Source organism: Pteropus medius, unplaced genomic scaffold (genome assembly GCF_902729225.1).
Source record: "Pteropus medius unplaced genomic scaffold, Ma_sr-lr_union100, whole genome shotgun sequence".
Classification (NCBI taxonomy): domain Eukaryota; kingdom Metazoa; phylum Chordata; class Mammalia; order Chiroptera; family Pteropodidae; genus Pteropus; species Pteropus medius.
The window spans coordinates 5,106,867-5,228,762 of record NW_024347791.1 but is presented as its reverse complement, the minus strand read 5'-3'; the positions used below and the strand labels follow the sequence as shown (position 1 = coordinate 5,228,762).

The 121,896-nt window shown below is 39.1% G+C and overlaps 1 protein-coding gene across 10 annotated transcripts; it reads left to right on the top strand.

Moving 5' to 3' along the window:
• Positions 1-2,481: 2,481 nt before the first annotated feature.
• RIC8B (RIC8 guanine nucleotide exchange factor B) lies at positions 2,482-92,596 on the top strand. Of its 10 annotated transcripts, none has more exons than XR_005656122.1 (14): positions 2,482-3,043; positions 10,944-10,991; positions 35,319-35,927; positions 45,144-45,238; positions 54,581-54,809; positions 55,555-55,650; positions 60,535-60,679; positions 69,411-69,555; positions 77,028-77,147; positions 79,650-79,744; positions 80,364-80,448; positions 84,648-84,786; positions 85,426-85,602; positions 91,475-92,596. XR_005656122.1 is itself a non-coding variant. In XM_039877871.1 (10 exons), exons 1-10 carry the CDS (start codon positions 2,960-2,962, stop codon positions 91,584-91,586), a joined length of 1,683 nt encoding a protein of 560 aa, XP_039733805.1. In that variant the 5' UTR covers positions 2,484-2,959; the 3' UTR covers positions 91,587-92,596. The 10 variants fall into 10 exon arrangements, 3 of the variants coding, with proteins under 3 accessions (XP_039733805.1, XP_039733806.1, XP_039733807.1); XR_005656121.1 differs by having other exon boundaries at positions 80,364-80,901; XR_005656123.1 differs by lacking the exon at positions 80,364-80,448.
• Positions 92,597-121,896: the final 29,300 nt, after the last annotated feature.

Below are 121,896 nucleotides of genomic sequence, written 5' to 3'. Positions count from 1 at the left end.
AGGTCCTACTGACCTTGCATTTTTCAGCTATTATAAAGATTAAATCAGATAATCTATGTGGAGATATTTTGAGAATAGTAAAGCACTATCCATATATATGCATAGAATTATTATATTACTATCTTTCAGAGCAATGAATTCTGAATACGTATTTGTTGCTTCGATTACCCAGTCTCTAAATCCTAATTCTTTAGTATCATGCCACCCAAGAACCAACAGGAACTGGAGTTAGTGCTGGACTAGAGACTCTAGTCACTGAAAGTATCACATAACTAAATATTAAGGGATGTAAAGTGATGCAGTGACCCAGGATTTAGCTAGTCTAGGCTCTAGTCCCAGAGTCTGCTTTTAACTATTGATTTTGGACAAGTCACTTAATTTTTCTGGGACCAGAGTCTCGTCAGTGGTCAAAGGATGACTTGAATTAGAGTCAAAGATCCTTTTGATTTATAAAATCAGAATATTAGTGCTTAATTAAAATTACTAAAGTGCAATTTCCTAAGCCATTAATTCATGTGGTTTTGCATTTTTTTAAAAATCTTTTTAGAAGTATAGGGTTGGAGCCTAAAAACATAAGCCTATTTCTGTTAAACAGACCTTTCAAACACTGTGTAAGATCCTCTTTGAAAGAAACATCTCTACTCAGATACTTTATGCTTGTTAGTATCCTGTCAGGGAGTCCTTGCTCCAAAAATAAATATATGGTTACTCAAAAAGCACATAATATAGTGCTGGACACAGAGTAAGCACCCAAAAGCTGTTATGTTACAGCTCTCAGTTTGAGTCCCAGTTTGTGTTGCTTAACCCAACTGAGCCTGTTTTCTTATATATAAGTGGGAACAATACCTTGCTCAAGGATCCATTGTGATAGCGTATATTAAAATGTTTTGTAAACTGTTAAAAACAATTGCAAGATATTACTATTACCTAAAGGATGTAGCTTACCATACCATGACCTTACTAAAAAAATGTGCTTTTTCAAGTTATAGATTAAAATCTTTCTGACTTAGTTTAATTATGGACACAGCACCTACTCCAATCCCTGGCTCAACAAATATGCTCAAGAAATGTTTGCTGCATGAAAAATATAACCCACAGAAAGACCAAAAGCTCCATGAGCTCGGATTCCATATTTGTTTTTATCTCCAAATCCCCAGAGCCTAGCGCAGTATCTGACACATAAACTCAATAATTATTAGATGAACAAATTTTTGTCCCCTCTAATTCCTCTTCAACATAGCTCAACAGGCAGAGGCAGGCAGGGGAGGCATCAAAAATGATTTCTCGTAAAGGTTGCTTGGAATGAAAAACTGGGAATTAATACATCCACACTCTAACAAGTAGCTTGAGAGAGCAAAAAGAACAGAGATTGAGTTCAAATTCAGTTTCTAAATTCTGCAATTTTGGTAAATTAATCTCTCCAAAACTCAGTTTCCTCATCTTAAAGTGTGAATAGTATCTCACTCAGAGGATCAAGCACTGGTACGAAGGTCGATCAGAGCAGGGACTTCATTTTGGGCCCACTGTCTACATCGAACAAGGCGCAATGTCTCATATATGGTCTCACTTGATTCTCAGAGCACTTATAGGGTAGATGGTATCATCCTTCCCATTTTATAGATGAGAAAACCGAGGTTATCAAATGTTTGTTGACTAAATTTGTGAGAAATTGACAGAAGTAATATAGCTAAAGTAACAGAATGCCTGCACATAGTAAACTCAGGAAATGTGAGCGTCTCATCATTATCATCATTATCATCATCATCATCACCACTACTATTAGCAGCATATCAGTATTATTACATTTCTGGTGGTTGAAGAGCAGCCGCCTTTGGGGAAAGACCAGGATTCAAATCTCAAGTTCTCCATTTACTGGCTATATGACTTAGAACAAATTCCTTAACCTATTCGAGTTCCTTTGGTTCTACAAAAATCTCGGTGTCGTGAGAATTAGAGGCTATACGGAAACCACGAACAGTCTGGAGCTCAGGCAGCGCGCGATATATGACAGCGATTGTTATTAAGGAAGAAAATCGCCGAGTCCTCTTTCATCTAGTTAACATGCCTGTAATACATAACTCAATACATAACATGACCGCAAACAAGGAAGGAAAGAATTTCGGAGATCGAAACCGCTAAACGAGAAACGAAGGCATTAAACTAGTGCTTGACAGTTCCCACCAAAGTGTGCCAGTTTCCGCGACTATCAACCAGTATAACCAGCCAAGGCTCCAACAGGACAGTCAGCTCCGTAAGGAACAAAAAGGAGGCAGAGCCGTCGCTTTAACCCTCCCCCTAACGGTCTCCTGGCCGCTGGCCTCAGGGGCGGCCCGACTCCCGTTTCCGGCCCTCGCAGGACCACAGCTCCCAGCATGCCTTTGAAGGGAAGTCTTTCCCGCTGGATGACTACTAATCCCGGCATGCCATTCGGCACTCCAGCAAATTAGATGGAATAATAGGGTGACTCCATTGCACGCGGGGAACTGTAGTCCATTTAGCGAACTGTCTCTTAGAGGGGCGGGGCAGAAGCGGGTCGTTTTCGTCAGCTGAGAAGAATGATTCACAGAGGAGAGTCAGGAGAGAACAGTTCTGTCTGTGAAAGCCCACTTAAAAGGCTGGACTCTAATCCGAGGGAAGGAGAGGCAGGAGAGCAAGCAGGACCTTGGGTCTGACCCCGCCTCAGGCCGCTCGGCAAGCCTCTATCAAGTCCTGGGCCTTGCCGGGGGCGGCCGCGAGGCACCGGTTGCTGGGGGACCGGTGACGTCGCGGGGTGAAAGTTGAGGGGCGGTGACGTCGGGCCTGCCCGGGCGGAGGCTGGCGGGTTAGAGGCAGGAGGGAGGGAGGGAAGGAGGGAAGGAAGGAAGCTGAGAAGGAGCGAGCGAGCGGGGGCGCGAGGCGTTTACCTGGAGGCAGCGGCTTGGGCGCGCAGAGCGGCCGCGGCTCCCCCGCACCTGCGGCCATGGATGAGGAGCGCGCCCTCTACATCGTCCGGGCCGGCGAGGCGGGGGCTATCGAACGGGTCCTGAGGGATTACAGCGATAAGGTAAAGAGCCCTGGCCCCGGGCTAGGGGTATAGCACCCCCGGGCCGCCCTCCGGACTTGCACAGCTCATCTCTCCCCACCCCCCTCATTCCGGGGATGCGCACTGCTCTCCCCCGAAAACGTTTCCGGCTTGGGCATGCGTGTTTGTGCCCCCAGCCTTTCCGATCCATGCATCCTGCATCCCCCTGCCCCCACTTTGGCGCCCACTCCTCTGATTCCGGCCCAGCAGCTTGTCCTACGGTCCTCCTCCCAAACGCGCAAGTCACACCCCCGGAATCCGTAGGTGTTCGTGTGTGCTCTGTGCCCCAGTCTTGGATGCATAAATGCACTCGAGGCTTCCTCACCTGTATAGCATAAAAATACTTGCTTCTGTACACAAACACGGCCTGTGACATGCGTAAAATATATCAGCCACGGTGGCAATTCTTTATATACCTATAGCACTGTACAGTTTTCAAGGCGCGATGTCTCATATATGGTGTCACTTGATTCTCAGAGCACTTATAGGGTAGATGGTATCATCCTCCCCATTTTATAGGTGAGAAAACGGAGGCACTAAGAACTGAAATCATGCCAAGGTCATGGAAATACTATGTTATAAGTGGGGGGAGAATCTAAGTCCTAAAAATACCTATTATTTGTATCGCCTTAACAGCTTTCCCATCCGTTATCTCATTTAATCTTGACAACAGTCTTATGAGGTTTTATCTGTGTTTTGCAATTGAGAGTCTCAATTGGTTAAGTAACTTGCCCAAGGTCATACTTGTGAACTGGGATTCCAGCCTAGCTTTTCAAATCATTTATTGCTTTTTCCAATGTACAATTCTGCATTAAAAAGGTATCTTGTTTTAAATCCCAGCCACTTTTCTGAATCTCTCTTCTAGGACCGTTAGCTCTCCACTACTTTTTCTTCCAGGAATTTTACATGCTCACTTCAAAAGGCAGCACACCACACCTTTATTCTTCCATTTAGAAGACTGCTTTATAGAAATGACTGACTACTCCCTCTGTGAAAACACACCCAACACCAAGTCTCACCCTAGATATAACATGTTTCTTTCATTTGCTTCCATTCACAATTTCCCCTTCTGCGTTTGCTATGTACCTACCCCTGCACATTCTACACTTCGTATTATTGAACTGCTAGTATGCCATTTTTGCTCTGGGTGGATGGAGAAGATCCCAAAATAAGACACTTTCATTTCCGTTTAATCTTCCCAACAACCCCATGAGGAAAGTGGTGGTATTCTCTATTTTACAAATGATAAAATTTAGGATAATGTTGCCCAAGTCTATACAGCCATTCAGCGATGTGGCTGAGATTTGAATCTAGGCTGACTGCTGTTTCTACAAGACTACACTGCTTTCTTTGGGAAGATGCATGGATTCGATTCTGTTCATATCTTAGCCTCTTCTCTTTCTGATGTGCTTTACTCTTGCTTATCTGCCTAATTTAGGAGAAGTTCATTTGATGCATAGGTATACATATTGTGGAGATTATATTCATTTTACTTGATTTGTAACTGTTTTCCAAAAAAGATTTGAGGCACCTGCAAACTGATTTTCAAAAGAAAGAAATACAACAGAAACCTTGGCATTATGTTGAATCAAGTAGTATTTATTTAGCACTTGCTATATGCCAGATATCCAGCAATAAAGAGGAATTGAAGGGAGGAGGAAAAACCTCCAACTGACCCTTATCACCTTCAATATTTCTCCTTCCCTTCATGGCTAAACTAATTAGAACTCCAGATTTGCTTCCTCCAATTTATCTCTTCCTCTCCTTGATTTCCCTCTAGGTTGGTTTCCACTTTCCACTGCTGGCCAACTGCTGTCAGCTTGAGTTCTAGATATCTCCAGCTCCGCTTTCACAACGGGAATGTTTTTAAAGTTGTAATACCCAGTGTGCATTGTTTAAGATAGTATTCCTGAAGTGTTTGGGAATCTTCTCTAACACTTGGATGTTTTGGGCCAAACCTGAGAATGCTCTGACTTAATCCAAACCAAGTCTGTCGTCTCTATCAGAAAAGAGCTCTCATGTTTAATGCTGATTATAGTAAGGCCAGAGTACAGAGAAAATAGCTCAGTTTCTTGTTGGCTTTGGGGCTTTGCCCCTCAAAGCGAGAGAAACAGATGAATAGGAACGGAAAGTATGATCGCAATTGTCTGGCAATAAGAATGGGAAGGTGGAATAAAATCATAGAGTCTGAAACCCTGAAAAAGTAACTGGATACGGTGTACTTCATTTTTCTTATCTGGAAAAATTGATTTCAGAAATGTTCAGAGTAAGAGGTGATTATGGGGCACTGAGGAATCTAACCAAGAAGAGAAATGAATGATGTAGAGAGAGAAAGATTGGTTCATTGTTTGGGAGAGGAATTTCTTTGTGCTACCTTATTTCTCTAATAACGCCAGTCGTCGAAAGGAATAGTGGAAAGAAGGTAGAATTTGAAGTCAGATAAACATTGGTTCACATCTGTCATTTATTACTAGCTTCATGACTATGGTAAGTTATTTGAAGCTTGAGTCTCAGTTTCCTTATCTGCAAAATAGGACTAATATCACCTAAGTTATTCTGAGGCTTAAATTAACTGAAATATAATGCCAAACACTGAGCACAATGCACCTGGAGGCATTGACTCAGTGAGTTATATTCTAATGATCAAAGTACTCAAGAGGTCCCGTGACCAGAGCACGGGTGCTGGAGTCCGACTGCCTGGACTGCCTCAGTTTGCCCTCCATGTGTCCTAGTATGAGTTACTTGACTTTGCTGTGTCTCAGTTTCCTCATCTGCGAAACGGGTAATAATGGTACCTACATCGTAGGTTTGTTGTCAGAATCAAAGGAGTTGTATGTGTAAAACACTTAGAATAGTGCCCAGCACTGAGGAAGAACCCATCTGTTTTTGAACAAAAAAAGTGGGAATTAAACATGTACCACTGAATTGACATAGCCTGATTTAAAAAAAAAAAAAATGGATTATACTCCATTCTTTCTCTTTTTCCTTGACGTCTGCACTTTCTGATGGGTAGCAAAATACCTCGTACCACATTTAGAGCAACAGTTAACCTGTCTGGCTCCAGGTAGCAACATTTAATTTCTGCTGAATGTTCCAGAGACTAATTTCCCAGCTTTCTTGCTGTATTCACTGATCCTTGTTATCTTGGGGAGAAGGAAGAACTATTTATCCCAGAAAAAAACAAAACTTGTCTGTTTCTCAAGGACATAATGCAGGTTGACTCAGCATAGGAAAATATTAAAAAGGAGAGGAAGAGTGGTTCTTTTTCACTCTTCCCAGTTCACCCGTTAACATAGATCGAGTGCCTGCTATGTACTCTGTATTATCCTAACGGCTTTCACATGTCATCACATATAATTCTCTTATATTAAAACTTATGAGAGAGATGGAAGTATTCTCCTTTTGGGGGATTAGGAAATTGAGATTCAGAAAGACAAATGACTATCTCCGGGCTCAAGAGCACATAGCTAGAAGTGGCAGACCTAGTCTTCAGATTCCATATCCAGGGCTCTTTGCAAGGCCACGTTGCCTTCACCCCATCACTTCTGTGTTTCTGAGCACAGAAGAGAAAGGTGTTTCAGCACCAATACACTACTTCCTTTGACTCCTGTTGGACCCTAATCACCTCCACTCTGGTTATAGAATGAGCTATTGATTATGGCAAGTATCATTCTAGTCTAGGCTGTCCAAGCTCCTTCTCCTTTAGGGCCTGTTCTGATAACAGATTTGGTAGAGAGATTGGTTGCCATCATTATGATTATCAACGACAAACTGATCAAGGGCCCCATGGTGCACAGTAGTATCACAGTTACCTGAATCGTGGATATTTAGACTAGAAAGAACCTCAGAGATAATTGGGTCCAACCCCCTCAGTTAATAGGTGAAGAAACTGAGGCCTAGAGTCATCAACTATGATGATAACCAGAGAGATGGCCACCTAAGCATATGCTACCCATAGCAAGCTCCAGCAGGATTCCATGTTGGAAGGATGGCAAGTTTATGGCCAAATGAAAGGTAAACGTTATTTAAGATACAAGTAGGTAGGTCTCCAAGAATAGTCCTCATGAGAGAGGAAAACCACACTGATAGCAATGAGGTCTTCATTTATGTGCTAGAAGAACCTGATTGATAGGAACCTGATATTGAGATAATTCTATAAATATAGCCTCCACATTTGAGTAGGATATATAAATACCCCATGCCATGTAAGAGGACTTTTTGCTTTCCACATTGAGTTCTGACTCTGAGGTTATTTCACAGATTTTTGCAGTGGAGCATTTTTAATGATCTGTTCCTTTGTTATACCATGTTCTTATTTCCAAATTAGGTTATATAATTTCAGTTCCTGACGTTTAGTTCTAGAAGTAATCTATTCGTGAAACATAGCCCAACACACACACACACACAGGTAATTACTTGGTATTAGTACCATTTGATTATCTTTGGAAATCTATGAAATAACTCCTAGTTCTCTAATAGTTCAGTATTTGGCCACATCATAGGCCATGTAATAATAATAATAGTGACCACTTATTGAACACCTGCTGTGCGCAAAGGTGCTGTACATAAAGATAAGGAAACACTGACGGGTAGTAAAGTCGAGTAACTTGACAAAGGTCACGCTTTTGTTAAGTAGCAGGACTGGACTCAAACCCAGTGATGTCTGAATCCTGACCCTGATCTATTTAGAGCCTATTCATAGGATATAAAACCTACAGAGGGGAGTCCTAATGAGTTATATGTCACTGAGCTGTTCCTACCTTACTTGGTCTCTAAATTTAATAGTGGTTTTACTCTTTAGTTTATATTTGACTTGTTGCTCCTGTTTGTCTGAGAATTAAGCATATGAAGAAGGTGAGGTAGTTGACTCTTGGTTAATAGTTCTAGAAAGGCATTTATAGCCAGAAATGCTAGTTCTCCTTCCCCTTTCAACCTTAGAAAGGGGGATGAATAAGGGTTAAAGGTTAAAGGGTGAAAGAAGTTAGCCATGGAGAAGCTAAGATCCTTGGAGCCAAGCAGTCTTAGCGGTCTGAGCTGGCTAGATTGACACATTCGAAATTCAACTTGTATTGCCTCACATACTGGTATATTTTCTAATTAATCCCTCATGCTAGTTAGACAAGGCTTCCGAAAGCTTTTCTTCCTTTCTTTCCTCTCTCTCTCTCTGTCTCTCTCTCTTTCTTCCATGTTTTAGTTTTATGGCAGGATCAGCCTTGCATTTAAAAAACAACAGAAAACTGGAAACTAATAATAAAATAAAATAAAATGCAAAAAAGAAAACCCAGAAAATAAATGTTGATGAGGATGTGAAAAGGAAAAGTAACAGAAAAATTAGTCCTTGGTGCTAGTCTAAATTATCACCTTAAAAGATTAATTTTAAGCAGAAACAGTTTAAAAGATATTTTTATAACTTAATGAGAGTCTTTCCAAGATTTCTGTTGCCTTACCATAAATGCCAAAAAATTTAGAAGAACCATTATATTGGCAACTAGGTACATTTATTCCAGATAATTTATGGAATTCACATAAAATGGTAAAAAATAAGCTTTGTTGGTTTCTAAGTGCAATTATTTATTCTCATTTGCATTAGACTTTTACTAAGCTTCAGTTTACAAGGTTAGCCTGATGTCTGATGCTTCTTTATCTTTTATCTAATACTGTTTTTACTAAACCTCAGATCTATAAATTCTCAAGTTATAGCCTTCAGATTTACAACTTGTTCTTTCTTTTCTTGTTCATTCATTCATTCACTTATTTTTTATTTTTTTAATTTCCTTTTTAATTATAAAAATAATTTTCCAGCAATGAGTTTTTTCAGAGAAATTACCAGAATTTCTACCTCCCCCATATAGTTGCTTTTTATTTGCATTTTAATGCTCAAGACTTTGAATGCATCCCTATATTTAGGTAGGTACTTTGATCATAGACATGGACATATAATTTGATGTTTTACTCTTTCCATTTGATGCCATCGTAATTTTCCATGTAAAGAGCTTTTTAACCATTTTTTATTTTTCATTGTAATGTAATATTCTGTCAGGTGGATGCCCAGCAATTTATTTCATCAGTCTCCTGTTGTTGGATATTCAGATGTCTCTTTTCTTCTTCTATATTAGAGAACAGTGCAGCAAATATGCTTACATATATAATTTGTCTCTCCTCTGGATGATTTCATTAGGATAAATTACTAGAAATAGAAGTTCTGGGTCAAAGCATGTGAATATTTTTATGGTTTCCCTTATATGTTGCTAAATTACTTTCCCTTTTAAAGTTTGTCTCAGTTTATACTGCTGCCAGCAATATCATCCTTGGATTATTGATGCTCATATCTCAGAGAGCTTTATGTCCTCAGCCTTACTCTCCATTAATCTAGTCTATAAGCTACTGCCCAAAATACTCTTCCAGAATGCTCTACTTAGTCACATTCCCCTCAGAGTCTTCCCCTGGTTTCCTGTCACCCATCTGCCAGCTCAGGTATAAATTTTAAAATCCAAGCCCTTATCACCTGACATCATCCATTTTCATTGTTGTCCAAGCCATATGTGAAGCAGTCTCTCTTAGGCTTCCTCAAACGGCCCTTCTCTCATACCTCTAAGTCTTCCTTCTGACCATTTCTTAGATTCAGAACTACTGCTTGGTCAATGTTTCTTCATCTCATTTAATTTCAAAAATTGCTTCTTTTACAAAGCCTTCAATGCAGAACTACCTGTAATGATGATATCTTTAGTACTTCATGTGCTCAACTCCTGATGGGTTGCCAATAAATGTTTGTTAGTGTGGCCAGTGAGAGAAATACAAAGGAAAGGTGGAGATTTTTTTTTTTTTAAAGAAAGCTTAGGATTCATAAGAGTACTTGGTTCTCCTGAATAAAACTTGGGAGGAGAATGTTGTGCTTTATTTTTTGTGTACCATCACTCTTTCTCTGACAGTGGACAAGTCAACTTACTCCATCACCTGTTACAGCTACAGAGTGGAAAATATAGTGTTGCCAGTCATTTTAGGAGAGTCATGATAGTCTCTTCCAGTTATTTTTTCTTCAATATCATTGGCACCACCATCATTATAACCCTAATATTTACTGATTGTTTATTATATTCCAGGCACTGAGATGGTACATTATATATCTTAGTTGTTTTAACCCTAACAGTAGTTCTGTGAACTAGGTGCTCCCTCTCTTCACATAAGAAATCTAGTTATGGAGAATTTGTTACTTGTTCAACTGACTAGTAAGTGATGGATCCATGATTTAAACCCTCGTTCTTACAGAATATTTTCCTGAAATACTAGTCTATCAAATCACTTCCCTATCTACAATTCTCTGATGATTTCTTATTGAATATATAAAACAGAAAGTACAAATGCCTCAGCAGCATTGGAAGGCCCTTCCAAGTCTCTTTCCAATCTACTTTTCCATCGTCTTTTTTCACTCTTCTCCTCCCATCCCTTAACATCCCCTAAGATAGAGCTGCTTATTTCATAAATACATCATACTGTTTCACACATCTGAGCCTTTCTGTTTCTATAACGCTTTCATTTGCCTCTTGGAAAACTATTCCTCTCTCAAAGTCCAGTTCAAATTCTCTGTACTGCATGCAAAGCATTCCAGATTTCTCTGGGCAGAGTTAGTGACTTGGTACTCTGTGCTCCTTGGTATGTATTTCTGCTGTAGACATTTCATACTAAAAATTATTTGTTCATATGCCTATCTCTTTAATACTAATAGTGAGATATGATATGAGAAGGCAACATTTTTTATGGAGACATTATATAAACATAGCCAAAATTAAAAATCTGTGTATTTAAAATGACATTATATAAACATAGCCAAAATTAAAAATCTGTGTATTTAAAATGACATTGTTTCCCTTTTTTCCCCCCTCAGCATAGGGCTACTTTCAAATTTGAACCAACAGATGAAGATAAAAGAAAGGTAAGACTTGGTGTTACTGTGTACGTGTGTGCGTATATGTGTTTCATTCATGGACTTTCCAAACAGTGGAGTTGTTTTTATCTGATGGTTATTTAGTTTTCGGTTTCCCTTCAGCTTGTTTTTTAGGAACTCTAAAGAATAAAGACATGTGCTAGGTTTAGTATGAATTACACACAACACCCTTCTGCTTCATCTCCACTGGACCATTACACTTGGATAAATCAAGGCAATGAGAACGGTTCAGAGGGGACTCTCTCCCTATATCTTCTCACTGTCAGAGATCATCTTCATTTGAAAGCAGGACTGCAGGCTGCCCACAGTGCTTTGCTAATATTGTGAAACTTGGCTTTGGAATAAGTTTTGGGAAAGCAGCTGTTAATGCTGCTGCCCCTTAGCCACATGTCCTTCCCTATGCTGACAGTTTTGTTGTCAACAATTGTCTAGGTCACTGACTTCATGGGCATAGAGGAAAATGGAGTCAAGAGACTCACCAATAGAGGAGTTTTAAAGAGGGTGCATCAGAGATATGATCTTTCAATGTTGTGTTTGCCTCTTGGGTTGCCTATGGTTGCTTTACTTAGTTGATTAGAGCATGCTGCTAACGGAGAAGCTCACCAGTTTTGTCTGTGTGTTGAGCCCCATTTATCTATCCCTGGCCTCAAATGCCAAGACCAGGTAAGAAAGCATGACTGAATTAGTGTAAACCTATCACTGCTGCTGGAAAAATAGCTTTAAAAACATCTAGTGCTTTCCTAGTAGTGGTTTGATAATACCTTGAAATCATCCTTCTGTTCACGTCCACACCAACATCTAATGTCTACATTCCGCTTACTTTACCTTGTGCTTTTTTTCATTCCACTCTCTCCTTAACCCCTGCCCTAATTCAGGCCTCCATCTGGATTACTTCACCAGTTTCCTAACTGTTCTTTCTTTTTCCAGTTATATGCCCTTCCAGTCCCTTGTCCATGAATCTAGAACAACAATCTAACCACGTCACTCCCAGCCTTTAAAACCCTTGGGTGACTTTTTTTGGCCTGTAAGATTCAAACTTCTTAACATGACATCCTAGATGCTTAGTGACCTGATCTCTGCTTATTTATGCAGCTCTTCTCTCCCTTATATTTTATCCTCTAGCGATATGAAATGTTTCCGGTTACATACACATATACATCTCTTCTGTTTCTTATTTTCTACCTTTGCTTATATTGTTTTCTATTTAGAATGCCTTTTTCTTCTTGTATACATCTTCCTCTTTTCAACGGGTTAATCCTACTCAGCTCCAGGATTATCTCCTTCAAGAAGCTTCCTTTAGTATTCCTGTTAGGGTAAATTAGCCCTTTTCAATATTCCCATAAAGTTCTATGTAAATCTCTAACTCTATGCTTATACATTGTCTCTTAATTATATATCTGTGGCTCTCGTCGTGAGACCCTGCAAACTCCCTAATGACAGATAATGTTATTGATGTCCTCCACATCTAGAGTGCCCAGCACATAAAGAACACTGAAAAAGTATCTATTGAATGAGTGACATAGAGTATCAACTTTGGAGGTTAAAGATTTAACTCTGATTTTCTTTTGGATTTTAGCAGCGTAAACAAGACTAGACTACTTTTTAGAGCAGGGGTTCCAACCAGAGATGTGCATTTGGGGGAGCTTTTTTAAGATAGGCCTGCTCAGGCCTAACCTCTAGTCTACTGAGTCAGAATTTAGGGGGTGGGATCCAAGAATGTGTATTTTTATAAATAGCCTTCAGGAAACAAGCACACATTTGGTGGGAGTGCAAAATAGCACAATTCCTGTGGAGCAGAAACTGGCAGTATCTACCAAAATTATAGATGCATTTTGTCCTTTGACCAAGCATTGTCACTTTTAGAAATCTTTTGTGGATAGATTGAACCCAAGTAAAGAAAGTTATTTGCTGAAGCATTGTACTTGATAGCAAAGATTGGAAACAACCAAGTGTCCAGCAAGTAGGGGGTATTTGAAGAAAATAGGGGACATCTGCATAATAGAATACTATGATGTGGTGAAGGGAGAGGGACAGACCATTATGTGCTAATGAGAGAGAGAAAAAAAAGCATGGTGTTAACAAGAGCATATTTTTGACATACCCTTGCTAGGTATTCAGGCTAGGAAGGCAGCTGCTATTTGTTTAGTTGGGAGAATCCATGGTACTTCTGTAGATTCATGGTGCCTTGAGAATCTAACACTAGAATTTTAGTAGTACTTTTACTGGTCAAATTAAATACATGAAGACAGATTCCCTCACTCCATATAAGTTTCAGTTGAGGGAGAAGATTTTCCCACACAGTTATTAATAAAGCATGTGTATTTCCTATATGTTAGTTGCAAAATCTAACGTTTTTAAAGTATTGTCTTTGCCTTTTAGATCGTCAGAGACAGTAACTACTGTACTGGTGTTATTTTCAGTTATAATGTGCAGATTTCTGTTTCCTGAGGGTTCTGCTACAAACAAATGTCATTAGGGACCTAGCTAGGTAATCTTCATTAATGGAAAAACAATGGCAAACAAAACCATTTCAGTCTCCAGGGGTTAAAACCATTAGTGACTCTTTCATGCCTAAGGCTTTAAAAAGGCTTTGAAATCAAAACTATTGGACTACTCTAAAGGATCTACATCCTGACAGTTTCTTTAAGTTCTCGATGTAGAGAAACATGGAATAGTAGACATATCTCTGCATTAAACTTAGTTTGAAAATAAGAGGAACTCAAATTACTGTCTTAATTTGTTCTGCTACCCTAGTTCTCTTTTTCTCTTTCCTAAACATGTCTCTGGAGCCTTCTTTCAGTAGCTCCTTGGTAACTACAGCACCCCTTTCTATAAACTAAAGGTAAAAACACACCTTTCTTATGTAAAATCTTTGTGACAACTTAGAAGTAAATGTAAGGAAACAAAGCCTTTCAAAAAATAAAAATTATACTGAGCTTTTTAGGAAATGGTTACAAATTAATGATCCTTAGACCTAATTCCTAATACTTATGTAGTGTTTTGCATTTTTTCAAAGATTTGCTTTGCAACAGTAATAACTAATACTGTAAGTATGGCGAGAATGCCACTATCCCTATTTTATTGATAAGAAAACTGAGGATCACATTAATGACAACTTGCTAATACTCATATAACTAGTAAGTGCTGGAGCCTCAGAGAACATTTTCAGACTATTATGTGCAGCTCCTTCACTGCTCCCACTCATTACCACTTGAGGTATATTTCAGAAGGTTTGAAATTATGACTCAGTACCTTGTTTTATCTCGTTTCATACCTCGAGACACCATTTAGGCAACTAGTCTTAAAATGGAAGATAGCGAAGGGAAGTACCAACAAGGAGTGCTTAAATCTTTCCAGATAAAGTCATGTCAGATACAACTGCTAATGTTTGTACATATATGCAAATAGTTTTAGGTACATGTGGATCATTGTAGATTCGGATTTAGGCACCTGTGCTTATTGAAGCATTCGATTTACATCCTCTATCTAAATTGGTAGGCTATGATTATCTACCAGCACATAAACAAATATATCATGCAAATATATAGGGTGGGAGGAGGTATGATGAATAATCTGAAAATTTACATCTTGAAATGAAAGCTCTTATATTGGTTTCTAAAACACAACTGATCTGAAGACCAAGTACTTCATAACTGCAATTAATTTTGAAAAATAAATGTCATAAAATGAGCAAAGGAATTGTAGCTCTTTCACCTGTAAGATAAGAATACAATTACATCAAATGTGGAGGACTTCAGTTACTGTCTGAGATAAATCTTTATGTATGGCCATTTTTCTCAAAAGAATGAAGTTAAAAATAGCCCAATTTCAAGCATGTATTTTATTACCTTCAAATTCACATAGATAATCCCATATTTCTATGAAGGCAGAGGATAATTGCTAAGTCGAGAATTCTTTGAGGATAACAACTCTCACTTCTCTTTGTATTTTCATCTCCCAGCACTGCATATGGCACAAAATAGGCAACTACAATAAACACCTGTTGAATGAAGGTAACTTAGTGAGTGGAGGCTAGAATTCCTGTGACTTGAACATATCGTTTGGTGTTGACTTTAAAATTCTCTTAACTATATAGCAGAATCAAGCACATCTCATGTTTACTGAAAAAGCAGGACGCAGAAGTATTCATACAGTATGATCACAATCATGTAAAGCTAATAAAAACTGTACTAAGACAAATAACTACAAAGAAATTCACTAAATGGTGAAATTCAGATTCAATAAATCTGAATTTATTGCTGTGAGTGGTAATTTTCTTTCTGTATTTTAAACTTTTATAGTAGACGATAATGATAAAGGATATAATAATTATATAATATATAACATACATGTTACATATTCTTATAATAGTGTGATTGGAGGTATTATAAGCAAAGACCAATACTTTTTTTAAAATTATTTTCTCTAAAATCGAAACTTCTCGATTATCTTACATATTCCTTTTGGAGGAACATAAAAGGATATTTTTAGATTTAGAAATAGTATTACCTGTGGAGCCAGTTTATGGAGTGAAATTATATGAACACAAAGTTCCATTCAACCATTTGAAATATTTCTTTTTTTAAACTTTTTCCCCAGACTTGGCATTTTAGTAGATCTCTATAGTCCACAAATGTTTTTCAGTAATTGCTGTATGCCAGGTCCTGTGTTAGGTTTTATTTCCTAATTGGCTATTTGCCTATGGTGTTTGGTTTGGCACTTTCTCAGCTACAGGTGCATATGGAGGATTGCCATCGTGGACTGTAGAAAATGAATGGGTAAATTTTCATATTAAATTTCCCCAAGGAAAATGTGACAGCATAGAAATGTCAATCTTACACTGTGGAGCCATGCTTAGGAATAACTTGAGGCATGGATGTTTGTTCTAAAGGCCCTTTCACTTATTTTAGTAATTTGAAAAATTGTTAAATGCCAATTTTCAATAAAACAAATGAGCTTCGTATGCCTTGCAAATTTGATTCAAATTTTATTTGATGTTTTTACATTAGGGAATACTTTGATACATGGCGCAACTATAGTTCTCATTTAGAAACCAGTAACTTTAAAGATAATCATTTTTAATATCTTGATCTCTTACACATACACACTCACTCACTCACTCACTCACTCACTCCCAAAAGCATTCTATACCTTTTACTTTTTAAAGTTCCCATCCAGCTGGGATCTGGCATAAATCCTGACTAGAAAGGCTGAACTGTATCAAAGGCCAGGATGAATGCCTCACAGTAGTTCAAAATAAAACAATTTAAACTTCATTTCAGACTCCATTTTAAGGTATTGAAGGACTAAATGTAGGGAGAAAGAACAGAATAGCTCTTCCGACTTAGTAAGCCATACATGTGATAGCCCATACATGATCTTTGGATCACTTTTTGGATTTCTGTGTGGAAATGACAAGAATAGTTTTCCTGCTTTGTACTTTAGAGTTTCAGATCCATTTACTCATACAAAAAAATTGGTCAAGAACTTCCACTTCCAGCCATGACAGTGTGAGGAGCTCTATGGATCTGCTCTCCAGTGAAACTGGTGAAAATTATTTAAAAAAAAAAACAAAAACATTTAAAGTCTCTGGAAGTGGTCTTAAGAGCATATAGTCAATGAAGAAAAACTTATTTAAGAAAATCTACTGAAACTCAGTAAGAAAAGTGAAAGTCTGTAGTATTTGAACTAAGAACTGCTTCCTCCCTCCCTCTCAGCTGGGAGAGATGGAAACCCTTGTCCAAACTAATACAGAAATTAATGCAGCAGATAACACAGAGCTCCCTTCTCCATCAGCTCAGAGTGGGAGGGCTTTCTTCCCTGAAGAGACTGGGGGTAGCCTTAGCATTCTTTATCCTGCCTCAGCTAATCTGCCTCTGTTGCTGAGACTAAATTCTGAGTGAGTGCAGCTGAGAGGAGCGGTCTCCTTCCCTTTATCCAGCTCCCCACTCATGGGACAGAGGCTCTACCTTGGGTGTGTTACCATTGAGAATAATGGGGCACCAGTTGCCCTTGTCCCTTGCTGGTGGGACACAGGTTCCACCCTGGGAGAAACAAGCTGAGGAGATCTGGGGCTGCTGCTCCCCCACCCGCTCCGATTGTTCTCTCAAAGGGGGTTACTCAATGAGAAGTATGCCATAGTCTCTGCCTCCAGCATCAGAACCAGGGTTCCAAAACTTTCCCCAGAGAAGCAGACAGACCTTATAATACAGCTCTGAATCTCTCCCCAAAGGAACCAACTTTATTGGCAACAGTGTGAAGTTCATCACTTGAGGGTGCAGGTCGTGGTAAAAGGCAGTTGGAAAGAGATTGACAGATTCATTGGAGATACAGGTAATCAAAAGGCTGGCTAGTTTGCTAGAGAGAAAGGGCGAAAGAGATAGCTTGGAGGAACCGTCTTGTGGTTAGAACAAATCTTAAATACTGATCTCAGGAACTATCCCCTCATAGGAACCCTAATAGACTTTCAGTTTGTGGAGCTATTTATGCCCCAGGATATTGTTGAAGACAGTAGATCAATCAGCTGGCAGTTAGTGGCTCTTAACAGCAGGTTGTGGTCAGAGAAAGAGTTAGTCAAAGAGGAGGGGCTTGCTAAAGTCACTGTCATCCCAGGATGACTGTAGGCCTACCCAAGGGTGAGCCCCTTGCAGAGAGGGCGGGGCAGAATATGCTTCACTAAAATAATTCAGCCAGTTACTGAGCAAATAAACACCAATAGCAAGTCTTGGAGGGTAGGGACATTACCCAGTGTTACTACAATATATTATCTAAAATGTCCAATTCCAAAAAAAAAAAAAAAAAAAATGAGACATGCAAAGAAACAGGAAAGAATGACCTATACACTGGGAGGTGAGGGGGAGCAGGCAAAGGAAACTGCCTGAGAGAATGACCAGATGTTGGATTTAATAGACAAAGACTTCAAAGAAGCCAATTTAAATATAGTCATAGAACTAAAGGAAAACAAAATTAAAGAAGTAATCCAGGGTTTGATGAAATATCACATCAAATGGAGAATATCAATACAAACATAGATATTAAAAAGAAAATGAAGAAGAACCAAATGGAAATTTTGGCATTAAAATGTACGGTGAAGTACAGTAACTGAAATAGAAATTCACTAACGGGGCTCAACACTAGGTTGGAACTAGCAGAAGAAAGAATAAGCAAACTTGAAGATCAATAGAGAGTATACAAGGTGAAGAACAGAGAAAAAAGAATAAAGAAAAAATGAAGAAAGTCTCAGAGAATTGTGAGGCAACATTGATGTACCAACATATGCATAATGGGAGAACCAGAGGAGAGGAGAGAGCAAAAGGAGAAGAAAAAAAATATTTGAAGAAATAACGTCTAAAAGCTTGCCAGATTTACTGGGAAACAACCTACACATCCAGGAAACTCAATATTCAAAGAGATGCAAAAGTGGATGCATCATAGTAAAAATGCTGAAAGCCAAAGACAAGGAGAAAACCTTGAAAGCAGGTGCACTTGGGGGGCCTGGTGCAGCTGGGGCCTGGCGCACTTGGGTTATGGTCCATGGCTCCACCTGGAGCACGAACCCAGGACCTTCTGTATGTAAAGCAGATGTGCTAACCACTACACTATGGAGCCACCCCCAAGATAATCTTAATAAATGGAAAAAGATTCCATGTTTATGGATTGGGAGATTTATTGTTGCTAAGATGCCTGTACTTCTCACATTGATCTGCTAATTCAGTGCAATACCTTTTAGAATCCTAAGTAGCTTCTTTGTAGAAATTGAAAAGCCAATTTTGGGATTCATATGGAATTGCAAGGGATGCAGAATAGCCAAAACAGTCTTGAAAATAACAAACTTGGGGGGACTCAGAATTCTCAGTTTCAAAACTTACTACAAAGGAACAATAATCAAGACTGTAGTACTGTCATAAAGATAGATAAATTGTATGAGTGTTTGTATTCAATAGAATAGTATTGAGAGTCCAGAAATAAACTTATGTGTCTATGGTCAACTAATTTTTGACAAGGATGACAAGACCATTCAGTGGGGAAAGAATAGTCTTTTAACAAGTGGTCTTTTATATCCACATGTAAAAGAATGCAGCTGCACCTTTACCTCACATCATATATAAAAATTAACTCACAATGAATCAAACCTAAATGTGAAGCTAAAACCATAAGACTCTTAGACGAAAACGTAAGGATAAGTCTTCATGGCTTGAGATTTGGCATTGGATTCTTAAATATGACACCAAAAGCACAAGCAACAAAAGAAAAAAATAGATAAATTGGACTGCATCAAAGTTGACTTTGTGGTTCAAAGGCACTCTCAAGAAAGTGTAAAGACAATCCACATGTAACAAAACCAGTTTTACTATAGGCTCATTGATATAAATAAGACAAGTTCCTATGGCATCTCAGCTTCTCATCAACATTATAATAAAATGATATTATTCAAGGAGGTGCTTTACTTCCTAAACTAGTATAGTGGAAAGCCATGATTCAAGCCTAGGCAGTCTGATCTGGTTCAGCATCCAGTGTATACCACACTACCATTCAGTAATTGAATTCATCTGTTGTATAGCATATGAATCAATTCTATTCATTTTCCGACTTTAGGCATCCAAAATTTGAGACTTGATATGGAGCATAAACACAGCTTTGACATTGAACTAATTATCAGCATTGATAGGAAACAGAAGAACGTGCTTTTGCAGTGTAAGTGACTGGCTAGGATAACTAGCGAGAATATGAGTGTCAGCTCTCCCCAAAAGCAGTATCATGCTTGATCTATAGGAGTTAGACATGTTGAAGTCTCTCTCTCTTTTTTTTTTTTTAGATTCCTCAGATATATTTTTGGCTGAAAGTATAGTTTATTTTTCTCACTAGTTAGCCCTTCCTTACAAAGTTTGATCATGTATTAAGGAACGTGAAAAACTTGTACATCTTTGACTAATTAAAAACACTTAGAGACCTGAAAGAGTTGTTGGCTGATTAGACATTCCCAGTGTTCCCAACTTCCCCATTTATAGATGAAAATCTGACAAGTTGACTTGCCGGAGGTCACAATTAATGAGTAGAATTGCTAGGATTCAAACCAAGTCTTCTGTCTCCTTTTCGGCCTTCAATGATCATCTTTGCAGGGCTTCTCCTTGGGAAATTCACAGTGTAGTAATGGACCAGAATATCTTCCAGCACAGTGGTTCTTTCTAAGATATGTCACACCAGGGGTCATCACACTGTGGCTGAATACTTTCAGTAATGGGAAGCTCACAGTAGCTACTCTGCTGTTGAATAGCTTTAATTGTTAGAAAGCTTTTATATGAACTCTAAATCTGCTTTGGTTGATCCTCCTACTTTGCCCATATCCTACTCTGCCTCTGCCTTTGTCCACCATTTTGCTTATCTGCCTACTTCCTTTCTGCCACTCCATCTCATTTTTTTCCCACTTACTGCCCAACACTTAAATTTATCAAGCTTTCTCTGGCTAAATTCCCTGTAGTTTATTCTTTCAGTCTTTTAATACACAGTTTAAGTTGCTGTACATTTATATTGCTCATTCATTTTAATATGTGTTCAACCTCCCTAATATTATAAATAACTTGAGTCATGTGCTTTTATAGCTTCTCAACCCAAAATAGACTTCTCATTATTTGGTTAGAATTTACTTCTCTTGAATAATTTGCATGTTCTTGAACTTTTAAATTGGGAGCATTTTGAGTCGTGTGCTTACATCGGGGCTATGTACCCGGGGGTCAGTAATGGACACTATAGTTCTAAATGGACACTATAGAATCCATAAAATTAATATCAAATTGCAACATCAACACTTTCCCTTTTTAAGTGGTTTTGCTATTAAAAGGTAAATACAGATAAAAACTTCCTAGCCATATTATGCCTGTGTAGAGTATGCCTGTAAATATTTCTTGATCTGTTTGTCCGTCTGGCCATCTTTATGATGTAATGTACATTAGTCTCTATTCTACGCCAAGCACTATGCTAGAGATTTTTTTAACATATCATCTCATTTAATATTTATAAGCCCTAGATGCTACCTCTATTTTTAGAGATGAGGAAATGAGGCACAACTGTTTTCAAGAAATTGCCCAAAATCATATAGCCACAAGGGGCAGAGCTGGTGTTTGAACACAAGTGCTTTCTTTACTTTAATTATACTATTTCCCAGTGAGTAATACATAAGATGCCTTACACCTTACAATATGTTCTCTCAGATGCTATCTATATTAAATAATTACAGTAACCCCGTGAAATAGATATATTTCTTACACATGAGAAAATTTAGCTTCAAATAGATTAAGTAAATCAGTCCAGATCCAAGTTCAGAAAACAGTAGAATTAGGTACTGGAAAGAACCCAAATAATCAATTTCTCTGCCTTTTCTGCTATACCATTAGTATGTTACCGTGCCTTTGAAGACCTCTAAAATCTCACAACTGTTTCATTGAGACAGCTTAACCTTTCTTTTGTTTCTATTCCTGGCTATCTTAGTCTGCTTAGACTACCATAACAAAATACTGGGTGGCTTAAACAACATACATTTATTTATCATAGTTTTGGAGGCTGGGAAGTCCAAAGTCAGGGTGTTGGCAAGGTTCATTCTGAGGCTTCTTCTCGGTTTGTAGGTAGCCATCATCTCGCCATGTGCTTACATGACCTCTTCTTTGTGCAGAGAGGGTGGGGGAAAGCATGAACAAGCTAGCTCTCCAGTGTCTCTTCTTATAAGGGCACTAATCCCATTGGACCAGGGTTACACTGTCATGATCTCATCTAACCCTAATTACTTCTCAAAGCTCCCATCTCCAAATACCATCACATTGGGGGTTAGGCCCTCAACATACTAGTTTAGGAAGGACACAGACATTTAGTCCTTTACAATCAGAGGCCCAGACTATCTTCTATACCTGCCCCTGGGCTGCTAGAGCTCAAAACAAGGGATTCTGAACTAGAATAACTAGTTCAGAGTAAATAGTTAAGTGTTGTGGAGTAGGTGGCATTGAAGACAAAGTAAGAAAATTCCAAAAAGACTATATAGGAAAGACTTTGATATACTGAAAAAGCAAAAAGGCAAAGGGACTGTAGAAATCAATGGGACCAGGGTCTATATCAGCCATCAAGATACAAGGTATCTGTTGTGACAGAGCACCTATTTTTCAGCCTTGTTAATATACTATATAATCAAACTATAGCTTGTGCTAAGAACTCACTAAAGATTAAATGAGATAATCTTTTCTTTGGTAAATTCTGATATGAAACAAATTATGTATACCTATATATTTGCCATTATATTATCTTAAAATGCTAAAATATATTTTACATAGGTAGTGCAGAAAAGGGCTTTCTGAAAAATAAAGACTCCTACTTCAGTGATAAGAAGCGTAGTTAGCTGGTATTGTATTTGAAGAAAAATAAAAAGTTTTGACATACCCATTTCTGCCCTCAGTCAAGAAAAGAAAGGCAGGTGATTGGTTTTGTAAGCTTTTGTTTATACTCAAGTTGTCTTTCCCATCTGTTAATGAATTCTTAATGATGCAACAAGTCTTTCTCAGGATTGCTAATTAGCAAGGAAACTTTATTGAAACTTACATAATTGTTGTTACTCTGAACTGTCTTTTCAGTCTTTTTGGCAAGATCACTATGATAGAACATAGCCAGAAGGACTATATTACTAAAAGACGGATATGCGTAAGAAGGGAAGCTAGAGGTGAAATTTAGGAAGTGAGATCAAACCTCCTTGACAAAGAGTATCTATTTAATAAAAAGTGAGAATTACCGTTGTCTCCCTACTACAAGTAGAAAAACCCCAAAGCGTAAGATATACTATTAAACTAAATCTCTCTGGACCCAGCTACATGAGTATTCATTTAGAAAATCTCATCTTTAGCTTTTTATAAAGAAATTACAAATTTGACCCCCAAAATCCTCGCTCTCTTTTATTAAAAGCCCATTTTAGAATTCTGGCAGTAAGCCATTAACTTTAATATTTTTATAAAATACAGTTTTTTAATAGGTCTGTCTTGTGGGACTGACAACATTGTTCTAACTGTTAATTATAGTAAGCTTATTTTAGAATTTAATACCTCTGTGTCTTTGTCTTGTGTGTGTGTGCACACACATACATACTCAAATGTGCATGCACAGAGGGCAAAAGTTTAGAACTATCAGATTTAGGTGACTGACCTTCAGCTTCAGTTAAGAACTAAAATTAGATCCCTGTGGAATATTTATCCAGTGACATCCATCAGAGGACAGTGTAGGCATAACCTTGTGAGATCAGGGAGGCATCATCCAAAGGATCCTGCCTTAACTACCATTCTTCTGATATCTGATCTTTTTATCTTAAAAAATTTTGTGACTTTTTGTATTGTGATTTGTACTGACTTTGTTTATTTTCATGTAGAAGTTCTTCCCCAGTCCCACCCCCAGTGAATCTTTTGGTAAAATAGTGGTTAAAGAGGATGCACCAGGATTGTCCTGTGACTTTAAGTATCCCTGGCGCTGTGCCACATCTCCCAGTTGAATGTGCATAGTCTATTTTAAGATCAGGGTTCTATCCCATCACTATAGGAGTACTGGTTGATGGAGCAAGAGCATAAATCAAACATGTAGCTAACATTGTAGACATAATGGGCAAAAAAGGAGGGGGAAAGGCCATTCTTATTAAAGAGGAAGTGGCATACTGTAAAGATAGGTATTTCACTACCACTACAATAGAAGAACAGAAACATTAAAAAAAATAATAAGTAGAACCATGTTTAATGACTTCGTTTATTTAAGGAGAAAAATAATCGGTCCTCAATAATTCCTTTCACAGGCCCAGCTTAATGCTGAATTGCTTTTAATGTTGGAGTACCCATTTTTGCCTTATTTCTTATACATCACCAGTTACCAGCAGAATGAAAAGAGAGTAGGACTGAGTCAAATAAGAATCTGAGTCCCCTTTCCCATTGTAGCTTTTTGTGCTACCTTAAGCAAACCATTTAGCTTCTCTGGGAGTCAGTTTTCATATCCGTAAAATTTAAGAAATATCCCCTAGTCTTGAGTATGTTATGTATTATTATTTTTTTTAAGATTCTGTGGTCAAATAAAGGAAAGAGAAGTTTTTAAAAATGAAACAATTTTTTTAGTACATCTGAGACTCTTTACTATTTTAATAAGCCTTATAAGTTTCCCAGACCTATTCTCCCACAAAACCTGTTTTTTATAGAACCTTTTACACTGCTAGTGCTTATTCTCACACACACACACACACACACACACACACACACACACACAGTCACTATAGCCCCTTCTAACTCTTTAACATTCTTATTCTGGAAGTTATACTCATTTTGTTTGGCTCTTAAGCTCTTTCTGGCCTTTAGTTATCCTAGGGTTACTGCCAAGTTGAATTCAGTGCCTGTGCTGTGTGTATAACCTGCCTCTCTTTCCAGCTTGAACTGGAAAGTTATTGCATTTTCCTGTTTCTTATAAATAAAACAGACATTAGTCCTTGTCTTTTGCAATGTTCACTTTCTCTGTTCACTGTTGTTTCATTTTGATTTGGTTATTCAGTCGTTGGTCTAGTTTTATTCTAAATTAATCTGTGAATCTTTACCTGAATTTCACTGACTAGTAGTGAAAACTTTTGAAAACCTAAGCTCATTAAATTTTTTTTTTTTTGGTGCCTCAAATTCGAACTAAATCGTTTTGATAAGCAGTGATGTTGGAGAGAATGCTAGATGTCAAATCTACATGTAGGCTTATTATTTCAATCAGAAAAACAAGCCTCCTTCAAGATACTGCTGTTGGCTGAGATCTTTAATTATAGGTCTTATTCTTGGAAATGTATAATTTTAGCTCTAACTGTGTACCATCATCTTATTTAATAAAACAATACTGTAATACAGAGGATATTATCCTCATTTTACACATAATGAAACTGAAGCTCAGTAAACCAAATAACTTACCCAGATCTCACAGGTAATAAATAGCAAAGTGAAGTCTCTCTGACTCTGCAACTCATATACTCTTTTATACCACATAGCCTCTTACTAAAGTGTATGATAATATTATATGTAAGCACATACATTGTAATTATAATGTTCAATAACATTTTACTCTAGGGCAGTATATATACACTATCTCATTTAATTTTCCCAGCAAGCCTAGGAAGTAGGTACTACCTTACCCAGATAAAGAAATGAAAGTTGACCAATTTATTCAAAGTCATACAACTAAATAAGCAGCACCCGGGAATTAAATCCAGCGTTGTAGTGACCTAGTGAATGTCTGGACATAATACTTTCTCTAGCACGCAGTGCTTTAAAGATTTCACACTTAGTATGTATGTGTGTAAGTATTCAACATATTGGACAGCATCTTTGTACCCGTGGAAAAGAAATATGTCAGACAACTCCCCCCACCCGCCAAAGCTGATGAGAGAGATAAGAAGTCTCCGTAAATATAATTCAAGGTCAGATGTATTAAGAGCTATAAAAGTGATAGAGATTAAGTACTTGGGATTTAGAGGTGGAAGAGGTTACTTCCTGCTGGGAAATGGCAAGGATGACATTTGCTTTGAAGATAAAAATGATTTGGGAAGTTTGGGGTTTGAGAAGACATTCTAAGTACAGGAAATAACATGAAAAATGGTACATAGGTTCACACAGGCAGTAGAGAGTAGGTTTTTTTACTTGGATAAAGGATATTGTGACAATAAGTAGTTGAATATGAGTTTTAGAAAGGTGAGTTATGGGGATCTGACCCCTTCCTAGTTAATGAGTTTGGATGTACTTCATTTGAGGTGTCTATTTGGGAAGAATTAGAAACGTCTACCAGGCAATAACATTTTCCTTTTGCTGCAAACTTTAGGAAATAAGGCCCCTCTCTCATGAATGAATGATAATACCATCAACCAAGTTGTCTAGGTTAGTAACTTAAGAGGTGTCTTGTCTCCTCTTTGTTCTACCCTACACATCGAATCATTCTATCAACCATTCAGTCAATTCCACTTCCTTAAAATCTTTTAGCTTTCTTTTCCTTAGTTTAGACCTCGATCATTTCTCACCAGAATTCTTAACTGGTTCTGTCCTGTCTCCTCTCTTGTCCATTTTCCATATTACCATTAGTGATTTTTCCAAAGCACAAATCTAATGTTATTCCCCTACTTAATACCTTGCAGTAAGTTCCGCATTTCCCTCTGGGTTAATTCCAAACTCTTCATTCCCCTCATTATACAGACATGAACTAGTACATCCTCTCTTTAAAAAGAAAAGAAAAACAGCCTCTCTTGACCTTATTCTTTCTTGTTACCCCTTTTCTCTGCTTCCCTTATAACCACATGCCTTAAGGTATGTACTTCTCTCTTTGTCACCTCCCAGATACTCTCAGGAAACTGCTTTTATCAAGGACATTGGTGATCTAGCATTGCCAGGTACTTATGCTACTTGATTGTTCATCAGCATTTGAAACAGTTGATTAGTCCCTTCATAAAATATATTCCTGTCTTGTCTTCCAGAACATCACACTCCTAGACTTCCTCTGGCCTCTCTAACTGATACCTCTTAATTTTTTTATCAGCTTCTGCTTCCCCCAGCCTCTAAGTGTTGGCATTTTTCAGGGTTCTATGGTAGTTCTCCTTTTTTCTGTATATTTTTCTCTAGGTGATCTCATCCATTCTTGCAGCTTGAAATGCCTTTACTCATATATATCATCAGGCGTAGCACTGATGGCTGCTTAGGGCTCCAGCCATACACACTCAGCTTCTTACTTGACATCTTTCTAGACATTTCAAACTTAATGTGTCCATACATTAAGAATTTTCCCCCAAAACTGTTCTTCCTCCAGTCATCCCGTTCTCAATAAATGGCACTACATTGCTTAAGTCAGAAACCCCTCTCTCGCAAATAGCAAATACTGTCCATTTTTCCTCAAAAATACATATCAAAGCCATCTACCTGTCTCCCTCTACACTGCTTCCACTCTAGTTGAAGCTGTATTTGTTCCCCTCCAATCCGTTTCCAGTGTGATTTTTTCAAAATTTTAATTGAGTTGTACTTCTCCTTTGCTTAAGCTCCTTTAGTGACTTTTCATAGCATTTGAAGCCAAGCCTCCTTATCATGGCCTGTAAAACTTCACATGATCTGGTCCCAGCTTATATCTCTGCTATTAACATCACTCATACTGGCTTTAAAGACCTTAAGCACACCAGGCTCTGCCTGCCATACTCTTTCTTCTACTCTGCACATTCAGCAGCTTTTCACCATCAAAACTCGGCTTCGCTCTATCTAAAGTTGATCCTTTCTAGTTATTTTCTATCATAGCATCCTGTTCATTTCCCTTATAACATTTAGTAACATTTTAATTACATGTTTTTCACTTGTTTATTATCTGGACTATGATTCTCAAAACACATAACGGAATCATGTCTGTTTTGTTCACTGCCATGAAGCACAATGTCAGACACTCAAATATTTGTTAAATGACCAAATGGAAATTAAACATGTATGTTTCTGGTGTCATCTTAGATGCCACTTCCTTAGGAAGTGTTTCCTTGAATTGATCCGTTTCCCTCCCGTGAGATTGGATTAGGTGCCTTGGATTTGTATTATCATAGCTTTTTACACTAAAATCACTAGTTCTAGTGGAGGGCAATTTTGCTTTCCAGGAGACATTTGGCAATTTCTGGAGACATTTTTGATTTCTAGGACTGAATGGTGGTAGTGGTTGGAGGGTGGTTGGTGGCATTTAGTAGGTGGTGGTCAGGGATGCTGTTAAATATCCTATAGTACACAGAACAGCTTCTTATAACAAAGAATTGTCTAGTCCAAAATGTCAGTAATACAGAGGCTGAGAAACTAGTTTAGATCTATCAGAGCACTTATCACATTAATCCATTGCTGATGTGCCTTTGTAATTCTCCCCCACTCGATTTTAAGTTCCTTAGAAGTTTGCCATTATCTCCCCAGTACCAAGGACATTGTCTTGGATTTATAAAATAGATGCTTGGCGAATTCTTGATTAAAGAATGACTAGATGAAAAAAATGAATATGCTCACCATCCATGGCACAACCAGATCAAATTGGTGTGACTCTTGATATTACATATAGAGGGTAATTGCTTAGTCATTGAGGTGAAATATAATTTTTGTTACTTACGGAATGATGATACAAGAGGTTCTGTAGAGGGCATCAATGAGACGTCATATTTCATAGATATAGTCCATTTAAATTTAAAGCTAAGTTGTAGCACTAAAGGGACCCCAAGATAAAAGTGACTTAAGGAATGTAAAGGTTTATTACCTTTTCAAGTAACAGTTCTGAGGTGATCAACCAGGCTGGCGGGTGCCTCTGTTCCATAAATTTATTCGGTGGCCCCATTTCTTTCCAAGATGTCAAGTCAAACTTCACCATCTGAGCATTGTCCTAGCCTGTACTGGACTGCCATTTCCAAGTTCTGGGCTGCAGAAGGGGTCAAGAAAGTAAAGAAGGCATGCCCACTGTCTTAAAGGCCCAAACCTGAAAATGTAATACAGTATGTCTACACACACACATCATTGGCAAGAGCTCAGTCATATGGCCGTGGAGAACAGCTGAGGAATGTGGCGTAGCTAGGCAGCCTTGGGCCTTGCCACAATGCCGTTACTATATAAGAAGAAAATGGATTTTGGTAGACAGCTGTCAGTTTTCACCACAATGCCTAACAATTAAACTAAGTTACATAAGCTTGTTTATGAAGTTTATGTTATTTCCTCATTACTCTGAGATCTGAGTTCATTTTACTACCTTGATTATATAGTTGAAGAAAACTTACACAGGATAAAATGCATGGTCTAGAACAGTGCTTCTCAAACTGTCTGTGATGAAGGACCAAGTTTTGTTTGCTTATTTTTTTCCTAATTTGTAGTAGACCAGTACCTTTGTAAAATACAATTTAAATGAATCATTAGAAGAAATAATCATATCTTTGGACGTCACAGCAAAGTCCAGTTACTATAAAGGTTTCCAAATGCATACTCTCAGTTTTTATACCTGTCTCAACTCATGTCCCTATCTCAAGATAGTCACAGTTTGTGAACTGGCACCAATCTGTACACATTCTAGAGAGAAACTTGTTTCAGAAGTGTATTCTAACCTCTTTTGGATTGCCAGACTGGTAGACTATGATGTCTGTGTTTTAAGCAAAGACATTTTCTTTATGTATAAAACTTGACTTTTAATTTTTAAATATTTTTAGAAGTCATCTTTTAAGACAGTACATATATAAGTCATGATAGATCATTTGAATGCTCACATATGCTTCATAGCATGGTTTACTTGTTTCACACCTATAGCCAGAGCTGATCTTAGTTTTACAGATTCATAGTAAAAAGCTGTCCATTCTGGAGGTGGAAGAAGGTTGCCCTGGAGAGGTTTGACGCATGGTATAGATGAAGAAAGAGGCCTAATAAAGCGACATATTCAAGATCACAGTTAATAAATGAGAAACAGCGATGGCATGATCATTAACTTACAGTGGAAAAGACACTAGAGTCACATGATCTGGATTGAGTCCTGGCCTTCTGCTTCTTAGCTAAGTGTCCTTAGGCAATTAAAGAATCATATATCAAGTGTTCATTAAGCACTTTTTAGATTTAAGGAACAAATATAAAATTTTTTTGTAAACTGTAAAGCACATAAGCAAACAATATTACAATAATTACTAAAATTATGAAGTCATTCCTTCTGATACTAAGTTCACTGTTCTTTCTGGTCTGTCTATATTTTATGCTAGAGACTTATTGAGAACAGGAGTCATATTTAATATTTCATTCAGTTAAAATTATGTTTATAAAGACTGTAGCAATGTGGAAAAATACTTATAATCAAATTAAAAATTAAATTTAAAAGTCAGAAAACAAAATTACATACACACGATGATTGTAACTGTATGTTAAAGTAGTATATCTGTTACTGATAATCAAGCAGATTGACCAAGGATAAACTTCTCTGTTCACTGCATATAAAATATACTAGCTAGTATAATTATGAATGTTTTTCTATTTTCTTTAATAGTTTGATTCATTTTACATTTTAAGAACATAAATATTTAATTAATTTAAACTCTTGAGAAAAACTTTATATGAAGACACGTGATTTCTATTACTTGTATGAAAAAACTTTTTTACCCAATGGGGCAAACCATCCTACCAGTACAATTACAAAAATAGCCTTTACTATATCTTCTTTCTTTTTTAGAAAGGAGAAGTATCAAGACAATATTAATAGACTTAAGCTAATGCTTTAGATTTGGGGAATTTCTTAATGCTAATTGCTCTGCTGAGGGCTACAAGGATTATGAAGAAATAAAAGAGTGCTTATAACATCCTGGAATCTATTTCACAACAGTCCTATGAGATATAGGAGATGTTATTCCTATTTTACAAGTGGGAAAGTGAGAGTCAAAGAAGCTAAATAACATTTCTGAATTTCACAGTGGCAGAACCAGGTGTTAAACCCAGATCTTTCTAATTCAAAAGCCACTGCGATACATTTTCTTTTCTCATTAAAAAAAAAAATGTCCTTTCCACCTTCAGAGAGCTTTTAGTAGTTGAGGCAAACTCATAAAAAGAAAACTAACAGGAAGAATGTGCCGAGCACCAAATGATTGCTACAAATTGTGGTTTGGATTTTCCTTGGAGAGAAAGAATGTTGGGGGCTGAAGTGGTTAGGGAAAATTTTATATCAAAAGTGAATTTTAAGCGTAGCTTTGGAGAATGGGTAAAACTTAAGTAGTCAAAGAAGGAGGAGACTGATGCATGTAGAGGAGAGGTGGTTAGAAAGCAAAAGAGCTCAATGTGAGATGGTTTGGAAAGGAACATAGCTAAAGAGAAGGACCTGACAAGAAAATACGGTGAAAGAGAAGGTTCAAAAAGCAGGTTGGAGGATCCTAAATGCTAAGCTGAGGACTTTGAGATTTTATCTTACAATAATACATAAAAGATAACCTGCACTGAACACTTACCACAGGCTAGTCACTGCTCTAAGTGCTATACGTGTGATGTCATTTAACTCCTAAAGTAAATGAGGTCCAGAGAAGCTAAGTAACTTGCCAAGGTCACTTTAGAAGACAGTGGAAGAGCCAAAGTTTGAACATAAGCAGTTTAAATCCAGGTCCCTTGCTCTTAATCACAACGCTGTTCAGATTCTAGAGTCCGTGGTAAATAGAACAAGTTTCAAGCCCAACCCCTGACTTTCAACAAGTAATGTGCTTAACACCTTTAATAGTTTTTAACATTTAAGAAAGGTAATGTGACCAGACAGTGACATCTCATTCCTATCTCTGCCACCCGTATACATCTTTAGCGCAAAGCAGTCAAGGAGAAGCTAAGGTACTTGTGCTAATTCTATCCACTGCCTGCTTTTCTGTGATTATCCAGTCATTACTCTAAGCTTACCACTAGCCCCTAACATCCAATTGACATCAGTCCATTGTTAACTATAATTCAGTGGTTCTCAGAGTGTGGCTCTTGAACCGACAGCAGCGTCAACTGGGAACTTGTTAAAAGTTCCAGTTCTGGAGCCTTACTCTAGGTGGATTGAATCAGAAACTCTGGGGGTGAGGTGCAACAATATGGGTTTTAACAGTCCCTTTAGGTGATTATGATACATGCTGAATTTTGAGACTCACTACTATAGTATACTCTAGGATTTCAGTTCAGGAGCAAACCACAAATTTGAGAGCAATAAGTGGTATTAGCATTGGAGAACCATTGGGATCTTACTCTTGAATCTCTGCTGCTGGGTCTTGCACTCTAACTTTATAGAAATAGCCATGGCTATTCCTAAGCTAATGAGCATTTTAAAAGGGCCTTTTCGCAGACTGTGATTTTTAGTAATTGTAACTTTTGCTTTATGACTTTAGTTCATTCCTGAAAACCTGACCTCTGAGTGAAATGTTATTAAATCAGAAAAGATTTTCATTAATTTTAATGGAAAAAAGTATGTGTTTTATGATTATCTGAGATACCAAAATAATTTTGAGATTAAAAAAATATGTAATGAAAACAAGTTTGTAGAATGAATACTTTGAAAGTAAATAAAAATAGTCTGTACCTAAAATGGAATGATGGCTTATTTTACTTGCAAATTGAGGAACAGAAGACTGATAGTCAGTGGTGGCTGGTGGAGGAGGAATACAAAGAAGTCATTCTTTGGAAAGTGCTGGAAAGTCAGGTGGTAGACTTTGAGGCAGGTAATCTTTGGGAGTTTATGGTTATCTTGCACTTAAAAGTAGTTATAGCACACCTGGGCAAGCCACTGGGACTCAGATGAAATATAGCCTCTGTTCCTAAGGAGTCTGCAGAAGGAGTGAGTGCTGTTGGAGGCACAAACAGAAAGAAAGCAAAGGAGGGAGTGGCTGGGGAGGCCTATAAACCCCTCAGTCCTCGAACTCAGCCTTAGAAAAAGAGTGGGGTCTTGACTTGGTGGACATCGTGGCAGGGCATGCCATGCTGAAGGAGCAGTGCGGGAAATGGCTCAGTGCGGGACATACGACAAAGGGCCTGGGAGTCATTTTGAGCACTTGGAAAAGAAAGGGATGGGATTCTAACAGAGACATCAGTAGGAAAGAGGACACTGGCTCATTTCAGCTGCATTCTGTGGACAGCAAGGAGCTATGGAAAGTGAAGAGAGCAGGGCATGGTTTAGGGAAAGTAAAATCAATGAAAATTTAGCCATAGCACAGAAAAATACTTTTAGGGCAAAGTAAGGACAAAATAGAGTTGTACCTTTGAAACACAGAAGCAGTGTGCACACTCAACAGATGGAGGAATCATAAAGAATACTATCTCTTCAGTCCTGCTTGGTATACCTATGCAAAGCAAAACTTTTCTGATTCATTCAAATGTGGTACACGATTTATTAATTTGTTCTTTATCATATTCTCTGAATAGAAGTGATTGTATTGAGTAAAACAACGAGTGTGTCTAATAAATACCACTTCTTTTGTTATATTTTGAGTATGTCTTTGATTTTTTTTTTAAAGTTTTAATGCAGAAAAGGGGAGAGTAGTCATTGTCCAAGAGTGGTATTACTTTTCAAGAGACATTATAGCAAAAAGCTACCTCACAGTCATTATGTGAGACAAGTCTCTAATGAGAAGTATCATGTTTAATAAAACTGTGCTCTAAAACTAGATTGATTGAAAACTGCTTTAAAACTAGAATTCTTGTCTTTGATTGGCAGTTGATCTGCAAGCCTTTAGATGAGGCAGTTTTTAACTATAAATTTTGTAGGCACCTCTAATCTCTTTCATGTAGCCGTCCTATGCCCCAGAGTTTCACAGTCCATTTGTTTTATAGCTTTGGCTATTCCAATTTATATTCATACTTTGCTTTTTTCTTTCTTGAGTCTGAAGGCACAGGAAGAAAGGAGCCATGTCGCCCATGGGGGGGTGGGGATTTTATTGTTTTGAGTTTAAAAAGGAAGGAGGTAAAGATATCTGTGTTTTATTAGATATGTAAACTCCAAATTCACATATATAATATTTTATGATACTTTAATATATATTTCTTAACCTAAATATATAAATGTAGATTATTTCCTTCTTGAGTAAAATCATGTGAGAGCAAAGGTTATTGGAATCCACTCCCAGGAATATAACAGGTAAGTAGTAGTTTGTGGATATTTGGGGGTGGGGGTCTTGAATGTGAAAGATCTGAAATTGGAGGAAATTTTTCTTATTTTATGTATTTTGAATAATGGGTACATCATACTTTCCCCTACTCACAAACTGCATTCATTTTTTTAAGAATGATTTAACATTTTTTAATGATTTAATGATATTAAAACATTAAATGAAAGACCTTTCTAGTTATCAGATATGGTGGGGATAGAGTTGACATTGTTTCAGAATTTTTGTAGCTTGCCAGGTTAATTTCCTTCCCACCTCCATCTAGAGAACACAGTACATTTAAAATAGGCTTCATTTCCATAGCTGAGGAGCTAGGATGTACTCAGAAGGTACACGTAGCCTAAGATTCCTGTCAAGTTCATGATGCTTGACCCACACAGATAGCCTCTTTTTTAAGAGTTAAAGTCTGATGATAGGTTAATAGAGACTTTGTGAAATCTTACATTAGTCATAATTGTTGCTGTTGTTTTTATAAAATGTAATGGGTACAGAAATAGTTAGCAGTGGAATGGTTATACTTGCTCGTTCCATATAAAAGGCCTGAGCTTGAGAGCCCCAGAACTGCAGTTTATGGAAAAGAAATCTGGAGATTGAGTTTTGAGAGAGTGATTAATGGTTCTTAAATTAGGCAATGATAGAAATAACTTTTTCAAAAAATTCAAGATAGAGTACACTTTGGGTCCATCCTAAAAGAATTGTTTCTGATATAGTGGTAGCAAGATTTGGAACCAGCACTACTACATATATTTGTGTAATCTGTGTTCTATACCAAGAGAGCAAAGGAGAACTAAGATCTTGCTCACCCTATGAGCTTCCCAAGCCATGTGTCCTGGCGCCAGGCTGCCCAGAGGAAGAGGGGTTTTTTTTTGTAATTCGTCCACCCAGTAGAAACACTCTTTTGCAGTTAGTCAGCCTGGAAAGGGGCACCATTTTGTGATTGACTCGCAGGCTTCGTATATGCTAGCTAAGCCCTCTTTGGAATCCAATTTAGAATAATTTTTAGCAGTTTTGTCTGGAGATCTCGGAGGTCACTTGATGATTAAATATTGTTACGTTAGCTAAAGAGAGTTCTACAGTTTATAAAACATGGGACTACTGCCATAGAACTATAAATTCAGATGAAATAGCACAGCTAAGCTTCAGCACAAACGCATACTTCTTTAAGTCTTTTTATAAGAGCCTGTACTCATGAGCAATTGTGAACCAAATCTCAAGGCATTAATCTTTACTTCTGGGAAAGGAACAGCTATGATTCAGACTGATTGCCTTCCATTCAGATATTATATGTAGTCTGATGTTCAAAATCTATTGAGAATAAAGCTATTTCAGACATTTGAAACTGGTGAATTTAAAAGAGAAGAAATGATTTTATAGAGCGAATATTGGCTAGAAATTAGGAAACCCTAGCTTTTACTACCCCCACTAATTCAGTCTGGCCCAGCAGAAGTGACTTAACTTCTCTAGCCCTCAATCTCCATATCTATAAAGTAAGAGAAGTACACCCAATATAAGGTCTGTTTCAGTTATAATATTTTGTGATCTAAAAATAATAAAAATCTTTTCTAGCTAGACCTTGAAATGCTATTAAATACATTGGTAGAGAAACATTCTATTTTAAATCATTTAAGCCAAATAGTGATTTTTGCATATTTGTTCTTATTTTTCAGAAACTCTGTGAAGGCATATTTAAAGTTCTTATAAAGGACATCCCAACAACATGTCAAGTGTCCTGCCTGGAAGTTCTCCGTATTCTCTCCAGAGACAAAAAGATTTTAGTTCCTGTAACAACCAAGGAAAATATGCAGATACTGCTGCGACTAGCCAAACTAAATGAGTCGGATGATTCTTTGGAGAAGGTGTCAGAGTTCCCAGTTATTGTGGAGTCGTTAAAATGTCTATGTAACATAGTTTTCAACAGTCAAATGGCACAGCAGCTCAGCCTGGAACTTAACCTTGCTGCAAAGCTCTGTAATCTCCTAAGAAAGTGCAAGGACCGAAAGTTTATCAATGACATTAAGTGCTTTGACTTGCGCTTGCTCTTCCTCCTGTCACTTTTGCACACCGACATCAGGTCACAATTGCGCTATGAGCTCCAGGGACTACCGCTGCTAACCCAGATCTTGGAAAGTGCCTTTAGCATCAAGTGGACCGATGAGTATGAATCGGCCATAGACCATAATGGACCTCCTCTCTCACCTCAGGAGACAGACTGTGCCATTGAGGCCCTCAAAGCTCTCTTCAATGTGACAGTAGACAGTTGGAAGGTGCATAAAGAGGTAAGGTTAAAAGGATATTCTTATCTACCATGGAATTTAATTGGTCTGGGGCATTCCTAGAGCTGCCTGCAAAGGAGGAATGCTAAGTTGGGAAATGGAAAAAACGTTCAGTTCCTCCATTAATCAGTTGTATGACTCAAGATTAATTTCTTAACCATTTCTTTCCATTTGTGTAACACTTATCAGAAGAATAGGGTGAAGATAGACTATCGTTTTGTAAGATGCCAAATATAATTCCTTCTCTGAGCCATGCTATCATGTCTTTTCTTTTAAGAAGCCTCTTTCAGGAATAAGGTTTAAATTATAAGATTTGAAGGGAAACAAAACAATGTGGTTCATAAAGGTATAGGCATTTTCAATGGCTGCCGTCTTAAAAGTTAGGATAAATCAGGCCAGTTGAAACTGATAATGAGAATTGACGTCTGCTCGGAAGAGTAAAAGATGCTGTGTTATCACTTATCATCCAGTCTCCTAGAGTGTTACTTTATAGTGTTAGATAACTTTCAGAAGTGTAAGACTGCAACTTGATACCCATGCTTGTGCACAGTCCTAGAAAACAAGCATAATTACACGAGAGTATGGGAAAGGTTATTTTAAACCACTTGACTTATTTCTAGACTAAGATTCTTTTCTGTGGCTTGGACCTTCCAGCAACTCAAAGTAAGGCAGATTTGATAGTTATATTTGAGTACCCAGAAGAACATTATGCTAAACAAGAAACTTAGTTTAAGGAAGTCAACAATTTTAAGTGAAGCAGACATAAGCTCTTTTTCCTTGTTTCTAGAATCTCGACATTTTACATTTACCCTCTCTCCTTAACCTTAAACATCTGGTGAAATTCATCTTCCGCTTTTAAAAAAAAAAAAGCATTTTGATGCTAGAGCAAATTATCTTTTCTAACAATTGATTTTAGGTTAACATTTTGCTGTGTCCATTTGAAGCAGTTCTCACCATGAATAAAGATCTGTTTTTGCCAGCAGCCTGCTTTGAAAGGATTATCTCAGTGCAGTAATATAGTGGGAGTATGCAGGCATCTGAGTTTTAAAGTGCAAATAGGTCTATATTTTGAAACCAAATATTTGAAGATCAGTCCTAACAGCTGTTTTAGATGACTGTAGTATGGTCAGTTTTTCCTGGGACTTGGCAGAAAAAGATGTGGAAAGCCCACATGCTCCATTTATGCTTTGAAACCAAATATTTGGAAGTATTTAAAATGTTATGTCTCTATGCTTATTTGGTACCTTCTGTGGTTATTTTTCTTACACTGTTTGTTTTGGTGTTTTTAAGTTTTCCATTTAGTTGCAAGAGCTTTCTGAGACTGTTGGTTTGCCATTGTTGGACCTTCTGTTATTTGAATTGTGCCCCAAATAGTAGCTCAGACTATTCAGATTCCTGACAAAAAGGATTTATAACTCAATGGCTGCATATCAGTGTATGTATGGGATGGCATGGAATAAATATCAATAAATTGAGATTAGCTCTCATTAGTATGCTTCAGTTTTTAGTAATAGTGGGGCTAGAAGGTTTAGAAGAAAATGTTCATGTGGCAAAGAAATACTCATTCTATGTAATGGAATGTTTGTTCTCCAAAAGATCCATAAGAAAAGATCAATAGTCCCAAAGCAGGCATCTCAGCAGACCTAGTGCCTCTTGGGTTGTGGATCAGATGATACAGCCATTATAAAATGTGCCCCATTAATGTGACTCTGGGCTATTATTAAAGTTATCAGAAATGTAAACAGTATTGAAAATAGCCAATTCATTTAGTCAAGAGTGTGGGATAGGCTTTTTAAGCCACTCGAGTCTCTATTAAGTCTCCAAATTCAAATTTTAGCATACATTTAGTCACTCAGTCAACAAATATTTATGGACAATTGCTAGGTGTTCTGCTGTGTGTTATGTAATATATTGACAAATAATAGGCACAGCCTCTGCTTTCATGGAACTCCTATTTTGTTGTGAGAGAGGTAATAAGTAAATAGTTATATAATTCAAATTGTATTAAGTGCTAAGAAAGAAACAATGCAGTGATTGTACTTAGTATAGTCACAGAAGACCTCTGACGGTCTCTCCTGAAATTCGAAGACAGAATGATTCAGCCATTTGAAGAATGGCGGATGAGCATTTCCCAGAAAATGAACAGCATGTGAAAAGACACAGAAATCAGCATAGTGTACTTTTTAGTGAGGTACCCACAACTTAGTATGATGAAAATCTATATTAAGGACACAGAGAAACTTGCCAGAAAGAGTCCATTTACCTGGATTTTAATATATCACTTGTCAAATGAAAGATATCATTCTCCAATTTAGCAAACACCTATATAATTGTTAATGCTTTAAAATACCAACTGAAATAAAGAGACATGGAAAACACTGTACAGAAAAATCCAACTTTAAAATATAACAAAATAACTAATATTATTTTCTTTGTTATGAAAACGATGTATACTAATTGTAGAAAATCTGTGGGGAAAAAAGTATGCAAACAAGAAGAAAATACAAATTACCTATAAACTCACCACTCAAAGATAAGCACTATTTGCATTTGATGCATATATTTCTAACCATTTTTCATTGTATAACATATAAACATATGTATTTTTTTTTTTTTTACAAAAATGCAGTAATTTTATAATCTTGATCTTATTTTTACAACAAATGTTCTTAAAGAGTAGTGGTTTTCAGAATGTGTTCCTTGAAGCCATAAAGTTCGTAGGAATAGCTCCTGGGGGTGGGTGAAGTGAACAATGTTTGATGTTCCTCACTCTTGCTTTAAAAAGAGCCCTGGATTGTTGCTATTGCTGTTGTTTCTTTTTAAATTTGGGCTGTAGCTAGATTTCATTTGGTGAATAAAAAGAATTCTGCAACCAAAAAAAAAAATTAACAACCCCTTTCTTCTCCAGTTTTAACAAATTCTTCCTTCAGAATTGTCAGCATTTAACAAATCCCCTATGTGTAGGCATTTAGATTGTTGACAATTGTTTGCTATTTCAAATAATAATACAGTGAATTTTCTTGGGAAAATCTTCATAGTTGAATTCCCGGAATTGTTGGGTCAAAGGGTTTTTCAAAACCAATTTGGATTGCCAAATTGACCTTGAGCGTAGTGCTACTTTATACCTCTTCAAACCCTGGACATTTCACTTTTGAAAATCTTTACCTATTTCACAGTTCAACCATTACAAAAAATACAGTTTCCTTTCAGAAAATACAGATGTTTGGTTTTGGTTTTAACTGTTTTAGTAGGTATTTTTATGACTTCATTTATAATTCACCATAAACAGAAAATTAATGAGTAGGTTTTACTTGAGGTTTAGCAAATTAGTGCCATTTGTTCATTTTTAGGTTTATGCCTCAGTGTTAAATTCCTGCCTGCCTTACCATCACCAAATTAATTTGTAGAGTTCTTTCCATTCACTAAGAAATGTAGCTGGTCTTATTTCTACTTGTGGTGTCAGTCTTGTTTTCCTCTCTCCCTCCCTCTTTTCTTTCTTCCCTCTCTTTTTCTCTCCCTTTCCTAAAGGTAGTATGTTTAAGAAGGTCAAAAGATCCTTTTAGCAAGACCCGAAGTCCATTCTAGAAAAGTGAATTGGAAAGGGCTCATCATCTTCCTGCTTTAACACTGGGCTGTATTTCTCTGCTGATAAAGGAGAGCAGGTTGTTCTGGAGATTCCTCACTTAGCACACATTCCTTCTGCAGTGCTTCCCAGGTACCAATGCAATGTAATGAGAAAATACAAGGACCAACAGCCATGGCAGAGCCAGACAACCAAGTGCAACCAGAGAAGCTATACAAGTACTGAGTAGTCAAAGGAAGCTATTTGAGCAAAATTAAACAGTGAGTGTCCTTAGAAGGTAATTGGGAATGTCACAGTGTGACAGAAGAGGTTTGTTCCATAATTATTTTAAAGGAAATGTGAAAAAAGAACATGATATTAATTCAATAAAAATAAAGCTTCAAGCCATACCATTTTCTTTTCCTTGAATCATTTTTCAGCAACATATTGAGTGCCCAGTACGTGCCAAGTTCTGTGTTAGGCACACAAGATAAAGATGCAAGATAATGCATCAAGATAAATTATCACCACTTGCAAAGAACTAATGGTTTAATAGGAAAATCAGATATAAAAACACAGATAGATATACAACTGTTTGTTACATTATTTTCTACTCTTCTCTAATTTTCTGTGTTTGAAAAAGAAGAGTCACCTCTGCAGTGCACAGCTGCTTCAAATGCCGTATAGTCTAGATCTTTGGGGGTCTGTCTGACCCCAGTGGCAGTCTTTCCACTAAGCAACATACCTAGCACAAAGTAGTGTTCAGTAAATATTCGCTTAATGAAAAATTTAATGTGATATAGTTTGATATCTATATAGCGGAAATACGTGGGGAAAATAGCCTGAAGTTGACAGGAAGGAAGGAAAGTTTATGGTACCTTTTAAATTTTCAAAGCTATTTAAAAATTCTCTAGCAGTCTTAAAAATTTAATAACATCGTTTATAGGAGCAGATTTTCTAGCCTTTTTGGAATTACAATGCTCTATTTTATAACATTTATATTTTCTTTTGTAAGTTAATTCAAAAAAGCATTTATTTTATGCCTAGCACCATGATAGATGCAATAGTGTAAAGAGGTAAAGTACCTAATTTTTGCCTGTAAGGAGACGAGATTTTTGAACATACACGATTTAGTGGGACACATAACAAAGTAGAGGTAAGCAAAAGGTCTAGGGTAAAACATAGGGTGAAATGCTGTCTGAGTTATAACTATATTCCAGTTAAGAGCACTTATGTACATGCACATCTGTGTTTTTGTTAGCTTTTCACCTTTTATAGAATTGAAATTGAATTTTCCATATACAAGTTTTACAAACCTCATTGAAGTAGTTAGAACTACCTCGAGATAACAAAACCAGATTAGGACTCATTGGTGCAAAATATTTTCCCTTTATACTTCCTCTCAGGCATTGATTAGATCGGTTAAAGCTTTGAATGAAGGGGCGTAAGGAACTCAATACCTTTACCAAACAAAAGTGAAATCTTCTAGTTTGCGCAGGAGGAAAAAAGCAACAGTACAGTAGTAGAATCTGTAATTAAGAAATAAAGTCTATGTAAAGAGATCCCAAAGAATTTCCTGAGTTTTTAATCTCTCTGTTAGTGTCATCTCATTTTGATTTCCACTGCCACAGCAAGCCTGCTTGCTTTCTCTCTCTTCTTCCTCTCTTTGTCCTTAGGGACTTTTCTTTCTCAGCCTTTGGGGATGGTATGATTTCAGAGGAGAGAATATTGATGCCCTAATGATACCAAAATAAAAATCATGAAGCAAGTAAATGACAGTTGTATAAACTGTGCTTGTATAATGTTTTATAAAGAGCAGTTTAATCCTTCCAACATCCTTGTGAGACAGGGGCATTAACCCCATTTGACAAATGAGGACACTAAAGATCAGAGAGTTTTATTTATGGAAAGTCATACAGCAGAATAACCAACATTAGGAAATAGTGTCCACTCTAACCTTTGTTAAGTAAGACTTCTTAAATGATAGCACTCATTCAACAAATATTTGTTGTGACATAGACCAATGAAGTAGAAAAAAGAGTCTAGAAATAAACCTACGCATATAGTCAACTGATTTATGATACAGGTAACATTGAAGTACAGTAAGAGAAAGATGGGCTTTTAATAAATTTCACTAGATCAATTGTATGGCTTTATGAAAAAAATGAATTTGAATCTTTGCCTTATACCATCTAAAAAATTACTTTGAGATGGATAAGAGACATAAATATAAAAGGTAAAATAATAAATCTTTTAGAAGAAAATAGAAGATTATCTTCATGGCTTTAACATAAACAAGTCAAACATTTCTTAAATAGGCAAAGCTTTCTAAAACAGGACAAAATAAAGATCAAGCCATAAAGGAAAAATAAAAAAACTGGTCTTCATTAAAATTAGTTAATCAAGAGAAGAAAGTAAAAAGGCCACCAAATGAGAGAAAATATTTGTAATACATAAATGCAATAAAGGACTCTACCAGAATATATTAAATGGTCCTACACATTCATACAAATAAAGTCAGTCAACCCAATAGAAAAGTAGGCAAAAGGCTTGCAGGCGCTTTACTAAAGAGCTATTATCCAAATGACCAATAGACATCTGAAAAGGTATTCAACTTTATTAATTGTTAGGAAAATGCATGATAAAACCATGAGACAACTGCACACCCATGAGAATGCCCAAAATTATAAAGCTGACAATACCAAGTGTTGACGCAGTTGTTGAGCAACTGGTGGAAACATAAATTGGTATAAACACTTCGAAACACTGTTTGGCAGTACCTTCTAAAGCTTGACATATGTGAATGCCCTGTGACCCAGCATACCAAATGATGTGTAAAAAGTATGTTCATAGCAGCACTCTTCGGTACATAGTCCAAAACTAGAAATAATCAGTGTCCATCAAGACTAGGATGGATAAGTAAATTGTAATGTATTCGTTGTATTCACGAGTGTTTTCTTAACCTAACTGTGGTACAGGACCAGATTTTTTTCCCTGTCAGAATGGAACTCTTCTGTAGTACATTATTACACACAAGGTCAAATCACTCAAAAATTTCTAGATGCTCCCATGCACCTTCCTACGCATGGAATTGCAGATCAGTGGCAAACAAATGTGGACCAGCAGTGGTCTACAAATTGCACTTCAAATAACGCTGTCCTCAAGCAATGAAGGCAAACCAACTGCAACTACACACAACAATGTGGATGAATTTCACTACCAGATGCAAAGGGGTCTATACTTTATGATTCCATTCATTTAAAGTTCAATGACAACAAAAATCACCCATGATGTTAGACATAAGGATTACCCTTGAGGAGCAGAAGATTGTCATTTGAAGGGGCCAAGAGGGGAATTCTGGGATTCTTAATCTTGGCACTGCACCAATGCATCATTTTTGTGTTGATTAGATAGATGTGCTCATTTTTGTGAAAATTTTATCAAGCTGTACACTTATGATTTGGGCACTTTTTGCTTATGTTTTACTTACCATTTACATTAAAAATGATTAAATACCTATTATACACATGCAAAGGTATTAGGTCAGTGAAGAAAACAGTGTATATCAACCAATGTGGAATTACAAATTATGATTCCATGAAAGGTGTACTGATAGAAAATAAGGAAGGAAGGAATCTACTTAGATATGATGGTCAAAGAAGGGCTTCTCTGAAAAGGTATTTTAGCTGAGACCTAGAGGATAAAAAAGGAAGCCACAAAGCCAAGAGTGGAGGCAAACAATAAGGAATTTCAGTAACTGTTTTAAGCAGAGAGAATTTAATGGATTTATGGCAAAAGAGATATTGCAGATGCAGGGTACAACTTGGGAACTGGTGTTATGAAAATTGGGCAGGAGGAAATGGGATGGAAGGAAGTAGGGTTTTGGTGTGCATTTGCTGATAATGGAAAGGCGAAAATGGGTAGTTTTGCAAGAGTCTTGTCAACATCAGGATAAAAAAATTGTGATATCTAGAATAAAGGAAAATCTGGTTTAAAAGGAAGTACATTCCCAGTTAATTTTCAAAACCAAGGAAAATAAGATTATTAAAAGTTAAGTGATGGATGAGCTTTAATGCATTTCAGGGTGTTTTGGGTAATTTGAGATAAATAAAAGTATGTTTGCGTATTAGAGAATTTTGATTCAGGCATTTGAAGATGGGTGGCAAACGGGACAGCATTCATTCCAACCCCTCCAGTTTTAGTGTCTCTGGCATCCCACCGGTCACTCTTGTCCTTTACCCTCCCCTACTCACACACAGCTATTCGATTATCACTCATTTCATCCTTTCTCCTGAGCATTTGCATGTGTATCATCCTTATTTTAATCCTTTTATAACCCTAACAAGATGCATGTGGGGAAACTTTGGCTCAGAGAAGCTGTGTGATTTGTCTAAGTTCACAACCTACACTCCTGACTCCAAGTACATTGCTTTTTCTCTTGTGCCACTGAGGCCTTTATCTCTATAAGACGTGATGGTCTTATGTTTAAAATATTGTCATCTGCATTATGAGTAATAAAAGTGTGCCTGTTGTTAGATTTTATAAGAGACATCTTCCTAGAAGGATGAGTTATATATATGAATATAGGATATATATGTATAATACGTGACTATATTTCACTTAATATAGACTTGAAATCAATTTTGTATATACTGAAGTTTTAAAAAAAAGTTTAATAGCTTTTGAGGTAATTAGAACTTTCCTGAAGTATAGCATATCAATGATCTCTAGCATAATTATCACTGATTTCATAAGTCTTCTTAATTACTAAAAATCTGGAAGAAGAGAGATATGACCTTAATGCAGAGATTAAAGAAATTGTAGTGCCCCAAGATCTCACTAAAAATGAGAAGGTAAACCAAGTAATTATTCAGAGCTTAGCTTATTTCCTGCTGTTTGCCTTCTTCCCTCTGACTCTGTGTCTTTAATACCACTGATAGATTAAACTCATATCACTTGTTTTTCATCACTTGTTGGTAGCTCTAGGGAAACTAGGAGATTTAGAAGATTCATTAAAATGAAGTCAATAGGGTCACTTCATAAATTATATAAAAGGCTAACCATTGTACTGTGTACCTAAAACTAATATAAGTAAATAGAAATAAATAAATAAATATGAAGTAAATAGATTATAGATTTTAATCCATTGCTTTTGAAAGTTAAGAGATGAGCCATTTTTGCTAAGCATGTACAACCTGCTCCTAAAATATCCAATAGCATTACATTTGTATAACTTTTATGATGACTAGTAAACTAGAACAGTGGAGCCAAAGAATCTAACCTAGCCTTTCTAGAAATGGAAAAGATCCCTAGTTGAATGGAATCCTAAAATAAAGTAAAACAGCGTGGGTAATGCATGGGTGCTGATCGTGTCTCTCTCTGCCTGACATGCCCTAAGGGAGCCTGCTAGATCGACTTCTGGTTTCAGCCATTTATGGAGGTGACTGTAGCTGTTCATATGAGACAATGACTGTTCACTGACTGTTGTCTTGGAAATTCTTCCTAGAATATCCTGACCTCTACCATGTGTGGTATAAGAATGACTGTTTTGGCGCGGGGACATAAGATGACTCCCAGGGATGTAGTAATGCACCACACTCCTTCATTAAGGTGAACTCAATCCCCAACTTTTTTCCTCTCTTTTTTATTTGCCATAGAGTGATTCTCATCAGTTTCGTGTCATGGCAGCTGTCCTTCGCCATTGTTTACTAATCGTAGGTCCAACTGAAGACAAAACAGAAGAGCTGCACAGGTAGGTAACCTCTATATTTGTATCTCAACGAAGGACATCATCAGTTCTTGTTTTTATGTATCTAATTTTAATTGCTTTAGACGAGAAAGTGAAAATATTACAGTAAATCAGCTATCTGTCAGGTCAGAAATCATTACTATGCCCTGATGAAAAGTTTTCATTCTGTCCCCTTTGACTTTGTTATATCGAGTTCCAACAAAGAGAAAAGAATTTGACATTTGTTGCATTCAACAGGAAACCCCAGAACAACTATAATAATAGCACACAGTTATTGAATACTGTGTGTGACATCTTAACTTCTTTTAATCATCACACCAGCCTTATGAAGGAGGTACCACTATTTTTCCCTAAAAAGATGATGAAACTGAGGCATAGAAAGATCAAGCAATTTCTCCGAGATCACATAGCCTTAATAAATGAAAGAGCGTGGATTTGAACCCTGCTTTTAATTACTACACTTAAACCAATACTCTCACTAATCTCATTGTAAAAGTATTTACCAAAAAACATATCTTAAGCAATATTAATTAAATTTTAAAATTTATAAGAATTAGGTTACAGTCTCAAGTTTTAATATAAAAAATAAATATAAAAAAGTTTTATGACTTGACTGTTAGAGCTGTAAATGGACTGCTGTTAAAATGTATTATTCTATGAGAACAACTCATTAGTACTAACGCAATTTCTAGTTCTATTACTTTATTCTAGATCACATTTGTAGTAACAAGACTTCTGACTTGAACATAAAACTGCTCATGGTGCTTTATAAGAACACACATGGCATTTTAAACAATTCAAATAAATTAAAATCTGCAAAAAAAAAAAACTTTTTGCATTAACTCTGTTTTACAAGCAAATTTAATAATATTGGGTTCTTCTTAATAAGTAGAAATTAGCTTTGGGGCATTTGCAATATTCTGTTTTCCAAAATGTGGCTTAAATATAACTATGGAGACACAACCACAGTGTAAAATAAAACTTACCCTTAATTGTTATTTTTCAAGAAACTCCATGTTATTTTTGTTATGGTTGGCAATTTATTATTTGATATTGTAATGAGTCTGTTGGTAGGTTATCTTTATGTGCTCTGCCCTGCAAGCCTTCAAAAGATTGTTTTTAACAATTAAAAAGTGTAATTTTTTATGCAGCTACAGATCAAAAATTCCTTTAATTTTCTTGAGACTGTGCTTTTTAAAAATCAGATTAACTGCAATAAATCATATCTTCTAAAAAGATTTTATTAGCATTTTGTCTTACTGTTAATTTTTTTATGGTCCAAAGACTAGAAATCTAGATACTAAAAGTAAGAGAAAATGAGTTTACAAGCCCAGGGGTAAATTCATTTTTTTTTAAATCAGATATCACGAGTTAACAAACATTCATACAAAAATGCGAAGAGAAAGTGTATTGACAGGAATTGTTACACTAGTCACAAAAACATTGCTAAGGATTCTCTGAAGGATGAATATAATATTTTAACACAGCACCTGATATCTGTCAAAATACAGCAAAACTGCATAGAGATTTTAAATATCAAATTTTTAAAAAAGCAATCAGATTTCTTTATTTTTCTTTCTGATGCTTAAATATTTATTTTCTTAAATTTTAAAGATATTTTTCTTCAAATTTGCTTTAATCTTAAAAGTTGCTTTGATAAAATATCTATCAGCTACTGTAAATAAGAAGGGTTACCCCTAGAGCTAGACAGGATTTATGAGTATAGAGGCTTTCCTGGGAGATTGAGGTTGCTGCTGACCTGACAGTTTATCTCTAATGGCCCTGCATGTCCCTTTAATCGGAATTAAAGTAATTAGTATCATTTGAGCAGTAATGACTCTAGGATAATCCATTTAAATACAGAGAAAACTGTACCAACCTTAAAGGGCTATTTTAGGAACCGTACTAGAATTGTAATATCTACTAAAGTCTGCTCCTTTGTAGTGACCCTGAAAACAGTTCGTGTGTGTGTGTGCAAAACATAAGTTTAAGAAAAAAAATCAGAACGTTTCAAAGTAAGATCTTAGTTCATTTTTAAAGTTATTCTCTAATGTTTTTTTGACACTGATTTATTTTAATGAAAAATGTAATGAAATAGGTAAACCTGGACAGTATAAAGTATGGTTATGCATTATTTTCAAACTCAAAAGGTTGCAATAATGATTAGATGCGAAATTAATAAAGCACTCTGCCCCCAGCACTGAGTAAGCTCTCAGTAAATGGGGAGCTGCTGCTACCACGTGGCCACCACAACACTGCTTCTATTACTGTTACTGTAAGAAGTGTATTGGCTATTAGATCCAATATTTAGTTTCAAATCTCCTTTTAAAAATTGTTTCACAATTTGGTATTTTGTTTAGAAAACTTATTTCTATGTATATCCTGTGATTACGTAGAGAAATTCTTTTTGTTAATCTAAGTTTTTCTATGTTCTATGATACATGCATGTCAGGAGCCTAGGAGACGAGTGAGTAAAATGGCTTGGCAGCAGCTTTTTTCTGATACGTTGTCTCTGTAAGACAGTGTTCCCTGTACCCCACCAGAGAAATCAAGAGGACTTGGATGTAGAGATAAAATGAGTTAGCTCACAACAACAGCTGACTTGACCTTTCCTTCCACTGATCAGCATCTTAGTTTTAAAAATCTGTGTCTTATATTTCATTTTATTTTGCCTATACTTAAGGTAACAAGTAAATTGTTGGTATGACCCTCCTCTTTTGGTACATTAAAGGACGTCCTAGTTCTGTTCATCTCTTCTATCTGCCTGAAAGTATTTTCAGCCCTCTTATCCATAGTCAGTCAGCTTATACATAAACACTTAGCCAAAAAAAGTTCCATGTGAATATGGTTGTGGTTTTATTTTGTTTTGGAGAGAAAGAGGAAGATGGGATGGCCTGTGCATGAAAAAAGAGAGGAGAAAAGACGAGGGGAGGACCAGATCTGATTTAATTTCCTTTAGCCTCTCAATCTAATTTCTTTCACTCAGCACATTGGTATCTACAAAGCTCTTTATTTTTTCACCCAAAAGAGCCAGTGTGTTTAAAAAGTATTTATTTCTCTACTTTTTTTTTTGTTATTTCTTTGTTTAAACCAATTCATTTTATCTCATATATTGAAGGGGAAAATTTAGTACCTAATGACAACTCATTACAATGCTAAGCTTTGAGATTTAATTGACATATAACGTTGTACAAGTTTAAGGTGTATAACATGTTAATTTCAGCCACTTACATGTTGCAAAATGATTAGCACCATAGCATTAGCTAAGCATAGTGGCTTACACATGACAGACTTAATAATGTTTGAAAATTAGATGATTTCATTTTGGCTTATATTTATTAACTGAACACTTACTATGTGTTAGGCTCTATGTTGAGCTCTAGGGCAACAAAGATGAATCTAGTACAATCTGTGTTCTCCAGGGGATAAAACAGACTTTTAAGTAAGCAAATGCAGTTGTTCTGATGAATGTTGTGTCAGACATGATCGAGCTTATGTAGCTATATGGAAAAATTAGTTTACTTTGGAGAAATCAAGGAGAGGAGGTTTTATTTTGGGTTTTTTTGTTGTTGTTTATTATTTTGTTTGTTTTTGTTCTTTTGTTAACCTTAAAGTTCTTAGCTTTTTAACCTGATTTTCACTGTGAATAACAGTTATCTAGGTGAACAGATATTTTTCTCTTGTATCTCTGAGCACCGTGCTAGGTGCTTGAAGGACTCCACAGTGCATACTCTGGAGGAACATAGTCTAAATGGGGAGACAAGACATAAATATTATTACTAGTTAAATAACATTTCAAGACAAGAATAAAAGAGGTATCATAAGATAGTTTTTGAGTAGTCTCTCAGTAAATTAACTATCCAAATAGTAATTACTAATAGAATTCAAAGAACAAACTCACTGTGGTCTCACATGATGAGGGGACTCTTCCTCATTCATGTGGTACCTGTTCTTCATCTTCATCCAGACCTCCGGTTCCCTGATGATTCCTTTTTCTCCTATGTATAAGCCCCCATATAGGTTTACTTTCTTTCCTCTCTATTCTGAAGCATTGATTCATCATTTCAACCTCTCTCTGGTCCCTCATCATTATCATGTCCTGCCAGCCTTCAGGTACCCAACCCCAGATCTGTTAGATCACCTTCTTTCTCTACTTCTAAACTCAGGCTGCTCGTCCTTTGGGAAAATTTTACCTAACCTGACAGAGTGGTACTTCATCTTCAGAGTATGCAGAGTTGTTTTTTAAAAGGCAAATCTCTGCTTAGAAACAAAAATACATTTGTTTTGTCACTGTGCATTTATTAATGATCTGCGGTTTCATCTGGGTAATGTTTCCCTGGCTTTTGCACCTTCTCCTTTGTTCAAAGGCCAACACAACTCTGGTTTAAGGTTATCAATAAGCTGCCTGGCTGTAACATATCTCATCACGGCAGTCCCCTTTATTATAATCTCTCTACCTCACTCCATACACACACCTTTCTGGCCTACTACTAAGGCCCCTCCTTTAGAGGCCTTGTCTTTTGCTTTAGACTTAAGAGACTTGTTTTCATTTCTCCACAGACACCATATTCTCTTTCTTCCATATTTTACTATTCTTTCCTGTAGTGCAGGGATCCCCAGCCGATGGGCTGCAGACTGGTGCCAGTCTGTGGTCTATTAGGAACCAGACCGCACACAGGAGGTAAGCAATGGCGAATGAGCAAACCTTCATCTGTATTTGGAGCTGCTCCCCAGTACTAGCATCACCGCCTCAGCTCCACCTCAGGTTATTTCTCAGAGGAGCACTGGTCCCTGGTGCCAAAAAGGTTGGGGACCACTGCAGTATAATGCAATATGTCTACCATTCAGAATCTCCTTAATAATTGGCATTTACTATGTGCCAAGCAGAATGCTTTACATGCTTTTTTTCATTCAATCCTCACATCGATAAAGAGATAAACTTATTTCCCTTTATAGTTGAGGACACCAAGGCCTAGAAGAGGTCATGTAATTTGCCCAAGGCACACTTTTACTAAGGGGCAACCTAGAATTCGGCCCATTGTTCTACAAATTATGTTATGCTGCTTTCTCTTAGGACAATGGGTATATTTTATTTATTTTTGTATACTTAGCACCTAGCACAAGGCATAGTAAGTATTTGCTGAGAATGAAGTAAGGTTTGAGCTAGTTTTAAAGAATGAGAGTGTTCTAGGCAAGAGAAAACATGGACAGATACAGAAATAAAGAACAATGACCAGGTCACTATGAGTTATAAAGGTACCCACTGCTGAGAGCAGCATTCAGAGGTCTTTCCATCCATACCTGATCCAAAGTTTTCTTGACACTTCCTCATCTGCTGCTGTTCCAGCCTTCTCTTGGCCTTTGCACGAAACTCCTCTTAGGTGTTAGCTACCTGATTCTTTTGTTATTCTCTCTTGAATCCATTCTATGTAGGCTTTAGTCCCACTACTCCACCAGAATGGCTATTAAGGTCACTAGTGATTTCTGTGTTGCTAAATCTAGTGGACGTTTCTCAGTTGTCATTGCTTGATCTGCCCACATCCTTTGTCACAAGCGACTCCAGTCTTACTTACCTATTTTTTTCCAGGATACCATACTATCTTGGTTTTCCTCCTACCTGTAGCTAGTTGTAATTTCTTCCTCTATGTCTCAGCCTCTGGATGATGGAGTGTCCCAGGCTCAGCCCTATTAGTTTTTCCTCCCACACTCATTCCCTTACTGATCTAATCCAGTCTTCTATCTTTAAATACTATCTACATGTTAATGACTTCTCAATTTATATACCTAATCTAGATCTCTCTCCCCCACCCCTCCGAACTCATTCTTATAACTAACTTCCTACTAACATCTCTACTTGGAAGTCTAATGGCATCCCAAATTTAACATATCCAACATTAAACAGTCTTCCCCTAAAAATTTGCTTTTCCCATTTCAGTTTATGGCAACTCCAGCTTTCCGCTTGCTAAAGCTAGAACCTTGGATTCTCACACTCTACACTAGTCTGTCAGGAAATCCTTCAAAATGAATCTACATCTAACCACTTCACTGTTATCCCCTGTTCACACACCTGAATTATTATAGTAACACCTTAACTGGTCTTCCTCACCTTTGATGTCCTTCCTATTAACTGTTCTGCTGGAGCCAGAGTGACCCTCTTAACATAACCCTGCAAGGTCAATCTCACCCCTTACTACCTGTCTGGTCTCCTATCCTACTCTTCCTTCTGTATATGTGCTTCAACCACCCCAACTTCTTTGCACTTCATACATGTCACTGCTCCTGCCCTGGGACCTTTGCTCTTGCTTTTCTTCCTGAAAAGCTCTTTCCCCAGATAGCACACAGCTTAATCCCTAACTTCTTTTTTTTTTCATGATTATTATTTTTTTTTTTATTATGGAGACATTAACAAAAAGACATTAACTTTTTGTTAATGTCTCCATAATAAAAAAACATTAAGTTTCAAGTGTACAATTCAACAGTAAGCCATGTAGATATCCCTAACTTCTTTAAGTCTTTGCTCAAATGACACCATCTCCGTGAAGTCTGCTGTAATCACCTTATTCAAAATTACAACCCACACATCCTGCCTAACTTACCCTCCTGGGTTTTACACCCAGACCACTTATCACCTTCTGTTCAATTAACTTATTTGTTTTGTCATTGACTGTTTTTTGCATACTCGAAAATAAGCTCCATAAGGGCAGGGAGGTATCTCTGTTTTCTTCATAATACCTGCCTAAAGCAATGCCTAGCATAGGTAATTAAGAAATAATTACTGAATTGAGTTAGATTACTGAGTTAGATTAAAGTAAACTTAGGTATTTACATCTGAAAATCTTTGGGTGATCTTAAGATTCATTAAAGTAGGTTTTTCAGCCATGAAAAAGATATCTGACCAGGAAGATTTGTTAACAGTTGTGGGTCTACATGTACTGTCATCGTGCTTCTCTGTGACATTTGGTATTAAATTATGTTCAGTCCAGCAAATTGATACAGGGCCGTATTTTAGATTGCCTTCCCTCTCCCACAACTACAAGGCTTTAATCAGGGCATTAAGGAGCTCTAAATAGGCCTTGCTTTTAAATCTGCATATCAGGAGGGGGCTGGGAGCATGAGTGGGAGGATGTCATGTCCCAGTGATTAATGATCTCTAGGAAGCTGAAAAGGGGAGAGTAATATACACAGTATTTCTACCCCCTGGAGTAGGAATGCAAACACCATTGTGTGGATCTGTGCATAGTCACTGACTTCCTGGTAGCTGGAGAATTTCATACACTCTTCTACCACAAATAAAACTGTCAGAGAAGTGACAGAGCTCAAAAAGCTGGCCTTCCTTACTTAAAAAGAATAGCTCAAACACAGTGAGCCAGAAAATTAATTTCGTAGTTGTTTGGGAACCCAGTTGTTTAATAAGAAACGAGAAAATGGGAACTTTTCTTGAAAAGCCTACAACCTCCAAATATTTGATGAATAAAACTCTGTATTTGATTTCTTAAATATACCAACTTCCCGGAAACTGCTTATTTTAAATGAATTTAAAAGGAAATATTTCTTTGTAATGAAATGCATCATCTTAAACTTTTCAGTATGGTCTCTGTGGTAGATTCAGAGAATTATACTATCGATAGACTCCAGAGCCTACTGCCCTATGTGTTTAAAAAAATCCTAACATTTCAGAATGGCTTATACAGTTTTAGAAAGTAATTCTAAGGTAGAGTTCTTTTCTTTTCTTTTTTTTTTTTTAACTCTAGTGAATCTGTAATAATTACAGTTACCAAATGTTTAAGTCAGAAGCAAAATATCTTTAACTATGGATAAGGAACTACAGATGTTTGCAAAAAATTTTTTTAAAAAGTTTGTGGGTAAAGCATTTTATTTCAACCAGTTGTAATTATTTACAAATAACCAAAATTACAGACTTTTCTTTGTTTAATAATAATAGCAGCAGCAGTAGCAGCAGCTGCAGTAGATTTTCAGTGGGAACAACCAAATAACTTGTATTTTACCAGGAACTATTCATTCATAGGATTTGTTATTTTTGTTCTTGGTTCAGATTTTTTGGTACCCTTTACGTTAACACTCATTGTTCTACATCATCTAAGTTTTAAACTTTGATTCCTTACGATTTTTTTTCCATAATATAAAAAGAAAGGAAATATTCATTCTTGGGGAAATGGAGTCACACTTCAGAGTAAAGGAGAGGAAAAAATTGTGTGTTTTATTTCTTTTATTTTGTTTTATTTTTGAGAGTATCACTATAATCTAAATTAAAAGGAACTACTATGGTCTAAATTAAGACCGCATCAGATAGATTAAGCCCTGAATTTGGTTTCCAAGTGGTTAGACTTTTAAATTACATTTGCAAGAGTTTATTTTTAGTCAGGATGTGGTTATTTTTAGACCTGCTTCTCTGTCACTAGGAAATGTAATGCCTGTCTTTCCATTGTTGTTTATCAGGAAGTTCTGAGGCACAGGCTTACAAGATCCAGTTAGCACAGAGCACTGCCTCTCCCTTTAGATGAAAGAATATGAAATAATACATGAAAGAAAATATTTTAATTGAGAACATGTCTAATTTTTCAATTGTTAGTGTCATTTTAATCTTTTATACACTGAGCAACAGTGCAAGAATACCAACAATACAAGGTTTGGGTTCCCCCTACTGGTGTGCATCTCAGGCTGGTGTATTCATTAATACATAGGAGAAAGGCCTAGGAGATAGCTTCAAAAGAACTATGGTGGCCTCTTTTAAAGAAACCTGGTGATAAGAGAGCAAGAAAAAGCACCATTACCCATTTTCTGCAAGTGTCTCACAAAAAATTTGGATGATCTAAAAATTGTATTTTCTACATCTAGAAAAAAACAAAACTTAATCCTACGATATTTGAGTTTTAACATTGTTGCCTCTGTGATAAGCTGCTTATATACAGTGCTTCTCAGATGCTTTATGTTGTAATCTAGGGAATAATAAAACACCGGTGAATCCACAAAAGGATTTAAAACCCCAAGGAAAAATTGTAAAGCTAGCATTGTGTTGTAACAAAATTAAAGAGCTGGTGTTAAAGCTCACTAATTCCTATTTTAGCATTTCAGAAAGTGACATGACATCATGTGATTGTGTGTGTCCGTTTAACATCTGTTCTTTCTAATTTGTCATCTGTGTATTTGAAATAGTTCTCTTTATTTTCTCTTAGTCAGTAAATGCCACGTAATATTAAAGGCTCATTTTGAAAAAGAAAATTTTTAATTGACTCCTAAAAGTCACTTCTGAACTTCTTACTATGTTTGCTTTTTAAAAGACTATTCAATCAAGTTAAAATATTGTATTTTTAAATTGCTTTTCAGCAATGCAGTCAACCTTTTAAGCAATGTTCCGGTCTCTTGTTTGGATGTTCTCATTTGTCCATTAACCCATGAAGAAACAGCCCAAGAGGCAACGACTCTAGATGAAGTGCCCAGTGATAAAACAGCTGAGAAAGAAACAGTTTTGAAAAATAATACCATGGTATATAATGGTATGAATATGGAAGCCATTCATGTTTTACTCAATTTTATGGAGAAGAGAATAGACAAGGTAAGGCTGATAAAATGGAGGCCTTTGAAAGATGCTTCTAAAGAATGTAGAAGTGCCATACATAGCAGTATTACGAGACATGATTTTTAAATCTAAGCTTCTTTTATAGTTGACATCTTGTATAATTATTTGTTCTCTGGAAAGCACTTTATAATGCTATGATAAATTGATGAAACCAAGTGAATTAATTTGTTTAAAGCTGAAATTGTATTGATGCAGCACCAAAATTGACAAGTGCCTGAAAACAAAGGAAAAATGAATTACTTTTACACGTAGTTATTTTGTAAGTCCTAGAGGTTAAAATTATCCCCCCCAAAACTTGCTGATACTTTTCATAATACCTAAAAGACATCTTTAAAAGAAAAATCAACTTTCTGTTGGTTGTGAGCTGCTTATATTCTCTCATCTGCCACTTGCTTTGTCAGGCAACTGTATTAAAAGGCAGCAGGGTAGTGTGTGGGTCGATCATCAAAACCTTTGCCTCATTTAAGCTTATTGGTTAAGTCAGTGAAGACCCTATAAAATGTAGAAAAACCCAGGAAGGGTGAAAATGAGCATTAGTAAACATGAAACTAACTGATGAAACGGAAATATTGTTAGGAAAATAATTTCATAAATAGTTTGTAAGCTTTGGTAGCATAGAATGTCTTCCCCTCAAAAAGGAGTATTAATATGCTCAGTTATATGGAGAAAAGTAATACTGTTACAAACTAAACTAATATAGCATATATGGTTTTCTTTATAGGGAAGCAGCTATAGAGAGGGTCTAACTCCAGTTCTCAGCTTATTAACAGAATGTTCCCGAGCCCATCGAAACATCAGAAAATTTCTCAAAGATCAGGTAACTGCTTAATGCATATTACATCTTAAAGTTCATCTTCTATGTGTTTTTTTTTAAACATAGAATTAATGATTTAAATTCTTTCATAGTTGTTTTCTTTTAGAAAGTCAGAAACTCGGAAAAGTTAGTTTTAATCTTTGAAATCTTCCTAATCCAGAAATAAGTGATCCTGTGTATTTTTTTGTCATTCATTTATTCAACAAGTATTTCTTGAATCTACTATGTGCTGTGTTCTAAATATCGTTCTAAACATTAAAATACAGATGAAGTCTTTGCCTTGTGGAGTTGACCTTACACTGAGAGGTTAAAAAGTAAACAAGTAAAGATATGATATAATGGCAAGGAAGGATAAGCATTCTGAAGATAGATACAGCAGGGGAGGGGGAACTTAGAAGAATAAGGGAGGACCTCTCTGAGGAAGTAATGTTTGAGCAAAAACTTAGATAAGTAAGAAAAGGATCTCTGAGAATATTCTAGAACGAGAATGTACTACCAGAGAACAAGTTCAAAGTTCCTGAGATGGAAGGATGCTTTGGAATGCTTAAGGAAAAGCAAAAAGATCAGATAACAATGTGCAAAGGAGAGAGTGGTAGATGAAGTAAAAGAGAAAAGCAAGAAGTAAATAACATAAGATCGTATAGGACTTCTGCTTCTCTTTTAAGTGATTTGGGGAAGCATTCGGCTGTTTTGAGTAGGGAAGTGACGTGACCTCATTTATATTTAAAGATACTTTGGGTACTGTCTGTAGGATAGACTAGAGAAGTGTGAGTAGGTGCGAAGAGACCAGCCCAAAAAGAGCTCACGATGAAGGTTTGGAGTAGGATGGAGCAGTTAAGAGGTCATGGTAAGAAATGCATCTGTACCACCAGATCTTTTGTCTCTTCTATCACAATGGATGAATTGTCCCTGCTTCCTTCTCTGGCCAGCCTCTGCACTGGTATCTTGGATTCCTCTCTCACCTTCTCAAGAACTTTGCTCCTGCATTTATTCCTTCTTTCTTCCTAAATTAATCATTTTTTTTTAATGTACTAAATCATTTCTGTCCACATTCAAACTCATCTTCCATTATAAAAGCAAAAAATTCTTCCCTTAACCCTACTTCTCAAGCTGCCTCCCCATTCCTCTACTCTTCTTTACGCATTGTTCCTCAGAAGAGTTTTCTATATTCACGCTGTCTTTTCTTTTTACTCATCTTTGATCTCATTCAGCAGTCATGGTTTTGAAAATCATCTATACACTGATGACTCCCAAATTTCTATCTCCAGCTCTGGTCTGTCCCCTAAGCTCCAGACTTATATGGCAAACTGCCTACTCATCTCCTCCCCTTGGATGTATAGTATCTCAAGTTTAACATATTCCAAACTAATGTCTTGATTTCTCATGCCCACCCCACCCTGTTTTTTCCTTCTTCCCACATTTCAATACATAGTAGTACCATTCACCTCATTATTGATTTATTGCTGTGTAGAATTTCCCCTAATAAATGAACCAGGTTCATTTTTCCCCTCTATGTTTATGGTCCAGATTTAGTAAGCACTTTACTGTATGTAGAACACATTAATAGATATTTCTGGTAAGGAGAGATTGGAAAGTCGGGATTCTTATCTTTGAGGAATTTATAGTCTGTTGAAGGAAGAGAGACGTACCATGAAAGCACAAATAATCATTTAAACAAAATAAACTAGTTAATTAATGAATTGGGGTCATCTCCAAATTTGACCTTTTTAAAGACATTCTACCATGGCTAGGAGGACTTGGTGAAGAATAACAAATGAAAATACTTTAAGCTTTTTCACATAGGAGATCCAAGTTCAACTAAACTGTTTAGGTTTTGCTATCTCTGGCCAAAAAAGCTAAAAGATAAAAATAAGCTATTTGTTAAACAGTTTCTTTACACAAAGGCCTTGGGTCACACATTATGTAGATATAAGAGATTATGAGACCCATTCCTTGTCCTCAAGGAAACACTACAGTATAGATAAAGAAATGAAACAAGACAAGTAAAAGATAACTAAAGATACAAGGCACTTTTCAAAAATCAACTTTCCTTCTGAGGAGGGTGCTCAGAGTACTATAGAGTATAATTGAGAAAGGCAAAACTTGAAGTAACATGATTAGCTTTGATAATAGTGTAAATGGAACCATGGCTTATTAATTATTATGCTCTACCATTGATACCAGATTAAATTCTATTGGTGCATGCCCAGAGGAAATCGGTCTTGAGTGGTCTGTATTGGAGCAGGTAGAAAGAGAAAGGATCAGGGTAGAAATTACTGATCCAGGCTACGTTAGTCTGGTAAGGCTTAGGGAAGAGATGAGAATGCTATGGGTTTGAGAGAGGAACTTGACAAGATTTGTCAAAGAAAACCTTTGTTGGAAGGTAGTATTTGCGGGGCAGTTATAGAAAGGGTCTGTACCTATGCAATTTGAGAGTGATAAATAATAATAAAAACAACAAAATTTCATTTAAAAAACTTATTCCAAGGAGCTCAAAATATGGCTCACAGACTTTTTGTGTGATAACCTATGTTAATAGATTCTGTCCTCTGGAATTTTAAGCACATACTACATGAAAACTTGTTACATGTCTCATTCTTCTAGAAATAGGAGATAAATTCAACATGATTGGCTGAATAAATAACAAGAATTTATTGTGCAATTACTTTGTGCCTATAGAACACAAAGAGCATTGTGTTCTGTCCTACCAGAGATAATTAAAATATGGGTTCTATAAATACTTTGGGTGGGTTACTCAATTTTCTGAGATTTAGTTTCTGTTTTTATTCAGTTATGTCTTTACTGCCTCCAGTACCTCCTGATACATGGTAGGCACTCAACATAGAGAATGTGGGAAGGAAGAAAGTAAGTTGAACAGATTAAATAAAAATATACACAAAAAGGGTCTGGCAAAATAAATTATTATTTGACTTTGTGTCTATCGTCATTTGCTATGCATAATGCATAGCTTATAGAAGCATTTTTTAAAAGTTACTTGAATTCATTCTTCCTTCAGTCAAGAAATATTGAATACCTATAATTTGCGAGGCACTGAGAATAGTAAACAAAGCAGAAAGAAATCTCTGCTCCCATGCCCCACTGACTCTGTGGAAGAAGGCAGACACTAAAGAAATAAATATATATGGTGTCAGGTGGTGGTAAATGCTATGAGGAAGATGAAAGTGGGAGGTGGTAAAAAAGAATGCTAAAGGTTAATTATATAGGGTGGTCAGAAAGTGTTTTCCTATAAGTGACATTTAGACAGAGACCCGAAGGAAGTAAGGGAATAAGCCATTCAAGTTTCTAGAAAAAGAGTTTCTGGGCAGAGGGAACAGCAAATGCAAAGACCTGGAAGCGGGAAGGTGCTTGGTGTGTTTAAGGAGAGTCATGGAGGTCTCTGTGGCTGTAGCAGTGTAAGCAAGGAGTACAGTAGAAATGAAGTCAGAAAAGTAGCAGGAAACTAGATTATGTGAAACCTAAGGGAGTTTTAAGAACCTCATCTTTTGCTATGGGTGAGATGAGAAGCCATAGGAACTGGAGGACTGAGCAGAGACATGACATGATCTGACTTTCAAAGGATCATCCTGGCTGCTATGTAGAGAATAAATCAGAAGGACCAGGATTGAAGCAGAGACCAATCAGAAGACTGTGGCAATAGTCCAAGCAAGAAATAATGGTAGCTTGGATGTGGTAATACTAGAGGAGGTAGTGAGATGAGGTTGGATTGTGGATACATTTAAAAGGAGAGCCAAAATACTTTGCCGATGGATTGGGTGTGGGGTATGAAAGAGAGGGATCAAAGATGTGTCCAAGGTTTCTGTACCAAACAGTTGGAAGAATGGGTTTGCCATTTAATGGCTGGAAAACTACATAAGGAGCAGCTTGCTGGGAGCATCAAGAGTTCTTTTTAGGATATGCTAAATTTGAAAAAACCTATAAAAGTCAGGGGATCAGGGAAGAAATCAAGATGGAGATATAATTTAGGGAGCTATTAGTTTATAGAGACCATATAAAGCTATAAAACTGGATGAGAGCACCAATAGAGTAAGTGAAAATACTGAAGAAATGTTGCCCAAGAACTCAACCTTTGAATATTCCAACACCTAGAAAACAAGAGGAAAGAAGAGAATTGGTAGAAGAGACTGAGATAAAGCAACCAGTGAAATAAGAGGAGAACCAGAAGAGGAAGTGGTCTGGGTGGATGAGTGGGTGAGTGAGTGAGCAAACAAACTAGACAAACCACGCAAGATTCGTAAGCCTTCTGAGGCTCAGTCTATAATATAGATGATGTTGCTGTTCCTACATCCTTTGCAAGGTTGCTATGGAGATGATTATAGAAAATATATTAAATCAGCTAGCACATAGGAAGTACTCCATAATTAATAGCCACTTTTATTATAAAGTAAAACTAGAAAATGTAAGTATAGATTTTTTTAGTAAACAGCAAATGCTGCAGGAATTAAAAGAAGAGAAAAATCACTGTGAGTCAGGGTATTCAGGAAGTCTTCATGGAAGAAAGAGAAACTTAACCCCAACTTTAAAATGGATTTTGATAGAAGCAAGCAGAGGCATTCCAAGTGCTGAGATGAATTAAAGCTCAAAAATAGATATGAGTATACCATGGTGTTATAGTGATGTTTCTCTTCAAATAAAATTTTGTTACAAGCATGAAAATATTTGAGGTTTTTTTTGTTGGGTTTTTTTTTTTTGTCATTGTTTAGTTTTATTTTATTTTTTTTGGAAGCAAATCTATTTTTTTTTAATGTTTTTTCCACTCTTGGCAAAAGTGAGCACAGTAGACATTATAAGACTGACCAGTTTCATGGTGTCATCCTCGCTTGCTTTAGTACCCACGATTGATGATGGCTTTTGCATTTGTACCATTAGGTTTTACCACCATTGAGGGATGTGACAAATCGACCTGAAGTTGGCTCAACTGTGAGAAATAAGCTGGTGCGCCTAATGACACATGTTGACCTTGGAGTCAAGCAAATTGCTGCTGAATTCCTTTTTGTGCTTTGCAAAGAGAGAGGTAGGTTAAACTCTCTTTGCCTTCTACTGTTTTATTTTTCTGAAGGAGTCTGAGAAATCTTTCTGAGAGTAGTGGCCATCTCATTCCACTCTTTTCAGAGCTCACTGTCTATCTGTTCTATTAGAGGCCTGAAAAGACATTAAGATTAATACATTTTAAACATGTTCTATATGCTTCCGAATTCATTGAGACATGCAGACAGATACACTACCAACCACATTCACATTTAAATTTTGCCTTTTGTATCCTTTGCGTAGACTTCTTAATCTCGATGGGTCAGGACCCAGAGCCATTATGAAAAATCTGCTTCAGTAATTCAAACTCTGCAATTTTGATAACTAGACAAAGTCCTGGGTTAGTTCTCCTCTTTAATTTCTCTTGGACTTAAAGCTATAGAAGTTTTTAGTCAGTAAATTGTTATAAAATGTGAGTTGTATAATGTACTAGATAGAAGTACAAAGATGCTTAAGATATACCCCTTACCTTAAGATAGAAGTAGAAAAAAATTAAAAAATAGCTACACTACAATGTAATAAATACAATTTTATAAGTATATTATATATAAAGTGTTTGTCTTCTGAGATACCTCTAACAATTTAAAATGTTTCCTAAAATTGTATGTTGCTTGCTCAACAATAGGCACGTTCTCTGAACAAGGCACATTCAGCCTATTTCTTTCTTCATCTCCTAGTTTATAAATATACTGGTATAAAAGTCCCATCTAAGATTTTATATTCCATTCTTTTACAGTACTCCAGTTTTGTGAGAGAGATAATTTGGAGATGAAAGACTTCACTTACTTCTCTCAAAATCTTAAGTCAGTTGAATTCTTTTTTTTTTTAATGCCAGCTTTATTGAGGTATAATTGACAAAATTGTATATATTTCAAGTGTACAACATGATGATTGATATACATGTACATTGTTAAATGATTACAGGTTAATACATCACTACCTCACAGTTACTCTGTGTGTGTGTGTGTGTGTGTGTGTGTGTGTGTGTGTGTGTGTGTGTGTGGTGTGTGAGAACGCTTAAGATTTATTACTCCCTTAGTACATTTCTGGTGCATAATACAGTATTGTTAACTATAGTCACCATGCCACATGTTAGGTCCCCAGAACTTACTCATACGCTTGTACTCTTTGACCAGCATCTCCCCATTTCTCCAACCCCCTACCCACTGCTAACCACCATTCCATTCTACTCTTTATGCGTTTTTTTGTTTTAAGATTTTACATATAAGTGGAAAAGATCATACAGTATTTGTCTTTCTTCGTCTGGCTTATTTACTTAGCATAATGATCTCTAGCCTTATCCATGTTATTGCAAATAGCAGGATTTCTTTTTTTGTCATGGCAGAATAATAGTACATTATACACACACACACACACATTTATTTAGCACATCTTCTTTATGCATTCATCCATCAGTGGAAACTTAGCTTGTTTCCATGTCTTGGCTGTTGTGAACCATGCTGCTATAAATGTGGGAGTGCCGATATCTCTTGGAGATACTGATTTTATTTCCTTTGGATATATATCCAGAAGTGGGATTGCTAGATCATATGGTAGTTCCATTTTTAATTTTTTTAGTAACCACCATACTTTCTTCTATAGTGGCTGCACCAGTTTACATTCCCCCCAGCAGTGTACAAGGATTCCCTTTTTGTCACGTCCTTGCCAACCCTTATCATCTCTTGTCATTTTTATAAAAGTCATCTTAACAAGTATGAGGTGCTCTCTCATCGTGCTTTGGATTTGCATTTGTCTGATGATTAGTGATGTTGAGCACCTTTCCTTGTACTCTTGGCCATTTCTTTGTCTTCTTTGGAAAAATGCCTGTTCAGGTCCTTTGCCCACATATAATTGAATTATAGGTAACCCTTGAACAATGTGGGGCTTAGGGGTGCCCACCCCCTGCACAGTTGAAAATCCATGTATAACTTTTGACTCCCCAGAAACTTAACTAGTGGTAGCCTACTGTCAACCGGAAGCCTTGTTAATAACATAAACAGTTGATTAACATGTATTTTGTATGTTTATATGTGTATTACATTCTGCATTTTTATAATAAAGTAAGCTAGAGAAAAGAAAATTTTAAAATCACAAGAGAGGGAAAATATATTTACAGTACTGTACATATTTTTTAAATTTATTTTAAATTTATTTAAATTAGTTTCAAGTATACAGTACATTGGTTAGACATCTATATAGTTCATAAAATGATCCCCCAATTGCTCGCTCCCTCCCCTGGCCCTCTACCTAGCCATCATATTAGTGCTAACTGCATTCCCTCTTCCATGCTCCCCATCCCCATGACCAACTATCAACTACTGTACATATTTATTGAAAAACACCTGTATGTAAGTGGACCCTCACAGTTCAAACCCATGTTATTCAAGGGTCAGCTATATTTGTTCTTTTACTATTGAGTTGTATCCATTGAATTCTTAAACTTCATTTCTGACTGATTGATCTAAGCACTTCAGTTCCTGTTAAGATAGTATATTAGCAACATAATTTGAACCATATCATAATGATGATAATAAACACAGCTATTATGTGTTGAGATACCATATGCTGAACATCCTATGCCATAATCCCATTTAATTCTCATAAGGACCCTCTAAGGTAAATATTAGTATTAATTTCATTGTTATTAAGGAAGCAACCTGGCGTTTGAGAGCCTTTCAGTAACTTATCCAAGGTCAAGTGGTTACTTAGGGCTGAAACCCAAATTTGAGTCTTATCATTCCATTCTGCTTTTATTTCCTCTCATAATAATTATCTTCAACTGTTACCATAGGCTAATTAATTAAAATCTGCTCTTTTAAACAAATTTTTCATGACTTTAAAAAAAGACTAATATAGAATCTTGGAATTAAGTGACAGGTATAGTGCCTTGCATATAGTAATCTGCAAATACTGGCTAAATTGAATCAATTTTTCTGAGATCAGAAATTAGTTGCTTTTTAAAGTGTAATCATATATGTATATACATAATCTAAACCACACATATCTGTATCTATTCATTAAAAAATGATTATCAAAATATATACCAAAATATTATCTATTGTTACCTATGAGTAGTAGGATGACTGCTAACTTTTTAATTCTCTGTATTTTGTAATTTTTCTACAATGAGTATGCGTTTCTTGTGTACTTCTTAAAAAGTTATTAAAAGAGGAGAAATAAAGTTTATTTCCTCTGTAAATACATATCTAAATACATAAATTATGTAGCTAGATATAATCACCTTAGTAATGACTTAGTATCATAGCAGATATAGTATATGCATTTATAAATGAATTTGTTAGTTGTTTTTCATTTGAAATGGTTAGCTTTGTTCCCCCTAGGACCCAATATTTGAGGTTTCCTAGTCCTAACTTGGAGCCCGAAGCCAATCCATATTGGCGAAATTGTATCTTTTTCATTTGACCTTTAACAGTTCATATATGTTCATATGCTTTTCCTTTCAATTTGATTTTAACTTCAGTAAATGTATTCTGGAATAAAAAATTTCCTCATTTAACAAGTAACCTTTTGAGCTAGACCCTGGGAATACAGAGGTAGAAAAGATAAGCATCTCCACCCTCATATTATTTACTTTTTTATCAAGAGTTATAAACTCAAATGCTTACAGGTACCAGGTTGATAGTAAAAGTCAGTCAAATGGGCTAGATAGATGTAAGGTGATAAATGAAAACTGACACTCAGCCAACTGTTGGGGACACGGTGGGTTTGGACTGGGGAAAAAGGGGACTCGGAGGAACTAAAAAGAGGACATTGCTCCTATAATATAGCTCCACCTGATTATTAGCGTGAGGAAGCATGTAGCTAGTGTTACCAAATCTTCCAAATTTTTCAAGAGAAGCTGGGACTCTGGATTTTTAGATAAAACCTCCTAGTTTTTAAATGCCGTCAACTAATTCTAATTTGAAACCTTCTGCGGGATAGAGAAGTTTGTAGTCCACTTTCAACTTACTTATAAATCATCAGATTTTGGAGTTTGAGTTGAGCTTGGAGGCAGACAGTATCGATGTGAAATAAATTTCAAATCATTTATGAGAGTGGCTGAACTTTCGTCTTAAGGATGTTCGAAGCTGTTTGAAAGTGAAGGTACCATGATCAAGGCTCTAAAATTAGACCACTCAGTAGACACAGCAAGCAGCAGTCAAATTGGGTTAGGAACACAGAGACTGGATTAAGAAGGAAAAATTGAAATGGGGCGAGTTAAAAGGACAAAATTTTATGGAAGACTTGGCACAGAGAAAACCATCCAAGTGTCTTAAATACTCATCTGTGCAGGCTAAACTATATCTCCAACTGATAATGGCCCACAGGTTAACTTGTCTTCATGCTACGAGCTTGTTTTGTTGAGTCCTGAAAAACTAAACTTTTATTAGCTGCTCTGCAAATTGCGTATATTTTAAAGGGGGCCTAAAGATAGTTCTTATATAGTTTAATAAAAAAATAATTTGTAAAACCCCTGCCTTTGCGGGGTTTCCCCACTTTTAACACATTCATTACTTCCCAATATGTGCTCAGCATTGTGGTAATGGCTGAATTGCAAAGATAAATAAAGCCCTTGGCCCCTAGCCCCACACCTTTATAAACTTATTTTTCTCAGAGGAGTGTCTCCTTAGCGCAGCACTAAACAGTCTGCCTTTTTTGTTGATGTTTTCCTGTCTTCTCAGAAGCCTTACTTCATCAGTTGTTACTCTCTAGTCTTTCATGTTTTTTTAACTCTCCCTTCGTGTTTCCCTCGACCTATATACATCTTCATGTCACTGTTTTTTGTATCTCAGTATCTTAAAAGATTAATCTGTTTTTCATTACAGTATCATACTACCTACTCAGGCTTCAACTTGATGCCAGTCAGGCTTTCCACTACCATTCCCTACCCCTCCAGATGCCACTCAAAATGCTCTCAGTCAAGTCACAAATAAACTAGCAAATTATACAGTGGATATTTTTTAGTCCTTATTATATTACATCTCTCTGCTGTCGTTGCCGACCATTCTCTCTGTTTCTGTGCTACCACACACTCCTAGATTTCCTTTGGCCTACCTCTGTCTTTTCTTTTCAGTCTCGTTTACTCACTCCTGTCTTTGTCCATATATAATTGCCATGGTTCCCTAGAACTCTCTGCTGGCCCCTGTTCTCACTTTACATTGCTCCCTGGGTGAGCCTATCCTCGCTCTTGGAGATTCTATCCTGTGTTTTCTGAGGATTCCCAAATCCATGTCTCTCTCAATAAACTATTAAAGTAGGAATATCTCCTTATGCGTGGTAAGGTTTTCTTCAGTCTGTTTTCTACATGGCTGAGAGATTGTTCTAAAATACAAAATAATCTTGTCACTCCCCTTGTAAAACGTTCAATGACTCCTTGTCACCCACATGGTAAAATCCAAATTTTACCTCCATGCTACCTCTGTAGTATATCCTGAACCCGCTCCCACCTTACACTTTCTGCTTAATCATGCTAAAATCTTTATTCTGGCCTGATTGATAGTATTGCACTGTTTCTTGGTATATCCTCATGACTCAGCAGATGCTGTTCCTTTTTTGCATGGAATGCCTTGCCCCATCCTTGTTAGCATGGTGAGCTTTATCTGTCCTTGCAGGTCAGGTTACGCATCATCTCTGTAAAAACACCTCTGATCATCCGAGGCTGAATTAATCATTCTCTGCCTTATGCCGTTTTTTCTTATCTCTGTTTTTAATACTTTTCACATTTGTTATGTTGTAACTCTTTTTATTTATTGAACTTTCTTTCTAGACATTGAGGTTCTTTAAGTCAGAGATCATGTCTTCTTTATCTTTGGATCCCCAATGGTTAACAAAGTACTTTATAGGTAGTAAGTGCCCCAGAAATGTTTAATGAAAGAGCATACATTTGTGCTCTGAACTTAATGTGGTAAATACATTTCTCCATTTAAAGGAATAACTTCAATACAGTACGGTAAGCAGCATAAGAGAGAAATGTGCCAGGTATTATTCTTTCCTGGAAGAGAGAATGATTGGGTAGTGTGGATGTCAGAGCAGGTCTTCACAGAAGAGGACAGAGAAATGGGAAACAGCCTTGAACTGTACAGAAAAGAAACTAGTGTGAGGGATCTACAATGTGCAGGAGTAATTAGGAGATGAATTTGGAAAAGAGAGCAGAGGCCAGAAAATGAAGAACCCTTTAAGCCCTGTTTTAGAAGTCAAGCTTCAGCCTTTAGGGGAGATATTAGAGGTTTTATCTTAGAAGGTGATAACATAATATTTTTGCTTTACAAGGATGTATCAGGCAACTAGTTGTGTGGAAGGATGTGAGAATGGAAATAGGGAGACTAGTTAGAGGAAGGTACTAGTATAAGATTTCTAAAAGTTCCACTGTTTGACTCAAAGGAAAAGGATTATAAATCCTTTCCTGTGTAACAGAGAAGGGGGAATGATCTCTGGGTAGAATGTGGCTATGCCCTTTTCTTTACAAAGAAAATGCTTCTCCCTGTGAAGATGAGTCTAAAATGATCAATAATCATTTTACCTAATTTTACCAGAGGAAAACAATGACTGTTTACTTTGTGCCAGACACTTTTACACACTTTGCATATATTAACCTGAAGTAGATATTATTATTCCAATTCTCAAGATTAAAAAATTGGGGTACAGAGTTGCAAAATAATGTACCCAAGGTCGACCAGCTAGAAGGTGGTTCATTATTAAAATCCAGCCAGTTTAAGTCCTGGGGCTACCTTCTCAGTGGATTCCATATGCTTACATAGTATTGGTGGCATTTTTTAAAAAGCAATAACTTAGTCTGTCCTATTTGCTAACATCCTTTTTTAAATTTTATTTTTTTAATTAAATTTATTGGGGGTGACAATGGTTAATAAAATTATATGGGTTTCAAATGTACAATTCAATAATACGTCATATGTATATTGCATTGTGTGTTCACCACCCAAAGTCAAATCTCCTTTCATCACCATATATTTAATCCCCTTTACCCTTATTTACCTCTCCCCTCCCCCACTTTTCCTCTGATAACCACTAAAGTGTCTGTGTCTATGAATTTGTTTCTCTTGTTTGTTGCTTTCAGTTTTATATCCCACATATGAGTGAAATCATATGGCTCTAGACTTTTTCTGTCTGACTTATTTCACATATTAGTATAATCATCTCAAGATCTGTCCATGTTGTCGCAAATAGCAGTATTTCATCTTTTCTTATGGCTGAGTAATATTCCATTGTGTATAGGTACCACATCTTTATCCAATCATCTATCAAAGGACACCAGTTGTTTCCATGCCTTGGCCACTGTGAATAATGAATGCTGCAATGAACATCGGGGTGCATATGTCTTTACAGATAAATGCTTTCAAGTTTTTGGGGTAGTTACCCAGAAGAGGGATTGCTGGATCATATGATAATTCTATTCTTAATTTTTTGAGGAACCTCCATCCTGTTTTCCATTGTGCCTGTACCAATTTACATTCCCACAACCTCTCCAACACTGGTTATTGGTCTTGTTGCTAATAGCCATTCTTATAGGTGTTAGGTAGTATCTCATTGTGGTTTTGATTTGCATTCCTCTATTAGCTAGTGAAGTAGAGCATCTTTTCATATGTCTATTGCCATTTGTATGTCTTTTTGGGAGAAATGTCTGCTCAAATCCTATGCCCATTTTTTAATTAGATTGTTAATTTTTGTTGTTGTTGAGTTATATGCGTTCTCAAGTTATACTACAAAATGACAATAATCAAAACAGCATGGTATTGGCAAAAAAACAGACACATCGACCAATGGAACTCAGAAATAAACCCACATATATATAGGCAGATAATTTTCGACAAAGGAGCCAAAAACATACAGTGGAGAAAAGAAAGCCTCTTCAGTAAATGGTGCTGGGAAAATTGGAAAGCCACATGCAAAAGAATGAAATTAGACTGCTGTCACCATACACCAAAATTAACTCCAAATGGATGAAAGACCTAAATATAACACCTAAAACAATAAATTGCATAGAAGAAAACATGGGTACTAAACTCATGACATTGTTTTTAGAGAGGATTTTAAGAATTTGACCTTAAAAACAAGGCAAGTAAAAGCAAAAATAAATGAATAGAACTATATCAAACTAAAAAGCTTCTGCACAAAGAAACCAACAAAACAGAGGCAACCAACTGAATGGGAGAAGATATTTGCAAACACCTCCTATAAGGAGGTAGTATCCGAAATATATGAAGAACTCATACATCTCAACAGCTAATATTCTTAAGTTTTCTCATTTCTTATATTCTTTCCCTCCATTTCCTAAAAAGGGTATAAAAATGATTTTACAGAATATCCTATATTGATAAAATCCAAATCTGGCTTTCAGTAACTTTGATTTCTAATCATCATTTCTCTAAAACTGAATAATAAATAAGATTTGCAAACAGAAACCTAAAACACCACCCGTACCAATGGCCTGGTGGTCACAGAGGCCCCATCCCTGCCACAAAGTATGTTCAAAACAGCTCCATTTGAATTTCCGATGCCTGAAAAAAGGCTTTTGGTCCTCAGAGCATGTAGGAGAATGTGTAGGTAGTTCAGTATAACCACTACCACACTTCGAAAACCTCTTAAGTTTGAGAGTTACTGCCATGGCTTGTATCTCCACCCTCACTGTGTGGTGAGTGGTCAGTGATGACAATGCACACTGAAGGATTCCTGTCTAAAAATCTCTTCTGTTTTTGCAGTGGATAGCCTGCTGAAATACACTGGCTATGGGAATGCTGCGGGACTGTTGGCGGCCAGGGGCCTCTTGGCTGGAGGAAGAGGCGATAATTGGTACTCAGAGGACGAGGACACAGACACTGAAGAATACAAAAATGCAAAACCAAAGTATAGTATCAATTTTCTTTTCACTTAACTCTGTCTCTGCCTTTGAGTTGGTTATTTACCTTTCACTTCCTTTTTCTCTCGTTTTCCAAGTGTTTCTTTTCTTTTGTGGATTTGGAAGCTTTCCATTTAATAGTGTATTTACAGGCAGTTTCATAGCTTGTGCCTTGAACAGTTACTCCGATTGAGGAAGGATAATTTCAAGTAATGTTCTGCTGCATGATTATGTTCAACATGTTCATTATCCTCTCCCAAGTATTAAAAGCAATGGTGCTTTTAGATATCTGCCATCACATACTTAAAAAGTATTGTTGCATCCTTTTTTCTCTCCATAGATTGAGATTTTATAAGGTATAACCAAGACCAAATGTTTAAGTTGGTTATTTGATACTTCAGCCTTTCTCAGAAATCTAAATGTAGCTTCCATATATTGGGTAAAAGCCTTTATGAGTCAATAAAGCAACAAGGCACATTACTAGCAAAAGGAAAGACGTCTAGCTCCACAGTAAATTTTACTCAAACACTGAGGGCATCATCTTTGAACAGATGCATTAATGCACTGAATAGGCAGACCAAAGGCTCTGTCGAGTCTTCCCTGTGTCGGTGCTTACAAATCAATGACACTCATTCTTCTCTTATCCCAAAACAAACTACTCCACTTCCTCCTTTTCCCTCCCCATCCTTTTCCTCTCCCTCTCAATCCCATCCCAGATAAATTTCTTAGTTTCCACTCTATTAAGAGTTACTTGAGCTGTTTTCTGGTTTCCATCACTGAATGTTAAAAGGGTAAATGCCTTTTGGCATTATCGATGACATTGACATGCTACATTTTCTACTGACAGCCTTCTAGATGTGATATGGAATTATTGTAGTAGTTGGTCAAAGATAGAAAATTATCTGCAAAATTAGCCCCCCCCCTTTTTTTAGTATAGATTGTGCCCTGTTGACATGAAAATAATGAGTCGTCAGAAGATAAAAGAAAGAATCATTCCCTAATCAGACAGGACTTATATTGCCTGTATTCTTGGTAAATGAGGCCTGAGTAGGTAGCATTACTTTAATCATCCCCAGTGCTGTGTACCTTAGCAGGATCTTATAGAGTGTGTCCTAGAAAAAAAGGCTTTTGGGGTGAAAAGCTAGCAGTGAATCTAAGTAGTAAGTTCTTAAGACTGCCACCATTTAGATGTCATAAATTGAGTATCTCTATCAAGTATTTGAAGCTAAGAGAGGAATCATACTTTACTCTTTCCCTAATTATAAAAGTCATCATTGTAAATTAGTCTTGTTTACTCTTGATTTTTCCATTTCATAAATTATTTCCATATCAGTTTAATATTTTATATCTCTCTATTTGATATATAAAAATAAACCAAGTGAGAAGTCTCATGTTTTTAAGTGAAGGTAGAAATTACATTAGGCATCTTTTCTGTCCCAGGGTATATGGACACAGTCAACCAAAATAGACAACTCTTAAGTACTCATGGATGGTTGATATTGTTCAACTCAGTGTGTATTGTTGATTGTTGATTTTGTTTTACTTCTATAACAGTAATGGTCATATTTATAGCAAGCACTAGAATGCTACTATAACAAGAGTGAGCTCAGAGAAAATACAAGAACACTGGTGTTTCCCAATGGCGTGGGAAATAGAAATGTTAGATTTCAGGAGACCACCGTTTGTTTAGATCAGGGACCAAGATGTTTGATATTATTGTCTTGGCTCTCTGTCATAGTTTGATTCTGTACTTTGGCTTTACATCCCTAGTTGGAATCTGTTTTAGCCTTTGGACCTGGCCCTACATAGGGCTCATAGGGATGGTGTACTGCTGTAGTCAGAAGAGTCACCGTGGTGAAATCTTGTGTTTCTTAAACATTACTCATCACAAGTATAAGTATGTGTTTCTCACACAGCATCATCACACCTTACCCCTTCAGATAGATTTGCATCTTTTGTTTTCTTACAGCTAGCTTCCTTACATTTCAGGTAAAACAGTGTAGTGGGATGTTTAATTTGTTCATTTAAAATACTTATTCAAGTGGTCCTTGTGGAAGTGGTGAGGAACAAAGTACTTGCAAGCAAGACAATCCTTTGTGCACTGGGGAATGACCCACAGAGCTGGAAGAACTTTTTCCTTAAAAATTGCCATGAAAACTTTACCAATCTAGTCTAGCTCATAAAATCAGCATCTAAAAGGATTGCTTATTTCTCTGCCCCTGATTTTCTGTCATAATTCAGTGCTCCCAAGATCACAGTCTGCTTTTCTTACGATGCATTTATTCACAAGAGTTCCTAGTATTGGCAGAAGTAGAGAAATTACCCTTCATCCAGTTGGCCTGGGTCCCATTGTAAAAATATAAGTGGATTCTGATTAATGCACCAAGGAAACCTGTAATCCTTTAGTGGAATCTGAAACCAAGTATTGTGTGGAGCTTACATTCAGGCTATGGGAGACAGTTAATATCACTGCAATCCTTTTTGTGTCAAAATAAATGTATTTAATGGGCTGGAAATGGCTTTCTGTAATTAGCAGACTTAGACAAAATACACTCATAGAATCAAGTTACATGCCTCTCAGGTTTTTGGTGTATGTCTAGCCATGTTTGTTAAAAGTTTTCAGATAAACTTTGGTCTTGTATCAAAAGAAATCAATTTTCTAAATTCCCATTTTTATACCTGTTTCTTTTACACCTCTGAGCATGGAGGCCCCTAGACTGTGTATGTGACGTCAAACTGACCGATGTAGATTGTACATTATTTCAGACATCAGTTGAAAGGTGTGTAATGACTTTTGGCTCATTTTAGACTAGTGCTTTCCGGCTGCGTATATAGAAGCCTAGGGGCCACTACTACACAGAGAGGCCGAAGGAAGGGGAGTTCAGAGTGGGCAGAACTCTAATATACCTCCTTACACCCGCAATACCCCACGCTAATTCATAATCACATTCAGAAGCTCAAAATAATTTTACTAAGCAGCTCAGGGGTATTTCCTTCTTGACTACTTTTCTCAGCCGTAGCTGTGACAGTAGGTGTATTGATAGTTCCTTCAGCACAAGACAAGACTTTTTTTCTTTTATCGGTCAAGATTTCGTTACGCTGCTTTAAGTCAAATCTCATTATAATAGTCTCCATATATTGATGAAATCATATACAATATTTGTCCTTTTGTGACTGGCTAATTGTAGCATGTGTCAGACTTTCCTTCCTTTTCAAGCCCGAGAGAATTAAACATAGAACTACCATATAATCCAGCAATTATAATTATACCCCTAAATATTATACCCCTGTCCATAGCAGCATTATTCACAGTAGCCAAAAGATTTAAACAACCCAAGTGTCCGCTGACAGATGGATAAACAAAAGGTGGTACGTATATTCAACAGAAATTATTGTTTTGTGGGGGGGAATTATTCTGAGGAGTTTTTCCTGGAAAGGCATTTCTAGCTTCATTTGCATGAAATAATCTCCTTTCCCACTCCACCTGCCCCCTTCTGTCCTAGTCTGGGCTCACACATGCCCCTGGTGTCTTTCCTGGAGGTTGCAGATGCTCACCCACACACTAGATTTAGCCCACAGTAGGTTCTACTCCACTTGCCCCATGCTGCGTTGGATATTTGCATTTTGTTACTTGCCAACATTTAGAATTTAGACTTTTCAGGTGAAAATTTAGATTATTAGCTCCTTTGAAAAAGTAGAAGTTCTGATAACATTCTCACATGGCAACCGACTGATGGAATTGAGTGGCTGTGGTCCCCTTCATACCAGGCATAAGCGCCTTTGATTTGACAGCGTACCCCTTTTATTCATTTTATCTACCTCGCCCTGGAGGGGTTGGGCTTCATGGCCCCTTCTTTAACCAGAATGCTTTGAGCAGAACTTAATCCACACTTCTTAGAGACTGAAGTTAACTTATATATAGCTCAGGGCTCTTTTGGTTAAGTGACTTAGTGTTATTGTTATTGACCAGATGTAACAACAATTTGAAGAAAGAGCAGAAGTCTTGGAATACATTTCAGCTTTTATGCATATGTTCATATGCTCCTACCTTTTTAGTATGTCTTAATCCTTTCGTTCCCGTGCCCACAGCTATTCTCAGTTCCTATAATGGTGTTATGTAATACAAAATTCCCAAATACCACAGATAAGAGTTTAGATACTTCTTGTCACCTAACTGGAAGACATTCATAATCGCAGGATAGAGTGCTAGGAAGAGGAGGGAGGGGAGCAGAAACAAGGCGCATTATACCTTATTATAAAAAATTATGACCGATCCCGTCTGATCTCAGAAGCTAAGCAGGGTTGGACCTGGTTAGTACTTAGATGGGAGATCACCTAGGAAGACCAGGTGCAATAGGCGTAAAAAATAAAAAAACAAAGGATTGTAAGCTGACAAGGTACTTGCAATCTGTGAGGTCGACCAAGGGTTGCCTCACCAAATAAATAAAATAGCCCAATAAAATAGCTACCAAAATTAGCATACTTAAAACATCTTAAAAGTCTCAGCATCTTGGAACAAAACTAACCCCAGAATTTCATAGTGCTAAGATCCTGAAACCTGGAAAGTTAAGTCTCAGACTATAGTATTTGAGGTTATAAAGGTGACAAGTGTTCATTCGACTGAAAATAACCTATTTTATGAAAGCTCATATCATTGTTATTCTGGTGACTATTATTTGTTTTCTCCTCTGGGTAGGGAAACTGCATGCGACTGGTTTGAAATGGGGAACAAGAGAGGAGACAGTGTCCAAGTCTACCTCCTGCCCCCAGCACGTTGGCATTTTCCCCATAAAATAGTGGCATAGTTCAGTGCCCCAGCTTGTGTTTTCTGTGGTATTGCTTACATTCTTCTGAGTACCTGGGTATGGACGGGGCGGTGGGGGGTGTCTTTTAAAGGAAAAATTGAAACCTAAATCCCTGGAGTGATTTTGGGGGGTTGGAATGCCTTATTCCATGTGGGTAAAGTATGGTAAGTTCTTACTCTTTAAGAATGAATTTGTAGCCGCTGCTTTTATGCTCAATGAGCACAGAATTTTATGACTTTAGTAGCTAGTTTCAGAGCAAGCCGTTAAGTCATTTTAGCAGCAGAGGACTGGAGACCAGCATATGGAAAACGGACATCATTTCCACTAAGCCCTTAAAAGAACCAAGAAAAGAATCAAATGTGCCCTGATCCAGGAATTCATATCCTGACCTTTGTACTCTGTGGCATCCACAATACCACAGAGCTTACCAATGTGTTATCCTGACACATTTTTCTTGTGAGGCGCATGGTGGTTTGTGCTAATGTCATCATATTCTAAAATAGTCTGTCCATCTGATTTTTGAAATTACCCCTCCACAGAACCTGAGAGAAGCCTTCACTCAGACAAAATGAATATGATCTACATCTGCCTTCCCTAACACTTTAATACCTGATTTCCTTTGCTTAGGAAGTGATATATGCCTATAATAAGTACCTTTACTCGTTTATAAGACTAGTTGTTTTTCTGATTTAGCAGGCGGCAGAAGAGATATCGCTGAAAATGTGCCCTGCTGTTACATGCCTAAGCAAATAATAGATGGGTGGTAGAATTACATTTTCAGTGTGGCATCTGGAGACATCTTAAAAACTGTAGTTCTCGGAAGCCTGGTCTGGGTCCTCTTTGTGCTTGACTTTTGGGAAATATGATGACTCCATTCAGCAACGAATGGAGTTAATGGCCACTAATTGGAGGCCTTTTTCTCTTCTCTTATGAGCATCTGAAAAAGAGGAGAGGAAGTAGTAGTACACAGCATCAGAAGGCACGCTAGCCCATTGTTCTTAGCTCGTTGTGAATCAGAATCACCTGGAAAACTTAAAAAAAAAAATACAGATGTAGTTGGTCTCAGGTTAGACCCATGCCTTTTCTTTAAAGTTCCTGGTGTACAACCAAGGCTAAAAATCACTGACAAGCCTTAGGTTTCAGAATGTTTCCTGAGTGCGAGTTGCCGAAAGTGCCTGAGGGGCTACCTTAAGAGGAAGCAAGTGAGTGCAGACAAACAGAAGGGGCCTAGGCCATCCCCATCCCCTCCGCTTTTATCTATTTTATCTACCTGTGTAGATGTCACTTGTTAAATAAGAAGGGGGAGGGATGGTGTCCACTGCTTTGAAGGACAAAAAAAGTTTTGAACCATGGCTGTAGACGTAGGTCTTGCGCAAGAATGGCAAAACATGACAGATCCAGTTTTTGAGGATGGTGAGCACTGAGTCTTTTCACAAGAATCTGTATGTCATGTAGCCTCTGAGGAATGAAACAGAGGAACAGAAACTCTTTTATAATAGTACCTAGTGGCCTTGCCCTTACTCCAGATGAGAAAAACCCTGGTCAGTAAAGGTTAACATGCCCAAGTAAAAGTCTAACTCAGGTTTATAAGCTAGCCGCCAGAGGACCTAATTGATCACAGTATCTTTGTTTTGGCTTGCATGGACCCCATTTAGACTAGCACTGTTCTCCAATTTACCCCAATCCCAACACTCCACATGGTTTATACTTGACCAATACACTCATTTGCTTATCTCAAAGGACTGGCCCCTGTGTTTGTAGACCCTAGAAAGCAATTTGTTAGCAATTTGCTGTTTGCAGGGATATTTCATTTAATGATTAAAAACAAACCATCTGCACTTGACTGATAGAGAATGCCATGATCATTTGACTGCTTCTCCAGAAACATGTTTAACATAGATATTTAGCAGCCATTGAAAGAATTATCTTTTACTTCCTAAAAAAAAATAGTGTGGCTTTTATCTAAGAGGATAACTTGTTTAGTATTAGAACTTCATACAAACTTTATGGAACGTTTTCATTTTAAATACTTTATTAAATATATTTCCAGAAAGCCAGATGGTATACCTGTCTCTTGCTAGGCTAGATTTCATTCCTGTTTTTTAATCTAGGTCAGATCAAATCTAATTAAAATTGTTCTTCCGCTTTATCTTTTATTATTTAAACACTCATTGCCTTCTGTGGTCTCACTAATGGACTAATTTCCTGAGATTATAAATTGGCATGCTTTCATTTTCAGATTCCAGCCTCTCTGTCATCATTTTTCCAATTTTTTTTGACATATTTGTTTTATGCTGTATCACAAAATGGATTTCTCCCTCTCTGAAATCATTTGTCCCCTAATAATTAATAAATAAGCTGTGCATCCAAGGATATTTATCCTATCGGCACCAGTCAAATTTCATATTTTTAAAAAGCAGCTGTGACTTTTTTTTTAAGTTGGCAAGTTAGTTTTACTTTTTTAAAAACAATAGTTAGTACTCATTTCCCAAAGCAAATTAGTAGGAAAGTAAATTTTTTAAATTCCCATAGCAGTTCTATATCATAAAATTGCTATTATTGCCAATTTTTTGGCTATTATACTCTTTCTTATTATAACTTACAACTTGGACCAGAAAAGTATAGAAAGAGCATAATTTTAAAACATACAGCATAACTTTTTTTTCTTTTTGTAGCATTAATCTTATCACTGGTCATTTAGAGGAACCAATGCCAAACCCTATAGATGAAATGACAGAAGAACAAAAAGAATATGAAGCCATGAAACTTGTCAACATGCTTGATAAACTTTCCAGGTATTGTATTCCCATCCATTTTTTGCTTGGTTTCTAAAAATGTTCTATTTCTTTGTCTCTCTCACTGAGAGTTACCATAGAGCAGCAGCTCTGGAAATCCATGCTGATTGGAACAGGGTGGCCCCGGCAGCAGTAGTTCAGATGCTTGGCTACCATGGTTTTCCTACATGTGCCGCTTCTGGATGTGCATTCTTAAACATGTAAACTCTCAAAGTTAGGGTAGTAACTAAGATCACTGTGATACTTAACCAACTAACCTCCCTGTCTTCAAAAAGATGCTCTGAGTTAGGTTCAGCGATTTTGCTGCTTGTATTTTTTGTTTTTAGTCTGTTTTGGTTTTTGTTCCAAATCATGATGCTTCTTTTTTTCTTTTTTCTTTTTTGATGTGCAAGTTTGCAGTTCTATCTTTTTGGGTTGCTGCTGAAGCCAAGAATTCTAAAATGTCATGCACCCGACAGGAAAAAGTGAAAAGGAATAGCTCTAAAGAAGGCTTTTTTGAAAGTAGGCGTTTCTATTAATTAGGGGTTCTAAAAACAATCTCCCTTTTCCTTCTTGCTTCATACTTCCTTCCCCTCCAAAAATGCCCAGTTTTGAAAATAATCAAATCAAACATATACTAATCAACAACTAGTCATCTTGAAGGACTTATTGGAAAATATTAATTCCTTTCACACTTGCCTGAATTGCGCTATTTTTCAGTCACACATTGAGTCACTGTCTCCTTTAAGTCATCTTGAGTGAGTGCTTCTGTGTGTTGGTGGCAGCTGCCACTTAAAGGTGAATATCTTTTGTTCATCTTCTTCACAACAACTATGTAAAGTCTAGTATCCCTCACTCAAGACAAGTAGCAACTAGAATGGCAAAGCCAACCACTGAAGGGAAAGGTGTGACAGAAACAGAACCTAAGAGCACAGCAGGAGGCTTGGAGTAGAAATGTTTAAGAACAAGAGGCTGACAAGGGGAGTGTGACAAGTACGGATGGGTATTTAGACACTCTGCAGTCTGAGCTTCTTTCAGATGATGCTGGTACTATGGTAGAAGTTATTTAGAAGTAAGTAGCTTTATCATCTACTTAGCGACTTACAGCTAGTCTTTTTACATTTTCATCCTTTCCCAAGATTAGAATTTATAGCTCAGCGACTATGCTCACAATCTTCAAAAGACATTGTTATCTGTTGGCAAATGACTTTCTCCATACTTCTGGCAAACACAGACATGTTCCTTCTCTGAAGGAATTCACAAACATAAGATATTGATATGCAAACCTATAGGAGGCAGAATAACAAGTTCAGAATGGATGTATAAAAATAAGATTTGTGTTTGGCTATTTCCAAAAGGACCTGATGTAGCTAATGAAACACGGTGGTATAAGTACAACAGGCAGGGCGAGAACTAGCAGAGCCCCTCTGGTAGAAGGGGAAAGTGGTATCAGGGACCTGAGGGAAGCATGTTAGTGTATTAGGACACTAAACCAGTGATTGCATAAGTGTCATTTTCATAAATTATTTCAATAACATGAGTTCTTAAAAGATAACACAGATACTGTTCGACTGGCCCATATACCCTGGAAGTGTAAACTCCAAGCTAGGAAAGTGGGAGATGGCGGAAGGAACTGCCTAAGATAATGCAGTGTGATCCTGGTACTTGACTTACTGAAAGAGACAGGACCATTTCGTAAGGCATCCCTAAAACAGAGACAGACAATAGTGCTAGGTCTTTCTCCTTGTAATTGGGGAAATCCACATATTCTAGAAGGTGCCAACAAATAAATACACGAACATCAAGTCTGAAATACCCAAGTTTCCACTTGATTGAAACTGTGCCTCAGAGAAGGTATGAGCTTGCCCAGAAACACCCAGCAGGTAGATGCCCGACTCAGTCTGAAAGTGACCGTGATTTTAGCACTTATAAAGCAGAGCAAATATGTCTTGTGTTGGCTTTGATGATACTGATTTTGCCATGAAAGCTGAAGCTAAAGGCAGCTTTGAGAATAGTCCTAAATCATGGACTTTTTTGCATGACATATGGTGGTTTTTTACATTGTTTGCCTTTATGTGCTTTCTAACATTCGCTCTCACTAATAACAATCAATGACAAAACTGTATGGAGATCGGCAGTGGGCGTTCCAAAGCAGGAATGCAAAGAATGAAGCCATTCTTTATACATCTTACATGTTTGTCTTAAGTTTCTTCTGTCTTTTCATTGTCATTGGTTTTGGTTTTGGGTTGTTTTTTGTTTTGGGTTTTGTTTTGTTTTGTTTTTAGGTAAACAAGATGCCATAAAGCTGAAGTAGACTAAATGCAGTGCAATTCAGGGAACATTTATTAAGCAGCTGCTCTGTGCAAGGCACTGTGCTAGAAAAAATGAGGGCGATTCAGAGGTGAATGTGACCGTCTCTGCCTTTGGAAAACTCACATTTTAGTGAAGGAAATGGCCGAAATCTGTTCTAGAACACACGGTAGAAGAAAACAATGACAAAATAAGGTCTGTGTTGAACTATAGGCACCCAGGAAAAGGAGCAGTTCATTCTGTCTGGATGCATCAGGGACTGTTTCACAGAGAAGGAAGCATTTGTGTTGATCCCTGAAGTATAAGAGGTATTTAATAGACAAATGGAGAAATGACTTCATTCAGTTAGAGGGAAACTTACTGTTGTTAGTAAGATAAATATTTGATATTCACATACTACATCTTTCTTCCGAAAAGCTCAGGTTGTTTTCTCATTATTTGATTCCCAGATTTATCATTGGGGGAAGCAAGGCCCAAAGAATTGCCCCAAACATTTCCAAACTAATGTCTGGTGATAATCTATTTCCTTTAACAGTTTACACAACACTTCACATACATTCTCTTTCTAGCTTCATAATTAAGTGAGACTAGGAACTTCATTTTCCAGCACTCAAGACTTTTGCTCTGTCCACTGTGCTACTGTGTCTGTCTGTCAGAGTCAGTGTTTGCCGGAACATTTCCTAATCATCCTCTTCAGCAGTATGCTGCTGGTCAGTTCCCTCAGCTGTCACTCTAAGGATGTTCTGCATCCTGCCAGGTCTTTATTGTGCTAAGAGTGTACTGTAGCTTTGTCTGATTAACTTTCCTTCTCAAAAATGAAATCACTTTCTCCTGGGCCCAAAGTGAAAGGCATGTGAGTAAAGGATAGGGTTGGAGGTGACGTGGCCAATGAATGGACACTAGACACTTCCTTTTTTCCATCCATAGGAGAGCAGATGTGAAGGACCTGCACCAGGATGGTGGTTAGTCAACAGTGGCCCGTGCCAAAGCACTTACCAAAGTGATGACTAAGGTTGGTCATGCCAAGTACTGTTACTGAGCCTGGTGTAGGATATAGATGATATTCACTACCAAAACTGTAAAACCACCAATGCAAAAATTACATTTCCATTTTTGCCTCTGTGCTGGACATAGCCGCTGCCTCAGGGTGTTCACCGTCTTAGCAGCTTTTTCCCAGCTAGATTTCCAAGGACACTGGAGAGATTAGTGCTCCAACATTTTCTTCCCATTGAGTACCAGCTGACTTAGTAGTACTCCAGGTGGTTTATTTATTCTTAAGTCTAAGGATTGTACTTGTGACAGACGTAGATAAGGGGATCCGCAGTGGAAGTGGAGGCCTTTAAGAGTTTGAGGATGATCTGAGTGCTGTAAACCCCATCATGTCTGGCTAGTACAGTGCCTTGTACCCTGTGGTTTCCCCAGCGTGTGATGAAATAATGAACGCAGCTGATCCGCAAATCTGAAGGTCAGCCTTCTGCTCTATTAAATAGCCTGTATGGCTTACGACTTTAAAGTATACATTCTACTTCTTGGCCAGGTAGCATAAAATTCAAGAATGGAATTCTGTAAAGGCACTTTAGCCCATGACTGGCTAGTTTAAATATCAGGGTACATAATTCCTTTAGTATGGACAGATAATTGTAATATTTATCAAATATAAGCATTAAAGATGAGGCATGAGATTATAGAAAGCTTCATTTGACATTTTTAATGTGAGAGCAGAGGTGGAAAAGGGGATGAAATTTGCCCGCCTCTCCACCTCCTCTTTCCTCTCTGAATTAGAAAAAAATAGGCCCCTGCAATTTAAACAGGAGATTAGAGTGGAGATTGGATGTAGTTAAGCAAGTCCAGTGTCGCTAATACAATTGCATTCACCTTAGCTACAGCACACAACTCCTATATAATAATGCAGCCTCCTCCAAAAAAGAGGAGAGAGGATCAATTGGCCTAAGCTCGCCTAACCAAGGAAAATAATATTTCAAATTTTTTGTCTTTTCTAATCCACTTTAGTTCCTTAATTGGAACCAGGACTGATTAATCTTATACCTCACCCTTACCCCCATCACTGTTTAACAAGGTACATTGCCTTTTTGCTTATATATTCTACCAAAATCCTCTAAAATTTACATTTATATAAATAATTGTTCTCCCATTTCTTTTCCTATCTACTCCTTATTGAATAATTTTTATTTATTTATTTATTTATTGCCAGCCATTGTATAGTATTTGGGGTATGGCTTTCCTAATAAATGCAGGTACCAAATATAGGAATAGTTCCCTTTAATTCAAAGATTATTTCTAAACTTAACTAAAGCTGAAGCAGGTGATTTATAGCTGAAAAGTACTGAATATATAACTTTTTCCTTACAAATAAGACATTTTATTCTGCTTACAAAAATAACAACCGATTATACCCACCTTTTTGATGAATTAGTCCAGGAAATGCTTTCCAGGTACATTTCAGAAACTTGGTCTAATTTTTAAAGCACTGTGAGATCTGTTGTAGGTAGGAAAGTATAAAGATCGTGATTGTTTCCATCAGAAAATCCTTTAGATCTCCACTGTCCATCATAACTACCAGCTCTGCATGACTGTCGAGCACTTAAAATGTGGTTAGTCTGAATTGGGATGTCCTTTAAGTGTTAAAGACTCAGATTTTCAAAACTGTACAAAAAGAGAATAAAATATCTCAATTGTTTAATATGGATTTCACATTGATATCATATTTTTGATACATTGGGTTAGAACATATTAAAAGTCACTTACCTGTCTTTTCTTACTTTTCCATGTAGCTACTAAAACATTAAAGATTACATATATGGCTTACATCTGTAGCTTACGTTATATTTCTGTTAGCGCTGTTTTGCATCATTAAAATACATTGTAAAGTTGCTTGGAAGTTCAATTAACGGAACTTGGATCCAGTTAAATTAATATGCCTTTAAAGTGACAGGGGAGGATTAATTTGAGAAACTTGATATTGTATGTCTTTAGGTTATAGAGAGTCCTTTGTCTGGCTAGACAACGCTTAAGTGGGATGTCATGCTACCTTTGTAGTGCCTATCAATAGTCGTTGTCCTTTAACTCTGTAGCAGGAATGACTACTTTGAGCTCTGGGATTAAACACTAGCTGAAATGGCCTCTGTCTATAAGAGAACCATCAGATAATAATCTCCATTGGTTATCTGCTCTCTTAGTTACCCCCCTCTAACTTTTGAGTCTTTTTCTATGTAGGAAGAGCATGTAGGAACTTCTGTTTCTACTGCTTTATTTAACAGTGTCAGCTGGCATGCTGACCTCTTATTAATATTTGTTTTGCCAATTTAGACAACAGGATAGAAAAGTTCCATAGAGAAATTACCAAGAAATAATAAAGAACACCTTTACTTAAGGATAAAATTGAATTTTATTCTTCTAGCACTATCCCTAAACACTTTATATTTTAACCATGCTGTTTAATGTAGGGTAGGTAGCAAATATTTAGAAGTTTATATGCGGTCTTCTAACAGAAATGAGAACAATAATAAAAAACTATTTATATAGTGCTATAAAGTTTAAAAAGTGTTCCTATACATATATTATCTCCATTGATCATTAAAATGGCATTAAATAGGGCAAGAGGTATTTTACTGAGGAGACCGATGATTGAGTGACTGACCCAAGATCAGGCATCTGGTTAATGACATAGTCAGGACTCAGTTTTTAGTCTTCCGACTCCAGATCATATATTATTTTGAAAATTATCAACAGCTCTCAGAAATTTGTCTCAAAAAATAATCAGTCTGATGATTTTTAATAAAACATTCTAAATTTTAAACAAATCCAAAGCACAGAGATAGATTATAAGCATATTTACCTGAGAAGAAAATTAAGATTTGGAGGACATGTATTCCTGCTTTTTCATTCCATAGTTGAGCTTTTCTCAACCATCAGGTCAGGTGCTAAATAGCTTATATCAAAAAATAAATAAATAAACAAACAAACAAATAAATAAATAAAGCTTTATACAAAGTAAACCGATAAAATTGCTATTAGGTTACTATAAGGTCTTTTAACTATTTTGAAATGAATGATTATGGGTATTCTAACTAATTCTTATATTTAGTGTGATCACATTAAGAAAACTTAACTTCAAAAAGACTTTTTAGTGTAGGCAACTCCCAATTGCTTTTACAAAGTGAAAGGACATAGTATGAACAATATACCATATCCATTTGTCTTGGGAATGATATTTTTACGCTATATGTTTTACCCTCCCAATTGTATCTAATCCCAAAGCATGATGGTGAGGGCTGAGGGAAGGACCTCAGAATCATTTTTGAAAATGCAGCCCGAAGACCTAGAATTTGCTATGGAAAAACCACCTTATACCTCCTACCTACTGGGTTAGTGGCTTAGTGAAAAATCAGTATAACCTGTCAGCACCAGGAAGCCATTAGACAAAAGATAAAATGAAAGGAGAAGGATCAGGGTCCAAAGGACACTACGTAACTGAACATGCTAACCAGGGCCAGGGCCAAAGGTGATAATATTATTTCTGTTAGAAAAAAAGGATTAAAAACACAGAAATATCACAAGTTACTGGGAAATCCATTGTATTTCAGTGGATTATGGACTATATTCCAGTGATGCTGAAATCCTGAAATAAGATGCACTCTCAGACTTGGAATTATAGCAAAGATTACAGAGCATCTTTCTTCGGGCTGTCACAGGCTCCCTTCTAGCAGGCATTTTTGGAAGAGCTCTGTGTTAATTAAAAGGCTTTATTTATATACCAGTTTCTCATCTTATCTTTCAAATGTGAAAAAGAATTAAATATGAAATGGCTAATTTAAAATGTCTGGGTTCTTTTTGCCAAGCCAACCTTACATTAAGAGCAGGAATCCCTGTGCCAAAGAAATGGTTCCCAATTATCCCATCCTGGGTTTTGTTATACATTGTACAGAAGTCAACAAAACAAGTATGTAAGAGAACCTGCCTAAATAACAGCCACCCTCATTAAAAACAGAATTAATCAGGGGGTGACTGAAGGAAGCAATGCCTCATAGGTTCCCCCCCTTTTCTTCCTTTCTAATCATAGAACAAAATATGTTACATAAAAGGATCGGAACTATTATGCAGTACTCAATTAGAGGGAGGTGAATAGGTCTCTAACATGCTGTTTTATCAAAAGAGCAGACCGGTGTTTGCATGACTGTTGTTTCATTACAGACCCTGTCATTAATTCCATGTGTCAATACTGCCCTGTAGTACACAGAGCAGACAAGAAAGAAGAGCCCTTGAAAACAAGGGAATGATTTTTGAGTCGTTATCAAGCTAAGTGGCAAGCGGGAAGCTGAAACTCGTATAGGTAAATTCGAAGGGACTCTTGGGAGATCTGCAAGTGGGAAACAAGAATGCATTTTTCCAACTGCTTAATTATGTCCTGTTTTTCAACAAGTACACTTGAATTGAATGCTTTGTTTGTATTGCACAAAAACATGTGCTGTGGGCAAGAGTATTCTCTTGCTTCCAGGTCAAGTAAGGTGTTTTATACACATACACATCTGGCCTATTCGATAATGTGCGATTGGGTATGTTAGTATCTGAGCCCCAATATTGCACTGTCATTTCTGGGAGAGTTGGAACCAGTAGGAACCAGAAGTCCTAAAAAGTAGAACCTTCTTTAAGGTGCTGGGAAGCTATATAAGCCCAGGTATCCCAGAGAACCATACTTACAGGAAAATGTTAAAATATATCTGGGGCAAAAAAAAAAAAAATAGACCAGAAAAATTTAAATATGGTATAAATTCCATAATCTCCCACCCCTAAATCCTTAAGGAAGTATTTTTTGGTTTCCATTAGCAGTCCCAAGGGCTAGGCTGGGGCAAAAGAGGGTATCCTTCCTTGGACGTGCTTTATCTGTGTCCTCGTGCCTGGCCAAGCCCTTATAGATTATGGTTCCTTATCGTTTAGTAAGATCAAATTTCTAAATGATGTTTCGTTCCAGTTGAACATTCTTGGAGGCTTATCTCTTCCCTGGCCAGATGCCTGATCAGATGAGAAGCCCGCCATGATACTGTCACAGTGCCTAGAATGGGCTCTTTATCCAGTAGACATCACTGTACTTTTTGATGATAACGAGGGCAGTCTTAACTTGTGTTAAGGCCTGTGTATAGCATTGAAGGTAAGTATGAAGGAGTTGTTGCTCTCTGAATATCTTAATCCTGATGCACATTTCAGTATACAATATCTTTGTTTAACCATGATGTACATATATCTGACACCTAGCCATCCTTGTGAGATGGAACCTTCATAACTTAGGACCAGTAACTTCATGAAATGGCCTGTTTATTGAGGGCCATGATTGAATTTAGATCTTTCCTCGTAACCCTTGCCATTGCTTTAATTTACTTTTGTAATCGTTCTAATCATCTGCTGATAGTTTTGCAGAGGTCTTGGTGTATGTCATTGACAATTAGGTAGGATGCTGTGTTTGACTCAGGCTTAGAATATATTGATTAAAAACAAAAACTTAGCAGTATTGAGTTTCAGTGTCTTAAAACCTAGCAGCTTTTAAAATAGATTAAAATTACTTAGTAGCCTAATATTTATGCTCTTAGAATTAGAATAGAATCTTAGGGATCATCTTGTCCAACCCCTTCATTTTATAGTTGGGGAGAAGCAAGCCCAGAGAAGGAAATGACTTGCCCAAGGACACCCAGCAAGTTAGAAGAAGATCAGAGACTAGACTCTAGACCTACTGATCCCCCATATATAATGTAGAAGCAGAATCTACACCAGTTAGTGGTTGGAAATTCCAGGCTTTATGGTACGAAAGGGGCCTGACTTCCGCTGGACTGTCAGAATGTCTGATGACGCTGACTCATCAGGGAAATAATTACAGTTGAAATAATATGGGAATGATTGCTGACAAGTGGTTCTCTACCATTCTCATTTATGCCATGACACATGTATTATATTCTTTCAATAAACATGTATCGAGCACCTACTATGTGCCTCATCCTATACTATATACGCAAATCACAGCCAGATAAGACATGGACTCTGCCCTCAAGTTGCTCACAGTCTAGTCAAGAATAAGAAATCCCAAGAAAGCATTATGCAGACTTTCCTGTAGAATGCTAATACCTTTCCTAACCCTATGGATCTTGATGATGAAAGTGCATCTTCTGCCCAAAGATCTAGCTTCTCTCTTGGTCGTGGTTTATTAGGAGTCCCATAAAAGACCATACATTTCCTTTCTGTTAAGGTGCAAGATAGTATCGACTAAAACCAAATTTAGTTTAGAAACACTTACTGAGGATCTGGTATATGCAAGGCACTGTGCTAGACACATAGGGATATGAAAATAGTATAATTAAAGCATAGAACGTTTTCTTTTTAATGTATCAGGGCACTGTTGTTTTACAGCTTTCAAACTTTGTAATGAGAATTGTTTTCAATTAAAAAAAAAATTCTTAAATGTAGGGCCCTTGAAATGGAAGACAAAAATACCTCTGTACTATAATCGACTTGTCAGCCTAGGATTTCAAAGTCTCCATTCAGATTCTCTTTTGTACCCCGTATCTGTTTTGAGCTTTCTTTTTCCTTTACCTCGGCCAAGCCATTCTGCTTGCCAGTCCCTGCACACAACTAACTCTTGCTTCTGTGCCTTTGCTTGACTAATTCTTCTGCTCTGAGATGCCTTTCTCCCCATGAATCCATGTCCATCACTGCTATTACAGCCTGGCCCTGAGTCCATATCCTGCAAGGAGCCTGTGATCAGCATCCCTATATCCTCCGGTGTCCCTGGCACATGTACATAGCCCATATGACTGGTGGAATTACGTTTCTGTGTATTCATTAATGTTACTCATTCTCTGTCCATATCTTGCTAATCTAGATAAAACAGCACTGACAAAATGAAACAGTGTAGTATAACCAGACTTTTATCCAGTCTCTAGAGCAAAGATTTCGTTTTGCTATTTGTGGGCTGTTAGTTGTATGATAGAGAAGATCAGAAATATTAAGATGGAGGTTGAAAAGTAAGCCTGGGGTCCATAAGAAATAAGTCATATCCGTAAGTGAACTTTTCTCCTTCCGCTTCCAAAGAGGACAAGAGATCACCTTTGAACAAATTTGAGTTATGATAAGGGGATGTCTGTGGACCGTCAAGCTAGGGAAAGCAGGGCTCTGCCTGTTAATCCTCTCAAGCTTGTTGATCTGCTGTTCTGTAATTCTTTTAATATTGTTTAATGTATGTGTGTTTTATCTTCTGGACTAAAAGCTTCTTGAGGACAGGGACCATGTCTTTTTGCTTCTGCATATTCTTCCCTTACTTAATTCCCAAAGGGTGCCCTAATAAGTTTGGGGAAACTTTCCATAAGCACATACAAGAGGAAATGTAACTTGTGGTTTCCCACGACATTCCCGCCATTGCAATACTTTATGTGTATGGCCTTTTGCTCTCATGACAACTCAGTGAGGTAGATATTTGTTTCCCAGCTCTACAGATAAGGAAATTGAAGTTCAGAGAGTTCAGAGTCTTACTGCTAATGAGTGGTGGATCCAGGATTAGAACCTAGGGCTGTCTGACTCTAAAGCCAAACATGTATGTGTCTTTCATTACACCACAATAATATTTAGAACGCCTTTCTTTCATCTACATTATGATTATTACTACTACCACTATCAGTACTATTAATGCTGCTTCTTACATCACTAGGAAATAGGTAGAGCTAGTAGTATCATCCCCACTTCACAGATGGGAAAACTGAGACAGAGACTTGCCCAAGATCACACAGCCGGTAAGTGGAACAGACTTCCTGGCTCCAGATCTCTCTGTTCCACTACATCACATTGCTGCCTTAATTCATTTGCACGAACGCATGGTTATGTGGCCAGGTATCACGGACACCTCTCCTACAGAAATGTCAGTACCTCCAAGCATCCCATGGGGCCACGTGGGAAAGAAAACAATACTCTTAGAGGAACCTCTGTGTTAGTGGAGGAGTGATATCACGCAAAGAACCTGAAAAATAAATGCTTGGGAAGAACAGTTCACAAGTGGGAGTTAAAATATGGGGTCCTTTATTCTATAGATGAAGTCCTACAATTTGGCCATAAAACTTTTTTAATGTTCCTAATTATTTCCATTGTAAAATCGGATTAGGGAGTAGAGAGGAAACTGAAGGACTCGATTTGAACATACTGCTGGGCTTGACTGAGAAAGCTGGAGAAAGCCAGCTACTTCTACGGCTGGTCGCAGCCCCAGCATCGTCCTGCTGGCAGGGCAGGGCAGTGCACCGGTGTTCGGGTGGCCGGGGTGATGGTGCACCCACGCAGCCACCCATGGCTATCGCGGCAGACTTCTCTAGTCCCATCTGCTAATTTTACTTCTGCCTACCCCACCCCTTTACCGCACCCCACCTGACAGTACCGAGTCCACCAACCTCTTCAGACCTTTGAACTTTCTTACCCCTTAATGTTTCATTCCCAGCAGATCGGCCCCTTTTCCTTTTGTATCAGTTATTAGTAAATAGTGTCCAATATGACAAAGTCCTTCAGCACAATCAGAACTAGGAAACTGTGTTATAAAAATATAGGTATGTGTAGTGTATATCAGAGGTAGAGAGAAGTTCTGATGGAAACATTATTTCTAACTCTCCACTAAGCATTTCTACCTGATTGTCACGCAAAGACCTCAAGCTCTTCGTGTCCTAAAGATGTCAGCATCCCCCCACCCAATCTGCCTCATCGGCTGTGTTCTTGCTCCAGTGAATGGCGTCACCATCCACATGGTGGGTCATCCGAGCTGGAAGCCACAGGGACACTCTGCTCTCCTTCACCAGCCAACCCCCAGCCCTTCCAGTGGGCCATAGATCTAGCTCGGAAATGTCGCTTTTTCTTCCCACCGTCACAGCCACGATCCAGCTTTCTGTCTCCTCACACAGGCTGGTACAATGACGTCCCAATGATTTGTCTCTCTGCCACCAGTTTCCCCCCATTCCACTGTGTCCGCCGCACTGCTGTCAGAGAGAGCTCCCCATAAAACAGCATGCCCGGGCATCCCGACAGGTGAAAACCCGAGCTCCTTGCTTTGGCATTTAGGACGCTTGACTGATAGGCCCCAGACTACCCTTGCGGGCTTACCTCCTGCCACTCCCTCGGAGACCTTCACCACTCCCCAAACGCTGGGCCCTTGCACAGCCTTAGAAGAGCGCGGAGACAGAAACCGACAGTCCAGAAAGGTCTACAGAATCACACGAGTAGATGGGAGCACACAGAGCCCTTCGGTGTCCTTTGCCCGAAATGCTCTGTCCCTGCTTTGCCTGGCATAAGACACCTCATTGGTACCGTCCCCACCTTCCCCAGGCAGTTTGGTCTATGCGTCTTCTCAGGAGCCATCACAGCTCTTTGCGATTCTCTTACAGTATTTTACCCCGTTATGTTCTAAGTTACTTTTCATATATATGTTTCACCCACTCAAGGGCAGCAGCTGTGCCCAGGCTTCCTTTGCTCTCCAGTATGTGACATAGTCCCTGGCACACAGTTATTAAACAGCCGGGTGCAGGGCGCGCTCCGCCAGCGCAGTTAGAGCAGTTCATCCAGACGTGGTGTGCTGCAGAGCGCGAGGCGGGGGTCCAGGAGCCCCGTGTCCTAGATATGTGACCTTGGGTAAGTCACTCAGTCTCCTTTATTAGAGGAGGGGGTTGGACTAAATGATCTCTAAGGCCCCTCCAACTTAAAATTGTACAGTTCTGACCCCATTTCTTGGATCAGGAAACACATTTCCTACTTTATAACATTCGGGAGCCTCAGCTTAGCCAGGCAACCACCCACTGTCCTCTGATTTTTCAGACTCTCAGGGATAGTCCTCTGGTGCCAGCCACAGCTGCTTGATTAGGCTCCTCTTGGCTCATCCAGTGACCACTGAGCTGCTCTCACACCACCCCAGGGTGTTTCACTGTGCCTGTCACACCATCACCTGCTATGCGGAGGTGCTTCCCAGGAGGGGGCCCTTATTTGTGCTGGCCTGAGGGGACCACAGCAAGGAGGCAGAAGAAGAGGTTTTACCATTTCCCTTCACTCTAGATCCCACCAACTGCTGCCGTGTGGGTTCCTGGTTCTAGCCATGTTTTCAGGGGGTGACACCCGTTTCCATGAGAAATAAGTTTTAAGTAGCTCATGTCAATCCAGGCTGCTCTGAAAGTACACTACTGACTTTCGGGGGTGGGGAGGACTAGAGTTAGCAACTCAACAGGTACATTCGCCATAATCTCCATGTAATAAGTAAGAGCCTATGAAAAGATTAAGTAAATCTTTCTTAATGCTTTTTGATTGGCTTAATCAATAATTAATCATCTTTAGATGAGGCTGTAACTTGTGGAGTAGATATAATTGGATTAGGTGAAAAGAGGCAGTTGGGGAGCTTTGAAGAGATTAAAATGGCTGTCAATGCCATAATTAAACTGCCACAAACAAAAGCAGTGGCACTAAAAAGAGAGAAAGAGAGAAGGAAAGAAAGGGGAGAGAGAAAGTTGGGGGAGGCCAGCTGATTCGAAATGAATCAGTAAGTACTTCTGTATCACAAGAGATTGGAGAGGCAGATCAGATCTGACAGATTTATTCCATTGGATGAAATCACACATATCGAATCAGCCATTTAATTGTATGCCTAGCCCACTGGGGCAGGTGAAATTTTGGTAGCTTCAACTTAAAACGAACGAATCCACAAAAGGAAAAAAAAAAAAAGTTAATTATTAAAAACAGAAGAGACCTGCTCCTTGTCCTGAGCCCATTTAGACCTTGACTTTTTCTACTTTTAATTGGCTTAGTAGGTTTGGCCTGTGTGAATGAGTCTTTTATCTCCCTCTTTTTCTTTCCATGCCCCTTTCATCTTTCCTGTTACAAACACACAGAGAGAACTTGAGGAAAAATACTTTGGTTTTTTAAAGACTTTTCTTTTTAAAAGGATGTGGATTTGGGCAGGGGGGAGGGATGTGTGTGTGATGCTGGTGAATACTTTTTTTTCTCTCTTTTATCTCTTTTTCCAGAGAGGAGTTGCTTAAACCAATGGGACTAAAACCTGATGGGACAATAACGCCTTTGGAGGAAGCACTCAACCAGTACTCTGTCATCGAAGAGACCAGCTCCGACACAGACTGAAAGCATCACCTGCTCAACTCTCAATATTGCTTTTATCAGCATCTTTTCTCTGTAGCTCCAGGGGAATCTTTTCTCTAAAACATTTATGCCCTTGCTTTGGCTAGAAACACATTAACTGGTTTACTCATTGAGAATCCAGCATATTTAAGAGGTGATCCTGTGTTTTTGCAATATCGAGGCATTCATACAGAGCTGCAGTTAGACGGAGTCGCAGGGGCTAGAAGCAGAAAAAAAAATTCCATTTCATCAGGATGGAACTGAAGGACTTCATTCTATAAAGCAGCCTCGGTTGAATCTGGCAGATCTGTTTGCCAAGATTCTTAGCAGAAGATTTAGCCGCGTCCTCCTCTCACTTGTGTGAGCTGCCCCCTCGGAATCTCTCCAGTGGACCGAGGCACGTGACAAACAGAATGAGCTGCTTAAATAAGGGCTGAGGCAAGTGACTCGTTAGATCAGGACTGACTGACTGGAAGCCAAGCAGCTGCTCCATGCACCTAGCCCCGCTCTTCATTTCAGTTTTGTAAAGACATAGAAACGCACACAGACACACACACAGCCCCAGACTTGCAAACTGACTACACTCTAAAAGTTTGTATGTCACCTACCTACAACTTCAGAATACATTTCTCCCTATAGAGAGCTATAAGTGACGGTTTAGTTCTGAGGCAGCTACAAATGCCTATTTATTCCCTCACGTACCTGAACACTAGTACCATAGAACTGAACCCCATCTGTATCACTGCATGGGGAGCATGCATTCTGAGGTCCAGCTCGGGGTGTCAGGAACACGTCCTCCAATCCAGCAGAGGGAACGGGGACCCCCGAGTTCTTTTGTGGCCTCTGCTGGTGGGGGGGAGTCAGTGGCACCCTTCTGTACATATAGGTCATTCATATGTCACGTTTTAAATTGGGGACTGTGTGTGTGCCGATGTGTGTGTGTTCTACCTTTCTACCATGTGATCAGTTTAATGGTAACCTTATTTATTTAAAAAAAAAAAGAAACACAAATAGTTACTATTAAACTGATTAAGGCTGTTTATTTTTACTTTTAAAATTGGTCATATGAAGTAGAAAATGAATCATGCAATAGACGGTGGGCCTAGTTAATCAGTGGCTAAAGTTGAAAAGAGGTTGGCTTCCTTTGTGTGTGTGAGAGAGAGAGTGTGTGTGTGTGAGTGAGCATAAGCGTGAGTGAGCATGAGTGAGTGCGTACATGTATGCGTCTGTGTATGTGTGTGTATGTGTGTATACATACATACACATAGATAATGTGCTTAACCACTGCCTTTTAAAACTTTAAATTAAATAAAACATTGGGGTTGATTCAATTTAGCCATCTGTGTGTGTGTTTTTTATAGATATATGGGATAAATACTGTTCCACAGTTCATGCTTTTTTACAGTGCTTTTTACATCAGTTATTATCTCACTTATCGTAAGGGCCTTTTTAAGGATAGGTAGAGTACATGGAATGTTAGCGACAATGTTATTTATTCAGAAGTCACTTCTCTGGCAAAACTACAAATCAGGAACTGAGGTTTAAAAGGCCTTTGAGCCACCAAAATAGATGTCACAAAATTTCTCGCAGTTTACTCACAGGAGCCTCAAGAATCTCACTTTTTGCTTCTTTACTAAAATTTGCATTTCTAACATCTTCAGTTATCTGGCTTTCAAGCCCACAGAAAAACAGCAAAGGAGGGGTCTGCTAGATCGAAGACAGGCCTACTGCAAACAGCAAAAGGCAAAAAAACTGGATAAAAAGACAGAGAAAATGAAAACTACTGGAGGCATTGCAAACCTGAGATAGTCTGTTTTTCCAAAGGACACTCTAGCTGACCCAGAAAGTATCTGTACGGCAGTATGGCCCTGGACTAATTCTCATAATTATGACCCTGAGTGTCTTTTAAAAAAATAATAAATCTAGAGTACTTTATAAAAAAGCTAGGAAGAATACATTTTAGGATTTTCATCTAAAACACGTGGGAACAGACGTTGTGACTCATGTGTTAACAATAGTAGATAAAATGAAACTTGGCAATTCATAATTTTAGATTAAGTGAAAAAAGCTTAGAAGACACGAATTCAAGTACTTTTGTTACGTCCTACGAATGCATTTTTAAAGTATTTTTATAATTTCTATAATCAAATAGCTTTGGCGTGAGTGTCAGCGTCCCTAAATGAAGAGGCGCTTAGTGAAACAGCGTCCTGCCAGCTTCATGCAGAGTGTTTGAACAGTCCCGTTTAAGTAGCTGTGTTCTTCTGCCTTCAGTGAGTCTCATTTTCAGTTTCCCTGCCCTGGGCACTAAGCTTTGTTTTTGAAGAAAGAATTTGCAGGGGGAGAAGTTGAGAGTCACCTCATCTTGCACACGGAAAGAACTAACATCTGTTGCGTGTTCACTTATGTGCTGGGCTTTTTATGTGTGTGACCTCGTCACCTCATCACATCTCATAGTAGAGACCATCTCTAGAAAGCCCCAGTAAGTTACCCAACGCCACGTGGCAAGTAAGAGTCCGGCTCCAGCCCGCCTACTCCTCCCCCCTCTCCCCGCCACCACACGGCCCCACCTGGGCCCACACCGCACCTCCCTTTGACTCTGGAATGCTGGCAGAGTGGTAATTCTCAGGCCATTTTAAGCAATAACTATTTCAGCAGAACCAGTTTAGAGAACTTTTTAAGTTGGGAGGTGACCTGGACTTGGTGAGGGGAAAACTTGCTCAGCCTGTACCGCATCTCACATAAGGGCCTGGAGTCCTTTAGGTCAGAGACCGGGGCTGCAGGCTCCCCACAGGCGTGCCGGGCGTCGGTGGCCTGCAGTCAGGATCAGCATACACCGACCAACCGCACTCTACAGGCCCCTGTGTCCACATCCCTCCCAACCTTTGAAACAAGGTATGGGGGAGTGTCCTAAAATAAGGCACGTGAGATGCTGCTATAGAGTAACAGTCCCAGACACTTGAGACCCCTTACACACCCAGTGGTCCTGGGAGGCGGGCCAGACAGACCTTACTATCCCTCTATAAACAAGGACACAGGCTGATGATGTGCAAGTACTAAACATCCCCCATCACATTGGTCTTGCCACCTCCCAGGTCTAGGTGTCACCTGCATTGACTTCTTCTTCCCCCCAATTATAAAAGTAATATGTTCACTATGGAAAGTTTAGAAAATAAAAATAATTCACCCCAAATTCCATCACCCTGAGATAATCACTGTTAATGTTCTAGTGTATTTCTGTCCCGTGTTTTTCCTATGCATATATATTTTACTACAAGATTGGGATCATGCCGTATTTATACATTTGTATCCTGCGTTCTTCTTTAACATGTTGTTAGCATTTTCCCATGTCAATAAATGTTCTTCAAAAATTAATGGCTATGATATTCCATTATACGAATTGTGGTAAACAGTGCTAATTGCCTACCCAGTTTTATTCTTCCTAAGAGAAGACATTATGACCTAGGCCCCACTTCCCAAAAAGTGCCAGCTGTCCTGGGAGGCAGCGTGAGCCTTGTCAGCACTGAAGAGCGACCGGAAATAGGAATGGCACCAGCAAGAGCAGACCTGCTCGGCCACACAGCCCCAGTCTTACAGAAGCCACGGGAGCACAAATCATCATACAGTTAAGCGCCTGGATAATTCTACGGTTTTTGTCAAGGAGAAGCAGTTGAAAATAGCAAGGGATCCAGGTGATTTAAAAGTCAGCATGCGGAAAAAAAAAATGATAACAGTGTCAATAGTGTTTACTGCTGTATAGTCCAGTTATTGGCATTAATCGTCTTGGAGGTATTCTTTATGCAATGCCAGAAGTCAAGGAGGATACACAAGGATGGGAAGAGACAGGTTACTCTCACAAGAAAAGCAAGGTGACACCTGTCGGAACTTTGGGGTATGTGGCGAGCACATATGAAGAAGGAAAAATGGATGGTGTTCTGGGGACAGATCATGTGGGTGCAGGAGGAAGAGACTCAACAACTGCCCTTAAGTGAGAAGTTTCAAGGAAAGGAAGAGGCTTGTAGAGAGGGGACTTGGAAGGCTGTGACTCATGAGCCCCCCCTGCACCAAGGCTTCAAGAAGCATCAGAGCAGCCTTTCTTAAAGCGGGGAGGGGACTAAGCCTTGGCGTCCTAAATCATGCCTTGTATATAGCGACTCCACTTTCCTGTGCATCTAACTGGTGTTAGTTATATAGCATCCTCAGGGGAGGGAAGATATAATCGCTCAGTCATCTTTGGAGTTCTCTGTTTCAGATGAACCCTGGTCGAGAGAGACTATCCGAAAGGGAAGATCAGAATTATTCGCCAGGACTTCTGGAGTCAGATTTGTGTTTTCTTTTAATCGCACACAGTGAAGATCCTGGGCCATAAGCTCCAGCTGTATCCAGGTCTCAGAGGCTTTACCTTTTCTGCATGGAGTATAATTAGTGCTGTGTATATTTATTGAACAGTTACTATTCCAGACACTGCTAAACGCCTTACGTGCACTTTCAAATGTCATCTTTACAGCAATACTATGAAGTACTGTTAAAAGAACTCCCACTTTTCAGAGGAGGAAACTAAGGCACAAGATATTAAGCACAATGTGAAAGGCACATGGCCAGTAAATAGCAAAATCCGAACTCAAACCTGTCTGATGTCCATGTAAACAAATACTATGCTTTGTGTTGCTTTTGCAATCAGAGAATAATGCAATAAAGTTTTATTTATTTGAGAGAAAAAAAACTCAGAAGAGACTGAAGAGGGGAAAAGAGAATTGGGAAAATTTTAACACATTTTTCCTTCATTTCCATCTCTCTGTGATACACAGAATCCCACTTAGGAGCTAATCTCAAAGAGAGGCTCATACAAGTGCACCGATCCACATTAATTTGTTCAACAAACATGTATTAGGCACCCACTCTGTACCACACATTGTTCAAGGTGCTTGGGATGACTAAAAGTCCCTGTCCCCAAAGCACCCACAGTGTGAGAAGCCCATAACCAAAGCCTGTTACAAAGTGCTCTGGGCTTCCCGGAGGACGGGGAGGGCTGAATCACAAAGTTTCATAAGTGACATTTGAGCTGCGCCTGAGCTTGTCATGCACAGGAGAAAAACTGTTCCCACCAAAAGAACTGGCCCAGACAAAAGCTCACGGGCAAAAGGTACTTGACGTGTTTACAGAACACAAGCAGTTGAGTGTGATTGAAACAAAGGCCCCTGTGTCCTGTGATGAGGCACAGAAGCGGCAGCATTTCAGGCAAGGAAAGGACACAGCCAGAAAGATCACCCTGGCTGCCTGCCGTGTGGAGAATGGGTTGGAGGAGGGACAGACAGTAAGAAAAGAGATCGGGGAGCTCGTGTGAGGGGTACACAGGGCCAGACTAGAACAGCAGCAGCAGGTGTAAAAAAAAGGGGGGTGGAGTCAAGAAACCCTTAAAAGCCGGGATAAACACAACTGGGTGTTGGAGAACAGAAAGCTCATTTGAACCCAGGTGAGAATGACTTGGGGGGAAAGATCATCTAAAACACCGGCTTCCCCACCTATGAACTCAGCAACTCTGGGTTTGGGAGACGAGTGGAACCGAGCTCAAGGAGTCCACAAATTTGTGCGGGCACCAAGCATCACACCCGGTGAATAACCAATGCCTTGGACATTGAGTACTTTTATACATACACATGGACGTGATGAATAAGAGTCCACTCATAAGCATTACTCAGTTCATGGTATCCTTTTGACCACCTGCATGACTATGTTTTCTCAGTCAGAATATACTAATGAAAAATAGCTATCACGTGAGAAGGTCTACAAAACTCAGGCTTAAAAAAAAAATCTCATAATTGAAAAGACTTAACACTCATGGTAACAAGTATCAGAGACTCAAGTCGAACTAGCATAGTAGTGAAAGAACTCTGGGGCATCTGTTTTATAGGAAAGAGGAGATGAGCAGCCAAGCCATGGGGAGATATAGTGTGGTCTCCACCACAACCCAAATGTAGGACTTGTTATATTACACAGGGAAGTAAAGGAATTTATAAAATCCTTTTTTCACAATAAATGATAACTTTCGAGCCTATTATTTTGTCTTCAAAGTTAAAAAACGAAACAATTTTTCTTATTTTCTCCTGCAACGATTCTGATTCTCTTCTTCACTTCTCTACTTCAAGACAAAGGATAAGCTCACCAGGAGCGAACTCATGAACTCAGGAAAGAAAAATACATATTGATACATTTAAAACGCCACTACCTCATTTTACCCAAAACGAACACTCTTAAAACTAAAAATTTTGCTATGGTTTAACGTCCGTGATTTCTATGTGGTTAAAAAAGAAAAGTGTCACTATCGTGGTATTAAATGAATCAATTTTCATACAAAAGTACATTAAGCAATGGAAATGGATGAGGCAAATTTCATACTAAAAATTATGTGAGCTACACAAGGTCACCAACTATTCAACAGTGAAAATGAAAAGAGCGAGACAGAGACTCACTAACTCACTCTACAGGCCAAAGAATGTAGCCAGAAAGTACGTTTATAAGCATGTACATGAAAAAGAAATTGAAAGTAATTCTAATTGGAGACACTTCTGGTTAAACAAAGCAGTTTAAACACATGCATATACCCTGACCACCACTCAAAAACCCAATAGGATGGCAGTAAATAGATGTTTTCAGTAAGGCTTAAGCCCAATAGACCAATGAGAATGAGAAAGGAGATGACAGAAAAGAAGAATCAATGAAATTCTAGAAACTAGGAATCAGATGAGTCAGAGATAATTGACATAGAAAGAAAACACAAGATACTGAAAAATCAAAGCCTACAAGAACAAAGGAATTAAAAACGAGATGGTCCATGTGCTGGAACCGGCTTATACCATCTCATGAGAGCTGATTGTTACGCTGTTAGGAATTTTACACACTGGTTTAAATTAACCACTATTAAAAGGTAAATTATGCAAACTTTAATTAAGTAAATTATATTAAAATAAAGGTAATAAATGCTCAAAATTCCTCACTTCCTAATTATTTTACTATGTCTTATTATTAACTATGCTCTTGAAGTTATTAACATCTCTGCGTCTGTGAGGTAGAAGTACTGGTGTACTACTGCCTGTCCCTTCCCAGCTCCGTGTTCAGTGGCATCAGGATGGTAGCTTGAATTCAACTATGGTGAAAGTATTTACACCACGGAAATGAGCGAACACTACAAGGCAGGGGTTTTTCCCCTGGAGAACCAATTAAATATTTACCAGTGCATCACTGTGTATGCCCTATGGAACCCAGAGTGGCTTTGGAATCAGATACCAGACACATCTGAGAATAAGGTGTGGGTGGAGTTTCAAACAGACAAGCAGGTTCCCCTCCCCCACTTGCCCCTACATAAGGTGATTCCTACTCTACCTCCCCAGAATAAGCCAGAAATTTCCTTCGGAAGAGGTTAAGCAAATTTGTGGGGTCACCAAGCGGCTCTGCCCCTAAGCACTGAGGCACAGAAGACAGGGGTACCTTCCTGAAGACAGAAAGATCAGATAAAAGACCCCCTTCCCCAGTCAACTCCAAGAACATCCAAGAACACTGACAACTAGGACACTTCTGGCTGCAAAAAACTAGCCCAAACAAAGGATATATAAAGTAACTGAAAGTTAGGGATCTTCCAATGAAATGGCCATATCTCAGCCCTTTCACACTCATTGAGGCCACCATTCATTCATTCAACAAATACACATTAAATCCATACCAGTGTGCCAAGCCCTGCTTCAGGTGCAGTAGACACATTAGGGAACAAAATGAAGACCCTGGCCTCATGGAGCTTTAATTCTTCTGGATAAAGACAGACAATAAACAAACCGGTAAATCCAATATTAGCATACCATACCTGATGCCATGTCAGGTGGCGCTAACACCTACAGAAACTAAAGCAGAGTCGGGCCACGGTACGTTATAAAGAGTCGTCAGGGAAGTCCTCTCTGATAAAGTGCTATTTGAGCAGAGACTTGAAAGAAGTAAAGAAATCAGCCAAGAAAATATCTGGGGGTTATTCTCTCCAGGCACAGGCAACGCCAAGGGCAAAGGCCCTGCAGGAATAACAAACCCGATGTGACAGTGGAACTGCAAGGTGTCCGGGGAGACTGGGGAGACCAGGAGACGAGGTCAGGTTGATATAATGAGGCCAGATCACGTAGGCCTTGGAGGACAAAGAGTCCACACAGCGCTTGCAGTTAGGTTTTCGGTATCTCACCCTTCGGTGTCTCATTGTAAAGAAGCATTCAAGGGGCAGTAGATATTTAAGAAAACCCTCTCACACGAAAAACAGAGACCGGAACAAACAGAAGCAGGGAGCCAAAGAAAACTTCTGCAAAACTATGATTAATTATAATTATAGACTTCAACTCAATGATCAGAATAGAACCAATTGAGTAAGCAATAACCCAAAATAAATAAATCTAGAGCTGAACGACACAATTAAATAAAGTAGAATTAACTCATAAGCAGGAAGCCTGGTAGTGGGACACTTTGTTTTAACAGTATACTGGGGTTACTCAGAAAAATAGATGACATACTGGTAAAGGCCCCGGATTATAAATATTACAACTATTTCGTGAAATATAGCTGGGAGAAGGCAGCCCTGGGAGCTTCAGAAAACTGAAGCCATAGAATTTCAGGCTTCTTGCATTTCCTGCGTTTGTTTCCACTTTGTTCTCCCTTATTTTTTTAATAAGGTTTTTAAAAAATAATAATAATAATTCTCACCAGTCTTAGCTGTATTTAGGGGAACCAAGGGAAGGGAGTTTTTTTTTTTCTAAGCTCGCACAAAAATACCTGTGAGCAGGAAAAACCCAGACCTCCTCCTGTGTTTCTCCTTTACGCTCACACCACGACCACAACACTCCTGACACCAGACGGGGAGACAAGCAGTTCTCTGTGACCGGCTGGGTGCCCTACAATTTAACTCGGTTGACACCATCTACCTAGAGATAGACAGCATTAGATCTCACAGGTTAAGGGCTTAGTCCTACAAGACTGCCCACCCCACCTCCCATTTCAGAGGCCAGTCCCAAATCCAGGTTGTCATTTGTGTTTCCGACCAACCGGCTATAGATGGGAGGTTCCAATGACACCTCCTTAAGTTCATTTGGTTTGCTAGAGCAGCTTACAGAATTAAGGGAAACGTTCTACTTACGAGATCACCCGTTTATCATGACAAGACACAACTCAGGAAGAGCCAGATGGAAGAGATGCACAGGGCAAGGTGTGGGGGAATGGGCCCAGCGTTCCCGCATCCTGTCCAGGGGCATCACTCTCTTGGCACCTCCACGTGTTCACCCACCTGTGAGCCCTCTGAACCCTTTCCTTTTGGATTTTTATAGATACTTTATGGCACAGGCATGATTGATTTAATCATTGGCCATTGGTGATTAATTCAACCTGACCCTCCTTCCCAGAGGTCAAGGAGTGAGACTGAAAGTTCTGACCCTCTAATCACCTGGCTGGGTTTCCTGGCAACCAGCCCCTATCCTTAGGTGCTTTCCAAAAGTCACCTCAGCGACATAACGAAATACATCTTGATTGCTTTCATCACTTAGGAGATCCCAAGGGTTTTAGGAGCTCTGAGCCAGAGATGGGGACAGAGACCAAATATATATTTACTGTAAATAGCAATATCACAGCTTGCTACCATCATCGTCGTCGTCGTCATCGTCATCGTCGTCGTCATCATCATCATCATTATCAAGCAAAATCATAACAGTAGGAACCTAATTGTGAGAACCACTGCAAAGGTGAAACTCAGGACAGTGACATAAGTACTTTAGCAGTAACCACCTCCCCTGGAAAACCTTCCAGAGTTAAATCCTAGAGATCCTCATTTATATTTCATGTAAAAATCTGGCCTCTTCCTTTTCATGACTCTCCCCAGGCCGTACAGCCCATTACATCGTACTCTGTTGCTTTCTCCGGGGCAAAACACAAGACAGGTAGACTCTCAGGAAGGAAAGTAAGTGTAAATGTTACATGCATCATCTCACTTAATACTCACATCAAAGGTAAGGATTCTTGCGCCTTTTAACTGATGAGAAAATCGAGGCTCAGGAAGATAAAGTAACTTGTCCAAAGTCACAAAGCTGGAACTGGCAGAGCAGGAATTTTACGCCTGTCTGTACGACCCCAAAATTATGTTTTACTTCCCCACACTGACTTACAGCTGATTATTAAGAAACCTGTGCTAAACCATGTGTCTGGCATACAGGCAAGAAGGAAGGAAGAAGAGAGGGAGGGAGGGAAGAGAAGCCATCCACCAGCCTCCACTTCTCACCTCTAAGTTCTCAGGAATAATAAGAATAACTAAATGTATGTGTACTTATTCTGACGCTAAGGGCGTTATATGAGTCATCTCATTTTAGTCCTCACAAGAACCGGAAGGCATAGCCATAGTCATTATTCCTAATCTACAGATGGGAAGTGGAGGCCTAAAGGTTACGTCACTTAGCAGGTGAGCTGGGCTCAAACACAGACGGGCGGATCCTAAGCCTCGCCTTCTGCCCATCAAATACTGAGCTCAGCATTTGATCCATATGCCTCTTCTTTATGCGTCTCATCTGGGGAGCCTTTCTGAACATCCCTTAATACCATTTCATTTTTAGTTTTGAGTCTGAATGTCTTGGAAAACTGTCTAGCCATCCATGTAGCCCAGATACCCTATTCTGGGGCTCCACTTCCTGATCAGAATCAGCTGCGTCAAACATTTTCATCAACCGTCCAGCGCCTGCCAGAGTCGCATCCTACGCGTGCGCTCATTTGCGGCTCCCAGCAACGCCGCGTGGTGGGAGTTTTTCCACTACCACCTCAGCTCACAGACAGGGGCCCTGTGGCTCAGAGAAGTGTGTTAACAGAGCTAGTGAACTGCAAGCCAGGGCGTGAGCTCCATCCTGACCTACTCCTTTCCCCAGAGGCCAAGCCAGGCTGTGATCGCAAGAGGAGCGGACGCCCCGGGGGGCGGGCCGTAAGGGGACACTTTGGCCGTCTTCCCTGAACATGCTGAGTTTCATTCTCTACTCTCATCATAATCCTAACAGTCATCATATAAATATCTGCCTTTCAGATTGCCGAGAGGGCCCCCCTCTCCCTCACCTACCCCTACCTTCCACACACCCCACCTGCCCTCTACACTCTTGGCCTGCACCTGGTCAGACCCAGCATCCAGGGACACACAGGGAGCCTGCAGGCAGCCCTCTCCCGCTCTGGCACTCTTCGGCGAACGCGTGAGAGTTTCCTCCCCACCAGGGTTAAGAAAAAACACCCCATCCTGAGAAACCAGACCACAAGTCTCCTGGTCCTAATACTTCTGAGACAGAAACAAAAGGAAGAAGACTCTCTTTACCTGCAGGCCACTGTCCCCAGTCTGATCAACTTATTTTACATGCTCTTCACCATAAGGAGAGGAGGGAGTCAGCGATGAAGTGCGCGTCCCCGTTTTTTTCTTGGTGTCAATTAGCATAATTTAAAAGGCGAAGGGAGACAAAACGGGATATCTGTGTGACTGCTTTCACGCTTGAACTTTTCCATCCTTTGGGGCTGATTATGGCCAAGTGACCCATATTTAAAAAGCATTTACAATAAAATGATGCACTTTCTTTTGTGCCTTCGGCTTCCTCGATGAAAAGCAAAAATGTTTTAAAATTGTCCCTTTTTTTTGTCAGCGATAATGGCTGTGCTATATTTCAGCTCGTCCCCCTTGTGGGCAGAGAAAGGGAAGGGCACTAAAGGGCACAGCTGTAGACACTTTATGGCCCGCTTGGGGGGTGGAGTAGGGGGAAGGCAAGAAACAGATTGACTGTGTGTCAACAAATGCAGCTGGGAAAAGAGAACGCTCTTAAAGACCTCTGCAACTTAAAGTCCAAGATAAATGACATTCCTATTTGGAAAGGAAAAAAAAAAATGGAGGTGAAATTCAATAAAGGCTGGCTGAAAAGAGACTCTGGTTCCAAAGGCCTTTCTCTGCAGCTAGGCAGCTCCCAAGAGAAATGAGCAAAAGTGGCCCTAGGGGAGGGGCGTGTGCAGCCCAGAGACACAACAAAGCCACATCCTGGCCAACGTGTTACACGCCAGGCCTGGCAAAGCTGGGCTCAAGGGCGCCCCGCCAGGTTGGGGGTGGGGAAGGACCATCTGTTGAGAGAAATGCCCCAGGAAACTGACACAGCTCTACCTCGGACCCCACTTACCTGGCATTGGGGGAAAAGGCAGAAAAGCATAATATGATCCATCAGGGGAGAGGCCGCGTCATGCTGGGACAGAGAACACACTGCACGGAGGAGGGGGGGGTCAGGAGACCAGATCGAGTCCCAGCTCTGGGACTGACCAGCTGTGAGAGGATCATGTCTACAGGAAGCTAGCCCTGGCATCTGTGAAGCCCTTGACCACTTCAGAAAACTTTCCCTTTCCTCATGTCATCTGACTCCCACCAACACCCTGTGAGGCGAGCTGGGATCCTTCGTCCCCAACTTACAGAGAAGAAACCTGAGGCTCCAAGGAGGTGACGTGCTTGCCGAGGGGGACGCTCCACCAGTGGGAGAGGCAGGGTTCACCGGCAGGAGCATCGGCCTCTGAAGCTCGCGTGCTTCCTCGTCTATGCCATCGGCTCCAGGAGGCAGTTTGCCCCAGTGAGTGGAGAGAGTAGCTCACCGGTAGCTGGGGAGAAGCCCTCCAGAAAAGAGCAGCTGAGTTTTCTGGGCACAAGTGCTCCCCACAGATGTTGGGAGGCAAGCCGTGTCCATGAGGGTGCAAGGAACAGACGCCTCCACTCAATCTGGCTTAAACAGAAGAGAATGTGTCATCTCACAAAAAAAACAGAAGTCCAAGGCGCTTGATCTAGCAGTTCCGTGATGGCAAAAGAGAATGTCCTGGACTCTTATTCTATTTAAATGAAGTGAAAGAAACAGACAGCTCGTCTACACAGGTAGAGAAGTCAGGGTAGAAATTACCCTCGGAAGGCTAGTGCCTAGAAGGGAGCATGGTTTGGCAGGGAGCATGGCTTGGCGGGGAGCCCCCATTTGTGAGACATACACTTGCCTGTGTGTGTTATATCTCGATGTTTTAAAAATACAGACTCTGGAGTCATACGAGCTTGTATTGGTATACTTGATGTATCTCTCACTAGCAGTGTGACTTTGGGCAAGTGATTTTTCCTCCTTGAACCTCATTTTTTCATCTATTATGTGGGGATAAATATAATACTCAGACAATAGAGGCTTGTGAGCTTGAAGTGAGACAATGCATATAAAGTGCTTAGCACAATACCAGGCACATAGTAAGTGATCGAAAAATAGTATCTGTTATTTTTGTTCATAGTGTTTTTAACAACAATGACAGTTGCCTTCTCGGGAGTTGAGGGTATTGGCTCTGAAGGGCCTCAGAGATAAAGTTAGCAGTTTTAGGGGTGTTGGGGACAGGAGACTTCATTGCAATGAGCTGGAATAGGCCAGGAGGAAAATGGCAGACTCCACAGGGCAACCCAGACCGGTGCTTCTCAAACTCTACTGGATTTACAAATGCCCTGGGAACCTGACTAAAATGCAGACTCTGGTTCAGTGGAGTTGGGTGAGCCGAGATTCTGCACTTCGAACAAAGGCCCAGGCGAAACCAATGATGCAAGTCTGCAGACCAAACTTTGCGTAGCAAGGCTGTAGGTCTTGCAGGCGAATTTGGGGGAAGGGGAGTAGTTTTCCCACACAGGCCTGGGGACAGACCTAGAAACATAAATGTGGTGTAGCTCCTATAAAAAATCCTTTCTCCCACGATATGTCCGGAATCCACTCTGGCTGCCATACTGCCGTGAGGAAGAGTTTTCTTTTTAAATTGAAAATATGAAACAGGTAAATTGTATAAGAAATAAAAGAAGAAGAAAGGCAATTGGAAACTTCTGCACGTAAAAAGCTATGCACAAAAAAAAAAAATGATTCGACTCTGTGCTGAAGAATAGCTATTGGTTTCAAATTTTTAGAATCAACAAATAGACAAAGCACAGGAGGTTTAAGTGTCATTACTGAACGGAATTTAAATGTATCGATCTCGACGATGCAAAAACAAAAGTTGGAAAAGTGGAAGTGAGGAGACGAGCTGAAGGGAAGTCTGGGGCACTTAAAAACTCATTTTAGGAAGTGACGAATCAGAAAGTACTGCAGTTTAAAACTCTATTACGGTTTACAGCGTTTACTAGGAAGAGGACAGACCTTTGCCTGGTTCCCTGTTTATTCCCAGTGTCTGGACGAGTGTCTGGCACACACTTTTCAATAAATATTGGTTAAATGAAAGGAGATCAGAAACATTGACACCCGAAGGCACATTAAAGGTCATCTCAGTCCACCTGCTTACTTTGCAGATGATGAAACCGAGGCACAGAGAGGTACAGGAACGTACCCCACGTCACACTGCTATTTTGTGGCCATGCCAGGGCTTAAACTCAGATTCTCGAGCTCTCAAGTCCCATGCCTTTCTCCCATGCTGCCATCTTCAGTGAGAGCCTTCTCCTCAAATCCACTCCTGGTGGAAGGGTCACACTGGGGTTTGGCAGAAGATCCTTCCAGTTTCAGAGTGTATCTGGGAGCTCACACTTGGGGTGCCCCCGTGGTGCTCACAGAGGAGCGTGGCCTTCGAAGCCGCAGGAGCTGCACCACACCCGGGAGCCAAGAGCAGTAATGGGACACTCGCGTGCAGACCCCGTGTGTCCCCAACCTACTGACCAAACAAAGATCATCACATCTAATAGTTTAATGTGTCTTTCTAGTCTTTTTAAAAAACATGTTTTACAGTTGTGATCATATTGTATAGACTTTTATATACTTTTTTCACTTACTATTATAATGAACATTTTCCCGTTTTATTGTATTCGGAAACACTTGGTTTTTTAGTAACTCGTGTAGTATTTCTTCAAAAGCCTGTAGTGGCATTAACTAAAGCATTCCCCCATTGCTTAGTATTTCCGGTTATTATTTGTCCTTACCTAACGGCATCAGTGAATAGCTCTGTGTGTAAATCTCGGTATCTCTTGTTACTTGCTTACTATAAAGTCCTAGAAGTGAGATTACTGAGTAGCAAGGAATAAACATTCTTAAAGTTTTTATTACATCCAGCCAAACTGCTATATTTTCTAAGGGACAGTTTAGTGCATCAAATTGCTATGTGATTAGTCACATTAGAGGCTCTAATGATGTGTTTCATCAAACACTATCAGTCTTTTTATTTCATGGCCATTTTCCCACCCTGCGTTTAATCATTTAGGTCATTCATACACTAGATAAATGTTGAACAAAAGCTCTCTATATAGTATTTGTAATATTTAGTATACAGTCTAGGTACATATAGTCTATGTAATAGTGCTTAATATACAGATGTTTACATACATTATATTCTTTAATTTAACTAACTGCTCTATGAAATGGTATCATTTTTTCCCTCATTTTATAGCTGAGGAAACTACTTATGGAAGCTGAGTAAATTATCTAAGGTCATACCACCATAAGTGGTAGAACTGGAGCTCCAACCTTGCTTGGTCCATCCAACTCCAAAGCATATTGGTTTTTCACCGTTCAGCAACAGTTACTGGGCCTGTGGCTCTAACTGCTCAGAGAGGCCTTAAGGCCCTTTATTGATCCCTCTCCCTGTGTCCCAATATCTGTTAAGTCTGATCTCTCATTATTGGCAGTGTGAGCCTCACTCCCCTCACCTGCGACCGTTCACGCACTTAACGTATGCCAGGCCCCGGGCATACGGCTATCTCCGTGGAGCTTACAGTCTAGTCTAGCTGTTAAGAGGAGACAGACAATAAGTAAACAAACAACTATGTCATCACAAAGTGGAAAAGTGCTAGAGAGAAAACAATTGAGTAAAGGGGTAGGAGGTGGACATAGAAAGGCTAGTCCGGGAAGTCCTGTCTGTAGAAGTAAGATTTAAGCCGTGAGTTTCAGTCTCACCCCTCTTGGCCCAGGGCTTATTTTCTTCAAGAAAACCAAGGACCTATAAAAGCCCTTCCAATCCTGAGATTTTTAAAACTCTAAGACATCTCTGACTAATCCCATAGGACCACCCCATCTCTACAACTTCTCAATACTTTTGTTCCAGCTTCATACTTCAAGTTCGGTCTCTGGACCAGTGGTCTGCAAACGTTTTTAACTGCATATGTCATTCTAATGACCCTGAGCTGCACATACATGTTTTTTCATGTATTCATTTATACGCATAAACTACAGTATAAACAGACAGTCTAAACCTGTGCTACTCAAGATAGTAATCACTAGTCACATGTGGCTATTTAAATTTAATTTAAATTAAAAAAATAATAAAAAGCCCAATCCCTCAGCTGCACTGGCTACATTTCAAGTACTGATATGATGATGATTTCCATCATCGCAAAAAGTTCTCCTGGACAATGCTGTTCTAAACTTTATACTAAAATAGAAATGTTCAAAGGGTAAGATAAAAATGAAAATAATAATTCCAGGATTTTCTTTCCACACCTCCTGAAGATAACTTAGCACAGACCCGGAAGAACTGTACCTCACCCCTGCTTTAGAGATCACCGCGTTAGACATCTGGTGCTCATAGCAGATTGAAAAAATGAAAACAAAAAAACCCTTCCTTCTTAACAAGTGTGCCTGAAGTTATTCATTCAAGTAAGTGTTGTTCCAGTCTTGATATTTCTCTACCGCCATCCTTACCCCCCACACCCAATATCCGGCCACACTTACCTAACTGCCATTCCCTGATGTGCCCTTTCTACCTGCGCAGGCTATTCCAGGACGATGAATCCCCACTTCTCCGCCTGGTGAACTCAGCTTTCAAAATCCACCTCCAAGTCACCTCCACTGTGAAGTTTTTCAAGAGCTCCTAGAAAAAAATCAGTGAATTTTCTCCTTCCATTGCACTTATTTATTTATTCACTCGATACTTTATAAAGTGGCCACAACGAGCCAGAGTGTGAAGACTGAAATGGATAAATATATGTAGAGGTTAGAACAGTGCAGAGCACACTGAAAGTGCTCTCAGTGTTAGCCACAGTGTTGACGGCGACAACGATGCTGATGATGATAAAGATACTGCTGCTGGATGTCAGAAAGTGGTGACTCATACACAATCCACAATTCGAGAAGCCTAGAGCTGCTGAGAAAGGCCCACAGAAGTTACAAGACAGTACGATGCGTAGTTTGCAATGAAGCAGAGGGCTTTGAAGGATCACCTAGACAGTATTCTAACCCAGTTTAGGTTCCGGACAAGGTCAGAAAAGTTCCTCCAAGGAGAGTGTCTAAGTCTGTTCAGCTGCTATAACAAAATATCACAGATGTGGTGGCTTATCAACAACAGAAATTTATTTCTCACAGTTCTGGAGGCTGGAGGTCTGAGACCAGGGTGCCAGCATGGTGAACGAGGGCCCTCTTTTGAGTCGCAGACTTCTCACTGCAGCCTCACACAGTGGAAGGGGCACGGGAACTCTCTCCCGCCTCTTTATAAAGGGCACTAATCCCTTCCATGTGCCCTCATGACCTACTCACCTCCAAATACGATCACATTGAGCATTAGGATTTCAGCATATGAATGAATTTATGGGCAACACAAACATTCAGACCATAGCATAGGGGGCATAGAATGGAGCTGTATAAATAGATATAAATACATATTTATATTTGTGTAACTATCTAAGAAGCTGCCAAGGCCTGGAACTTTCTGCACTGCCCTTTGGAAGTCCCTGAAGGCCAGTTTACACAAGCCTTGGGTCAGGCGTCGTTTCTGACCCAAGAATTCATGACCCAGCCTGACCACCCATTTGTTCAGGACACCCAGCTCGGCAGTGGCAGTGCCAGGATTTGGGTCTATATCTAACTAGGAAGCTTCTGGAGGAAAGTGTCCCCTGTCCTTTCCTTTCACAATGTGTCATTACATGATTATACATTTGTGAGTATGTGTTTACTGTCTGTCTCCCCGGCTGGGCTGTCAGCATTTTGCCCACCACTGAATTTTCAGGGCGGGACGCTAAGGAGAAGTTCAGCAAAGGTTTACTGGACCGGAGCCCAGACCCCGCCCACTTCATGCGAGCCCCACCCTCCCACACAAAGGCCCCGCCCACTTCTCGCCTGGCCCCGCCCTTCCCCAGGTTGCCAGGGTGAAAGCGCGGGCGCTGGAGGCCCCAGCACAGAGCGATTCCCCGCCAGCTCGGCTCGGCTCCCCCGGGCGGGTTCTCCCGCTGTCCCTGCTCTGGCCGAGGCCCCTCTGCCACCTGCCCACCGCGGAAGGCCCAGGCTCGGCGCCAGCTGGAAGTCCGGGACAGCTGGGAATCTGTCGCCCCTCAAAACCTGTGATCTTGGGCGGCTCCCCGGGCCCCAACCCCTGCAGGAAGACGAGAAAAGCTCAATCCCCGCCAGTGAAAAGCGACAGCCAGCCGCCCAAGAGTTTCCCTCGCAAAAGGGCCCGTCAGACAGCAGGGGCGGGAAGGCAACCGCCAGCCTGTTGACCGCCCTGGGGAGTTGCCGAGGGAAAGAAGGGAAACGCCGACTACGGCATTTACGAGCATTCTCAACTCTTCGGGGCTTTGCTTGCCACAAATCCGCCAAATTTGGTGGCCTGGGCCCAGGAAGGAGCTTATGGCCAGACTGAGTAGTGGGCCTGAGAGGGCGGGGCCCTCGGCGAGAAAACAGGATCTGGACGCAGAGAGGGCGGGGACTGATAGCAGGTGGGCGGGGCCTAGTGGGATGCTGTCCTGGGCAGGCAGGCATCTCCTCCCAGTGCTGTCCAGAAATTCCATGGGGGTCTAAGGCACCGCGGGTGAACAGTCTCTGTCCGACAGGTAGCCCCTCCATCCAGTCCATCCTCTACCCTATGGGCACTGAGCTTTCAAAAATGTACATGCTAACCGTTGTAGTGGCTTTTTCTCACCGTCAGAGTAAAATCCAAATCTAAAATGCAAGAGTACAAGCACCTTTATTCAGTACTATTTCAAATCAACTCTTATTACCTTGTAGTATTTCCTGAAAATACTTAAGCATTAAGATACTTTGAAAAGCGACTCCTAAAATATGATGAAATCACATAGAACTAAATACACAAGTGTATGTAAAACTGGTGAAGTCTGTGTGAATTCAGTGGATTGTATCAATATCAATTTCCTGTGACATTGTACTATTGTTATGCAAGATGTTTTATTTCTTACAACTATGTGAATCTAAAATTGCCTCAAAATGAAGTTTTTAATTATTTAAAGCAAACGAGATTGGATACATAACAAAATAATTTATTATAAGCTATTTTTAAAAGTATTTTTTTATGGATACCTGTGTCCCCTTGAAAGGTGCTTGAGGGTACAAGTCAGGCCTGATTCTTTTTGTAATAGAAATAATAGTAATTAGGCTAGGGCTTTGTACATAATACACATTAATTTCAATGAATTCCCAGGCCACAGTATAGCACCCAACTTAATAAATACACTTGCCAGTGTTAGACTAGAAGGCAAGGGTCCTTGCTTTCAGGGAGCTGGCAAGAGGACACAGAGGAGTAAACTCACAAATACAATACCATGTGATCAGCACAGTGAGGGAAGGAAAAAATGGGTTTGCTAAAAGCATTCTTAGAGGGCTTCCTGGAGGAGGTGATGTAGCCGATACTTGATAGAGGTGGGCTTACCTTGAACTCGATAAAGATTAGCTTCTGGGACCCTTTAAGGCCCTGAGAGAGACCCTAGCAAAGGATCACATGATCATATGTTTTTGTAAAATTTGAAAAATTAAGGCGTTTTAATGGCCATCTGTTATAATCACTGTTTTCCACGCCATCTTTCCTCATCGCGCTTCCTTTCCATCACACAGCATTGTCCTTTGCTGAGGATTTTTTGTGGTGTTACTAAGAGGAGATGGAGTTGAGAAAACTCTGTTTTAACCATAATTTGGAAAGATGCTTTGAGAACTTTTAAATAAAACAAGTGAGAAATTTTCAGATTCCTGATATGGATATATAAGAAAAGGACCTTCTTTTGCATCTTTAAATATAACTATGAAATCCTCTAAAGAAAATTCATATGACAAAAAAAATAGCATGTGAAACAAAAGACGAGCAATGAAATTAAATTATTCTGACTGAGATGACAAAATAAATTTCAGATAATGCCTCAAACAGTAATTTATTGAGAAGTGACATTTCAAATAAAAATAATAATTAGGCTTTTGGGTTAATAATCTAATTAATGAAGAAGAGTGAATCATAGGACCATATTGTTGTGTTGAAATACATATTTCTAAACTATCCATATAAAAAACAAATTTTGATTAGCCACACTAGGAGAGAGGCTGAATTACCTTTACACTGTCTCAGATATATAACAAAATCATTGTTAATATGAAGAAGTGATTAAAAAGTATGTAGCCAGACAATGTAGGAAAATAATTATAATAGAGGATGTCAAATAACTATTTAAAAAGTTATGTATTTTTCTGAATTTTGTGATGTTTGCAGTACTGGACAACTTTTAAAATTTTCTATTTGTTGCAATTCCTTTTATCCTTCTGACTGAACATTCACTTTCATGCTTAACTTTGTATTCATAATTTTGCATTTTTTTCTCAGAGCAATGAGAACTGTCTAAGCATCAGGCCTCACAGACTTGGATCTGTCTCTGTCTCTGGAACTGAAGGGCAAGCCGTGGCCCCTGCCACTTCTTCCATCTACCACTCGCCCACCTCCAACAACACAGACACACCAGAAGGTTCCAAGCACCAGCACTGAACATGCATTACCTTGCCTAATCTTTACACAAACCCTTTGAGCTAGGTATGTTTTTTATTCCTACCCTGAGGGATTAATGGTAGAGCAGGGATTTGAACCCAGGTAACCAGGTTCTGGCATCCATCCACAACACATGACTGCCTCTCAATGTTGGTCACATCCATAGCATTTATCAAGAGCTTCTGATTAACAGTGCTAGAGACATATAGGCATCATCACTGAATCCTCAGAACAACCTGGGGGACAGGTGCTATTGCTGTCCTTAATTTACGGAAGAGAAAACTGAGGCTTGTTCGAGATCACACATCTCATCAGCAGAGGGCCTGAGAAAGCCTCAGTGAATTATTGACTCTCCCTAGGATGTTCCATGTCTGTTTTGCATGCAAACTTTTACAGGTGCCTTCTCCTTTACCTGAGATGGAACCATCTCCCCTCCTTCTGTCCCCACCTTGCTCACTTCTGCTGTATTCTAAAGCTCAGGTCAAGCATCAGCTCTTCTAAGAAAGCATCCTTGCCACTCCCTTCTCACTCTCCGAGGCTGAGGTAGATGCCATTTCTTCCTCATAGCATCCTGTGCTCGACTCCACCTGAGCAGCCCCAGCCAGGCTGGGTTGAGAGATCAGCTTCACTGCTCCATCTCGGCCACTTGACCAGAAGTGTCATGAAAGACATGGAACAAGTGTTGAAAAATAAACCTCTTGTTTTAAGGCACTGAAATTGTGGCGGATGCTTGTTTCTGCAGCATATCCTGATTGATCGTACACCCCTAAAAGCATGAGACACATGGACAGATACCAGCCATTCTTCCAGCCCAATGGAGAAAACCGATCTGAGAAAAGGAGGCCAATGAAGAGAGGCAGGGACGGAAAGCATGTGGTGATGAGCAGCGATTCCTGGTTCTAGATGTCTCTGAAGCATAGCTAAACCCGTTTCCCTCAGTTATGTGAATCTACATAATCCTGGGCTACCTCTCAGGGAATACCACAAATCATATTCAAACTACCATATGACCAAGTTCCAGAAATGCCCTAAATGCACAGAGAACCACAACTGGAATAATGTCAAAGACCCAGTCCTCTGAGAGAAGAGCAATCTGCCCAGAGTCACTTCAGAAAATAAAGAACCCATGTGAGAGGTACCCAGGTGTCCTGACCTCCAGGGGTCCACCCCACAATTCTGGCTCTGTTTGAGAAGCTCACATGAGAAATCAGTTAGTAAACACTCTATTTCTTAAGTCCTAGGTCAGCATCTCCTATTTTGAGAACCTCAGGAGTGTCAACAAACCAGAAAGCCATTTTTGAAAACGCAAATGGAAAAGTTTGGTGGACATGTGTGCTTGTGTGTTGGGAGATCAGCCCTCCAGCCCTCGGATGCAAATGAGCCCTGGGTTGGAGCAGGGAGCATGTGCATGGGAATAGGCCTGAGAGTTCTTGGGTGTGAGCCCCGGAACAGTCACCTGGGTTTCTGGACCCTCGTTTGAACTTGTACAGAACTGGAATGAGCTAGGAAAGAGGACTGGGTAGATTAGGAAACCCTGGCTCCAAGGACGATCTCTCAAATGCCAGGCTTTCTGGACTTCATTTAGCTTTCCTCCTACTTGTAGTTGTAGCAGATACTCTCCTGGGTACTTGCCTGCGAGCTGCTGCCATCCCACCCATGCTCTGAGCCTTCTTGGTGACATCCATGCCTTCTAGCCCCGGCCCCAGCTGAAGTGGCACAGACAGGGATGAAGAGCAGACACATAATGGGAACAAAGACCATGTGGCTCTACAGTGCCACAGGCAGTCACTGCAGCCCTGGACTTTCCAGGACCTTGTTCAAGGTCTGGTGCGCATCTATTGATTTGTTTGTTTAAGCCAATTGAGTGGGTTCTAGCAATGGACCTTTTCTGGGCCATGGATCACTCTAGGAATCCTAAGAGGACATGAGAACCATTCCCCAGAAAAAGGCACATGTGCACACTACTCGACAAATAGCATCAGGGGTGTTGCAGACTCCTGAAATGAATCTGTGGATCCCAAGTTAAGAACCCCTAGCCCAGAGGCTGAGGAGTTTAGGTAAAGAAGGCTGAAGAGAGGGTCCCAAGACCATGGCTGAGGGCCAGTGCAGCATATGGATCAGAGAGACCCAGATTCAAATTGTGGTCCTGGGAATAGTCATGTATGAGAATCTGAGTGTGCTGGGACAGGGGAGAGGGGACAGCACAGATGCAGAGAGTCATAAAACACAAAGGTACAGCTTAGTGAATCATCCTCAAGGGCGTGCCCGTGAAACTCCAAGTCAAGAGATGAGAACACTGCCAGAACTCCTTTCCAAGGATAACTATTGTCTTTTACCGTGACCATTTCCATGCCTTTTTATAATTTTACCACCCTAGTCAGTGTGCATCCCAAAACAGAGAGATTTCCTTCTGCTTATTTTTGAACTTTACATAAATGGAAGCCCACTGTAAGAATTCTTCGGGGTCTGGCTTCTTTCCTTTAACATTGTGAGATTTATCCTTGCTGTTGAATATATCTGTGATGTGCTCACTTTCATCACTGTGTGGCATTCCATTCCACGATTACCACAATTTATTTCCTCCATAGTCATTAGACATTTGGGTCGTTTCCAGGTCGAGGTTATTACACATAATGGTCCTACGAACATTCTTGTACATGTATCCTCATGGTTTGGGGCTCACTTTTGTAGGTTATGCACCCACGAGTGGAAACACTGAGCCAGAGGATATGGATGTTTCCAACAGAGTATATAATGGCAAATGGTTTTCCAAAGTAGATGTCTCGGTTTACACCCTCTACAGTGGTGTGTATAAGTTCTTATTGTTCCCATCCCCTCTCTCCCTCCTCTGTTTTCCCAAGGGCTTACAGATTGGGTCATTGAGGTACTTGGACCCCATCTCAGGTGAAACAGAAAGCAGAGTCCTTGTTGGCAGCTCTTGAGCCAAACCTTTGCACTCCTGATGGCTCCTGTTGTGCACACAGGGCAGCGAGCTCTGTAACTCAGCTTCCTGCCCAGCATCAGGCTCTTCCTGAGAACTGAGAGTGAGAGGGAGCTGTCTCGAGCGGCTGGCCCACTCAGGGAGGGAGTGAGGGCGGGGGAAGCAGAATTAGACTCGGAAACTGAACCAGCACTTAGGACATCTGTATCCTCTGTCTGACTGGACATTAATTAACTCTGTTCTTGGGCACGCCCATTAACTCTCTGCGCACCCATTTTTTCCTCGGTGGGGAAAAACACACACACACTAACATCTGCCTATCTCTTGCGGGGAGGGGCAGTCCTGGGCATCACAAAATGATAGGTAAGAAGACTATCAGAGAAGAATTTTAAAACGGGTCACATGTGGTTTGCATTACTTCCTGATTTTGCTCATTAGAGTAATATACAAAACCACCTCTTCCCCTTTTTTTCCTCCTATCTATAAAAATTGTACAACGGATTTTTTACTTAGTTCTACCAAAAGTCTAGCCAGAGTCCCAGGGCTTCAAGCAGGGGAAGAAGCCATTCTGGTGAAGAGAAGGTAGTATAGGTTCCTACCCCGGGGAAGGGTTAAGCCCAAAGAGAAGTAGTTCACATCACCGCTCTGAAGTGACAGTTGGAATCCCCTAGTTACAGCCTGCGGGTCACCTCTGTAGTGTCACACACTGAGAACTCCTGGGTGAGGATAACCCCACAGGGGGTCTCTAGCAGATACCCCTCCACCACCATCTCAGGAAGAAGCGGAGGAGGCAGCTAAGTCCATTTGACATTTACTAAGTGCCAGTCACTGTGCCTCTTTGACACATTTAAAACGGGCTTCATTATCCTTATTTTCCAGTGAGGAAAACTGAGTTTCAGAGCAACAAAGCTTTCTCAAGATAACTTAGCTAGTAAATGGGCTGCAGCCTTCCTGCAAACCTGAGCCTGTCCTAGGTCCCAAAGCCGTGGGCCTTCCACTCTAGCTGTGTCTTAGAACCACACGTTTCTTATTCCGTGCTGCCAAATGGGAAATGTCACAAATCTCTACAAATGTGAAATGTCACAAAGTCTTCAGTCAGCAGAGAATTGGGTAATCTCCCCACAGAAACTCTGAGCATCTATCAAATGCAGGGTGGCAGAGAGGCTACCGCAGTTTCTAGCTCTGGTCCTTTCCTGCCCCTGGAGGCCGTGAAGTGCCCCCATATCTTTCCCATACATTGATTCTTTTTTGATTAAGTAGAGAGAATAGGTTTTTGCTTCTGGTAATCACCTGAACCCTGATTAAGATAGAAACAAATCGATCTCTCACTTTTTTCTCTCTCACTTTTCTAAACCCTTCCTGGAGGCCTCAGCGAAATTTATGAAGTCTCAGACACCAAAAATGTCTCCATATCACAAGTTGAGGGCCACAAACAAGTTCTTCCACCTCTGTCTCCCTTCAGTATCAAGTTCTTCAGTGGGCACATTACTCTTTCTCCCTGGATTTACAGAAAGCATAGCCTAGTGGGAGAAGCTTGGGTTTTGGTATTAGAGCGGAGTTCGAATCCTGGCTGTACAAAACTGAGCCAGGTGCTTTACTTTCCTAAACCTCAGTGTTTCCTCAGCTGTAAAATAGAAGTCACGGTCTCCACCTGTAATAGTGTGTGAGGGTTACCGTAACAAATACCGCGCAGTGGTGACTTAAGCAACAGAAATTAATTTTCTCACAGTTCCGAGGCTGGAAGTCCAAGATCGAAGCGTCAGCAGGGTTGGCTTCTTCTGAGGCCTCTCTCCTTGGTTTGTAGATAGCCATTTTCTCTCTGTGTCTTCACATGGTTGTCCCTCTGTGTTGTCCATGCCGTCTTCTTATAAGGATACAGTCATATTGGATGAGGACCCACTTTTGATGACCTCATTTTAACTTAATTACCTCTTGAAAGGCCCCATCTCCAAATACAGTCACATCCTAAGCTATTGGGGCTTAGTACTCAAACATGAAAATTTGAGGAGAGGGAGAATTCAGCCCATAACATCATCCCAGGTGAGTTTTTAAAGATATTAGACAATGAACTGGCACAGAGAAGGTATAAATCAGGGATGAAGGTCTCAAGGCTCAGCCCAGCCTGGTTCATCCATCCTGGGAGGCCAGCACCCACCTGGTGGATCAGCTCAAACTGGAAGCCAGTGTGGAAAAGATCAAGGTCTCAGGCAACTGCAGAGCTGCAACAGTACTGCATGCAGAATGCCTGCAAGGGTGCCCTGCTGGGCCGAGCATCCCAGCCGGAAGCCCAGATGTTAGGCTTTCCCCTCAGGACTCGGGGAGTTTCCTAAGGACCACTTTCAAGCACAGTGATGAATGTTGGCCTCCACGACTCCAGAAGCACTTTTCTCTAGCCAAAGAACTTTTACATATTCCAGACTTTTCCTGTGGCCTGGTACTATAGCCAAAATTCTACAGAAATTGATGAATCAATTCAAACAAGGAAACACCGAAAGAGTAAACTTTTAAATAATGACCTTGTTCTTTTGATGACATGCTTTCAGACAGACAAAAACTTTATCACCAAATATATCAAAATACATCTCTTTCATTAAGTAAATGACTAGTGTTTCTATATCTGGAATATCATATATGTTTTATTTACTGAATGTTTACATTTTAAGAAAAAAACAATTTTTTTTAAATCGAATATTGGTAATGTGTTGTTCCTAAGATTTTTTATACTATAACAAGATTTATTCTTTTCTCATGGATTTAAAATATTTATATGAAGGCAAGCAAGTACAAAATTTGGGGGAGAACAGGCTTTACTAATCGAATAACGTCTTGGCTTTTCTAAATGAGAAGATTGTTTTATTTAATAACACTGCACGTGGAAGCTGTTTCTTAACAAACTTGTTTGGAAAGATGAATGCCGTGTTAGCTTGCCCCATCTGGTACATGAAGGAGATTTGATCTTTATCTTCTTAAGTTCCTCTGCTTTATAGTTGCGGTTGTACTTTTTAAAAATACATTATTTCATGCCTTTAAAAAATGTTTAAAATGGGACCTACAGAACGTTGCAACTGGTTAAAAAGAAATAATGTGAAAACATTATAACCCAAAAGCGTTCTGTGACAAATGTTTGACTTTGATGATATGCCTTTGATTTAGTTTGAGACGCTTTTAAAAGGATACTTTTTATTTTTAATAATCTTTGAAGAGCTCGGAAATAAAATTTCTGCTTCATTCATCAAAAAAAATGTGGTGGATACTACTTGAATTTGAACCTCAGATTTTCAAGGACAACCCTGAGTTCTGGACTCTTCCCTGTTTACGTGAACCTTGGATTGTCCTGGACATCTCAACAGTTTGGTGTCCAGTCTCCAGAACTGAGACTTCATGTCTCAGTCTTGTGTGGAACCTGTGGTCCTTGCACTTGAGACCTGGGCTCCAGGAGGGGGTGGAAGGAGACAGAAGCAGCTCACTGGTTCCTAACAGATCTTCATCCTTTCCATGTTTGAGAACCCTGCTCTACGGTGACAACTTCTCAGCGCGGGCGGCATTGTCCTTGCCGCCCCACAGAGCCGCAATTCAGGGCCCATGCTCGGCCCTGCCAAGCTCCTGGAGAGCTCTGGATCCTACCCGAGTGGTCATCAGCCTCCAGTGCCAGCCATGTGAAAAGAGGCCACTTTACATTTGATACAAAGCGTCAGCTGGTCTCATTCACAGTGCCCGGAACATGCTAAGCTCCGGACGTCGGGCTGCAAAGTGGCACTTTAACACAAACTCCCTTTCCTGCCTCCCCACCACAAGGCTTTCACAGGCTGGGAGGAACACGCAGTGGCTTGTCTTTTCCACCCCTTGTCTCCCCAGATGTCAAGTGATGTTGTTCTGGGGAACAGTTCGAGAAAAGCCCTATTCTCTTCGCTCCTCCTCACCTGCCAAGAAGTCCCAGCCCGCAGGTGCCTGGCGGGGCAGAGGAGATGCCAGGAAACATCAGAACATTCACGCTGGTTGAGAAGTGTCCTCCTCTGTGCCAAGTCCCAACCTTGGCCGCTCCATCTGGGGGCCTGGTTCTCATGAGCAGCACCTGTCTGCCCAGGCCTCAAACCCCAGCTCCGGCCCACAACGTCACGTAAATGCAGGTGCCTCCATGACCAGGGCCTCCCTCAGAGCCTGGTTCCTCCTCTGACAAAGCCCTGCTTCTCTGAATCACTGAGTCTGGAGCTCCAGAAATAAGTGAAGTTGAGAGACTGATGGTATTGCCCAAAGTACTCTTTTTACAGATGGAAAAATTCAGGTGGAGGTGGGAAAGGGGTCTTGAAGCGTATCATCAGGTTTAGGGGTTCTTAACCTTAGCTGCAGTTAGAAACACCTAGAGGAGCTTTAAAAAATGAGATCCTGGTTTAGATGGTCTGGGGTGGTGGGGGTGGGGGAGGCAAGACCCTGCAGTGGAGTTCACGTTAAGAATCCCTGATCTGGTTCAACTCACTTATTTTACAGACAAAAAAATCTGATGTACTGACAGAGGGACTTTTGAGATTATTAACCTTGTCCAATCCACCTGTTTTACAGATGGGGAAACTGAGGCCCAGAGAGATTAGGTAGAATCAACCAAGGCTCCATAGCTAATAAGTGATATCTTTTAGTATTTTGGACAGTTTGACTTTTGTCTCGAAATGGTTCTACTCCTATCATGTCTAGTTTTATTATTGTAAAGCTCTGCTTGAAACCCATCAGGACTTCCTGCTGCTCAAGAAGTAAAGTCTACGTTCCACAACATGGTATCCAAGGCCCCATCACAACCTGGCCCCACTTACCTTTCTTAATGTACCACCTTCGTACCTAGGCAGGAGGCGCCTCTCCCTGGTCCCCTCCCTTAGAGGGCTCCACTCCGGCCTTTTTCTTTCTGGCTGTGTCATACCTCATGAGACAAAGAGTCCACAGGGTCAAGGAGACATGCTCACCTATGAATGCTGGACCTCAGATTATCTCAAGTTCACCTATTAGGGCTTGTGTAGGCCTCTTCCTTAGGTCTTTCTTAAAAAAATTTTTTTAAAGTGCTGCTAAGCCTGAGGGGTGGCCCTATGGTAGCTGTTAATGGGGAGAGGGGAGTATGATAGGAGCTTGGCCATGCAGGACAGGTGTCCACACATGTGCAGGTAAGTCTCCTGGTGCAGACTGGAGCCCAGCACGCGCAGGACGGAGGAACAGGCTTCTCTCTGGGAGCTCTCTCCTCTGTGCCCTGGGGAACCCAAGAATTCTAAGTTCAAATGCTGCCTTCTAGGTTGTGAAGAAGGTATATTTGTCAAGATAGAACATATTTGTTTGATTTATAAATTTTAAATATTTAAACATGGTGCGTAGGCCTCTATTTGTACCCTTGTCTTGGCCCTACACATTCTGGGGAGGTGGGTTGACCCCTGAGGGAGGGGTGGTAGTCAACCTCGCTGTTGGCAGGTAAGTGGCCCAGCCCTCCAGTATGTATGAGATCCCCACTGGCAATTCCCGGAGGGACTGCAGGCTGTACTTATGGTCAAAAGAACATATATAGTGTTGATGTGACATGGAAGCAGGATGTGGTGTCCCCTAGGCCCTGGTTGGTGAGTACTTCCTTTATTTCTGCAATGCAGTTCTTAGAAAGTCCTGTTTTTAAATTCCTAGGCTGTGGTCTTTTTTCCACAAAAGAATTTCCATAGAATATGTGAATTCTAGAACAGGACTGCTAGGTCATAGGATGTATCAGATATTTAATTTGCCTGAGTAATTCCAGATTGTTTTTGAGTGGCTACACTTGTATACCATCACACCAGCTATCCATGAGGCTTCCATTGCCTGTGTCTCTGCCAACACTTGATATTATTCAGCTTTCTAATTTTTGCCAGATAGTTGGTAGAACAGTTATATCTCATCGTTGCTCTAATTTGCAAATTTTAAACATTACTGTCATTGCCTGTTCAGGCTGCTATAACAGATAGCATAGACTGGGTGGCTTGGAAGCAACATACATTTCTCATGGTTCTGCAGGTCAGGAGTCTGAGATCAGGGTACCATCATGGTGGGGTTCTGGTGAGGGTTCTCTTCTAGGTTACAGATGGCTGTTTTCTCACTGTGTCCTCACATGGAAGAGACAGTAAGAAAGCTCTTTGGAGTCCCTTTTATAAGGGCACTAAGGCCATTCAAGAGGCCTCTATCCTCCTGACCTAATCACTTCCCAAAGGCTGCACCTCCTAATAGCACGTTGGGGATTAGGATTTGAACATATAAATGTTGGGGGACACATTCAGTCCATAATTACTCATGATTTCGAGCATTGCATCATGTGCCTGTCAGCTTCAATCAGTCCCAAATCCTCCCACTGACCTATAAGCTGGCCCATCTTCCTCTAGGGTTCTCTGTAAGGTTAGCTTGAGAGACAGGGAACCAGTCTGCTGACCTCTAGATTCACTGTGACACTGAATAGTGGAGATACCCATGATTATACAGCATTTGCCATTCCTGTTTATCTTCATCTCTTGTGGGCTTTCTCTCCCACCTCCTTACCTTTCCCATATCCCATTCCTGTTCTCTAGTTGCACTGGCCATGAACATGCAAAGCCATTCCTATTGCAGGGACTTTGGCTCCCACTGTTTCCTCTGCCTGGACCACTGACACTT

Excerpts from the sequence above, each read along its gene's own strand:
- RIC8B (XM_039877871.1), top strand. The coding sequence starts at position 2,960 with ATGGATGAGGAGCGCGCCCTCTACATCGTCCGGGCCGGCGAGGCGGGG. Across the intron at positions 3,044-10,943 it reads TGAGGGATTACAGCGATAAG|CATAGGGCTACTTTCAAATT; the intron begins GTAAAGAGCCCT and ends TTCCCCCCTCAG. Across the intron at positions 77,148-91,474 it reads ATGCTTGATAAACTTTCCAG|AGAGGAGTTGCTTAAACCAA; the intron begins GTATTGTATTCC and ends CTCTTTTTCCAG.